This window comes from Glandiceps talaboti, chromosome 2 (genome assembly GCF_964340395.1).
Source record: "Glandiceps talaboti chromosome 2, keGlaTala1.1, whole genome shotgun sequence".
In the NCBI taxonomy this organism is placed as follows: domain Eukaryota; kingdom Metazoa; phylum Hemichordata; class Enteropneusta; family Spengelidae; genus Glandiceps; species Glandiceps talaboti.
In genome coordinates this window covers 16,577,755-16,695,421 of record NC_135550.1, presented here as the reverse complement: position 1 = coordinate 16,695,421, position 117,667 = coordinate 16,577,755, and the positions used below count along the sequence as shown (strand labels likewise).

Sequence of the window (117,667 nt, the reverse complement as noted above, 5' to 3'; positions counted from 1 at the left end):
GATACACCCAACTAGTGAAAGTGCTTTTCTTTGCCAGAAAGTCAACGTCACCACGTCGTGTTTCTTGTCTAGTCTATATAACTCTTGACTGTATGCAATATCATGACCAAAACATCATTGTCGCGATAGTTTATCTGGTTATAATATTTGTTCATGTTGATTGATACCACAGATACATATTTACCTGAGTACATCGACAGGGGGAGTGAGTCAACTATTTCCACTATCTATTGTTGTTGGGCGTGTGTCCTCATATGTAAAACGAAAGCGAGGCCGTTAAATACAGCCGACCAGGAAAGTTAACGATTCAAATACCATACCAGGAAGGTCCGTTGTCTGCAGGTGATTCTTGCCTTCCAGGATTTCGAAGAAGGGCATGAAGGTAACCGAGAAAGAAGATTCCTACACACAGAGACACCATCACTACAACTATTAGTGTTTTCGCGTGTGGATGAGATAAGTGTAAGCGCTGCTAGCTGACTGCAAAGCGTACATGAATGATCTAGGAATCTGAAATTGTGTAATACACAACTGGAATATTGCGTGTGTATCGTAATCGATAGACACTGCAAGTACAGTCCGAGAAAATAAGTTCACGGAAGGAAGATCTTATTTAATATAACCAAATAGAAGGCATTTGGTCCGATTGGATGACTTACAATCCATAAATACTCTGTGTGGAAATATAAAATATTGTACACAACAGGTAGCGTCTCCGTACGTACGCGTAGTGTACACAATCAATATGGCGTCCTCCATGTAACAGACCAACTAAACAAAAAAAGAGTGAAAGTGACCCGAGCAACCTTTGTACCACGAACTAAATGCACTATGTTAGTTCACGAAATCAAGATGTATCACCGACGATCACTTTTGTTACTTATATATGTGCTATCAGAATTTATAGTTACAAGCAACAGTCAAGGTTCCTTCCCCAAATTAATTAATGCGGGCCTGGAAAAGCCCATTTCAACGATCCCACAAGTGGGTACGTGTGGATACCTTGCGGACGGTAGGCAACTTCCTGCCAGTGCATTCTGTCGAAGTTCAATAAATCCTTATTCAGTAACCCAGTGCTCACAAGCAATATGTGCTCAGCAATGCCCCCACAGGACAGAAAGTCTAACACCCGTGCTAATGTTGAGTTCCCCAGGAACGTGCGTTACCATAGATGCCAGTACTGTTCGGCCTGGCGCCGTCCCAGGATCACCGGCATATTATTTTCGGGATGATCCACTTTGTTATGTCACTCCGTCAACAACGCCTTTGGTTGGTGCCAATGGTGCTTTTACACTCTCTGTATGGCTACGTTTAGATACAACCACATCGAGGTAAGTTTTGACATTCTTCACAACAACTATATTTTTGGAGTGTCACTCACTCATCATGGTCTCAGTTGATGGCCATACTCATTAAAATGGGACCATTTACATGTAATTAAGTTTGAGGTTGGTATTTGCTCTTTTTAGCATCACTCTGCTGCCTGTCACCTCTATGTTGGTATCAGTAAAATTATACTAAAAATAAATATGCTATGTGCTACATAACAAAACAAATTTTTGCTCTAGCTGTGAGTTTGATGGGATGGGGTTTTGGTCTCAACACAGACCACAATGGACCATGCAGGATTCAACTGATTTCAGAATGTTGTGGTCATGTTTCACATCTAAGAATTTCTCAAATGAGCTATCCTCTGGCGCTATCCTATGCGTTTTTGATATCAGGCAATCACTACATCAAAGACATCAACCTAAAATAATACCCCTTATACCTCCATGGTTCAACCATAATACATACATCATCCATGGTTGTTACACCATGGAAGTGGTATAACTCACCAGTTATGAGTTCTCATGTTAGACAACTGATGCCATTTCCAAGTCAGCATCATCTAATGATGAACAATTGTATGTTCTCAATGGCAAGGGATTATACAAATCAAATGCCATTTCTAGAAACCATGCATTTATCTAAATCTCCCTGATCAAATTTCCTTTTAGAATTTTTTTTACTGATATTATAAATTAAATAATCTTGTACATACATGTTAGCTTATTGCATATTTTTAAGTATCAAAGCAGGTGTAGGACAATGTAGTTCAAGTTATTCAGTGAGAAATTATCACATTGTTCAGTTTAGACTTGCAGTCATTCAAGACTTGAACCTACATAACTTTGATCCAGACTTTCTTAGACAGTAACAGTGCATATTGTCCATTCACATAGGGTAAAATGGAATTCAATGCCAGATTATAACAATTTATCATCCAATCATAGACATGTTGACCTTTAAATTCAAGGTCAAGGTCAAATTTCCAGATGAAGCAACTGTGTTTCTCATGACCCAACCTACCATATTTTATTTGTTGCTTCATAAAATAAGAAAAACACGCACCTTCTATTTTGGTTGGGTCAGATACAATCTGATGAAAATCTGATGTGGTGAAAGTGGCTAAATGTCTTTATTTACCTCAATTTCCATCATTTTGTGTCGTTTGTTTTGTTCCGGGTAATCACCCCCTTCCCAAAACAAATGGTGCAAAACGAATAGGAATACAGGTAAATAAAGACATCTAGCCACTTTCACCACGTCAGATTTTAATCAGATTGGGTCAGATAAAAATAACAACCTTTTGCTTTGACTTTCATGTCATTGTCAATGTCAAAAGCAACATATGTGGAATAACGATGCACAGTTAAATGTACAAATGAGTACATTAGTCCAGATTCCAAACTAATCTTTCCATACCTTTCCTGATTTTTATGTTCTAGAACAATCATTGAGAAGAAATCGTCCGACAATCAGATCATATTTGCTGTAATGGTGTCAGCAACACAGATAGACTTTGATTACAGAACCACTAGTGGTCTTAAAACATTGGCAGTACAAGGAGGATTGACTTTTAACACCTGGCAACATTTAGCAATACAGGTTTGTACTACTAGTACTTAAGTTGAAAGCTTGTCATTTCATTTATATTCCTGCATCTCTATGATTATTTCAATTAATTTGTGTATGCTGAAGATTAAGTTCAACTACCTGATTCTAGCAGTCAGGATGAACCATCAATTTGGGATGATTGTCCTATAAATCAGGATACATGCTTAGCTCAATAGGCCATTGCAGACTGCAAACAGAAAATTGAAAATACAGCGCCCTTGCTCAAATTGTGGGTATCGATAGTACTGTTTCTTAAGAGCTTTGTCCCGTAATATTCTGTAGAAGTGTAAATCTGGGATGTTTTTTTATTGTTCAAACATCCGGAAAGCAGCAGTCTTCTATGATTAACCAAGTAACCTATACCATTTATACCCCCAAGGTACACACAGACAGGAAGTAGAGTGCCACCATGGCAAATTTTGGAAAGGCCTATTGTTATCTCGAGCATGATAATTTGATAAATAACCTTTGAACACTTTTATGTATGTAACTATTACATCACATCACCTACAAAAAAGCCAGATGTTGAACATAGGTTGTCTAGGGCAATTTCGTTGTACACATGTCCTAAAAGTTCTGAAATCTTCTGACAGTAAGACGTAACAACTTAGCAGTATAATTATTAGACTCTCTCACAGCCCTCGGAGCTTCACTTTACGAAAATTAAAACTAAACGAATTATTTTGTATGTACCGGTGCCAGCTATATAACCGTACTCGAATATCCTTGTACTGTGTGCCCTCATTCACCATGATAGAGATAACCATTCATTGATGTGTGACTGCGACACGTACTCCATGTTTTCGTGAAGCCCCGAGAACACGGAGCGTCGCAGTTACACGTGAACGAATAGATATTTCTATGTGGTCGATGAGGGCCCACAATACTAGGTTATTCGAGTACAATCATGGAGTATGTTATGTAGATGGTATCGGTACATACAAAATAATTCATTTAGCAATTTTAGTAAAGCGAAGCTCCGAGGACTGTGAGAGAGTCTATATAATTATCCTGATTGGGATACAGAATGTCAAAAGCAATAATATATCTATCAACAATTTAATTCAAAAAACTGTTTATCCTGATGGGGGTAATGTGGAAAGTACAGTATATGTTATTATCCAGATATACTTTTACAGTCATAATAATTATTGCAGTTATTTGTGTGTAGTGCAGGATACTCTGTAATGTTGATTTATTTGACTTTGTCATCAGGTGTATGATACCAAGCTGAGTGTATTCATCAATGGCTTAGAACCAGACAATACTCCATATGATACCCAGACATTACAAGGACCAGTTATTGATTCGTCTTCAGCTACGGTAAAAATTGGACAGCGTATTAATGGTAAGTTATGAATAGTGTATATTGCAAAAAACATAATATTGACAAGTCAACACATCCCCTGAAATGAGTTAACTGCAAATTGTGAAAAACAAACTGAGAACACATCCCCAGAAGTGAGTTAAGTACACATCACTAAAAAACCCTCCAACAAGAACACATCTTTCACAAAAATCAAATTGATATGAATCAAGCCTAGTAATATTGAAACCAAGCATGATACCATGTTGATAAGAAAATGTGTAACTAAATGATCTACGATTTTGTCAAGGACAGAAAAAAACTATGCACAGATAACAACACAGCCATATGGTAAAAGAGAAAGTCTTGGTTTTAAAACTGAATTCAAACAGTTGACATCGAAATGATGGCATTTAATTTGCAAAAAAACAACAACCAAGAAAAAGTGTCTTTTTGCAAACTGAAACTGTTTACTGTTATTCTAGAAGGTATTGGCATGCATGCTTACACCACTGATTCTGCTGTGTGTTCAAAATATGAGTCAAAATGTTCAAAATTGTCGTTAGTAACTTTTCTGATTTCTCTTTGATATTACTGGTGATGGTACATGTAGTTGGAAAATATTTGTAATGTAAACCCCCTCAGGTCACTCATATTTTCCTTGTCTTAACGAAGAAAAATATTGGGGAATAATATCCAATTATTGACATGAATCTGGAGACTGAAGTATTTTATTCTGTTATTTGTTTCATCGGATTCACATCATAACCTCACCTTTTATTGAAAGACAGTCTGTTATTTGTAACACGTTTAGATTTCTGCTGTCAAAGAGATAAAAATAGATAATACAGTTTATGAAACAACAGAATACATGTTTGTGTCCGTCGGACTCAAATACTTAGGGTTTTATAGTCATAAAGTACAAACAAAATATTGTTTGATAAAGGACATTCTACCATAGAAAGCTAGACTTAAATAATAAAAATAATTAAAGTTAAAAGTGCATTATATAAGATAAAATTTTATATGTGAATAGATTTGCATGCTGTAGTAGCTAAATAGTGCTGGATACAATATTGTACAGCAGTGTTATTTTTAGAAGAAAGTATGTGTAGTGACTGGGAGCTGCACATTGTTCTGCCCTTACATACATTGTTTATGACCACCACATACATGTATGACACGCATGGCAGAACTATGTGTTACAAGTCAGTAAAATCATAATATAAATGAAAAAAATATGAAATTGATGAATAACAGGAGTGTATTAGGGTCATGTTAACATCTTTGAAATATTTTGGTTCATGTACTTTCATTTTCATTGCATTTATAACTGACATGTATGAGTACAAATGTATTACATGTATCAGTCACTTCCATTATCTAGAATTAGAAGAATTATGATAAATTACATCCGAATTTCATTCTTTTTTGTATTGTGTCTGCAAATGAAATAATGATTACATCAGTTTTCGTCATAGAACTCCTGGCTGTCTTTTGTATTAAGTTTTACATGGAAATTGATATTACAAAATTGAATTGATATTTGGCTAATTTCTTTGTAAATACATAGCGTTGGTGGGTGTGGTTCATTGAATCATAATATCTGTCCTATACAAACAATTGAAACAGTAGACTATAGATCCATTTTTATTGCCCTAAAATGTATAACAGCACCACAGCTGCAGTGATGTTGATTTATCCCGATCAGATAAAGGACTAAAGTTGGTTGCATTTATGTAATTTTGGTACAGAGCCACTACATTTTTTCTCTCGGAGTAATTGTACTTCATGTGTGTGTGTGTGTCATGGGCTGGGGCTTTCATATCTGAATGCATGCATTATAGAAAAGTTCCTAGACTGTGATAGAACATTCACCGGGTAACTGTCAAACATTTTTTTAGTGTAGTATATTTGTGACATCCTTTAGCCATGGTGACATGTATGTTGGAGAGAGAACTAGTTTAGATGGAAAAATACAGGTACAATGTAGGCTCTTTACAAATACATGTATTAAATACATGTAGTGCACTGCCATCAACATCATTTACACATAGTATTTTTCAGTGTGCCTTAAATGACAGAATTTTTTGTTGTCATCAGTCAAAATGGTAGAAAATGAGTTTTCTTGTGAGTTGGGTCATAGTAAAGGATTAGGAGATACTCAACTTGTGTGTCACAAATGTTGCTCATCAGTGGTGCTTCAAATTGCCTTAGAAAGCACACTGGTACTTTCCGTCATCTGTTTTAGGCATGCGGCAATGTAAGGGTACAGTTACATATTTAGTGTTGAAATAATTATAATAATTAATTTATTGTCACTGTAGAAAATTGCATACATTTCTAGAATTTTGATAGCAATAAATATTACAAATAAAATAGAAGGTAATTTGTTGAATGGTGATGAGTGCATTTAAAGCTGCACTAGCTGTAACTTAGGTATTATTTTTTTCCATCAGACAACCAACAATAAATTCACTGAAAATGGTTAAAATACCAATAATTAGACATCATACATGTCAATTAGTGGTTTGTTTTATCTATAAGTAGTATAGTGATAAGCTGAAATCATGATTCATTTGTGGTGGTGTTTTTGGGTATGGACCCAAAAATCAATTTGAATGGAGTTTTTAGCTCCATACTCAGTATTGCTACACAAATATGTTTACTTACAAGTAAATACTGCTCACAATGTACAATATTATGACTAAGTCATTATATCTAAAAATGACAGTTTTAAAAAAAGTTCCAGTTGCAGTCAGTACAGCTTTAATAGTAATGCAAAGAAATACTGGTATAGGAAAGGTTTGTGTAAAACGCTGTGTTGATAAATTGACCAATATATATTACAACATTTTATAAAATATTACAGAATGGTAGTCTTAGTCGATCTGATTACATTAAATACCTGTGTTATGAGACAAAAGAATGTGGTACTGTTCATGCTCAGAGCATTTTTGTAACATTATCCTTTTTGTGGCATGAATCTAGACAACAAATATATCAGATCCTTTGTGTTGGGAACAATGCATTGTTGTCCACACACTGGGCGTTCATTTCAATGTAAAGTCAAGCATGGACATGTATAGAGTCTAAAGCAGTCATTTTAGACCTATTGACCCATGCTATGTGTATGTTGTCCATTGTCGGTTGTTTAAAGCTGAAAGTTGTCCTTCATATCCATTACCACTCTGTTGTTATATTGATATAGCTTTTATTTGTCCTGACCTCTCACTAGTCTGTCAGTTTTTGACCTGTTAGACCTCAGAAAATTTGAATTATAAAGCTATTTCATAGTAAGAAGAAAATATAACAAGTTACTTTGTGCATAAAAAAATAGAACCTAATATTACTGGTTACTGATAATGGGCAGGATTCTATTAGTCTTGAAATGCTTCGTTAGTGCATGGATGTGTATCTCCATGGCTATAGTGCTTTTTCCAGGATGACATTGTTTTATGGATCCATATTTACATGACAAAAGACTGCATTGTGGATGGAACCATGATGTAGAAGGACAGGAGGTGCAGCTAGACAGAATACTAGTATTATAGCAAAATATATGGTATATTGTGACTGTAATTTACATATCAATGGAATCATGTTGTTTATTTTTTTAACAATAAGTTGACGCCGTGTTCCAGATGTTTCTGGATAATTGAAAGTGGATTTTTAGTATGAATAATGTCTTTTGGTAATGTTCCAGCACGTGGCTTATAACATCTCTATGTTATGTCTTTTGTGATTTTGGCCAAGTCACCCAGGCCACCATGATTGGCAGGTTTTCTGCTGTGTTCTAAAAGTGTTCTACCATCCATGAACTTTAGTAATCTTTGAATGAATACGAAAATATAGAATAATAATCTAATGATGAATATGAAAATATATTAATAATAATTTAAGATAAAGAGAAATGGCTGATCCCAATGTCCATGAATGTATGTGTATGTGTTAAATATAAAAAAAAAGTTATTTCAAGTATATTGCAATTTTAAATTTATGCATATTTTTTACTGATCATTGTCATTGATATGTAAATTAATATGCAAAGTAGCCACCATCCTGGCAGTGTATCCTGGGGAGATCACCACTGATGATCTTGATTATGACAAAAATACTTTGGTACTGTGTCCTCACTGAAGACTTGTTAATTTGTTATCAGGTGCATCACAGTTTGTTGGTCGGATGCAAGAATTCAAGTTCTACAGCTTTACACTGACCAACAGAGAAATCCATCTAGATGCTACCGGTCAGTGGCCAGACGTCCATGTCCAAACACAGTGCCGTTGTCCAGACAGTCATCCAAGGGTCAATCCATTAGATTCCAGGTTTTGTATAAGGAATGGAGAACCTGATATTACAGATGAGACGGAGTGGAGAGTTAACGAAAATGCTCATCCTCTAACTTTTGCCAATGATGGAGATCTGGGAAGTTATTGGATATCATCGTTTACTGATTTCATTACCATTGACATTAACTTACAGAATGGACAATACCAGGTAAGAGCATGGGGACTTGAAAAAGTCCTTTGTATTTGCTTACAAATGTGTTTTTTTTTTTCTTTATTGTTTACTTTTTTTTACTTTTTAAAAAATATTATTTCTCTACAAGGTGTCATATAAAAAAGTAACAATTTGAAAAGCTGGTGTCCCCCCCCCCCCAATAAATTGTAACTGTTCTTTAGCGTTACTATGGCTACCTTATAAATTAATGAGTTACTTCTATTGAGCGCCCTCAAGTGATGACCCTTAGAGGATGTTGGTGACATCTGTAACCAGTGGAAAGAGACACAAAGACCTTTTTTTGTGTCCCTTTGGTAAGAGAAATGGAAAAATATGTCTTTTTCACTTAGAATAGATACCAGATTGATGAATATATCTTTTCACTTCATGTAGGCATAAACATATTTATTGTATACCTATATGAAGTAAAGTAAATTTAAGAAATACAATTTCAAATGAAAATGGAATGAGCTGAACAGCCATGTAGTAAATGTCATGGATGTACTAATTTACATGATGTGTGATATTATGGTTTCTTTAAAAGGTGTTCTATGTAGTTCTACAATTCTACAGCCCTCAACCAAGTTCTCTACTCATTCAACGTAAGAAAACCGATGCCTTTGCCTGGGAAGATTGGCAGTACTTTGCAGCTGATTGTACAAGTGATTTTGGCTTAGTCAATGATGGTCCTTTAGCAACATCCACTGCAATAAACTGTCTACAGTTCAAAAGGTAATATAATCCAAAATACTAAACATGTCAGATATATTTTTAATTAGGAAATATTTATGATTCCTAAGAGCTTATTTCCTTCAGATGAATATTTAGTGTGCATCTAATGAATATTCATATATGCTAAGACCCATAATGCAATGGTGCATCAGTGAAAGAACAATAGAGGTGAAAAAGAGTTTTCAGTTTGGTGTTTCTTGGCAACCAAATGAAATTTATGTGATGTGAAATCATAAAATGACCCTCCAGAACTCAAAGTTTATCAAAATACCTTTATTTCCTTTATTTGTGTTCCCCTTTACACATACACTGTGACAGTTTTATACCAATGAAATATTCATTCTGAGTTGTACTAATTGAAATCATTTCTCTCCTCTTTCAGTGATACAGACAACCAGATTGCATATTCCAAGGGTAACATAACGTTTCAACTGCTAGCACCTGAACCTGTGGCAAGACCCGGATATAATGACTTTTACAACACAGCCGAATTACTAGAATTCGTGAAAGCCACCCAAGTGCGTCTACAGCTCAGAAATCATTACTATGTCCAATTTCCAAGGCACGGTTACTATGGTATCGAAGAAATCACCGTCAGTGCTCGGTAAGATATTGATATACTTCTCTATCACCTATCATGTTGTCCAAAACAATGTATGTGTATTGACCAACGTTTAGCAAGGAGTAATTTCAGAGTTATAGTTACTATACCTTGGCCTATTCAATTGTCATTTGTCTTGACTGCAATATCCTGTAATATTGTGTTGTATCTTCTTCACCAGATGTAACTGTCATGGCCATGCCACTAGCTGTGACATGAACATGAACCCATACCAATGTGATTGCTTACCAGAGAGTTTTACAGCCGGTAGTATGGTAAGTTACAGACGTGTCACATGATGTGAATTGTTAGCAAATCAGTGGACATGTATTGGATTGTATGAGCATTTAGGATTGTATGAGCATTTAATTTCAGAGATGGTGTATGAGCCAATCATACATTGAATTGTATTATCACAAACCAAAGAAAAAAGAGTTCCTTAAAAACATCTTACATACTGGTCTCTATGTAGTCTGTAAGATACGCCATGACGTGGCGATCTCACACATCGGTCAACCCCTCTATGTTGATATCACATCAGTTTACAGTCATTCCAGCCATGAATGCTGATTAGGATGGCATTATTTGATAGGTATCAGTGCAGGAACGTTACATGTGGTGAACGGTCGAAATGATAATAGTGCCGGGAATTCCATTTAGGGTAGAGTGTTTCTTGTGGCCAATTTCAATTGAAACTGAAAGTTCTTAAAAAATGTCTCAAAACTTGTTTTCAAGGAAATTAACAATCATAAATTTCCCCATTCAGTTAAACAACAGTACTTGATATTGGATTGTAAAGTGGCTTAATTTTATTCTGTATTTCAAAATTTGTTTGGTAATCCATGACTTTTTTTCTTGAGAACGGTAAGTTGGAGTTTCCTGAACAAAGTCATAGTGAAAGTTAAAACCTTTTATTTCTGATTTACATTCTGCCATACCGTATGTCGTGCTTACTTAGTCTAGCATTTATTTTGTGTTTCTTACATTTCACATATTCCATTCTTACTACCAGTGTGAACGATGTCAGCCATTGTACAATGACAAGTCATTCCGTTATGGAGACCAAGTCAATGCGTACAACTGCAAACCATGTGAATGTTACAGCCACTCTGCCAGTTGTACCTACATCCAATCAGAAGATCCCTTTCCCAATGATCACAACCGTGGTGGTGGTGGTGTCTGTGATAACTGTCAACATAACACCGCTGGAAGTCGATGTGATCAGTGCAGAACTGGCTACTATAGACAAGTAGGAAAGGCGCTAGATGCTGTAGATGTATGCTCTCCATGCAATTGTAATTTAGATGGTGTTGTTGATGGGTCAGACTGTGAAAAGGTGCGTTATGATAAAATTCTTTGTTGGTTTCTCGTGTTACCAGTGTTAGTTTTAACTTTCTTTGATGCATAGGGTGAATTTTTCAAGGAGTAAGCTGTGGTCTTGTATAACACAACAAAACATGACACAAAATCCCAGGACAACTAAATTAGCTCCCGAAAGGAGTGCTATTTACAATGGGTTCTGTGGTATGCAGACTCCATTCAACTATACTCTGTCTTCTGTGAATACTCAGAACTACATATTGTAAAATGTGTTTGTACATTGTTCATAGTTTGTGATGGTATGCTTATGTAATCTCAATCTATACGCACACTGGATAGTTTGTATTATAAGATATTTAAGTATAGGGTATTTCTTCTTTCCAGGTTGGAGGTCAGTGCAGCTGCAAACAGTATGTAACTGGTCGTCAATGTGATAGTTGTATGCCAGGCTTCTACAACTTACTAGCTTCTAATCCTAATGGTTGTGAAGCATGTAGCTGCAACCCTGCTGGTGCCATCACCTCAGGGTCATCCTGTGATCTTAGTACTGGTGACTGTGTCTGCAAACAGAATGTTATTGGTGAGTTCCTTTATGAACTTTATGCATGACCTTTAACCCTACACTGAAAGATTTGATGTTGTTTACATTCCTTTAGTTGCTTGGTATGTACAGCTGTCCACATAATAAGTGAAACTCCCAATCAGTATTGTATGCATGTGGAAACACCAATCTTGAACCCTAGTTGCTATGGTAATTTGCTGATTTCATAAAAGAAGCACATGAGTCACTTTTAGTGAAAATTGCAAGTTGTAATTCTATTACTTTTGAAGTAGAGACATGTATGTGAAAGTAGCCAATGCATATTAACGGTATTCATAAAAAAAGAGAATATTCCAATTCTCATGACATAACTTTCCATTTGCAGGTATTAGCTGTGATCGTTGTAACTATGGTTACAAAAATCTTGACAACAGTAATCCACTTGGATGCGAGTCTTGTAACTGTGATCCATTTGGGTCTGTCAGTGAATACTGTGATCCTGAAACTGGTCAATGTCAATGTCAACCCACCACAATGGGAATAGCATGTGACACCTGTCAAGATAACTATTATGGTCTAGATAGCAGTGGGTGTAAGCTCTGTCAGTGTGACATCAGTGGTACCTTAGCAGGGACAACATGCAATAAAGTTACAGGGCAGTGCATATGTAAAGCCAATGTACAGGTATGTAGTCAAAATTACAGGGCAGTCTGTACAGAAACCCAATGTACAGGTATGTAATCAAAATTACAGGGCAGTCTGTACAGAAACCCAATGTACAGGTATGTAATCAAAATTACGGGGCAGTCTGTACAGAAACCCGATGTACAGGTATGTAGTGAAAGAGACAAAGGCAGTCTGTACATAAACTCAATGTGCAGGTACATGGCTAAGTAACAGGACATAAACCCATTTGCTATTATGTTAGTATTGACATTATACAAAGATCGTTAGCTCAGCTCACTGTAAGGCCTTATTTTATGCACTAAATTAACAGAACAATGGTGTTGGGTGCTATGTCTTGAAATGCAGAAGACTTGTTTTGTATTTATGTTAACCTCTAACATATATTTAACAGGGTCGACAGTGCAATGAATGCAAAGATGGATTTTATAATCTACAAAGTAGTAATTCTGACGGCTGCACACCATGTGAATGTAACACAGATGGTACACTAGCTGGGTCATCCATCTGTGATAAGACCACTGGTCAGTGTCCATGCAAGTCAATGGCACAGGGTAGGACATGTAACCAATGCCAAGGTAATAGCTGGGGACTAAGTGCCAACAATCCAGGAGGCTGCCAGGCTTGCGACTGTGATGAATCTGGTGAGCATATAATTTACAACAATATGTGTAGTAACCCTTACAGTAATTAATAAATTGATCAATTAGTAATGATTATCGAAATGAAGGTATGTGTCAACAAACAATTGGTTGTAGATGGTCGATTTAAATTACTAAAATTGGTGTCATTTTAAACTGGCTACCGTATATATACAAAACTTATGATATCCACCTGATAATCCATGTTCTGATTCTTGACATATATGCCTAGCAACAAAGGCTATGTTGTTAGCAATAGTGAAGTGACAGTGGCTATTGCCAAGTTAAGAAACACAATTGTTTATGGCAACCATGGCCACACCAATAGCAACTGCCAAATACCAGCCTCTTTTACCAATATAAGGGTAGTGATGGGCAATATGATGGATTAGCATTCAAAAAACATAAACACAAATGTGCATAGCAACCACGTCTTCGCACATAGCAACACCAAACAACTATGTCTTTTGCAAAGATGAAAGTAGTGGCGGGTACCAATCAACCAACCTAAATTGATGTCTTGCCTATCAAATATCCCAAAATTACACCATTGGGAATGCTTGGTGTGCAGATATCCTTCAATGTGATTAGCACTATTTTCTGAACATGAACTTCATTCTTCGATACAGGTACACTTGATCTTGCGTGTGATCAGAATACTGGCCAGTGTACTTGTTTGACAGGGAGAATTGGAAGACGTTGTGACAGCTGTAATACAAGTAAGTGTGACATCTGTAATACAAGTAAGTTGTGACATCTGTAATACAAGTAAGTTGTGAAATCTGTACAGTATTACAAGTAAGTTGTGACAGTTGTGATACAAGTTGTGACAGCTGTAATACAAGTAAGTTGTGAAATCTGTACAGTATTACAAGTAAGTTGTGACAGTTGTGATACAAGTTGTGACAGCTGTAATACAAGTAAGTTGTGACATCTATAATACAAGTAACTTGTGAAATCTGTACAGTATTACAAGTAAGTTGTGACAGTTGTGATACAAGTTGTGACAGCTGTAATACAAGTAAGTTGTGACATCTATAATACAAGTAACTTGTGAAATCTGTACAGTATTACAAGTAAGTTGTGACAGTTGTGATACAAGTTGTGACAGCTGTAATACAAGTAACTTGTGAAATCTGTACAGTATTACAAGTAAGTTGTGACAGTTGTGATACAAGTTGTGACAGCTGTAATACAAGTAAGTTGTGAAATCTGTACAGTATTACAAGTAAGTTGTGACAGTTGTGATACAAGTTGTGACAGCTGTAATACAAGTAAGTTGTGACATCTATAATACAAGTAACTTGTGAAATCTGTACAGTATTACAAGTAAGTTGTGACATCTATAATACAAGTAAGTTGTGACAGCTGTAATACAAATAAGTTGTGACATCTATAATACAAGTAACTTGTGAAATCTGTACAGTATTACAAGTAAGTTGTGATACAAGTTGTGATACAAGTAAGTTGTGACATCTGTAATACAAGTAAGTTGTGATGTCTGTACAGTTTTACAAGTTGTGACAGTTGTGATACAAGTAAGTTGTGACAGTTGTGATACAAGTAACTTGTGACATTTTGTGATACAAGTTGCAACAGCCGTAATACAAGTAAGTTGTGACATCTGTAATACAAGTAAGTTGTAAAAGCTGTAATGCAAGTAACTTGTGACATTTGAGAACAATCTTTTTATTTAATTTTGTATATACTTTGTGTCTTTTAAGCCAGAGGGCTGGGTGTGGCTTTTTCTTTACTGTACTGAGCACTGTATTTAATATTTGATAAGTCCACATAGGACACTTTAATGAAGTAAATAAACAAAACAAAGAAACAAATAAGGTGCAATAACTTTATTAGCAAGTTGCAATAACTTTTCCAGTAAATTGTGTTAACTTTACTAGTAAGTTGTGATAACTTTACCAGTGAGTTCAATTGTAATATAGCTTTGAAATTGAAATTGTTCATCTCTGTTTGTCCATCGCTAGATTACTACCTACCTGCTAACAATGGTCGTGGTTGTGAGCAGTGTGACTGTGAACTTTCGGCTATTCTACCAGGTTCAACCTGTGACAGTGTAACTGGTGATTGTCAATGTAGAGGAGACGATGGAGGTGTTACTGGAAGACGGTGTACTACATGTCAAGATGGCTACTTTAATTTTAACCCTAATACTGGCACGTAAGTATGGAACACAACAGACAACTTTTCACTTGTACACTTTGTGAAACTTTGGAAGATCATATTGCATTGCCTGCCTGTCAGTATTGAATTAGTCTGAAAATGGTAGTTTTCTTTCTTTGATATGACACACCAAATGAAAAAGAATCACCACGACCACTCGTTTTTTTTATGCATCAGGAATCTTGAAAAACTTTTTCCTGACTCTTTGCCGATTCTGTTCTTACACCCGTAAGCTTGACACCATGCCATGCAGTTTGAGTTGCTAGCAGAACTGGCCATAAACTAAACTTCGCATGGGTCCTTACCATTACATCACTGTCATGTGGTATAGCAGACAGCAGAAGTAGTGTCATACATCACTTCCGCCTAAGTGCAGAGCCGTTTTGATCGACATCTTCTCCCATACTGATAAATGAAAATGAATGAAATCAACACATGTTTACCATTCATGTTTTTATAAAAAATCATTCAATCACAGGGTATCATTTCCCATTACTAAAGTAAGTCAGAAGTGTAATACTTTTAAAGATGTTAGTATTTGTGATCTCTGGGCTTACTTAGAGTATAGAGTGTTGCACTAGTGTATACACTACAATTGCAGTAAGGACACTGACAATGCACATTGTTTTGACCAAAATCAGCTATGACAAAAACTTGTCGACTCAGATGTGGGTTTGTGAAGGTCAGCACTATATCCCTCTCTTCCACCATATGACATCAGTCCACAGAAACTTCATATCCAAGCTGTAAAGATTACCACATTTTAAGTATTAAAATATACAGAACTCCACGGCACAACAAACATGTGGAGCAAATGCTGAAGAAACTTTCAAACACTCACTGTATTATGAATTGTTTAACTGGTGAATTTTAAAAGTATAGACGTGTACAGAAACAGGTATAGAAAATCAGCTTCTTTTTGTAATTTTGGTGTATTATATTTTCTAATTTGTAGGTGTACACCATGTAACTGTAATCCAGCTGGTAGTGAGACATTGACATGTGATACAAACACTGGTGTGTGTCAATGCAAGGCCTATGTGATTGGTATAAAATGTAACAACTGTATGGAAGGTAGTAGTAACTTAGATGCTGGTAACCCATATGGATGTACAAAATGTAAGTTGCAAACAATGACAGTTGTACAGAACTTAGTAATTTTGAGACAACCCAGTAAAAAACAATTTTACTGCATTTTACTAGATCTGTATATGCTAAAAATGAGGCAAAGTAACTTGTTAAAGCCAACCACAAGTAACTATAAATCGACTTTAAATGACTATAAACTGACGACAAAATGACTAATGTCTGTGTTGGTTAGTTTTGAAAATGATCAAATTTTGATATTAGTTTAATCTTTATTTCAATAATTTGTGTGGTACCATAATCCAAATTTTTTATTTTAACTGAAAACATGTTGGATTTATGTTGAATGTCAAAATAACATCAAAAGTTTAAATGAGTCTATTTCTGATGTGCATTCTATTCCAAACAGTTCTTGTCCAGACAGAATTGAATTTGGACAATAAACTTATAATATGGTTGGCTATGGACGGTAATGTTTGACTAGTGAAAGTTCATATAAACTAATTGAACCCATGATTGCGACACACAACAGAGTCATTGCATCATTTTTCAAAGTAGATATAATTCTGTTCGTTATATTTCTGACTTCACTGTTAAAAATTATATCAAAATCCTTGATGGCATGAAGTGTATGCATAAGAAAGGAAATTATTTGTATCAACTCATTTGTTTCTATCGTTTTTTTTTTTGAGCAGCTCCTTCTCAGCAACCACCCCCAACAGTAGAAGCCCTAGATTCCAACACCGTCAGAATAAGCTGGCAACCACCAGATGAACCAAATGGCGCCATCATTTACTATAGAGTGTATAGAGACAATCTTCTTGTGTATCAAGGTATCCCCAATGTTGATCCCATGGGTAAGTCATTATAACAGCCGTACATATATTGTGACTGCTGTGTAACCATGTTATCAAAGAGTGCTAGGGTTGATTTTGTCATTTGATCAAGTTCTACATTATATACACAATAGAGAAGAAAAAGGTTCTTGCTCTGATATTGAACATCGAAGTTAATATAGCCCACAGTCTAATTTCAATGTGTTGGTATGAGATAATGTGGCAGCCAATGATATCTGGGCCCTCAGCAATGTTTACAATACATCACAAATCTGTCTCTATGTATCTTTCGTATCTCATGAATTTGCAAACATGCAATAAAATAAATAAATAAATGAATGAATGAATAAAACATAAATGAATGAATGAATGTATATATGAAGGAGTAAATAAATAAATAATGTAATGAATGAATGAATGAATGTTATTTTCATATAAAAAAATTTGACTGTAATTATATTGATGTCATTTCAGTGAGTCAGGAGTACATTGATAATGGTTTGCAAGCCTACACACAATATATATATTACATATATGCAGCCAACTCGGCAGGTTCAACGTTAAGTCCTCCTGTAACTGTGAGAACACCAGATAACATACCGTCAGGCTTTGAAGTGTTGGCAATTGGTAATGTTGGCCCTACATCAGCTGATTTCACCTGGACAAGACCTCCTGGTATGTAGTCACTAAATGCTTTGTTTTAAACACTGGTATGTTTGATCAATGTGTGGAATGATCACACAAACACTACACTTAATACTCGGTTTAAGACTTTCTGCGGGACAAGTCATACGTTCAATATTTTTCATATGATTGTATAATTATGTTATTTCCAAGTTTTCAATTATTAGTGATTTTTTTTATACTTCTAGGTGTGAATGGTCCAATTTCACAGTATCAACTAAGTTCACTGTCTGTGAGTGAACCAGACCAACCCATCATACACTATACAGGCCTAGATACATTTGTACGCATCACCAATCTGGTACCGTTTACCAACTATACCTTTACACTGAGTGTCTGCATTCAAAGCGGATGTGGTACTAGTGCACCAGTTGTCATCACTACACCAGAGGCACCTCCACAGAGTCAGTTGCCGCCAGCATTAACACCACTCAGCGCATCACAAATCCATGTGACATGGCAACCACCTAATCAACCCAATGGTATGTTCAAACTTGTTCATTGTTATGCAATTGAAAGCTTGTATCATGTTATTGTCATGGCAATGTTGTGTACTGGTACTCAGATGTGTTGTAACCTGAAATTTAATGAATTAATGAATCAATCAGTATTCTTACCGGTAATATGTGTTGTAACTTCTAAGAGATCCATCAATCAATCAATCAATCAATCAATCAATCAATTAATTAATCAATCAATCAATCAATCAATCAATCAATCAATCAGACAATCAACAAATCAATCAATCAATAACTCAATGAGGTTATCAATCAATCAATCAATCAATCAAAAAAAAATTATATATACACAGCCTCTAAAAACACTGTTCAGTGGCTCAAATAGGGTTAATCATCATCACAAAGTAGAATATGTGTTCAAGATTGGCAAGAACAGAGAAGTTAATATCTTAATGTTTACCATTAAAAAATCTAATATTTTTATTTTGTAGGTATAATCACTCACTATGAACTGTTTATGAGAGGAGAACTAGATTCCAATGGAATACGGGATCCACCTGAAACTAGGTTGTTTTTCCCAGCTGGTTGGTATAACCCTAGACCAACCATGACTCCAATGGAAGTACCTATAGACCCACCGGCCACTGAATTTACTGCAACTAACCTTGACCCGTACTCCTTGTATGAATTTAAGGTCACTTCCAGGAATGGTGCAGGAACAACTGAAAGTGTTTGGAACTCAGCAAGGACTCTGGAAGCTGGTACAGTAGTGGACTTTTAGTCAAATAGCATTCAGTGTTTTTGTAAAGGTTTGGGAACTCCAATAACAGAGGGGAAATCTGGTAAAAATTAGGAGGAATAGATTTCAATAAAATGATAATTTGCAATGTAACAACACGGTTCTGTATGTTATACGGTCATCACAGTTGATAACAATGTGCACAGTAGGGAATTATTTTTATAACATACAGAGTGACAGTGATCAAGTTGTTATTCTTTTCAGTTTTTTTGTAAATTCTAACTTCAACTTTCAGCCTAATAATTATCTGAATGTTATATTTCTTTCCAGCCCCACTGTCGATGCCAACTCCCATTGTCAGTCCAGTATCCAGCAGTGTTTTGAATGTATCCTGGAGTCAACCAGCAAGTGACCAGAGTCGAGGTCAAATCACAGCTTACAACGTGTATACAATAGTACCAAACTTTGATCCATTTGCCCCTCCACAATATGTACAGGTTGGTTTGAAAACTTGTCATTGAATTAAAAGTCATTGTACCTGATGGTGATTTATGTACTGAGTGTATCATATATATGGACTTGCTGCTCTCAAGATGAAATCAGCTATGTTGTTATTGGGCAAACAATTTTATGGCATATGATAAATTATACATTATTGACAAAAGACTGGAAAACTTTTCCCTCTTTGAAATGAATCCCAACTAAACGGGGTTGCTATTACAATTATGGGTTCTGTTTGTGCCTCAGTCTCTAATACGTCATATATCTGACATGCTAAATCCAATTTCATTCAGACCTGGTACAAAGGTGACATATATAGGAGACATGACCAGGTTCACATTCAGATTCAGATACATTGTTGCCATATGTATAAAAAACATTGGAATGTGACTGTTCCAGCCCTCTTTAGTAGAGTACAGATGAAAAGACATGATAAAAAATGAGAACAAGAGAAGAAAAAGAATAACTAAGATCAAAGTGAAAAATCATATTTGTCATATTTGTTGTAAAAAAATCAACATTTACTGCATAACTGTAATACATAGAGACTTTATTCAATGATCTACCCCATATATTGGATGTAAGCTTTCTTTGACCTTGACGGTGGCCTTCAGGAGTCAGTTATCAAAATCAAGCCTTTTCCTGCTTTAAGAAAAATATTTTAAGTAAATATTTTACAAAGTGACGAATCCATCTTGTTTACAGAGCTAAGAATGCAATGCTGTATAACTATATAGCAAAATATCAGAAATCTTTTAATGCGCACTTTTTTCTTCTTGAAATTTCAGATGATATACAGTGCAACTGGTGATGAGTTTTATTATTTGGCCGGTAATTATGAAGCATACAGTGAACATCAATTCTTCATTGAAGCCTGCAATGTTGTAGGATGTGTCAATAGTTCTACAGCTTCAGGCCAGACACTTCCTGGTGGTGAGTCCAATCGTTTATATATATGTATAACAATTATACAACGCACAAGCCAAGTTGAACAAAAAATATGAAATTTATACTCTGGTCGTTCTGTTTCACGACAGTACGCATCTATGTCAGGACAACATGTATCTACGTCACTGGTTCTGGTGTGTTTGAAATATGAATCAAAATGTTCAAAAGTGCCACTACTTTCCTCAATTTTTCTTTGATATTACTGACACTGGTATAATTATATTATTCTCCCAAACATTTTTCTTCATTCCGAGCCAAGGAAAATATGAGTGACCTAAGGGGACTTTGTCACTCAGTAGACAAGTAGTGACAAAACCCTTACCGTAGGTCATGAGAATTTTCCAGCAGAATGAAAATATTGGAGAATAACATCTAAAATATACATTTCAATTGTGTTCATGTGCAAACAGTTAAAAATAACCTGAACAGTTATTCCTGTGCAATTATTTTTGAAAATGTTGTCCCAGGTCACAGAGTATCTTTATATTGGCATGTTCTACTTGGTAAAAAAAGACAATACATGTTATCAGTAAATTTATGCAATGCAGGAATATGTTAAGTCCCTGTTTGATGAAAAACAAATTGATGTCTCAAGATTTTGGGCTATGAAACTAGTTGTGTTGGTATAGTGTTAGAATTGTAATGAAATACCCAGTATGAATGTACAGGTGTGTTAGAGAAATAAAGTAGCTCTCCCAATGGTAATACAAAGTAAAGTTTCTTCCATTGCTTCAACTGTCGTTTCATTAATTAATCGATTAATGTATTCATTCATTGTTTATTTATTTTCTATTCATAATAATAAGCTCCTGGAGGTCAGAGTTCACCCACAGTAGAAGGCTTCAATTCAACTGTAATGTACATCAGGTGGACAGCGCCATCACAGTTGAATGGTCCATCTCCAGATTACCAACTACAACGAACCTTGTCATCATTCAGTATACCGCCACCTAGAGTTACTATTGGTACTAGATTTCCAGGTGCTGGGTATTTCTTGTTTCCAAGTGGCACCATACTGCCATCATCATACACAGGTGAGGTTTAGTTTCTTAAGTTCTATTTGTGTCTGATTTCTGAAATCGGGTTCTTTTGCTTTAGCAGTGATGGCTAGTTAAAATGGACTGACAGGTATTGACATGTAACTTAATTATCCCTATTTCTAGGTATTGAAATGGAGTTCAAGACTCAGAGGTCCAGTATCACAGCAGCGCCAGTAAATGCCCTGCTATTATTTGCTGTATCAGATGGACAGCAGGAGGAGTATATCGTATTGCAACTTAGAAATGGACGTCCTTGGTTCCTATTTGACCCTCAAGGGGGCGCTGTAGCTATCACTCCCACAAATGATAATGGCAAATTGTATGACGATGGTGAATGGCATCACATCAAAGCACTGCGTAGTGGAAACTATGGAACACTGACAGTGGATGAAGTTTACACAGGTTTGTCTCTATTGTGTTTTGTGTGGTCATCAATATTAGATAGAGGTTTGATGGAATGAAGAGAACACATCTAGAATTGGTATTATAGGTGCAAAAAATAAAATGGCATATAACACACTACAGTCAGCTCACTCCATAGAATGACTTATCTGTCACACGTTGTATTGTTTTTAGGTTCTGCAGTGTCTCCAACTGACTCACAAGTCATAGGAGAGACAACGGGCGTGTACCTAGGAGGCTTACCCAGTGATTTCATGCTGATTAGATCTGACAGTGGCAACACTGCAGTCATCAGACAGAGCTTTGTAGGCTGTGTCAGAAATGTCAAGATTAAGAAGCAACACACACCTCAAGAAATCTGGGAAGATTTGGACTGGGATAGTTCAGTGTCAAGTTCACATGTATTCCCAACCATGGAAGGTTGTCCAACTCAATTACAGAATGGTGTACAATTCCTAGGAAGAGGTAATCTAGAATTTAGTGATTTATATTCTGTATATGTTAATGTCAATCATTTCATAACAAAACCTTAAAAGCTTCCCAGAATGCTATGTCATAGAGCACCATTTATATGACCTTTGACATGTCTTATCTCCATTTATATGACCTTTGACATGTCTTACCTCCATTTATGTGACCTTTGACATGTCTTACCTTCATTTATGTGACTTTTGACATGCTCTGCCATGATTGATGACCTTTGACATAATTTATCACCATTTATATGACCTTTGACATGTTCTCCCACCATTCACTTAACCTTTGACATGTTCTGTCACCCTTTGTATACCTTTTGACATGTTATAGCTACTGCCATTAATGTGACCTTTCACATGTTCTGCCATTCTTTTAACCTTTAACATGTTCTACCTCTGTATATGACCTTTGACCTGTAGGATCAATAATTTGTGTGACTTTTGATGTGTTCTACCACCATCCATATGACCTTTGACATGTTGTAGGACCAACTGTTTGTTTGACTTTTGATGTGTTCTGCTACCATTGTGTAATGTTGATGATGAATGAATTAATTCTCTACTTAGACATACAGAGAACTAAATACTCTTGGTATCTATCTATACTTGCAGGTCATGCTACCCTCCAAGCTGGTCTTTTCACTGGTGGAGTTAGTTTCTCAGTCAGTTTTGACTTTCGTACTGAGATCAATTCTGGAACTCTGCTAGCTGCTACAGGAACTGGGGGATCATTCATGTTAATTGAACTCCTAGGAGGAAATTTACAAGTAAGTGAAACTATTTGTAATTTGGACAGTATTATTGAAGTTTCATAATCCCCCGCCCGCCCGCTCATGGTTGTTTGTTTAACCCCATAACAATTTGAAATTCAAAGGATTAATCATATGGTTTTTACACTCAGGTGATTATTGGCTGGATTGACTTTAACGCTTTGAATCAATCACATGATTTTGATCAAGTGATTGAGTTTAACTCAGTGTGATCAATCACATGATTTTTGTCCTTTAATCATGTGATTGAGTTTAGCTCATATGATTATTCCCATGATTGGTCTGGTCGTTATGCAATTGATGGATCATGAGATTTTTTCATGCTGATTTTCTGATTAATCATGAGAATTTTTTTGTTTCAATTGTTTACTTCAGTAAACGTGTGTGTACGATTGACCTACCATCATATCATTATAGAGAATGGATTGAAAGTTTCATACAAGGGTTGTCGGTGGCCGAGCAGTTAGCTTGTATGCCTCGTACCTCTGCAGTCTGGGTTCGAACCAGGCATCGGCTGGGTTTGATAAAAAAATTTAACCATGTCTGTATGTAAGAAGGGGGATGCTCAGTTTGACCCTGCCGAACAACGCCGGTTTTCCCCAGGTACTCTGGTGTCCTCATGCTTCTTCAACACTAGGGCGATATTCTTGTGGTGATCATTCAACGAATTTCCGACTTTATTTGGAAGAGGAAAGATTATTATTATCATACTAAAACTAACATATAATTTATCTTTTAATCTTTAGTTTCAGATATACACAGCTGTTGGCGTGAGAGTCCAGGTTATAACACTGGATACAACTGGAATACTGTGTAATGGTCAGTGGAAGACGGCAACGTTTAGTAAGACACCTGGTCAGATTTCTGTCACCGTGTTGAATGGACCCAGTCAAATTTATAACATGAATTCAGATAACTTAGCCATAACTTCAGAGTTGTATCTTGGTGGTATACCTGATGGATCTGATACAGTTAGAATCATAGGGAATGCTGGGATCACTGTACAGCCAGGTTTGTTAATGTCATTATCATCAGTAAATCTGTCATATACATGTTTCAATGGCAGTTTGCAGTTCGTGATAGATAAACAGGTATTGCATCAGTGCATAGAGTGGAAGCCACGTTGTTGAGCAAGAAATTGAATGCTCGTTATTTTCATGATGCATCTAGATAGTACAATTCTATTTCAGGTAATTGGAAATGAACATGCATAAATTTAAAACATTGGTTACATTTTAATATTATACCTCCACCTGTCAATAATTCCCATTGAAGTAGCAGCTGTGGTGACTGATGTCAAAAATCACAACAATATTTACTCAATAACTTCTGAAGGCTTTTTCCGACAGGCACCATTTATGAGTATTGATCTGCATGTATGATGCTTGATGACCCAGAGTGGAGTACTCCCCAGATTTTCAGACTTTTCTTTAAACCATCTACCCATGTATAGTTGAAAAGCAGATCCTTTGTTAGGGATTTCCAGTCACAATCATCTGCTCAATTGCCTTTATTGTGATGCTAGGAAGGTGTTTCTAAAACATGGAGACTTTTCTGACTCCTTTATTTTCAGGGATTATTTTGTGAAATAGTTATCCATTTGGGTCGCACATACCCAAACACACCCCTCCAGGTGAAAGTTTAAACATAAACTTTCAAATCATTGATATACTACAGTCATCTATAACCTATTTTTTTAAATCAATATCTTCAACAGTTTTGATAATTACTAAAACCATGACATCTATATTTTCCATAGGTTTTGGTGGTTGTATTCGTAATCTACGTATTAACAGTGGCACTGATATAGATTTTTTCAACCAAGTGAGTGACATAGTGAATGTAAATTTAGATGGATGTCCACCAACAGTCACTTCACAATCAACCTGTATGACACCACAGATGACTACTGTCTATCAGGGTCCAGAGTCGTCTTATTATGATACCAGGTTACAGGTTTTCACAGGTGAGTTTACAACTGGTTTTATATTATCATTTTAAATAGAAGTGATGACAAGAAACCATAATTTACAAAAAGATTTCTAACTTTCATTCATTCAGTACACCAGTTACCATATTCACTTAATCTTTCAATTTACAATTGATTGAACATTACAGCTGAGTGGACTATACCAAGTTTGGTTTTTGACATAGATCATTGTGTTAGGGGTCTTGAGTTCTTGAACACCTTAAGTAAGGAGGGAGGATGAAGGAGGGTATGGCACCACTTTCCTGAGGTCCTTTGTAGTGAAATGACAGATTGCAGTTCAGTACATCACTCCTATTAAGCTCAATTTCAAAGGCCCAAAGAATGAATAGATACATTTCAATTTTATTTATTGACATAGATATTTTTAAACTTAAAGTCACCTGGTTGAATGATTTAAAGCCATAAATATGTTTGGTGGACTGTTCCTTAAAGTCAAAAGACCCAACATTAAATGCCTTTCTACTTGAAAAAAAAATCCAATGTAGACAACATGACTATGTTTAGGCAATGCAATAATTGCAAAAATGTAAAAGATGTGTAAGGTGTTTTGTTCTCCTTATTTGACTTCTCTTTTGTTATTGTTGTCTGATTTAATTCTCCTTCTTGACCACAGAGTATATTTACCGTGTGACATCAAGCAATGCTCAAGGTAGCTCTGTGAGTGAGTGGACTGCCGGTAGAACTAAGGAAGGTGGTAAGTAACAAACAATGAACATATAGTTTCATAACTTTTTTGAAGTGTGACAACTCCTTTGACAGAGAACAAATTTATTTTGATTTGCTGTATTAGAAGTCCTTATTTTGTTACTTTGTATCTACTGGTAATTTGTGGTTCAATCATCAAGAAATGTCCACTTTAAAACTGCACTAGGAACTTGAACATTTTTTGAAACAGTTTTGTCAGATAGTTACTCATAATAGTGTACACCCTTAACAGTATTGAATCTCTGTAGGTAAATGTGTATTTGTGTAGCTGTGCATGATATCAATAAATCAAATCAAATTGATTTGTGGGACCCCTCCCTAAAATCAGTACCCAGATTGATCATGATTTTAACCTCTTATTGTACTTCTTATTCTAATTAACATGTAAAATATATTTCAACAGTTTTGAGTGAATATTTTGTTGATGGTCTTATCGAAAAAATAATACAGTACTACAGCTAAGTGCAGTTTTAATAAAACTTTATGTTCAGAAATGGCCTTTATAGACCCATCTTCCATCATTGAAGATCTGTTATCGAGTCCTTTGTGACAAAACAACTGTTACTAAATCATTGAAAATTCAACTTGATTTGCAGCACCTGGTGGTTTACCAGCACCAAGTGATCCACAATCATTATCAGGCTATATTATTGAAGTCAAATGGCAACAACCTAGTAGTAATACTGGGATGATTTCTCAATATATCCTAACGGCGTACAACCTGGACAATACAGCTGTAGATCCAGTAACATCGGTTTTCACTGATACAACACAACTTGAATATACAGGTGAGTGAGTTAGTCAGTCAGTCAGTCAGTCGTTGAAGAATTTCATCTCTCGGAGTCAGTAATCTATCATGCTATCTTCCAAGTTTGTAATTTTTTGTCTGGATAAGGATTTCATATAAACATACAACGTTACATCAAAGTTTTCAACATTCCATTTCCAAGTAGAGCTTGATTTTTGTCATTTACATCTGGTAGAACAATGTGACAACAATTTGATTGAAATATGATCAAGGAGGAGACTCGACAGTTCAAGCTAATGTATCTAAGTTACTTACCACCACTGTAAGAAACAAAAGATAGAATCATTTGTTGCCCCCCCCCCCCTCTTATGGGCACAGATGATATAAGTAAAGGGTATAGACCAAGGTGTATGAACACTTGAGTTGTATATCCTACTAATACCATGCCTCACTTTGTGGCGTCATAACACCACAGTGGTGTTAATGGTGATGACTTGACTATGTCATTATACCATGGCGTCCAAATCTCTATTTCTCACATATATACTTGCACTGAACTTTGATCAGGTCACAGCAGGTGATGGTTTTATGACTGGCTGTCTGCAGTCAGTTGGAACCTAGTCTGGCGATCACAGTAATGTACAAACGTTTGGAAAGCTTGTGACCTAAACTAAAGAGATGTGTGTTCCTTCACTCGATCCACTGTCTATGTCTACTTCACTTCACTTCAACAAATATCAAGTGTCAATATCAACTTTTGTTGACAATTTTTCACACTTTCAGCGTTATTTTTACACAAATTCAAATTTTCAACTTTATCAAAACAGTTCAAACTTTTAAAGTTATCAGTCAGTCAGTCAGTCAGACAACTTCAGATCTACTGTTCGTACACAGAACCACACACCCCCAATCTGTGGACTTCTTTGTATTGTCAGGAATCCTACTTTCCATGGATTCCTCTATCCCTGTTGGGGACACAAACTGGAATCATCCTTCCATTGTCAGTGATATGCTGTAACCATGGAAATATCATCCATGTTTTATATGCATTATTGCATAATTTATATTTATATAAAACACGAGCTGAAGTTCAGTTTGTAGGTTGTAATATTGTTTCCATCCTTAATTTATTCTCTTCCTGGCATCCCCACTCTTAAAATTGTGATATCAGGTTCATTCATGATTGGTGAGTTTTCTTTTCAAGGCTGTTTTAATTAAAATGCTCAATGGATGAGAAATTGATATCTATTTTGGAATTCTAAAAGTAATAAATTAACACTGAGTCTGTTTTTGTACTTGAAAAAAAATTGCAAAATAAAATGAATCCAGCTTTATAACTCAGTCAGTTATCCAGTTCATTCACAAAGCACTTCCTGACATGCAGTGAATGAAAAACTGTTTCCACATTTTTTTGGGAGTTTTTTTGCAGTTATTGAGCTACAAACACAAAGACTTGATCTATGCTGTTTCACATGGTTTTTTTTTTTCAAATAGAAAAATGAACTACATTTTTTGAAATTAAAAAAAATCCAAAATAGATATTTATTTCTCATCCATATGGTCACTTTAAAAGCACTGCATGATTTTTTTTTAAATGTATGATATGAGTAGTGTAAATTAAGGGCTTTATAATGAGGTGTAGATTCATAAAGAAATAATGACACACTTACTTTTAAAACCAGCGTCACAATGTTACAGTGGTAAGTTTACTTTCAAATCTAATGTCCTGTATACGGTAGTACCGGTACTCAACTGCTGCTTCAGTGAAGACAACTGCAGAACTTATTGTGAACAAGCAAGTGACATCTACCCTACATACATACATAAACACATGGCATTGCTGTAAGGTACTAAATAAAAAGGATAGTAACTGCCATAAATACTAGATTGAAAACAGGTTTGAGAATTAAAAAAAGATTGTGTTGTCACATCACTTTTAATAGACAAAATGTCCGAACCAGAAATGATATTTTTTTTGGTCTTAGTAATATTTGACCCTTACCTGTACCTTCTAAGTACAAAATTTAACCAAAAAATATATTTCATTGGTTAGTCACACAGAAGTAAAGTATTTGAGGGGACTATGTATTCTGTCATAGACTTATCAAGTGTTATATTTGTAATGGTGTGTGGGTAAAGGTTGTTTAGACATTGTAGTAGTTTTGTTTTGTGTTTTAACCTATTGTGAATTGACATTTTTAATTTCCCCGCGTTTCTGATTCTGATACCTGATATCGATAGTATAAGAATGCAGACAACGTTTCAGAAAATGTTTGAAAACTATTTGTGTTTGGTTAATGAGAACAAAATAACTATTAACATACGAGTCTGTCAGTAATTTGACCTTAATGCATGAAATAAGATACCAGTTTGAAATTAACAATAACATACAGACTTGGTTTCAAGCACTGACTATTTATGTGTGTCTGTTTTTTACACTCACAGGTAATGTGACTGGTGTGATACCATTTACCAACTACCGTGTTACTGTTACTGCATGTACTGCTGGTGGTTGTACAGAGAGTACAGGTGTTAATATACAGACGTCACAAGAAGGTAAGCTAGATTATATTTTGCATAGTTACAGATGGCTACAGAGGATGGCAGAAAGCTATATTTGTAACCTGTAATCACGTCTTTTTCATTTATTTTATTGTATGTGAAAAACCTGTTAAATTTCAACGTAAAGATCACTGCTTTTCTTCACCTGGCATGACAAAAGTCGTGTCAATATTTTATTCACGTGAGCTACCATTATCTTAGATCGTTACCAAACAAGACAATCATACTATTTATCTGAAGGAAATAAGCACTTAGGAGTCATGAATATTCAGTGTTCATCTAATAAATGTGCATGTCTGCTTAGTGTCGTGGGACAGTGATGGAGCACTTTGAGAAAAAGAAATGCAAAATATAGTTTCAATTTTGTGTTTTTGAGCAATTGTGCAGACTTTATGTGATTAGTTACTTTCCAGAACCCAAAGTTTATGAAAATATGTCTATTTCCTGGAGTGGTATTCCCCTTTGATATGATCCAAAAACTTGTGATGCTTAAATGTTGAGAAAATGTAGCCTTCTGACATGATGTACATTGAATGGAAAAGAAACAGAAATAACAAGTCAGTATAATTTTATTGCATGATGGTGGAGCATGTGTCGGATCCATACTTGAGTAGCATTCCCCTTTAATGCAACTAAGATAAAACAGCTGTTCATGTTTTCCCCTTTATAACGTCATCATTGTAATGTCCGTATTGGATTCAGTTCCAGAAAATGTACAGCCTCCCATTGCATCAGCAAAGACAGCTTCTTCAGTGACACTTAGCTGGTCTAGGCCTACTCAACCCAATGGGATTATCACAGGGTATGTGTTATACATGGAAGGCAGTCAGATCTACAGTGGTAATCAAATGAGTTTTACTCAGACCGGACTGAGTGTCTATACTAACTACCAATTCAAACTCACAGGTAAGGCATTTTGCATGTTTTGTGTATTCTACTTTATCCAACTCAAGTTTAGGTTTATCCACAAGAACAGTTTCACTCAAAATGTACTAACTGTGTTTTGAATAATATATGCAGAAACTAGTGAATTTCAATTTTATGAACATCTGGTGGCTGACACAGTTTTATCTCAAATAGTTCGATAAAAAACATTCAATACATGATTTCAATTGTGTTTTTCACACTCCTTATTTCAGCCTGCACACAAGTTGGCTGCTCCGACAGCGAGACGGTTTCCATATCAACCAGCCAATTACCACCATCACCCATGGCTGCACCTACCTTGTTTGTCCAAGGAGCCCGTTCTATTGAAGTGGATTGGACGGCTCCTACTGAGATGAATGGTGTACTAGAAAGTTATGTCATCTATGTATCATCAGTCAGTGGTCAGTTTGGTGATGTCATGTATAACTCTACTGCCATTATCATTACAAGTTATACACTTGAAGATCTGATTCCAGGAACGACATATTACATTAGAGTTAGCGTAAGTATTGATGTTTGTTGTCAAAGATATTGTCTCTCCAAGATGACTCATTTGACTTTGGATAGTGTTCATATATTTCATTTGTACTTAGTAGAGGATTGAAAGGGACAACAACAAGTTTGTCTGTACTAAAATTTGACATCCAGTTTTATTGGTCACCTACCACTTTTAATACCCACGTAGACAGAGCATTACATGGTCACCCTTGTTTTACTCTCTGAGATAAAATAGTGATACTTTTACCCTTCTTACAACATCTCAGATAATTGTTCTGATATGTTTACCCTTCTTACACCCTCTGAAAAAAGTCTCTGCTATATTTCAGGCTTGTAATGCAGGTGGCTGTACAACAAGCAGTGCTAGTACTGCCACAACCGTTGAAGATCCTCCAGAGGGAGTTGGGGCACCAACAGTGACAGCACTCTCTCCATATACGCTGTATGTCAGCTGGTCACAACCTAGTAACCCTAATGGTAAGGATACCACACTGTCTTTAATTTCACTATTTGTTGAAATTCAACTGTAATGTTATACAAGACAATGTCACATGGATAGGTTAACATTGTGATATTCTTCTTGTCATGTGTTACTTTGCTTTGAAAACAGTCTCGTTTTATAGCACAGCTCAACCAAGGTTCGTCCATGGTAAAGCATGTGTGTGTGTGTGTGTGTGTGTGTGTGTGTGTGTGTGTGTGTGTGTGTGTGTGTGTGCGTGTGTGTGTGTGTGTGTGGGTGTGCGTGTGTGTGTGTGTGCATGTGTGTGTGTGTGTGTGTGTGCGCACATGTGCACACACGCATACGTGTGTATGTGTTTGTGCATGTGTGTGTTTGTGCATGTGTGCGTGTGCATGTGTGTGAATGACAGTAAAAAATGGCCCCCAAAAAAGTTCTTTGGCTTTTAGTGGGGATTTATTTAGGGTGTGTAGTGGGGAAATTGGTCATATCAAAATGATTGCACCGTATGTAGGAATTCATGAAATTTGAAATCCTATTCTCAGATTAATATATTCAAATAAATTATAAAATGCATTGTCTCCTTTTGCTTGTTGTGACAGGCATGATAACCAGTTACTCACTCTATCAAAATGGAGTTGTAGTTCAGTCATCAATGGCAACAAGTTACACAGCCATAGGTCTGACTCCATGGAGTTTACACACCTATCGTGTTGAGGCATGCACCAACCTTGGTTGTACTATGGGACCAGCTACAGAAGCTCGTACTGAGGAAGCACCCCCTGTTGGCAATATAGGCCTCTCCATCAATATCATCAATTCGGAGAGTGTTGCCGCCTTTTGGTCATCGCCAAGCCAACCTAATGGTTTCATCATCTATGAAGTCAGATTCACTGGTCTGTTTTTTGTTTCACCAGGTAACTTTAAACAATATCTTGTTTTAGTTCCAAACTTGTACATAATTTACCTAGTATATTTTGATTAAATCACTCAGCCTTAATATTCAGCTTTTATTGATTCAGTGACGCAGACTTGTCATATGACCTCGGGAGGGTGCTGTATACTACCGGTATTTTCATCTCCCTCATCTCTGTGAATTGCATTGTTTGATCTCTATAGCTTCTGAATAATGTGTTTTCAAAACTACTAGACAGATAGGTCTGAAATTCAGATGGAATGCTTCTGGAGATGGGAAGATGAGAATATGGTGATGAAATGATGACCCCATTGTTTCATATGCAAATTAAAACAAAACAAAATTGTCAAAAATGTTCAAGTCAATATTAGCATGCAAAGAGGTTAATAGTTTGTAGTGATGTCTTGATGGTACCTTATGCAAGGTAAGGTGAGCTGATGTTATCATCTACAATTTACACTTCTAATTGAGTTCATTATTTAGCAAAACATGAATTAAAGCATAATCTGTTATGCTGTTAGTGCCATTTTTGTGTTTCATATTAAATTCATGCACATATAATTGGTGATCAATCTGTCTTACAGAAACAGGTAACTATGTGACACTGTCGGACACCAAAGTTTTGTACAATGGGACCCAGGCCAACTCTCAAGTCATTATCACCGGGATGTTGCCATACACCAACTATGATGTACAAGTCAGAGCCTATAATACCAAAGGATCTCTGTTGAGTAATACACAACTCATCAATATGCCTGCAGCAGGTTTGTCTTTTATCTTTATACCACGTTTTATTCATTTGCTTGTTAGCAGTGTTGAGGAGTGTGTGGCTAGTTGACAATTATCCGTCTGTGTATCCCTGCATCTGTCTGCCCAACTGTTGACAGCCATCAGTGACACCAATTTTAATGAATTCTGAATTTCAATCAAACCTGGCACAAATATCAGATACCAAAAAGTGCATTTGTGCATCACTAATTTTGTGAGCTGTACTTTCATGGCAAAAATTCCCTTTTCATTGTTGGTGAGTCAGACTTTAGTTTTAATGAAGACTTCTCTTATTTTGTATTAACAGCACCCCAGGGTGTGACCCCTCCAAACCTAACACCGATAAGCTCAACATCTATACAAGTAACATGGCAAGCACCAGCCAGAAACAATGCACCTGGACTACCTGTCTATCAAGTGGTGTACAGACCAGCTGATCGCTCAGACCTAGAGCAAAGGTGAGGTACACAATCTGGGATCACCATACAAATATTTGAACCAGAAGTCAAAATGATATCAAAATTTCGTCATTTTAGAATCCCTAGCAATAATATGGCTACCGAATACTATGTTAACTTGACAGGAAGATAAAAGAGAGACAATTCCTTTGAAAACAAGATGGCGAACCCCAAAATTTTATTTATTATTTCAAAAGATCCAGAAACAAGCTTTCATGTGATAACGTTTTGAGAAAATTGAAGAACAAATTTATTTTCAGTGAAATTTGTCCCTGAGGCACATTCTACCAAAAATACTACTCAAGTGGTTATCTTTTCATTTCATTTCATTTGTATGAGACACATTTGATGACTATCATAATCATGTGTTCACTATAATTTTATTTGTCTAGTCTCTTCACCAATCCAGTCAGTTCAACAAGTTATAGCCTCTCCAATCTGACACCTTATGTTGAGTATCAGTTCAAACTGATTGCAAGTAACGGCTTTGGTTCATCGGAAAGTGAATGGGTGTCTGTCTATACCTTGGAAGATGGTGAGTACTCTGGTTTCTGTTAAAAATGACTTGGTTAATGGAATGCCATGAGAGCAGTCTCTTAGATCATGTAAAATAGACTTCATATCGGTAATGTGAAAGTAGATGCTTAGTTCATGTTGAGTTTCTCAGTCATTGAAAGAGGATGAAAGTGATGTCAAGACACAAATATTGTGATGAATATGAAGTCATTTCCTGCAAAGTGCTCCCCCAAACCCAGGCAGGAAATCCCTGAACACATGTTTAGTGCAGTAGGGCTTCGGTACAGCTCTAGTTGCTTGCTTTCTGTTGTAGTCACTATGCAGTTAGTGTAACTCCAACATCAACATGTAGTCAAGGTGGTAAACTATCATTATTTCAAAGTTGCAGAAAAAAATTCTATTCTTAAAGTTTGTATAAGTTACATAGACACCATTCATACATGAATACCATCAGACAATTGATATTTGATGAGATCAGTACTGGTATCATGCAAGTTAAATGTTTGTTTGTTTGTTTGTTTGTTTGTAGGACCTGGACCTATTGACCCACCTATGGCCCAGGTGCTTGGTCCATATAGTATGTTAATTACCTGGGAGGAGCCAGCTCAACCAAATGGTGCCATAGTTCAGATCAGACTCTTTCAGAATGATCAAATAAGAGAATCAGTAAGTGTTCAGTATTTACTTCTGTACGACAGTTACTGTAGTAGTAAGTCTCTTTACTACATGTTGAAATAGTCATCGAGAATCGGTGTATGTATGCATACACAACTCCCTAGTTTGGCAGTTTTTATAGTTAATACTTCACCCAGGAGGTCATTCCACAGTAAGAGACACAAACACTTTCCCAGTGTTCTAGCAGGTACACAGAACAAATGAACACAAATTATTGTAGTTACAGAGGTATACAGTGGAAAACATCATTTGAATTTTGGTGATTTTTGAAGATTTCTCATTTTAATATATTAAGTAAATCACATACTATACACTGATGTACTTATACCTTGTTCTATGATTTTCCACCTTTATTATAGCTACCTGGTAATAGTACCACTTATGTTGCTGATAATCTGCTACCAAATACTGCCTATTATTTCAAGATAGAAGTATGTAACTCAGCTGGCTGTACAGCTAGTGCCAACTCTATGACGTACACCACAGATACTACAGGTATTATATACAAAGACCTCCTGTCACATAAAACATAGTTTCTTTGCTTGTCAGTTTTTCATACTGGAATCAATACATCATTTAGGGTTATATCTACTATGTTGCATAATGATTGAAAGTAGTGAATCTCATTTGGATATTTCACTTCGTATTCTCATAGAAGATTGAAGTGAAAGGTTCTCTGGTGAATTCACTTCACTGTGTGTAATAAAATCTTGTTAAGTGAGATAAAATAGTTGGTTTCATTCACTTTCACCTATCACAGTACAGAACTGGTATAGATCAGAACTTAGGTGGAAATGATCATTGTATAGGTCTTGCTAGTGAATTTCTGTTTTCATATGTTGTTGACTATTTCTCTTGTTTATATATAATTGTAATTGTACAGTACAAGCAGTTGACAATTCCTTTAACAGAAGTTTCCTAACTAGGCCTGTACATAATTTCCACCGACATGTAACTTCTGATCAATGTCAGCTCTGTACTGATAGATGAAAGTGAATGAAACCAATGCATTCTGTGTTGTTAAAATCCAAGTTTTTATGAAACCATAGACCCTCCACCAATGGAAGGTCAATGATCAAACATAGTGAATTCACAAGGTAACCTTTCCCTTTTAAGAATAACTTATCATCTCAGACCTGCACTTTAATACGAGTAGAATCTTTTTATCCTTTTTTAGTTTTTTTTTTGTGTTTCCTAAAATTTTGAACTTTGGGATAACTTTCCCCAAAAGAGTTGACAAATTATCCTATCCTCAGATCATTGTTCCCCCTTCACCCCAACCTTCCCTTAGAAAATATTACCCCAGTTTGTGGAACTAACAGTTTGTTTTATTTTCCTGTTTATGTGTCATCTTTTAGCACCAAGTGGTATTTCACCACCCACACTCTTCTCAGAAACACCCACATCCATTCTAATAAGTTGGTCCATACCCCAGTATCCTAATGGTGTCTTACAAGGCTATGAAATTGAACGACGTTTGTACGGCTCTAACATCATAACTACAGTCACTATTGTTGGCACCTCGGCACAACTTGCATATGTTGATCAGTCTGCAGCCATTACACCGTACACCACATATGAGTACAGAGTTATTGTTAAGAATAGTGCTGGCAGTACTGCCAGTGAGTGGGCTCAGATAACTACAAAACAAGCATGTAAGTATACAGTTATTTGATGTATGTTTCACTTTGAAATGTACACAATTGATATAGTATGTGGTTTTCATTGCCATTTATTGCACAAACTGAGTTGTATCATATGTACCGGTATATGGGTGAGCAAAACAATTCAATTCAATGTCCAGTCCTGTGGTATGGTCGTCTGTCGCTTCACACATCGATTTGAAAGTGTGCTATCAACTTAACTTCATATTATGCACAGTACAGTAACGACAAGCTCTTTTCAAGTTTGTTATTCACATTTTTTTTATCTGATGATATAAATATACAAAATCTTCGCTTTTATGTGCCATATTGTCCCTTGTTGAAATAGGATTTGAATGTAGATGTACAAAACATAATTATCTTGTTGAACTTCAGAAAAGGTTACTCCTGAAAAAAATGTCCCCCAAAATAATCCCATTTAATTCTTATGAGAACCTGGGATTGAGACATGGGCCTTCTATTGTTTGACTCAGAGTACATTTTCTACTTTTCCTGACAGTACCTGGTGGTCTTAGCACTCCAGTTGTAGAAGTACGTGGTGGAACAGTAATCCATGTATCTTGGCAACCACCTGTTCAACCAAATGGTGACATTATCAGCTACACTATCAGGTTACCAAATCCACAAATACTGATTGCAAACACATCAATAACAGAGTATTTGGTTGAAGACTTGGTACCATACACACTTTACTCAGGTAAGATAATAGTCTTTAAACTGAGGGTACTCGAGCAACTGTCAATTTTTTTTTTCAAACCTGACACAGAGGTGACATATTATGGAGTCCATCACTTTGTTTCACAACATTAACATATTTGACCATCAGTAGATGGTGGCTATATTTGTAGTCAAAATCACTTTCAATCTACTCTTTAATACCAGGTTATAAATCATTGTACTAGCTATAATTAGAGTTAGATAGTAATCTGAAAAGTGATGAGTCAGTCTGCTGAGTTTTTTCCTAGCCATCTTGTCTGGTGACATAGTAACAGCCTGAGTGTGCATTGTATGAGCACATTATATGGACAACTTTTGTATTTTAATCATAATTGTATGTTTAAATCGAACAGTTCTACAGGTAACAGTTTAGATACATTCACATGTACTTTATTGTGCATTGACTGCATTTTTAAAGTTACATGATAAGATTGTTTTATTTCTATATTTTTCAATATCAGCCTACATGTATTTTATTGTAGGGTGTTCTTTAATCTGTATTACACTCATATATCCAAATAGAATTGTCAATTTTCTATACAGTTGTAATAAAGATATATCTTATCTCATCTCATCTCATCTCATCTCATCTCATCTCATCTTATCTCATCTTATTTTATCTTATCTTATGATATAGGCATAGACCAGTACTTGAAACATATTAGGTCTATGATAGAAGTGACGTTAAGTTGAGGCTCGATCTCCTATATTTTACATTGTTGCAATGAGTTAACCATGTTGTTTTTTTGATGTTTTGGCTATGATAGTAACTATTCAGGTCTGCACTGGTGGAGGCTGCAGTGAAAGTGATGCTGTTAGTGTAACAACAGATGCTGCCATGCCTGAAGGACTGGCTCCACCAAGGGCCAATGCTATAACACAGAATTATATCTCGGTGCTTTGGGATCATCCTACTAGACCCAATGGACCCAATGTTAGATATGAATTATCAAGAATGAAAATAAGACAGCCATTAACTACAGGTTAGTAGTTTGTTTCCATCAGTTAAAATTGACAAACTTTTCTTGCTTTCTGACGGTCGATTATACAGAGCTTAGTTTCTTCTGCTGTAAGAATTTTTCAAGGCACAACTCAATGGACTCAATGTTAATATTTTGGCTCTCAGATTGTAAAACATTCTTAGATTTTTTTTTTCCAAGACTTTGATTATTTTATGCAAAACTCAGAACTGTTTGACCTGACTTGTGTATTTTCTCTAATCTAAGGTCCTATATTTGGTCTTGGATTTTGGGAGTTAGTATCATCAACCACAGATCTGTCTTATCAAGACTACGGTCTAACTGTTTACACCACCTACCAGTACAGAGTAACTGTGTATAACAGTATTGGTCAACTAACATCTCAGCCATCACCTGAAGTGACGACATTGGCCGGAATGCCAACTATGCCAGCTAATCTAACAGCTACTCCACTTGATCATACGTCCGTGTTTCTACAGTGGACAATTCCAAGTAAGTCACTCAATAATGGCTACATTATGTATCTGTGTTATTTCTAGGCACCCAAGGCAATTCAGACTTCACATGGCAGCTCCACCAAACACTAAAAACAGACTGCATTTTTGTTCAATTTACAAACAACCATGACTATGTAGCTGAATGTATGTATACACCATGTTTTTCTTGTTATCGGAAATAACATTTTACCACCTAGACAAATGAAAGTAATGATGGCCGATTTTTTGTTCAACACCATAACTTCCGTTCTATGTGCTCCTAATGTGCTACTATAGGCACACATGGGAATAAGTTGACCATATTGTTCTATTTGAACCCTCTAGCTTGAGGTAAAGGGATATTTTGGGTACCAAGAATTGTGAAGTTTTCACTCTGTCTTTCACAAACCACACATTGTCAAGTTCCTATGTTGTTGTGTTGTTGTGTCTGCCAAAACTTTGACCAGCATCTGTGATAATTTGTGTTTTAGGTGAAGAAGAGCTACAAGGTGGAGTTGTACTCTACCATTTGACATACAGTAACACACCAGGTGTGTTCCAGTACAAAGTATACCAGCCTGGTGTGGACAGTGACACCATCTCTACACTCACTCCAAACTCCTACTACGAATTCCGTCTCGCCATTGATAATGGTGCCTATAACATAACCAGTGCACCTGCCTATGCAGAAACTAGTGATGGAGGTGAGGAAATGTTATGTGTAGATAGTGGTAGCAGGATTAGATTTGTAGAGATCTGAGTGACCTCTGTTCTAATTGAATTTGTCAATTACTTACAATCTTTCAAGATCTGTTGAAATATAGTGAGAAAGCAGAAAAACATAAATCAACACAGGGAAAACTTTGTCTGATTGTAATACCATAGTTCTCCCCATGTTTGATGTAGTGTTGACCAGTTGATTCCATTATATGTACCAGTACTTGTACAAGCCCATATGTATATGTTGTCAAATGGTCAAAACCTTAGGGTATACCATCCCCAGGGGGTGGCCCTTGATAGCAAATAATAGGGATATATGTATATATTGATTTACCGACCAGCACTCCTTCAGAACTTGGGACAGCACTCCTTCAGAACTTGGGAAAACCCTGAATACATAACAATGAAGGCACATGTATCTTACACCCTAGTGATGTTTTATGACAAGATAGTTATCCAACTTTGTATTTTTTACCATCTATAGACTTTACTATCCATAGGATGAATACAGTGAAACAAAAATATCGATAATCTAGCTTTTTATTTTTTGTTTGACAGCGCCGACTGGTTTTGTTGCACCTACTGTGTATGCTATCAATAGTCAGTCATTCCGTGTGGTATGGCAAGCACCTTCTGAGCCAAATGGTGATATCCTCTATTACCGGATATATCTGAATAGTGACGACGTAGTCACATTAGGCAGTCATATAAATTCTTTTGCCATTGATGATCTGCAGCCATTTACTGTTTATGAAGTGCAGGTATGGTAATCACTAAACACAAGTAAATTGTTGGATTATACATATGAATTTATTGGATTGACTGCTTTGACCTACACTATACTAGACATATACCACTAACTAACAAATCCTCCGGATCTCAGCTGAGACTTAAAGGCTACCACCAACCAGACATACAGTATGCCTTATTTCTGTATACAACAGGGAACTGTATTTCAGAAGCTTGTTTCTAACTTTAACTTCAAAACAAAAGAAATGTATTCAAAGATGTGTGTGAAGGAAATGAAAGACTGGAAATTTTGTTTGCTGGTGAAGGTAATAATAGTGGTATGAAAATCATGACTGTAGTGTGAATGTGGTAGGTCACCATCATCACTGGCATTGCAAATGCTACTTTACATGTAAAACCGTCTTACCAACTACATATACTGTAAATTTTCACTAAAGATTTATTTTCGCTGCTTTCACTGGAAAACAAGAATGCAAAACTAAGAATGACTAAAATGTCTTCTTGCACATGAACACAATGTATCACTCTGGTAATTATAGAAAATTAGTCCTTGACAACTAGCTGAAGACTGCAAAATCACAAAATTTTGTAGGAATGAAAATATTTAGGTTTGCAATACCTTTGAAAATTCGTGTGTTGACGTCGTTTGAAAAAAAATGTATTCAGAGGAATTTCATTCAGCGTCAGTGTTTGATTTAAGAAATATTTGTAAATCTAAAAAAAAATATTATGTTGATGTAAGAGAAACTGTTAAATCTAAAAATAACTTTAATATCTGGCTCATTTATGACGCGACAATTTGAATTTCAGGTTGAAGTTTGCACTAGTTTTGGTTGTCTGATGAGTGACGTTACCATGGCATCTACCCAGGAAGCTCCACCAGCCGGTTTCAGTGCTCCTTATGTTGGAGTTTTAGGACCAAACTCTGTGGAAATAGAATGGACTGCACCATCCCAACCCAATGGAATAATACAAGGATATGATGTGTATCGTAGAACCCTTTTACCATGCAATGCTCCGTAAGTAGTTCATTGTATACTCAGTAAGACTGTAAGAAGGACACCAAGAGATATCTATTTACAGAAGCCTGTTATCTTTTACGTTGCTCCACTATTGTTCATATTGAGCACATTATGTCATATTGGATATTGGTGCTATACAGATTCATTAATTGATTTATTTATTGATAACTTGATTGATTAATTGATTGATTGATTGAATGAATTCTGTTGTCAAAGTAATAAATTTATACAGGGACATGATGTGTAAAATCATGTTACATGGTATGTGTTCTTAATACTAGCCCCAAAAGGGCACTGCCAGGGTGGGGGTGGGGTTGGGGGGAGGGGTGGAGTGTGTAAAACCCACACTAACACCTACTACTCTATTCTAACAGAGGATTGTGATGGTCTCAAATGTGTGACAATATTGTGTTTTATTATTTCATCATAGCACTGTTTAAAGTTTGAATAGCATATTAATAGAACTGTATTTTATATTTTTAACTTTCAGGCCAGAAAATCCCAACTTCTCAGATATCAATAGTTGTTCCTATGTTCAGTGCAGAGTAACTGAGAGTCAGTGTGGTACTCAGTGTTTTTCTGGTAACAAGGTAATATAATCTCTCGTCAGTTTTTACTAGAAGATGAAAAACTAGCCTACTTTTGTTTCATTTGACATATACAAAATTCACTGGTTAAGCCTTTAATTACTTGGTTTCTATAACTCTGTATGGGTGTCAGGCTTTACACAAGGTTAACATTCATAGAACACTACTTATTGTCTCTCAGTAACAAATATGTGGATGAATTCTAAATTAGAGTTAAACAAAGTCATTGTATTTATTGCATTTATTCCGTATTCTCTATTTTGCTTCTTGTCCTTAATGTTTACCACAATTATCACCATCCCGTTGTGACCCTCAGAACTACATGTGGTATGATGTCCAATCCATGCCAACATTACATCATGTAATTCAACACTGTGACTTTTCATTTGACAATACTTGCTATTTGACAGCGACACTTTCCATCGGACAATGAGACATTTTTCTTTTTCAGTGTCATTTCACATTGCATTTCAAAAGTTAGACATTCTATTTCATTCTTCAACATTCCGTTTTTCTAATTGTACAATTCAGTGTTTTATTTAAGGGCGGTAAGTAGGTAAAATCTACCGGGGTTCCCACATCATTTTACCGGGGTTCCCCACCAAAATTATGATACATTGCATGGGAAGCACTACCAGTTTTACCTCTTTCCCCCTTTCTGTTACCGGGGTTCCCAAACCTTAGCAAAAACACTGCAATTCATGTCTATGTTGCTTGTAGAAGTCAAATGTCTCATTGTCAGATGTAAAGTCACAGTGTTGAATTTCATGTAGGATTTTTTGGCATGGACACCACCATACATGTTGTACCATACTGGTCTTTGACAAATAATGTGAATTTGTCATCGTTCCAGGTTTGCTGCGATGGTTCTCTTCATGACTACCAGAGTGGTTATGAATGCTGTGGCAGTAACTACATACCCCAGTCAGCTATCGGCTCAGATGTGTGCTGTGGGGGAGAGTTCCATACATACCAGTCTAACTACCAGTGTTGTAATAATCAGTACATACAGGTCTTACCTGGACAGATCTGTTGTTCTGATTCTACAGGAAACGGCGCTGTAGTAGACTTTGGAGATGCCTGCTGTGCTGGAATTCCTTATGATACAACTGGACCACAGATATGCTGTGGAGGTTAGACAATGTTAATTATTAAGTGATAAAGTGAAAAGAGTGGTTCATTAATTGACATATTGATTGATTTATTGATTGATCAATATATTCAGTTATTGATCATTTTGAACAAGTCATTAGTTAAGATACTGATAGAAGCTTGTCAATCAATTTATCTATCTAAGCCATCGCATTCTCTCCAAACCGTTGAAGGCCCTCATTGAATGAATTACACATGGTCAAGTTATTGCATCTTCATTTTGAAAATGCAAAAATGTACAATTCTTCAACAGTTAACTACTATCAAATGTGTTACTTGTATGACCAAATAGATATGTGTAAATATGTGATAAATCATTCCTTTTCAGCCCTATTTGCAGTGTTCTCCCCACTATAGAGAAAGCCTGGTGTAAACACCATCCTTGCCATCTTGGCATGTTTCTACCGTGTTTCAAAAGTGTTCTGCCATTCTTGAACATCAATAATTTTGGAATGACAAAATCATAATAATACTTTCACATGAAGGGAAATGGCTGATCCTCAATGTACAAATGTGTATGTGTTAAAATAAACATGTCAGAGTTTGTTTCAGTGTTGAAGACATGCATATTATATGCTGATCATTATGCAAACTAATATGCAAATTAATATGCAAATTAGCCATCCTTGTAATCTACCCTGGGGAGAACACTGCATTTGGGCATTACCTTATTGAAATGTCACATTCATTTCTAATTTACCATTCCAAAATAACCATATTTTACCGAGTGTAATACTGTTTTACGATGTAAAAAATGAATGTAACAACTTTGTAAATCCAATATCTTCTGTAGGAATGTTTTATGATGGGTTCCATGCTCAGTGCTGTGGTGATTCTGTAATAAGCAATGCACTAGTCTGCTGTGAAGATGGCAACACTGGTTCAGGCTATACTCCCGATGAGAGAAAACAGTGTTGTGGTTCTCAGTATGTTGACCCTGCAGTGACCCTTTGTTGCCAAGACGACACTGGTAACAGTAAGGTTAGTGGAATTGGTTGCCAATACTTTTGATGCTCTTGTGGTATTTTTCAGAATTTGTTTTTTATCATTTACTTTCCAGTGATCCTGTAACTGTGTAGTCACAGTCACTCTGCATAATATCTAATTGATACTGTATGTCTGTCTGTCTGTGGGTCGGTCGGTCGGTCGGTCAAAAATATTTCAAGTTAATAGTATGAAAATAAACAAGCATGGGTTTTTCTTTATTATGATTTCACCGACTTTTTAATCTCACACAACAGACCTCCTTCAGCATCTAAGAATGAAAAAAATACAATGGAACAATGATAAAAAATGTGATAGTAGAACTTGTACGTAACAATGTAAAATTGAGGAAGAGGTGGATGAAAACTTAGCTAGAAGCACTAAAGAGAAACAAGTAAAATATAAATCCTAAGCAGACATGGAAACTAAGGAGAATAATTAATAAAGAGTATGATTACCATACTGATAATGTACAGTTACATTTATCTCTCTTTACTTTAAAAAGTACATTATAGCTGATTTGTACTTTCTAGTGTTGGTATTTTTTGTCAAGGGCTCTTTTATGACGTGATGTCACCATTCTTTTTCAGCCACATTTCTACAACAGTGCTACTGAAAAAGTGGTAGCTAACGATAAATGCTGTGGAGTTGAGAAGATATCAGTGTCCATGCAGTGTTGTAATAATGTTGGCTATGATCCAACAATAGAAGTGTGCGCTGACAGAGGTACTCTCGGTGCTCAGGACTGTGGTACAGGCACTGTTTGCTCCTTACAAGCTGCAGCTACTGCATACTGTAATGCATGTGATTTTGATCGTAACAACTACATCTGTGGTTCTGTTACTGGCTACTATGAGCAGATCACTCCTGTAGACCCGTCCAGTGGTAGTGAACTGTGTGCCACCACACCACAGATGATATATACTGCTGATAGCCAAACATTCAGATACACAGGTAAATTTCATTTAGTTTTGTGTCCTAGAATATGACATATATTGTGATCGTTTGGGCCACAACGTCTGTAAATTACAACTGTATTCTAACAAGCTATAAATTTACCTGTCGCAAGCCAAGCAAGTACATAATCATTGCACATCAGCTTGAGAGAGGCAAACTCAGTAGGTTGATAGAATTCAGTTCAGTGTGTAGAATAGACAAGGCATGATTACATGTAATTGTGAGTGATGTCATACCTCACTTTATTTTCAGACTTAGACTCTGAGATTTTCAGATTCACAGACAGATGTGATTGTTATGATATTACTGTATTTTCATTGGCTGTGAACATAGTGACTTTCCTGATGTGTGAAGCTCAATGTCCCATTCCTCAATATTTTTCAAGACATGCAACGTAGACTACATGTAGGTAGTCAGAATGATCTAAACGTGTTGTTCCTCCTCTCTATCCAGATGATGGCCTATCAGCTTACACTTCATATGAATATTCAGTAACTGTCAGTAATAGCGTTGGAAGGTCTGAGAGTGATTATACCAAGGCTACAACTGATGAGTCTGTACCAGAAGGAGTATATCCACCACAGTGGAGTATCACTGCTGGTGAATTAAATGCAATCTCATTAACTTGGAGACCACCTCAATATCCTAACGGTAAGTAGCAAACTCTTCAATTTGTTGTCGTAGTGATATTCAATTCATAGCTCTGGAACTCTTGATTTTAGTTTATTGGTTTTTTTACTTTCTTCCTTTCAGTCATTCTCATAGTTGTGGTGGTTTTGGGTCCTACATCAATATGCTGAATTTCCCATGTTGCATTGCAAGCAAATTATGCAACATTTGATTTGGTTGAACAGAATGCACCTATCAGTATTACTTTGGTCTCACAAATGTTTATTACCAGTATATTGGAATTCATATTTAGTTTCATCGTTCGTTCAACGATAGTTAAACATTTCTAGTTTCATAGTCAGTCAGTTGTTATGCATGTAGCCATATCTATAATATCAGTTATGAAATGGCCATACGGTGTACTAGTGTTCATAAGCAATGTGAGTTTCTTGAACAGAAAATAAAAAGCCAAATTCAACCCTACTTTAAAATTTGTAATTTTATCATATCCAAATAGTGGCCATATTTCTGTTTATGTTTACACTATGATGGTGGTTATGGTAATATGATTTATTTTGCCTGTCTTTTTGTGAAACTGAAAATCTGTGATCTTTTTCTACTTTTATAGGAGAAATCTCAAGGTATATTTTGATCCGTGATAATGTTGAGATTTATGAGAGTTTAAGTCTAAGTTATATAGACAGTGCTAGTATCCAGCCCTATGAAGACTATGAATACATTCTTAGAGTGTGTACTTATCAAGGCTGTACAGATAGCGAACCTGTAAGTATATTGCTATCTCTTGTTTTTTATATATATATGGCATTCTTAACTTTTAAAGTGCCACTGTAGATGATGTCCCATTTTTAGCTTCTTTAAGGGAAGGTTATGTTGCGCATGTGCGTGTGTGTGTGTGTGTGTGTGTGTGTGTGTGTGTGTGTGTGTGTGTGTATGTGTGTGTGTGTGTGTGTGTGTGTGTGTGTATGTGTGTGTGTGTGTGTGTGTGTGTGTGTGTGTGCGTGTGTGTGTGTGTGCGCGCGCGTGTGTGTGTGTGTGTGTGTGTGTGTGTGTCTGTGTGTGTGTGTGTGTGTGTGTGTGTGTGTGTGTGTGTGTGTGTGTGTGTGCGTGCGCATGCATGCATGCGTGTATGTGTGTGTGTGTGCATGCGTGCATGTGTGTGTGTGCAAGCATTTATCTGTGGACACAATATCGCCAAAATGACTGCAGCATCAATTTTATTGAAACTTGCCACACATCTTCTCTATGGTAATGGAAAGAACTGAATAGGTTTTGATAAATATTGCATGTGTATTAATGAGTCATTTACATAATTAACAATTTTCAGAAATTAGGCTATATCTTGGAATTAAAGCTTCAGATGTCCTAAACTGTCATATATCCTTTCCTGATGAAAGGTCACCAGTCATTAGACATAAATCTAACATGTTTTATTAGTTGTATTTGACTGGTCAAGCAAATTGTAAGAAACACAAGAAAACCTAATATCTGATGTACAATGGTTTATTGTAGGTGATAGCTGCCACACTACAGGCAGCACCAATAGATGTATACACGCCAGTGCTGAGTGCTCTAAGTTCCACCTCTGTCATTATCACATGGCAAATACCAGGCCAACCTAATGGTGTCATAACAGAATACAAAGTGTACATGGAAGGGGAAGCCACCCCTATATACAGAGCAGATGCTAACACCTTTAGCTATACTCACTCAGGTAAGACAAGTAACATGTCCAAGGACTTCACCCATACATACAGAGTAAATACATTCCACGATAAAATGTCCATGGCCTAAATTTTTTTTAAAATAGCTGACGTTTTTGGATTTACCTTTATAAAATTAAGTCCTAATACTTCTGATATTGTGTGGGATAGATATATATACAGAGCAGATGACACATGTTTTATAGCTACACTTCTCATGTAAGACACACACAAAAAAACGTGTCAGGGGAAGCCACCCCTATATACATAGTCACTGAACTTCTCTCATCCTGAAATGTCACATGTGCTGAACTGTCAGGCATCCTGATCTGTCACATGTCTACACTAACAGATATATTTGTTAATTGAGAGAAGATGGAAACTATAATGTTTATTCATTGATTAAGTTTGCAATAGTAAACAATGAGAACTAATGCATAAATTAAATGTATTATGTTTACTCAGAATTATGATGTTGTCACGTCTCTATTACAGGTCTGGAAGCATTCACAGAATATACATTCTATATATCAGCTTGTACCATTGTTGGTTGTACTTCAAGTCTTACAGAAACTGTTACAACACTACAGGAAGCTGCTGAAGGTATGTGTCACTTTCTGATAAAGTGATAGTCTAGTTTCTAATTAAAAAATAAATAAATATTTTTTCAATTATTAGCCTAAAGGAGGCAGAACCTAGTTGGGGGGGGGGGGGGGGGGTGCTATAGGAATGGCCCATGTCTGTCTGTCAATAGTCTGAACATCTGTCCATAGCCACCTATATCACAGATGCCCATAACTCAATTTCAATCAGACCTTGCACAAATGTCAAACACTATACGGTACATATGTATGTTGCTTAATTTTGTGATACATATGTACATACTTCTATAAATTAGACAATTCTCAAAGTGGTATAATATAGGAATGGGCTCTATCTGTGCCTGTATGTGCCTGCTCTCAAAATAGCAGCCATTTCTATGCCACGACTCTATAGAAAAAAATTGTTTCTTAACCGAACACTTTTTCATTCAACTTTTCAGGTGTGCAGGCCCCTCTTTATATAGTTGTGAGTGCCATTTCATTGGAAATTTATTGGCAGGAGCCAAGTAAACCAAATGGTGTGATCATTAACTATCGTCTCTTTAAGAACACTCTGCCATTATACACTGGACTAGAAATGTCTTTCACTGATAACAATGTATCACCTGGAATGCAGTATATATATGTTTTAGAAGTCACTACTCAAGCAGGTTCGACGCGAAGTTCAGAGACTCGGGTAACCATGCCAACTGCTACACCAATGGGCATCTCTGCACCACAGGTCACTGTTCAAAGTTCCACTCGGATAACAGCTCAGTGGAATTCTCCAACATTCCCCAATGGTCAAATCACACAGTATGGACTGTTGTTTTTTAGTGGCACTCCAGATCAGTTTGTTGAATTAGCCGGCATCAGTACTCAGTTAACAGTGGATCAGTTGACGCCATACACTCTGTATGATATCCGAGTACAAGCATGTAATTCAGGTGGATGCGGTGTGGGTCCAAAAACAACTGTACGTACAATGGCAAGCCAACCACAAACACAGTTACCACCGGAGTTAGAAGCATTGGGACCAGCACTGGTGCAGGTTTCATGGGCACCACCCATAAATCCAAATGGTGAAATCACAAGCTATTACATTCTCCGTAGATTGTATGGTACAACACAAGAATTGCTGATCAATATAGCTGATGGTGATGTTTTGACTTTCAGAGATGCTAGTCCAAGTCTTCAATCTTTCACTATCTATGAGTACAAAATACGGGCTGAGAATTCTGAAGGAACAGTTGAAAGTGACTGGTCTCAAGTGAGGACACTAGAAGCCAGGCCATCAGGATTGGCACCACCAACACTTTCCGCTCAAAGTTCATATTCGATTTTTGCCCAATGGGATGAACCACAAAATCCAAATGGAGTCATTCTTTCATATGCAATAGAATATCAGCGTCTTGACTTTGATCCAACTGTATACAATCCAATTATAAGAATAGCCACAGTTAGTGGAGACACACTTGAAACAACGTTCTATGGTCTAGCTGCATACACTCTGTATCAAGTACGCATTGTTGCAATCAACTCGGCGGGTGAAAATAGTGGTATCTGGGCAGAAGTCAGGACTCTTGAAGGTGTCCCTACAGGAGTACCCAACTTCCTTGTAGAGCAAATGACAGATGGGAAGTCTATACTGCTGCGTTGGAACCTACCAACATCACCGAGTGGTACAATAACCCAGTATGTAATATATGAGCTGAATCCACAGGGACAGTTTGAATCTATTTATCAAGGTTTAACTAGGGAGTATCTCTTCCGACGTCTTGAGCCATTTACAGAATACAAACTTGTTTTGGAAGCATGTACTAGTACAGGATGCACCAGAGGAGATGAACAGGTTGTCCAAACAGCGGAAGTAGCACCCACCAACCAACCAACACCAACAGTTGGATTCTCCAATGCAACTATGGTGCAACTCCAGTGGAAGCCACCTGTAGATCCCAATGGTATTATGACCCGTTATGACATTTTAAGACGACAGCAGATGTCACAAGCAAGACGAAAGCGACAAGCTGTGGTTGATGAGGAAGGCAACACAGTAACAGATGCAGTGGTGATCCATTCAGAGTACAATACAGATGCAACTGAGTTCAGTTACACAGACACTAATTTACTACCCTATACCACTTTCCAGTACAAAGTTAGAGCTAACAATGGAAAAGGCTCTGTTGATAGTGACTGGGTTGTAGTAAGTACTGGCCAGGCTGCACCTAGTGGTCTTGCACCACCTTTTGTGGAAGATGTACCTGACTACCCAACAAGACTCAAAATATCATGGTCAGAGCCTACACAAAAGAACGGTATACTGCAGTCATATCTACTCCAGCGTAATGCAAGTAAACCACTCAGTTTTGGTGTCACAGATCCCAAGGAATACATTGATACAAACTTGCAAGCATACTCTGTATATAGCTACACCATAACAGCATGTACTGCTGGAGGTTGCACTACGAGTGGGGCCACAACTAGAAGAACACTCGAGGGGGCGCCGGGAGAAGTCAGTCCTCCGAACCCAACAGCCGTGAGTTCCACTGCAATACAGCTGACCTGGGTTAAACCACCAGTCAGTTTTGGGGAAATCAATCGATATGAAATCAACGTCGATGGATCACTCCGATACAGTGGCTTGTCACTACAGACCACGATTACAGGCTTAGAGCCGTATCAGTTGTACTCATTTGTGTTAGTAGCATGCACAACTGGTGGCTGCACCAGTAGCATTCCTGTGACTGAAAGACCACTTGAAGCGCCCCCTCGAGGTATGAATGCACCTGTAGCACTGCCATCAGGTCCTCAGAGTATGGTCATCTCATGGAATGAGCCTCAAATACCCAATGGCCTCATCACCTCATATGTACTACGTAGAGATGGGGAACTGATTTACGATGGCTTAGCCACAAGTTCTCAAGATTTCGGAAAAAATAACACTGGACTAACACCTGGACAAGAATACACATATGTAGTGACAGCCAAAAACAGTGTTGGTGTTATTGACAGTCCTCCAACTACAGCCAGTACAAATGAAGCAAGTCCAAGGGGAGTGCAAATTCAAAGTATAGCAGCTCTGTCAGCCACATCAATTCAGGTCTCATGGCAGCTACCGTTGTATCCAAATGGTGACATTATACGCTATGACTTACTTGTGAATGGCGATACACGGTACACTGGTCTGAATTTGTTGTATGTAGTAGGTGATTTACAACCGTACACAGAGTACAAGTTTCAACTTGCAGCATGCACAAATGTGGACTGTTCATATAGTCTAATAGAGACATCTATGACTCTCCCAGACCAACCAACTGGACAGCAGCCACCATCACTGCGACGAATAGATGATGGTGAAGTTATAGGTATTGAGGTGCAATGGGCATTGCCACAGAGTCCCAATGGTGCGATACAAGGCTACAACATCTATAGGAGGCCTTTCTCTAACACACAACCTAAAGAAGAATCTGTTTTGGTCACATCTACAACTGCCTCAGCATTCTTGTATGAAGACAGAGATCCAGAACTGATCCCTGATGAAGAATATGAGTACCAGGTTGAATCTTTCAACAGTGTTGGATCTGCTTTCAGTTCATGGTCATGGGTGAAGATGCTGACAGCACCACCTAAGGTTAGTGAATGTTGTCACTCCACCCACTGGTAGATGATCAGTCTGTTGATTATCCTTCCAGGGTGACTGATTGAGTGAGTGAGTGAGTGAGTGGATGGGTGGGTGGGTTGGTATAGTGAGTAGAAGGCTGAGAGCATTAGTCCATGGATTGGTAAGTTGATTAGTTGACATTTGATGGTCTAGTTTTGGATGAGTTGATACGATAGACAGAATTAGAGTGCACTGTATGATATTTTTCCTACAATTCCTTTAATATATACATGTATACTAATTTTCATACTTGTTCCTCAGGTTAGCTCCCTACCATGGGCACTCCCTACATTGCATCATGGGAATTAGCAGGCATATTATGCAACAGATGAACATAAATATTCATGACTCCAGATTGTTAATTACTTTCAGTAAAACAGTCGTGAATATTGCAAATAGCTATCAATCCATGACTTAACGAAGAGATAATAAGAATTTTTAATAGATCTATCAGATTATCTGAGAGAGAAAAAGATGTTAATTTAATTACAAATTTCAAGGATAATCAAGATTGTATCCTTAGAAGAACTTGACTTACCAGGTATCTACAAAAGATGTTTTGTTGTGTCTTGACACGATATACAATTATGTATTGAGATAACCGTTGATCTGTGTTTTTATCACAGGGTGTACTACCACCACTGGCATCATCAGTAGGAGCTACTGAAGTGAGGCTGACTTTACGACAACCAACACAACCAAATGGTGACATTGTCAGATATGTTATAATCCAGGATGGTGTAAAGGTAAACAATTTGTCCATCATTAATGTGTGTCTGTGGGGTGGGGGGTGGAGGTGTGTGTGTGTGTGTGTTTGTGGGGTGGGGGTGTGTATGCATGTGTGCATGCATGAATTTCCATATGTAGGCTTTGCCCTTCAGAAAAGAGACAATTTCCCTCATAAAATAACCCTTGGGTAACTTGGCCAAAATCACAAATGATCAATTTATTTGAGATGTGTAGGTGGGAAGACATATTTTGCTTAGAAAGGATCACGCCTAATAAATATTGGAATTGACAGACCTAAATTGTTACAGAGACAAATACTTTGGGAGTTGGGAAAGATAACCAAGATTATAACCCTGCATGTGTTAATGTCCACTTTCATCATTTTCTGTAGCTTCAACAATACACCATTTCGGGGAACAACTTTGAGATAACAATAAGTGACTTGAAACCAAACACAGACTATGTGTATGGTGTAGAAGCATGCACAATACGTGGCTGTAATACCAGTGAAGAAACAACCAGTGTAAGAACACTGTCTACTACACCTAGTGGTCTAGCGCCACCAACCACCAGAACAATTGGTATCACATGGATGGAGATTGTATGGTTGCAGCCACAACAAAACAATGGTCCTATTACAAGGTATGGGATAAGTAAATGACTGGAGCAATAACTTTGAGTTAGTTAGTCATACACAATGTTAGTCATATGAGGTGAATGGGGATGTGCCACCAGAATAGATCACTTTTCCCCATGTAAAATCCCCAAACATGTATCCACTTTTCCAATGAAAATATCCCTAAATGTGGGGTTCATAAATATGCGTACCCCTTCCATGCTTCAGCATTTTTTCATTTTCTTGAGTAAAAGGTAAAATCACCATCAAAAAGTGAAAGAAATCATTTCACTGAGCATCTAGGGGGTCTTTCCCCAGGTCCTGGGCTGTAATAAACACCCCAATTGGCCAAAATATCCTTATCATAGATCTGCCATGTGTAGGTGCACCTTTTGTGATTGGTTCGTTTTTTTGAGGAAAAAACATCCTTACGAATGGGCACTAAACCTGGGCGACAGACCCCTGTCTGAAATATATCTGAGTAAACCCCTACCATCGATCAGCACACCAACCACTGCCATTCAGCTTGTTGCTTGCAATATATACAACATTCCCATGTACCATATTTATTCAGGATGTAGTGTGTGTGTGTGTGTGTGTGTGTGTGTGTGTGTGTGTGTGTGTGTGTGTGTGTGTGTGTGTGTGTGTGTGGTGATTGTTTGATGTATGTATAATGTTTCCAATTTCCAATTTGAATATAGGTATGAATTACATGGACGTGAGACTTGTCCACCTTTATCACAACAAATCGAATGGTCCTGTTCAGAGGGTGAGTTCCAGGAACAGTACAGTGGTATGGATCTAGCTTTCAATGCAACAGAGTTGACCCCCTACACTAGATATGACTGGAAAGTCATCGCCTACAATGATGCTGGGTCAACTGAATCCTCAATTATGACGGCAGAAACAGAGGCAACATGTAAGTATAGTATTATATATAGACTTGGAGTGTTTTAAACTTTACTGTAATATTTCCATCATACTATTTACATCTACAGTCTCAGATAAAATCTGTGACTTCACTGACTTACATATTTTTATTGCAATGAGATAACCAATTCTTGGCTTGTGTAATAGTATAATGCTTACATTTTTCTTTTCATATGCCAGTGATAATACCAGTCTGCTATTATTTTTCATGAGTCTAAAACTGTGTTTTGTACAAACTTGTTTTCAGTACCTAGATATGTGCGCTCTCCTGTGATATTGGCCAATAATAGTTTGATTGTTATTGACTGGAGACAATCGTTTAGACTCAACGGCAAGTTAGTTGAGTACACTCTTGAAGAGAATGGTGTCAAAGTATACAGTGGAATTGCTACCAGGGTGGAGAGACCATCATACTTGTACAAAGGTTTGTGTGCATTCTTACAGTTAGAGATATAATTGAAGGTTTAAACATTTAACACACACACACACACACACACACACACACACACACACACATGTACATAATGCATACATAATACATACATACATACACACATACATAATGCTTATAAGTAATACATACATACATACATACGTACGTACGTACGTACATACATACATACATACATACATACATACATACATACATACATACATACATACATACATACATACATACATACATACATAGACACACACATACATACATTATTACATACATACATACATTATTACATACATACATACATACATACATACATACATACATACATACACACATACACACATACATGCATGCATGCACGCACGCACGCACGCACACACACACACACACACATACAAACAAACATGCACACACATAAACACACACATGCACACATATACATACACATCATGACATGCACACACATACACCATGTATACACAGACTAATAGGGAAAATGTGGAAAAGGGAGAAATTGTTTATTCATTTAATATGTTTAAATTTATATATTTTGTATTTTCCAAATAAAGACATTCAAATGACCATCAAACCTTATTCTTTTTCAGCCTATGAGTTCTTAATAACAATGAGAACTACAGTTGGAACAGTGTCTTCACCACTCATCCTGTATGAACCATCAAGCAGTAAGTCATTCACAGTTTTTTAATCAATCAATCAATCAAACATGTAGTTTGCATGCAATCATCAACTTTCATACATCATTTTTATTTGTAATATGTTGACTTTACTGGAAAAAACATTGGATGATGATAGAACCAAACTGTTTGAAATTTATGGGCCATGAGATTCATGAAACCCATAATCAAGAGATAAAGATTTGATCACATATCACGTACTAATAGCAAATTGCAATCCAATGCATGCATCATTCACCATGTTGGTTTTGCTAGTTTGCTATTTGGTGATATTACAAAAACACTTTTAATAAGCGATTTATTAGAAATTAAGATCTTAACAGTAGAAGTCGTGTCTTGTTTACTTACAAACCCATTTTCATTCCTCAAGATGCACTTGTACTAGAAGTCATCATTTTGTACTTGGACTGAAATCTTGATTCGACATCAAAACTAATTTGTTTAAACCCATTAATTTAGACTAAACTCTTGCACAGATGAGCTTTCATCATTATACTATATACATACTAATTTGTTTGACATCATATTGGGTTTGCAAATCCAAAAAGGGAGGGTGTTTTACAAAATAAACTACCGTAACTACCGTATGTAACATACTTGACTGCTTTATACCGTATCTACCATTGTCCTACCGAGGGACACCCAAAAAACAAAATCTTTCTCAAAACTTGCCACAAATTTGTGTTGTTCACTTGACTATTAGACGATAAGGCCTTACAAGGAGTACACAATAATATTATGTCAAAATATATGCATGTGACCTCATTTGACCCCATGTGCATACTTCTTTGTTTTCTGAAAATCTCCAAAACCTATGAGAGCACATAGATGTTTAAGTTGACCTCGTATCTTTATTTCTGTTTTCATAGGTGGAAAGGTGATTGCTGATTCGGACACTCCATGGTACCGGTCTGTGTGGTTCATTGCCATCATAATCCTTGTCATACTGTTCATCCTGTTTATTCTCTTTGCTTTACTTCTGAATAAAACTGGTCCAAAACATCCATATGAAAGACAACGACCACCATTACCACCACGTCAAAGGAGAGGCAACTATATATTCAGAGCATGTGGCTATGCTCCAAGTGAAAGTGTTATGGTATGTTAAATCATACAGAAAACCAGGAACAAATCTGAAATATTCATTGTAAAAACTGTTCATGTTCTGACGATAACATTTCTTTGACAAAGGGAGTGGGTTGCCAATGCATCTGTCTGTCAGTAATATACAATATCTGATTTCATTCAAACTTGGCACAAATGTGATATGATGGGGGAAATAAGCACTCCATTTTGTTAACACAACTGAACTGAGATTCAATAGTGCTATTAAAGGTACATTTTTGTGTATAGTGAAATGAGCATATATATGCCTAGCAACAAGACAGTGCCCATAGCAACAGTCACATTATGGTGCATACTGTAAAGATAACAGCAGGGATGACTAGGCATGTGGATAAACATAAAAAATTATATTAAAGTTGCAACAGTGAAATTATGGTATACATTGCACTAGATGAAAACAGGGATGTATATTAGGCATGTGGACAAGTATTAAAAGAATTGTTATGCCCAGGAACGAAGACCACAGAAACAGCCAAATATTATTGCACTTTGCTAAGATAGCAATAAAGACTCAAGCACTCAAATGCAAAATATAAAAGTGCATAGCAACCATGGACATACCCATAGCAATGACCAACCAATAGCATATGTTGTACAAAGATGAATTGACTTGCCAAAACTGAATATTGTCTTACCAATTATAAACTGCCTGATAATGACATCATCAATCATTGCCCCAAACACTTCAGTTGTGCTACAACACTAATGGCGCAATTTTCTATCATTTACAGGATCCATTACCACAGGCACCAAGTCACACCATGAGTCACCATGGGTCAATAAGTCATATCAGCCATAAATCTAACAATGTATACGTCCAACCACCACCGATGATCATAGCCCCACCACCATTACACAGCAGCACAAATCATCTGATTGAAGAAAAAACATCACTCAAGTATAGAGAAGAAGATGATGGTGTTTGGGATAATCATATCCCATTGACTGAAAATGGACTGGTCCATGCTGCTGTAAGTATACACACTATCTAACAATTTGACCTTTAACCTTTTTGTCGACCATGTTATTTTGGTGTCTAGCTGTACAGGTATATACACCATCGAACAAGCCACTTTTTGCAATTGACAGCCATATGTCTTTCTCGTGGTATGCATTAATTAGGTGCAAGATTCAATTAGGATTAAAACGTGTGTGTGAAAATCTGTTGCTAATTTTAGAGCCACACCAATTAACAGAATGTCAGTATTAGGTGCTTTGTCTCTTAATGTAGAAAACTTGATTCTCTGCTTTTCTCTGACATATTTTATTGAATGTATATAGTGATCATCTTTGTGTGTGTGTTTCCTATCTTTTAGTATGAAGCAGATGAAGACGACGATTCTGAATCAGGACATCCATACAGTTTCACCAAAGAACAAACAATGTTTACAGACACTCACCTCTGAGGATTGATGACATGTATCAACTGTCCAAGAAAATCTCTTTCAGAGCAATGGAGGCTATATTGTTGATGGTCCCAAGAATCAATAGGACAGTATACTAGTAATATAGCTAGACCCTCCACCTTGGTGGACGGTCTATGAATATAGTTACTTTGGAACGACAATTTCGACGCTTCGATCCATCTAATATTATTGAATTCCTGAGTAGACAGATCGAACACATCACATTTGTTGCAATGTAACTAACCGGTATATTTTACTGTCCTCCATCAGAGCAGTTTATCATAGCTTTAATTAACTTGACATGATCTACTTCAGACCTACATGCCTCTTGGGGCATGTACCAATCAAAAAACATTTTGATTTTTATTCAACAAATGTTGTAGTATTCTTAGTTTAAGAATTTCAGATATATTGGTGATTGAATATGATTTTACTGAATCAGAAATTAAACAAGAAATTTATGTTGGTAACTCAATCAATTTTTTTAGGGAACAAATTACAATCATGATTGATTGATTGATTGATTGATTGATTGATTGATTGATTGATTGATTGATTGATTGAGATCAATTTTTTAGGGAGCAAATTACAATCATGATTGGTTGATTGATTGATTGATTGATTGGTTGAGATCAATTTTTAGGGAGCAAATTACAATCATGATTGATTATTGATTGGTTGATTGATTGATCGATCAATTGATTGATTGACTGAAACTGATTAACTTTATTCAAATAAGGCACTGGTTTTATATCAGTTCTCTTAAGTTTTTTACTAATTTTTTTAATGGTTTTAACAGGGTGATATATGCACACTGTATTTGTTTATTTTACCCTTAAAAGATAAAAATGTTTATTTGTACATTATGTAAGACTACTTGTTTGTTTTAAGTTAATCTAAAGTAAATTGTTTTAAAAGATGAAAGTACAGCAATGTATTATTTATTTGACTTGGTGTTCTCTCTTCTATTGTTCTTTCTAAAGAGAGTACTTTTAAAAGAAGAAAAAAAACCCTGAACTTATCTTGTATATTTTTGAACTTGAAAATAAGAGATATTTCTATATGCAGAAAGTATTTATACTGAAAAAAATTGAAACTTTTTATATGACTATTACCTGACATTCTAAATGTCTTAACTTCCATCCATATTCCATACTAGCCTTCTAGTAATTATTTTAAAAGCCTCTTTTGGCAAAACTATATGGAGAGAGTGTTGCTAAGGTAAAGAGGTGTTTGTTTTACATAGTAATATGCTGCGACAAGATGTATTTTCCATTAAGGTGTACATGTAGACGTACAGAACAGATATTCCCTATGCTAGCCTAGTCACATTACATTGCATGTTAGATTGTCATCTTAGCCTTGGAAAATGTGTGGTGTAGGACTGTAGTATAGTACTTCCGAACTCAGAATATGAAAAGTTTGCCTTATTTCGGTAGAATCAATTAGCCCATCTCAAGCTGTTATCGCTCTTGATATTGTATATTATTCAGTGACATAGACTTGTCATATGACCTGCAGCAGAGCATTGAATATTACCGGTGTTTCCATCTCATTGTCCCTGTCATGGGATGGATGGGTATTGCTGTTTGATCTCAAGTGAATGCAAACACCCATAGTATACAGCGCCCTCCTGTGGTCTTATGGCAAGTTTACATGATTGAATTGTATGCAATATCAGCTGAGGAAGACAGAATGATTCAGCCGAACTATACGAGGTAAATTATTTTGACTCGGAGTTTGGAACTATTACAAGATATGATTCCACAGCAAGGAAACAACATTTTTGTGTGTGTGTTTTGCCAACATTTTTTGTTGTAGGAAAGTCCATGTTTTTGCTATATTTGCACCTATTTATATAGTATTGTCAATTCTTTGATAAAACTAACTACAGCTGTTTTTCATACAAAGAAATGAATTGCATTACAATAAAATGTATTTAAGAATTTTTGCGTTTTATCAAAAATTACAAATCAAACTTTGTTATTTTTTTTCTGTAAAAAGTTTGATTTTTTGTGGTTCCATGCACAACTAAACTGTCAAATCAGTTGGTATATTAATATGCTAGATCTGTGTTATGTGCAATTGATACACTTTTCATATAGATGACATGGATGTTGAAACGAGTGGATTGACTGTATATTTGACAGAAAACCCAGTATCATTGTATACAGGCAGACTAGAGATATACCTTGATCTGTTTCAAACATATCACCTGTGATTATTTGCAACTGTTACTGTTAGATCATAGACCCTCCACCAACAGAAGGAGGCTCTATGGTTAGATATATAGTAGTGAGAAGAGTTTATGGAAGAATAGCACTTCTAGTACTTTCAGACACATTTCTTGATGAAGTCAAACTTTTTTATTTTGGAAGATTACAGTTTGTGAGGAATTTACTTGAGATTTCTAGGTTAGAAATTGTCCAATGCAATACAAATGATATGCAAAAAGGGCCTAAAATATTGAAACTGGTCTCATTGTTACAGCAGTTACACCAAATAATGTGTAGCTTACATTGTATATATATTTGATGGTTGTATACACTGGTGCATTTAATCAGGAGTTCTTGGTAAACATAACTCATCTAAGATAGCATAGATTGTACCTCAGTATTTTAATTTGTCCCATTCTAACAAAATGAAATGTGACAATTTTACAGATAGTGTAATACACTTGCTGGAATTATCAACTACCCTCCCCCCCTTTCTTTTGATATTATTTCTTTACTGATCTGCTGTGTAAATCAAATCAGAAAGCAGTGAATTATTATGTAGAGTAATCTAAGTCACAATTGCGACTAAAATGTGTGCTAAGAAAATAGAGCTGCTTCCCCCACCCACCAAACAAACGAACAAACGAACTACAGCATTATGTTATTCTTCCTTACTAAGTTAAATTAAATCTATGATCTTATTGTGAGTATCCAATTTGTGGTGACTTGACATGACATGACATGACATGACATGGGCATGACACACTGTGTGACTGGTTATTTTTTAATGAGTGTGTTTCTTCTCAAAAATGCAATAATATTTTCTACAGTGGGTTAGGGATATTGATGAAAGAGAGGAAGTGTGTGTGTATATAATTATATTATAATTTGTGATGATGTAAAAATTTCTATCAAATTGACAATAAATTACTTTTCCTAAATCTTAAAACTGTTATTTCTCTTTATTATGAAACTATTAGGAAGTTATTACGTGCATGACAAGAAAAGTAGTTTCATATGACAGATTTATTTGTGTGCAAAATGGGAACATATTATTCTGTTACGAAAAGCTATTAACGGTGGTTAAGTGACTCTGAATGCTGCCAAATGTTCATACATTTAAAACACTTTGTATTTTATTGCAATATACATTTACTAAATCAAAGTCGGAATTGAAATATGATCACCACTTGTGCAGTGCAAAGGAATGAGTAAAATTTATGGAGGGAAAGGGCGGGGGGGGGGGAGGGGGCTTGAAAATGTTAATGGTCTATAAGGGGGACCCTTGAAACATTTTGCTCTTGACTTGTGACTCTTTGATCCAAGATAAACCTTTGGAGCATTCGTTTAACTTGTTGATGTATTGCTCAATAACAGAAAATTAAGTTTGAGTTTGATGATAGCAAAGAGAAGTTGTGCTTTGTGTTAGCCTCAATATCCCTCTGTGGTTGTAAATATATATATATATATACGATTTAACAAAATTGAATCCGTTACACATTGCGTCCAACCCGTCTATAACTGTAATACTTCATACTTCATAAGTCAGAACGAGTCATTTATCCCTTATGATATTTTCATTTATGTTCAATAATATTTCTCTGAAAATTTCAGATGAGAAGAGGACGTGCATGCGTGTTTGTTGTAACAGTTGTTGTTAAAATTTCAAATGCAGTGTGTACAAATTGGGTACTAAGTGTACAGTGTGTAGTAGATACTTCGTTCCATTTCATAACATTGGAACTGCTATAGATGGCAGTGTATTCATCTCACAACATTCAACGGGTGTCATCCATCACAAAGAAAGCATATCAAAGGAATGTATTTTATGCGTTTGCTTTTGTTGTTTTTTCTTTTCTTTTTTTTAGTCATCAATATAAATGAGTGTTACTTTCTGAGATTATGTTTACCCCATGACAAGGGCAAGTAATCAGATTAAAATTGACTCTTTCAAGTAATTAGTGGCCTGTTGACAGTTACACTCATAAACTTATTATACACATTCAATATTGGTTCACTAGTAATTTGTATTTGTGATGAAAATTATGACATAAAATTGAAAAAGTTCATTTCCGAAACTCTAATTAAGTTAAACCGGGTCTAAAAACAACCCATGCAAATACTTCGGCGAAATATATTACTTTGTCAAAATTTATAGAGATTGTCAAAATTTAATAATACCACTGTGATATACTGTATGCTTCAACGTAACATTGATACATACTAAAAACAATAATTGCTACAGAGTATTTAGCAAGTATGGAGAGCATAGTAACGATGTCGGGTTGATGAAATGGTGGTCCGAGACGGATTACTCGAAGCGAACGCAAGAAACTACGACTTTTGATAATTTTACAATATTTAACTTGTTAAATAATAAGCTTTCCATTAAACATTCGTTTTCTAACTTATCTGGATGTGTGTGTCAAAACGGTGTTTAAGTTTAAAATCCAACGGGAAGGAAAATATGTTTAGGACTTTTAAAAACACAAAGTATGACTTTGTGTTTTGAAGGTGTATGTTACATGATAGAACGTTGAATACACGGTAGCTTATTACTGCATGAATATTTATATAATATGTATCTGTACTACCAACTCGTTACATGTGTTCATTGCATTGGTGATGAGGTTGTCAAGATGAACACGAACAAAGTCACCGCAGATCAGACCAGATCAATACATACATGTATGTCGGATAAATGTTCATTTATTTCAGTTTTGTTTCCAATATTGCAGGAGAACCCCCAAATAATTAGAAGGCCTGGGTCACGTGACGCTGTCTGCAACACTGACACTGTCATAAAGTGATTTCATGTAAAACGTGAACTATTCTTAATTGCGAAAATGACGTCATTTCCCTTAGTGGTGTTCCCCTTATTTTGAAGGTCAATTACAGGCCTGTAATTATATACTTGGTGTAAATTCCATACACGGTATTAATTTTCAAGGAAACGTGCTTTGTCCTGTGTTTGTAGCCCACTTGTTTTTTTTACATGAAATCTCGTACATCATCACAAGGTCGACATGACTACTACCTCCTTTCGGAAATTGATTTTATTGTTGTTGCTGATTAGAACTTTTAATTACAATGACTTATTGAAATCGCAGATCATTGTTCCCATTGTTCATGTACAAACTAAGAGTGACATTTCTCAATGTTTATATATTGCTGCCATCCATTTGAAATTCTCAAAAATTTTCTATGTAATCAATGTACTATACATTCTGATGTGCTACTACTAGTATATTGAAACGTTGAAATATTGCTGAAAAAAATTCTCTTGAGATCGGACTAGGAACTATCTATCTATCTATCTATCTACTAGTATCTATCTATCTATCTATCTATCTATCTATCTATCTATCTATCTATCTATCTATCTATCTATCTATCTATCTATCTATCTATCTATCTATCTATCTATCTATCTATCTATCTATCTATCTACCTACCTACCTACCTACCTACCTACCTACCTACCTACCTACCTACCTACCTACCTACCTACCTACCTATCTATCTATCTATCTATCTATCTATATATCTATCTATCTATCTATCCTCCCTCCCCCTCTCTCTAGGGTACAAACGATATATCTAGAACAAAAGAAAGACAGATACGGCCTGTTAATTAGTTTAACACTTTGTGCAGACTCCTATATTACACCTGGACAGTATCCCTGGTGTGTTTGCTCTGATCACTTGCCGACTCTATTACCTTAACCAATGACTAATCTTGTCTTAGCATGCTATGGTTCTCATTCCTGATTTCCGTAAATAGACAACATCAATGCCATTCATTCCATCGTATCAAACGGTAAGGCGATCATCAAGAGTCTTTTCAATCATAGACCCTATTATGGTAATATATACAACACCAACATCTACCAAGCGCAATACGTAAAAGTATTCTAATAACACACATACCAATAGAGTCCAGTTCAAGAATATGGTCACCGTCTTTGGGCTACCAATTTGGGAAAGCGGTAGCTAAATGAGACTACCAGGCTGAGAGAAAGATGTTGATTTGGAGACATTCCATTATTGTCTTAGTGGCAGACTGAATTACGCTTTCATTGATTTTTGAAAGAGATTTTAATCGTGCAATCCTATTATTCTAAAAGCTTGAATGGTAAAGTATTTTCTCTTTTACCTTCCATATGTATGCTAATGTCCACTGCGTGTATACTCACGTGGTGATCTGAGGTGTATGCGGAGTTTGTCTGGTATTACAGACTTCTTCAGTGAGTGTGAGTCAGAAAACATCAAGGCATCATTTGTCCCATCATGCCTCTACTTTTTACAAAAAAACCATGAAGTTAAAAGTCCAAATAAGTACTTAAGTATTGTATTTAGGAACTATGGTAGGCTTTTAAAGTCTAGTGAGATATTGTATCTGCATACAACCTGCAGCAAAGGCGAGGATGAGTGGTCTAAGGCCGAATAGATAGAATTCATCAAACACACAGCTACAGGTAAATGCACTGAACGATGACGGTTTATTCGGATCGACGTCGAGTGTCATAGGAGTCGAGTTCGTGTTACATCTGATATAAACACCCAAATACACGCTGGTGATTGTACCCCCGAAATGATGAAAGTTTGCTCTCTTTGTGACACACTTCTCAGTCTTGTGGAACGATACACAAATAGAGTCAGCATTGCAACCAACCAAACTAACTTACCAACCAACCAACCAACCAACCAACCAACCAAAGCATTATTCCATGTGCTGAAGAGAGTATTGTGTAAGTTCCAATAGTAGTGATGTATACCTAGCTTTTAAAATATTTGATGGTAAAATCTATACAAGTGGTGATGTCTGGAAGTGAAATATTGATATTACATGCAGAAAATACATTGAAATAGTACACAATAAATGTTACCGGTTTTTAGTGTGTTTTGTTTGATTTGCCGCAATGTTCTCAATTCAGCAATTAAGGTTGAGCTTGGTCTCAAGTGCCTTTAAAGATGTAATCATTTATTTTGATTTTGTGTACATTAGGTCCCGTGTCCTATTTGTATGTAAATAAAGTATCGCTGTCATATTAATTTTGCACTGTGTTTTCTGAGATAAATTTTCAAATTCTATCATGTCAAAACCATGTAATTGAAGATCTATTAATCTGTACGAATGTTTCCTGACATGTTATCGGTTCTATACACCTACTGTCAAATGTCATAATAAAGTCATGCATCATGCACGTATAACTTGTCAGTGCCAATTACATGTGTGTATTGATGTCGCTGCTTTTAAAGGGGCATATTAAAGGAGCATATTAAAGCCGAGTTTAAACGTTTTTGGGGGCGTAATTTTCACTGCAGATTAAACGATATCCTATCGGGGAACAAGACACACATTATTCGATGACGTCATACATACAATAAAATGTCGAGGAAATCATGATCATGCTATCAAGCGTCCTAACGATGACTAATACCAAAATTTGTATAAAGCACACATTACAGTCTGTGACATTTGCTAGTTTTAAGCAATAGCCTACCGCGCCAATATGGTCTCATACTTTGTAACTTCGAATTCTAAGCCACACTGCTTACTTCAACGCACACAATCGTACTATTTCAAACGTGAAGAGTGTGTATGGTCATCAAATTCAGTGTCGTTTAGCAGGTCGGAAGTCTAACCTTTTACACCAAACTTTATACTATACAATATGACTCTTTCCGTCAATTCTATGCCGTGTTTCCTATTAATTGGTACCAAACAGAAGTGTCAGAAAAGCGGTAAATGATGTCGCCTACTGTTTGGATAATTTGGTAAGATGAAAACAATTTTCACATAGCAAATACTGCTACAGCTAATCAAATGCAAAGCAAAATCAAGCAAATGATAACGAACAAGATTATGAAATACATGTTACATGACCTACAAATACTGTAACACTGGTTGTCTGTGAAATGATGAATGTCTAATCACAGGGGCTTGGGGTTGGCCATATTTGTTTTTGTTTACTTTTACAATTTTTTTGCTTTTTAAGAATATCCTGAAAATCTGGGGTTTTTTTTCTAAATCAATTTTAACTGTTCTTTTGTTTGTGTAATAAACCACCTTTATTGTGACTACATACCTTTAATATCACCCTCAACTCTTCCTCGTCCCCACTCACCATGTACAAAGGACAGCCCTTTTAGAAGAAGGTCAAATTATTCAGTATAGGCCGTGATAAATGAGATTTCGAAGCAGATGGGATACAATGGTCTATGGTCCATGATCATGGTCTATGGTCAGTGAAAAGTGTTCGGATTCTGAAGCCATTCAGTGTTTTGTTGACGAAAACAACAATTTCTGAAAGAGCACAATCTTTGGGGTCGCAAAATCATTCAGTTTTATTCACGAGCTTGTTCCGGAAATCGAGGAAGGCCATAAAAGATTATTATCTCTATATAAACATTGTTCAACCCCATTTGTGTAAAAGGACATGTACAACATGAAAGAACTATTTCGACCGGCACCAAGCATATTATGTGCTGCCATCACTGACAAACACCAGTGATGTTTAAAACATTCTAATGGTACAAATTTGCATGCAACAAAAACACATTCTCTAGTATACATGCCACCAAAACACATCTTTTCTACTTTACTGCGAAAATAAGAAGCTGCTCAAAAAAGTCTCAACAAATGGGGCGGTGTGGTAGTGATGGTTTAATCTGTTTTAATGTTATATTCAGTCCAGGCTCCTCGTAGATCTAGAACTATAAACCTGTGAGTTCTTAATTTTGATAGATCGATTACAGTATTCATCAGTTTCGCTGATTACAATTGGATCTATTGTACTTAATTTACTTACTTACTTACTTATTTATTTATCATTATTAAATAATTAATTATTTAATTTAGTTATAGTAACAATATCGATTATCGCTTCCTAACATCAAAACTTCGGTCGGTTTCGGTTCATTGGATTGTTATCGCTTTCGATGTAACTTGTACGTACTGAGTTTCTCTCAACAAAGATGGAGAAATTCGAACTAATCTCGCTATAAACGTAACGCTGTACACCTTTTGTCTCTCTGACGTTGTTTGTATTTTTGCAGTGTCATTTGCCATGCCAAGGTTACCATGTTGATACTAGTATTTACTACTGTTTACGTCTCAGTGCATGTTTCGATGATTTAGAGAATGAACTTGACTAACATCGGAGGCTTCGACTGTCATAACGGCTCGATTTTGGACAACTGCACTTAAGAATTAACAATACTCGTTTTCTTACTCAAAACGACATATTTCCATTACTGGTTAATAGTTACTTTAACAACGGTAACAGCAATTTATAGGGGGCGTGTCCCTGACAACGTATTTGGTATCTTTTCATTGAGTTGGGCAATCCGATGAAAGGAACTCCAGGTGTCAATGCTATCAAATGACGTATAGGAATACGTAATGCGAGAACTTTTCTCCAACAGTGAATTGAATTGTAAAGAGTTTGTAATGAATACTGTATGTCGGGGCGGTACCAGTGGCCAGTTGTAATAGGGGTGTGCGGCCAATACTGCCAAACCCCAGACCCCATTTGAGACCCATTTTGACCAAAAAAAACAACACCCTATTTTAGACCATTTTAGGTTTTTGAGAAGATAACATTTTAGACCAAAATACATTTTTAGTAGTTCCATACTAAGGAAATGGCGAGTTGAAAAATGTAGTTTTCACTCTTGTATTTTTTTCACTCAGGAGATAACATTTTAGGGGACAATTAATGGCAGAGTTATGATTTGGTAGACAATGCACCACATTTTAGAACAAGCAGAATCCAAAATAATGTAGAGTAGACCCCGTGTTAGACTCTTCAGTTCGATAAAACAGACCCCATTTTAGACCAAATGGTTAGAATTTAGTAGAAAACGCATACCAAAGGGCGGCACGTATAAGTATAGTCAAATTGGAGGAGTAGCACCCCCGGGGAATATGCTTGATGGAACAACGTACCCCAATAAGATGAAAGTTTCGGTTCGTCACTGCTGTATTACGTAAAGGTATAGCATTGTGCCTCACATATTGCAGCTCATTGTCCACAGTCATACTGACAAAAGAATAATGATGACGTGACGCGGGAGGAGATCTAGACATTTCCAGCTACGTGCTCTAAATCATTTAAATAGTTTAAGAAGAAAGATGACAGGATAGTTACCAAAACACCGCCTGTAAACAAGCGACTCCGATCCGCTAGTTTGAATCACTGCCCAAGTTGAAGAGTAGACACACCCACGTGTACACACGATCTACGAAATCTGAAGGACATCTAGGCGAGTTCTGCCATCGGATTGTACGCTATAATTTCTCTAAAGATGCCTGCACTCAGTATCATCGTAAAGGGACTCTTTGCCAGGCTGCTGTACTCTGTTCACGGTCTTTTCTGTGGGTGGAGACTTGCCGATGTCAAAGGCTCGTTATTGTACTGGATAGTAGTGGTGCCGATTGTGCTTCTCCCGGTAGAAATGATCATCACGGTACTGGCCAATAAAACTAAAGGGGAATGGAAGTGGTAGGTACTTGGATGTGAATCATTTTATGCAGTGAATTGCTTTGTCTGGATCGTAGTTATTAAAAGAAATCTAACTAAACGTTCTTCCCACATCAACAGGTGTTTCAGAGTTTATTAATAGATTAAACAAATCTAAGGCCAAGATTGAAGTCTAAGTTAAAGACCCAGGTTCATGGTCTTTTAGACATGAACATCACATTGTCACCATGCCTCTACTGGTTGTATCAGTAACATAGAGTCACTTTTTGCTTCCATCCCATTATTCATTGAATTGTCAGTTGAGTCAACGATGTCTTTTTACTTCTGAAGTGTGTTTAGAGACAGACTTGCCTTTGTATCTCAGTCTGAACAATGAATGTTTACAGTTCGGAAGACAAAAGGTCTAAAAAAAACCCTGTTAATTCTTTTCATTTGATTATCATTTGTGTAGTACAACCATGCAAGTTCTGTACATGCCAACAATGTGTACAGGTTCGGTCATAGAAGGCAGAAAAAAACAATTAGTGAATCTCATGGTTAATTACGTATTATAGATGGATTTACAGGGGGGTGGGTATTGTGGACAAGAAGCGAGTCGAGGCTACTTTTGCCATCTCTACCAGAGTCAACAGGCCGAGCACACACCATTCCAATGTCTCTTGCTATTTGTACATGTATTTGCTAATTTGGCTGGTGTTTATAACCTTGATATAAAGGCATATGTTGATTTCTAGTTTAATCATCATTCCAAATGTTTGATCGTTAAGTATTTCTTCAGTCAACAGCACACAACAGTACACTATTCTACACTACACTACAGTACAATACACTACACTACGCTACACCATACTATACTACACTACATATTCCCCTTAAGTTATATTTGTCAGTTACTTCAACAACAGTAACGACACCATGATCGAGTAGATCGCACAAATACCGACCTTAATATTTGGGTTGAAACTCTATATAAGTAGACTAAATTACCTGCACATGTAATTGCATCTTCCTCGAAAACAACTATCAACAATGGGTCCATTCACACATGTATGAAAAAGTGTTCTAAGTTTAAACGTAAACGAGTTCTCAGGTTGAACCAATATGTGTTTATGAAACATACCTCCTAACTGATATGTGCTTTAACATATTGAAGACGTTCATTAAGTAAGTGAGTGTACATGCACGAGCTCACAATAGTATGAGTCGTATACATAAACGCAAAGTCGTCCCATCATGCTTCTAGACATCCGGGGTAGGACGTCTACAAAACTGGGCTATGATCATGAAATTAAACTGAAGGGCGATCGGTGTGAACAATACTTTTGTAGTTTTGGCTTTGTCAACACATGTACGAATTTGCACCCCCTCTCGCCCCGGCATTTGGGATATGGTACCAGGCAGGAAGAAAATTGTTACCGAGTCATTTGTTCGTCATTGAGTGATTGAGAATAGAATAATAGAATAGTTTTATGGGTACTTAATTTTTTAATCTGATTCTGTTTTCTTGTGATGAAGTTACTGAGCTTGTCTGCTAAACTTACAAATCAAGAACAAGATTCTGAATCTTCTAAAAAAAATTAAAACTTTTACTCTGGGCGGTGTCACTTTTGAGACAAGCTAAGACAGACAAAACTAAACTACAAGCTATTGTGACATAATCAAAGTAAGATTTTCCTTGTAATTGTGTAGATTAGCTTCAATTGGACATTTTCAGGGACATCCAGTGTTTACATCGACTTGATTACATACATGTAACATGGTATCGACATCATAAAGGCACTGCCATCGTCCATAAATGTAACCCACTACTATATACCACAATAAATATTGCTAGTTTGTGTAATAGCTCGTTGGAACCATGGGTGAAACAATCATAACATTAATTTTCTCCTTTCAGGTTCTGTTCAAGTATATTCCTATTCCTCTGCTGTACTGTACCTTCCATCTTCATGTTAGAAACGGAATTGATGGAGGAACGAATACAATACAAGGAAGATATGAATCTTACTGATTGTGAAGTTCTGAGTGGAGACCTTCACTCTAACGCATCGGGACTTTCTGAAATCCAAGGCGTAAGTGTACATGTATTCATGTTGTTGTTGTTGTTGTTGTTGTTGTTGTTGTTGTTGTTGTTGTTGTTTGTGATTATTTCTCTAAATGACATGTTCAATTCAACTGAAACTTGATACACGTCTTTCTCATTAGAATGACAAGATCTGGTTAGGTTTTGGTAAACATCTAATGAATAAAAATGAGGAATTTACATAATCTTTTCGTACTATTACAGACATTGTAATAGTAAGAAAATAAATACCAAATTCTCATCCATACTTTAAAAATTAAAAAACACGATTCGGTTTCATAATTTATCAAGGAAATTTCATGATTCATATGCAAAAATGATGTCAGAAGAAGATATACAATTGAATTAAAGGCATGACATTAGGCAAGACATTATACTGGAAAGTTTAATTTTAAGGTTTTTTTTCACCCATTATACAAAAAGTTATGTAATCATCCTGTACGATCTTAAGAAAATATACTTTGTAATAGTTTGATTTTTATTCGTGTTTTCCTTCCATACCCATTATATAGATTTCCGTACCTCTGGCATTGACAAACGATTACTGGGTATTGGCCCTGGAACAGTTACTACTGTGTGTTCTTATCGTCGGCCGTTGGCTTTTACCCAAAGGAGACATGACGCGAGAACAGCTATCTACTCTTCTCATGGTCTACATTGGTATGGCGTCTGACATCCTTGAATTCGTGTTGGAAGGATTGAAAGAGCCGGGGGTCAAATGTGACAGGATTTTAGTGTATGTCATTTTGGCTGTCTGGTCTGTAAGTATGTTGCAGTTTGCAATGGTTTTGACAGCCACCAACAAAAACAACAATTCCAAGAACAGAAAGTGCTGCAGCTGTTTATCGAGCACAGAGATAAGAGGCATCCTTATCACATCATTGATGCAGGACTTGCCTTTCTTGGTAATCCGACTGTTGCTGCTCATCAAATACGAGGTGGTTAGTTATATGATGATATTTTTTACATGTAAGAATGTGTTGATGTTGTCACTACAGAGTTATCGGTTGTTCATATTTCTCTGCGACGACATGAACTCGTCAACCACCGTCATTCCATTGGATGAGCTCGAAAATGGCGGCAACAAGCAGAAATTAGAGGACAATGAAAGAGAAAGTATGCGAGTCAAACTCAAAGCACCACGTATATGATAAACGAATAGGACGTATTGAGCAATATAGAAAAAAGTAGACAGGCCAATCAGGTTGCTGCCTAACCGTACCAATACAACCGTCGCCATGGTATTCATACAAACAAATATATACTCACGCAAGCCAAAATACAGTCATGTATGACACTATTGAAATAGCGATAGTTAGAAACGACACACATATACATGCCAGTGTCAAATTACCAAATGACAAGTTGGTCCTCAGTCAATGTGCATGTCTATTTTCTATATATCCGTTTCACAATTATGTAAAGAACATATAGTTACAACAAATTATCGACACTTACCTCAAAGACTTGATACCTTTTCCAGGCAAAAAACGACAGTACTTGCAGAGATGGACGTTGAAGTGTATAAAAGATATGTCTCATTTCTTGTCTAAAAGAAATGGTTGTGCATATTTTTGAATCAGAAAAAGCCAGACACATATAGGAGTTAACTAGTGACTAGATGTTGACTTCTACACTTGTACAATCATTGATATCGCCATTCGAACGTGACTGCCGAGAACGACATTCGACAACTATATTCTACCCGGGATAAATAAATATAAAGAATAATAAAAATTTATATAAAATAGATTTCTAGTACATGGATAACAATCAAACTGAGATTTGATGAGATATCACATTTTTTTTGCTTATTTAGTATTCCGCTTTCCCTTTAGTCTATTCAATGTTTCTTTTATCAAAGCTTGTGTGATCGAATAGCGAAATGCTAGCAGTACCGTTTGAATCATTCTCACAAGTCGGAGTATATATTTACCTGCTGAAGCAACGGGGGGGCGTCTGTTGATCGCCGCGCCGTAAAGGAGGCTAGTGGCTTTACGACGATGTTTTGACTGTCACGTGACATTTTATTGAGTACTCGTTATGCCTATATCTGATTTATTGTCTCAGACCTTCTCACGTACTTAATTGACCAGAGTTGACATTTCTTCAGCGATACTACGAAATACGTCTCGACAGTGCCGTAAAAGAGGCTGTGGTTTATGACGACGACCTACACTGCACTGATACAACGATTTTACTGTAACTTGGGTTTCTACCTCATTTGTTGTTATGCAACGACTTCACATTTGTAAGTTTACAACCGAATGAGATATGTACAGCTGACGTTTAATATTTGTATTTTTTTTAAACATTTGTTTATAACTTTATGTGATTGGAGGTTTTAAAGTCTGTTTTCTCAAATGTCTTTTGTTGACAAACTTCCCCTTTTATTTCAATAAAAAAAAATTCGTCTAAAATAACCAATGAAATGTCATATCATTTTTTTTCATATTATTTTGCCCATTCACCCTAAACTCAATTTCATTTTATTGCAACTTTGAATTGCATATTTCTGAATACGCGAACCCTTTATAGTTGACTGCACTGAAAATGTACTTCTTTTTCCCCGCCCCGATAGAGAATCAACATGAGCAATTAACTTACGTCATCAAAAAGTAAATGACGACGTAGTCTGTTGACTGAGCATTTCTAAAAGAAAACAAGATTATGTGAGCACCCATCTATCAATTCTTTCACACCGTTCCTAAGTTACTGCGAACATCTCCATGGTGAGTTGCTATAGTGACATGTTATAAAAGATTGAACTAGTAAACTGTCTCATTAAACCACGGTGACCCCTTTGTGTTTTGTATTGTTGTCATGACGTTAAACTTAGAGTAATGTAATCGGCTTTCTACTAACTGTAACGTCATGGTGCAAGGAATGTATAATTATCAGGTTTTATTCATTGACGTAAACTTTCTGTGGCGAATATATCGATCTACGTAATGAGGACACAATGGCCAACGTAACTGGTTGTGTACTAAGACACACACACACACACACACACACACACACACACACACACACATGTATATACAATGTATATACGCACACACAGTCACGTCTCATTGAACGAATCTTGCGAATTCGATCGGCACACATCCAATCTCGAAAATACCTTCAGGAACGGTTTAGATCTTTTCCTTTGTTGGATTTTAGTTGACCAATGCTGCTTAGCATATTAAACCAATTCCCTGGTGATTTGGAACTTGATGGTCGTTCATGTGAATAACGTTTACTGTAAATTTAATTGTTGAATCGACTGATTCTTATTCACAGTGGAATGTCGAAAGAGGATTGGAATTCTGCTTTTTAAATCTTTATTCCTAGGGAGTGTACACTTTTAATTTCCACAGGGGAGGGGTGGAAAGGGTATTCAGGGGTCATAATTTACCCCCCCCCCCTAGATGTGTATGTGTGTGGGGGGTGTTTCAAAAAGTTTCATGTTTATTATTTTCCACGTCTGTGCTTGTACTATCCATCTTAATATGACAGAATGACTAGCAATCCTTCAAATTCTCGGCAAAACTTGGTGTGTAGTGCATAGATGTGAAGCAAATTGATTTAAAAATGTGTTTGATAATTAAACAAGTGTACGTACGTGATCGGACCTTTTATTTGTGAAACGAAAAAATTTAAACAAATTCCCACCTGCTCTACAGAGTCATGAATGTTTATTGTCCATCTAATACATATTCATGTCTGCCAACTCCCATGGGGCAATGCTGGACCAGAGTGCTAGGACAATGAATGTGAATAACTGTCAATTTGGCATTTCTTGACAATCGCCTGAAATGTGAAATCGTGAATAGACTCATGAACCCAAAATTTATCAAAATGCCTTCACTACCTAAATTGGTGTTTCTCTCCATGTCATTTACGCACACACACACACACACACACACTTACTCAAAGTTCTAAAAGATGATGAAATAATGAAATGTTATGCTCTTCTTGTTCTCTCCAAAACTTTTCACTTTTTTTTGATCAGAGATATTCATATTGGAAGGGTAAAAAATAATGTGCTCAGTTGGATCCAAGAATATTGGCCTAACATGATTGCTATTTGTTCGCATTGATTGCACTGTTTGCATATGTACACTAATCACGGGGAGTCAGTAACTTTGTCACCTGACTATGTTGTCATGTTGCCAACTCAACTCACAAACAACACACCACTGTAACCGTACCAATAAATACTGCATCAACAAAGGAATGGGTAAATGAAAAATATACTGTATTTTATCGTTACAATTACGACGTACATAAACATACACAAAATGCCCTGACTTGCATTGTGATCAAATCATGATTAACTACAAGAATCAATAATTAGTGGCTGGGTAGTATGGCCAAGTGGTAGAACTAGTAGTTGGGTAGTATGGCCAAGTGCTACATTAGACAGCATGAACTGGAAATGTCACAAAATGTACTCATCCAAACATTGTCAATACAAACAAGGGATGCTATCAGGGATAGCAAGCAGTGACTTCTTATTAACCTCATTTGTACTTATGCTATACTGGCCTGCTTCATACTGTATCGAGCACTGTCCTCAGTAAGACATTATATATACACACTATATATCGACTGAGTGAGTCTGATGCAATGTATACACATGGTAAACTTGAGAACAACAAACTAAGTGCAAGTTAGAGCTAGAGTTGTTACACATTTAGGAGCAAAGTAAAGTTAAGATGTCCTTTGCTCTGTTTAATAGCCTAAATGTCTACAGAAAGAACCACTATGCCATATTTTTGCTAAACAACCATGTGCCCTTTCCTTCATTATTTATCATTTAACACAATCATTTCTGTGCTACCTAAGACGTTGGAGAGAAACGTCTTATGGTTCTACTTGTAATTCACATCATATTTTTTTTGCTTCATGCAAGTTCTTTCATTATTAGCATTTCTTACCATTATCTATCATTGAGATGTATCTATTTCTAGTAAATAAAAAACAAACAAACATATCTCTTAAAAAGTTAAATATTATCAAAATATGAAAACTGTTGTGAAAATGGAATGACTACATGTCATAGATTTACTCCGTTCAAAAAATCTAAGTGTGCTTTTCCAAGCTCATAAAGTGTCTGGTCTCTACAAAGTATTCTATGATTTCATATACTTAGATTAGTCTTCCGTGTTTAAAATTAACACTTCCAATTTTACATTACCATATTACCTGATTGTACATATCTTTTTTGTTGGAGATGAATGATAAATTTGTGGCATGATATCAATAAAAGATAACCAACATCTGAAAATATGTTGACAACTACATCTAAGACACCCTGTACTTTGAGGACTACTACATCTAAGACACCCTGTACTTTGAGGACTACTACATCTAAGACATCCTGTATGTTACGGACTACTGCATCTAAGACATCCTGTATGTTACAGACTACAACATCTAGGACATCCTGTGTGTTACGGACTACTGCATCTAAGACAACCTGTATGTTACGGACTACTACATATAAGACATCCTGCGTGTTACGGACTACTGCATCTAAGACATCCTGTATGTTACGGACTACAACATCTAAGACATCCTGTATGTTACAGACTACTGCATCTAAGACATCCTGTGTGTTACGGACTACTGCATCTAAGACATCCTGTGTGTTACAGACTACTACATCTAAGACATCCTGTATGTTGTGGACTACAACATCTAAGATATCGGTTATCCTGTATGTTACAGACTCCAGTTTGTACACTGAGTACAACTACACACCAAAGCATCCTACATTTTGGATAACCAAATCTACGTGTTTCAAATTGCAGACTACTACTAGTATTACAAACATCCAACACAATGTTTTAGTCCTATGATCAAAACAGCTACAATCACTGAATACTTCAGTGTATACCAGGTTTAAGCAGCGGGGGTTGTAAACTTGATGGATGGGGTGGATGATGAGGCACTGGGTGTCGTCGAGTCTGTTGTTGTTGTTGTTGTTGTTGTTGTTGTTGTTCTTGCTGGAGTTTCTCATCTTCTGCTTCAGCTTCACATAAATTACAGATCCAGCTACCTACAAATAAAACACAGGATAAACACAAGGTAGTGAGCCACAGACTAGTAAAACACAGGATAAACACAAGGTAGTGAGCCACAGACTAGTAAAACACAGGATAAACACAAGGTAGTGAGCCACAGACTAGTAAAACACAGGATAAACACAAGGTAGTGAGCCACAGACTAGTAAAACACAGGATAAACACAAGGTAGTGAGCCACAGACTAGTAAAACACAATTCAAGTCCAAAGGTAGCAAAAGCATTCGAGAATTTACCATCAAACACAAATAGCAGACTGGAGAGTAGGGTAATTTCAACTGTTTTAAGAGATTTTGACAATAATGTTAATCCAAACAGACAGACACACATGCACACACACTTTTCAAAGACACAGACAGACAAAGAACATTACACAAGTTCCCTTCGAATGCAGCTAATGCGATGGGGTTTGAAAAGTCACAATGGCTTACCTTCTGGTGGATGTGACATTGGTGGATTCAAACAATACATATGGTAACCACGGTCACAGTCATCACAAAAGAGCAGCTGATCCTGACAAATAAATAAATAACCTTTAGTTTTTATCTTTATCATTAAATTGTGATAAATATGCCAAAAGTGCCTTGGTCCAGATGCATGATTCATGCTGTATACAATACTTGTAAAAAGATGAAACTGTGCATCCACATTGTGAATTACCACATAAATGAAGTCATTCACATTGATTTACATTCTATGTTCTGCCATTCAGAGACATATAAACACAGTAAACATACATCATTATCTGATGTGCCACATAAATGGCATGATTTACATTCTATGTTCTGCCATTCAGAGACATATAAACACAGTATACATACGTCATTATCTGATGTGCCACATAAATGGCATGATTTACATTCTATGTTCTGCCATTCAGAGACATATAAACATAGTATACATACGTCATTATCTGATGTGCCACATAAATGGCATGATTTACATTCTATGTTCTGCCATTCAGAGACATATAAACATAGTATACATACGTCATTATCTGATGTGCCACATAAATGGCATGATTTACATTCTATGCACTGCCAACGATACTTCTTGACATTAGAGGTCATTTTGGTTGTGAACTGTAGACATGATGGGTGACCTTGAGTAGTGAAAAAGAGAAAAGAAGGTTATTATCAGCTACACATGTGTGTCTTATTTCATTGATTGTTTGAGTTGCAATTTATACCGTCAAGTGTGTTCTTTCAGAACTACCAGACCGCATCAGAACATGACCACAGAAAGTGATTTGTAAACAAACTGGAGTTTCTGTCACAGTCTTTGTATTCACCTTCTTGCATCAACAGTCCACATTTTGTTAATTGAACATGAAAGTTGAGGCCTCATTAGCAAAAGTCAAGGTCTCATTAGCAACCTCATTGCTGATAATGCAGGTGGGGGGGGGGGGGGGTAGGGTAGGTAGGAGATACATGAATAATGCCTGTACGATTAACACCTTTGAAGGTGTGACATAAACTATGCATTTTTGTGACAAATATGCTCACTATTAATTGTGCCAAAAAGATCAAAGTTGACTGGTACAGGTATTCTTTTGTGGCTGACACTTGAGCCAAGTTTGGGTGAATTTTAGTTGTGGGTGTCTGAGATATAGCAGCTCACATATGGCTGACTTGTCTAATTTCTATAGCCCCCCCCCCCCTCCATTGGGGTTAAAAACTTGTGGTGACCTTGAACTATACATGTATATTGATATTGATGCTTTGTATGAATGCTGCTAGGAATGTTACTCAAATTACTGAAGCCAAGGTTAATCTTTGGTATGCAAATTTGGTGATATTTGGCCAAGAACCAGAATCTCATACACTGTCATTGGTCTACACATAATAACAACTGAAATTAATTTCTCTAAGATCAGTTGTGCTTCAATGTCGTTACCTCATTTTTTGGAAGAATCAATGGATAAGTATAGATATACACTTTGAATCAATGAATATATTATAGGATGAACAAATGTAAGTGGAGAACATAATTTTTACCTGATCGGCCACAGTCTGAGCAGGAGATCAATTCTTCAGAGTTCCCAGTTTTCTTATTCTCAGTAGCATCACCAAGACAGAAATCACAGTAGTTATTTGGTGCAGCAATACCACTAGGAGTTGTTCTAGTGGTTGCTGTAACAGACAAAAAAAAAGATTTGATAAAGAGAGGCATTTATTGGCCATGGTACAATCACAGACTGTATGGTATAAAAGAGCTGGGTGTTGCCAACTGGCTCACTATTCATGAACAAATGCAGCAGTCTCTTTCTAATTTCCTAACCTACGAATTGAAGACAATTCATTTTAGTTGCAAAATAGCTGTACACAAAGATATTCCATACTACAGATAGCTGGATGTTTATTATCTGTTAAGTAAGGCAGATTGCATCACGGGGATGAATTTCAGTGAAAATCAAAGCTCTTATAGTCTTAATATAAAATCTCTCCAAACTTTGCCATATGGAAGCTTGCTCCATGTCTTTTTTAAATATAATGAAGAAATTTGGGAGTCCTCTGTCTTGTTTTCAAGGAAATCAACACATTTTCCCCACACAGTTAACAAAGTATTCAGCCACCATATTGGCTTCTACAATGTATATGGCTTTACATCTGTCATTTTGATGACACTGTTTTGACCTCTATTTAAAAAATTTGAAAGATGACCCCTTTTTTCATGATTTTATCGGGGTTGAATTTATCTTTTGAACACAGTAACAACAAACACTTATAAACAGTTAATTTCCAAGTTACATTTCATGTTAGGCCATAAGATATCGCTGCCCTCACCAGCCTGCTCCTGTGAAAGGGGTTGGCTGGTGTGTGAGGGCGCCCTGTCACAGCGTACCTTACAGACAACATTCATGTTAACAACCATGTAAATAACACATCTTGGAATAATCTTTTAATACCAAAGCTACAAGACACGGCAGATACACACAAACACACACAACGTAACACACTGCCAAAAAATTTGACTTGAATACTCAATATGGTGCCATATAAATCTTGAACACAAAGATAAACAGTATCAAAACGAGTCTTTTCAGAAGTCCCTCTCTCAAATACTTTCTTTCTGTCATTTTGCTAAATGTGTACCCAGAAGGTAAAGTCAAGGTCACATGCAAAGATATTAGCATTGGCAAAAGCATCGTCATATCTGATAGTATAGGCCTGGCACAGATACTTGAATTACAATGTAAGTGCATGTGTCTTTTTATTTGTTACTGTACAAATGGTACACTTTCACACCAATGGATGCCATTCCTGATTCAGTAAAAAGTAATACATACATATGTCCCTTGTTCTGTGTTACATGTATGCAAGATTTAAAAGAAATTGGCCACATTTAAGTATTAAAATGTCTGCAAGCAAGAGCCAGTGAAAGTGTACATTTTTTAGGTAAAATACACTTCAGTCATACAGATGCTATGGATGCGGTTACTGTTGCTGTGGAATTTAGCCATTCATGCAGTCACTATGGAAGAGGTTACTGTTGCTGTGGAATTTAGCCATTCATGCAGTCACTATGGAAGAGGTTACTGTTGCTGTGGAATTTAGCCATTCATGTGGTCACTATGGAAGAGGTTACTGTTGCTGTGGAAATTTGCGAATCATGCGGTCACTATGGAAGAGGTTACTGTTGCTGTGGAATTTAGCAAATCATGCAGTCACTATAGAAGCCATTGCTGCTGTGGAATTTAGCCGATATTTTTTTTAAAACAATCACCAAGACAGTCATATCTATGTTTGTTTTACTTCACAGTGTCTAAGTTAAATGGTTGCTGATACGTTTTCTACATGTCCGGCAATGGTTTCTTATAGCTGTACAACATTTGGACTATTTTGTATAAGATAGCTCAGGACTAATCAAGCCCTCTGCCATTGAAAATTTCTTCATTCTTTCACTGATCATACCACTTACAAGGACTTTAACTGCCAAAGGTTTTATATGGTTATAGCCAAGCTTAAAAGCCACAACTATTGATTGTTTGAACTGTACCAATGCAACACCATTACAAATAGTATATCCAACTAGAGTACAATGCCAGTGGCAGTTCTAACTTTGAGTTTATTTCACGCACCCACACCCACACCCACTACTCTGAAAGAGCCAGTCACTGGTCCATTTATATAACCACTGGCTACTCGTTGTCGAGGATATTACATGAGTGGAAACAACACCTGGATCTTTCAGGCTACCACACCCATATGAATGCACACACGTGAGAGGCAGAGAGACAGACAGACATTCTGATATGCCAGTAGCACTAAACACTTTGAGTAAACAAAGCAAATTGCACTGACACAATTAGTGTAATAAGAACCACGTATACATGTATATATACCACATCACATCTAACTAAAAACTAGAAGGCAGTGCCAACTTACACAACAAGCCACGAGGTATGAAATTAGCTGAGGTTTAAAAATGGAAAGAAAGAAACAAATGAAATGTAAAGTATGATATAATGCCAAACAACGTAGGTCAATAATCTGTTAAATAATAAAATCATATGTCAGTATGTAACCCATTAATCTACGATAAACTGAATTACAACACATCACTTTTTTACATAAAATGAAACCAAAGTTTGTCCAGTTATACTCTCTAGATTGTTAGTGAAAATAGCTTTTATCCCCCACTTTCAGCTTGTCACACTTCCTTTTTTTGGTATATACTATTATACATAATCATTAAATGGGAAGGGTTAAACATAACCTTTTGAAAAAGACAAAGCATGTCAAAACAAAAGCGCTGTGCCCTTGCTAGCATGAGGGCGCTAATGTGACAAAGTAAGATGACACTGATTTCTTGGTAGATAAATTAAAGTTTGTCCTGGATAGTAACTTACACAATTGTGACATGAAATGAAAAGAAAGTTTGTGACTGATAATATCAATACAGGACCTCGACAATTCAGTAGAGTTTATATATCAAACTGTTTTGAGTTATGTAGTAAAGTGATTTTTTGCTTCAAATAAGATAATAAGATTTTCTGTCACGGTCAAGATCTAATATAATAACACCAGCTTTCTAGAAAAGTCACTTCTTATTATACATGTGTAGATTGTTGCTTATGAAATGAATTTGATATCATCCGTATATAGAACTGAATTCTCTGTATTACTGAATGTTAGATGTCTTTCATTCCTAGGATGTACTTGATTAAAACTGGGGAATCAACGAATTATTGGCATGACCTATGGACAACAGCAGTGATTGGGTAACATCATTAGTTTAATGGTGTATATGTATCCAACTATATACAATGCTTTGCTATGGATAAATTGTGTATTTAATAAGTTACATGTATTTCTGCAGATTACCTGTCCCACCACCACCACCACCGCCACTACCTGTAGTTACTTTTATGAGTAACTAAGACAGGGCCATTACACAGTTATCAAGTATTAACTTCTCAAGCCTCTTAACAAAGATATCACTTTCATTGAACTTGACTTCTATGCATTTTGAATTTCAGACAAACACTGGTTAGAGAGCAAGCACAGTATCAGTAGAGTTTAGAAAACCTCTTGTCATACAGCAACATTCTCAGACTCAACTTATCAATGCGCCAGTGAACAGAGAGCAATTACAGAGATTAATCTGATAGAGCTAGTACTATAGGTATGTTTGCGATACCTTGTTGAATGGCTGGCTCCAGAGGAGATGGTTGCGACTTCTCATCAAATGACACTTCCACACCGCCATGGGCATGATTCATGTGGTAACTCAGACCTGGTCGGTTCTTGTATCGCCTGCCACACACTGGAACAATATTGTGGTGTTAATTGAAAACTTACTAAACTTTATACAATCATTACCAGATTTACTTTTCTACCCCCTCAAACAAGTTGTCATTGTCTTTATAAAATCATAAGAAAAATCAAAATATATATATAAAAAAATCAAATTCAAACTGAAAAAAAAGCTGGGTTGTAGCAGCTAAAGGAGGCATGCAGCCATGAGTAGTACAACAAAACAAGTAAGAACTGACTTACGATGACAGGCAAATGGTTTCTCCTTGTCTTCTGCCATGAGGGTTGGCATGTCACTGTCTGTTTTACGTTTGGTTGTCCTTGTTTGCTGGAAGAGACCATACAAAATGAAATACATTATACAATCAGAGATCAAAAGATCAGGGTATCATTGACGGACATTATACACAAATTGACTGATTACTAGGGCAACATCATGCATGCATATTCTTTGAGGGACTGTACCCTAACCAATAGGACAATGACCACTTTAACTTGGCACTATCACATGTTCGAAATGATGCTGAAAATGAACATGCTATATGATATTCAAAACTTTATCAGACATCGAATCATGATGGTCAAACAATGTAGTTGGCCCATAATCCCCTCATTGATGCCAGCCATTAGCATTGGTCTAGGAATGTCAATGAACAGAGACCTAGGGAGCAAGTGAGTTTTACGTGAAGGATTTGCCCATGTGTGCTAAAAGGTGGTAATTGTATACTCCAGACCAGCAGATATTAATATCAGTGAGTAGAACAGATTTCGAGGTGTTTGAAATACACATGTACATTGTAAAGTGCAGATTTGAGAGCATGTTGTGATGTACACATAGCAAGCTTTGCAATACTCTACTGGTACAACAGATCCCTAATGAAACACATGTCTCAATTTTGTACTTGTTAGCATGCTGCAAGAACCAAGTGTTGTCATACCTTTTTATTTTTCTTCTTCTTTAAACTCACTTCATAATCTTCATCATCACTTCTGAGATCATCCACTTCATCAATCTCACCAGCATCTGGAATATCACTCAGCGACTCCAGATCCTTCATCAAGGAATCTTCCCTGGAATCCTTCTCACTGGGATTCAGGATGGAGTCAATCAGACTGTTGGCCTCCTCCGAGTTTACACCAAGCGCATTTTCTACTGAGCCTACAAGGTTGAGATCTGTATTCCAAGATACAAAACTTGTCAAAACTTCAAGGGGAAACTGAACTAGAATTTACTATCAGCAAATCGAATACATTTTATACACATGCTAATATACATACAGTACATGCAGTCAGCATACATAGGACTGGGACAAGCAAGAAGAAACACAGTAGTGAAAGAAAGAAAAAAGACCAAAATTTCAACTTTACATTAGATAATTTAAGTTTCCCTTTTCTCAGTATCCATCCATGAACTATTACAGCATGCACAGCTTTAGTCTTAATTTTTTTGAAAATTTACCTTTCAACAGGCAAATACTTACTTTTTGATTTTTTTTTATAGAATTTCATCAAAAAAATTGAAAAAACAAGAGATGACATGTAAGTTTATTTATTTGTACTGGGTGCATGTCGTCAAGGCAATATACCATATTCCAGTTAGCAAAGTTCTGGTCATTTCGTGGGTAAAGTTTGAAAGTGGGTGCCCAAGATTTGTCAATGTGAGGGCTAAAATTTGACCATGGCCACTTATTGTATGGCAAAGCACAAAGCTGTCAACAAAATGTGTGTAAAACAACCCTGTGTTCTAAAAGAGTATTGCAGTTACAGTAGTGGTTAGTCATGTTTTGATTACTGGGAGTTGCTAATAAAACAGTGCAGTGACAACAACATGGAAAATAAGTGGTACATGTACATGTAACTTCATGTCTGCTGTCTTTACATCACAATACTCAACTATTCTGGCCCTCACAGCCAGCTTGCAAACAGCACCCCTAGTGGCCAAACCATGAAATCTTTTATCACCCTGTTAACAGCAATATGGCATATTCAAAATCCTCCTTTCTCCATGCATGTTTCAAATGACATCATTATTCAACACGTTAGTTGATGAGGGAGGTAGGAGGTAAGGGAATTGGATCGGAGGGAAGGACACAGATGCTTGGTCATTTCACCCAACATATATACATGTATCACAATATACTCTTTAGTGTCAGTACAACACATTTGTATACATGTATGTACTTTCTTCACCTACACTTAGCTGGAAAAGCCTGACAACAAATTATAAACTGATGTCTTGAGAAAAATATGTAGGGTGAAAGAAAAACAGAGAAGACAAAATATCAACGTGTTGGATATGTAGACGAGGACTGACAGTTTGTACTTTTTACATAGATTACAACTTTTAAACATAGATTTACAGTGTGTGATGTGTGGAAAAGGACTGACAGTTTGTACTTTTTACACAGATTACAATTCTTAATCACAGATTTACAGTGTGTGATGTTTGGAAAAGGACTGACAGTTTGTACATTTTACATAGATTACAACTTTTAAACACAGATTTGCAGTGTATGATGTTTGGAAAAGGACTGACAGTTTGTACATTTTACATAGGATACAACTTTTTAAACACAGATTTACAGTGTGTGATGTGTGGAAAAGAACTGACAGTTTGTACTTTTTACACAGATTACAACTTTTAAACACAGATTTACAGTGTGTGAAGTATACATGTACAAGTACAGTTACTGTAAGAACACAAAAATAAAGCAATACAATGATGGCCTAGTCTAATACCACCCTGGTGTCAGCAGCCGATCCTCACTGGATAGACTACTGCCACTGTGATGGCACTAGCCGTTCCTCACTGAAATGGTTTGGTTAGTGCCACCACCCACAATAGCCCGGGCCATGATATTTCTCATCGCTGAACATTTTCCAACAAAATGAATCACACAGAACTCTTCAAATGCTTCCATTTTACCTTAAAACACCAAATGGAAACCTATTATTTAATTTCTCATGCAGTGCACAACCACTCAAAAAAGTCTCTGTAGCGGTGGTGTCACAAGTATCAGCATTATTTATGTGCGTAGCGGTACATGACAGACCGAATGACTGTAGCTACAGACTTTTTGAGTGGTTGTGAGCTGCACAAGAAATGAAAAAATTGATTTGCATTTGGTGTTTTATGGTAGAATGGAAGCGTTTGAGGAGCTCTGTGTGATTTATTTGTTGGGAAATGCTCAGTGACGAGAAATATCATAGGTGGTGGCACTAGCTGTTCCAGTGAGCAATGACTAGCGCCACCACGGTGGTACTAGACACTTCGTTTAATTATACTGTACAACACATGAGTGTTAAACATGCATGGTCTATGGGGCCTTGATGCAATGCATGTGATATTCACAGTCAAACAGTAACATACGTTGTACAAAACTATAACAACATATCATCTTGCATTGATTAATTTTATTATCTACTAAAACAAGACACAACTAGGGACATTACTACCAACTATAAAAGTATTTGCAGAGAATTTTCTGAGTAAGATTTTGACCATAAACAGCATTTTTTGTAACTAATTTGCATTTCAAATACTAGTATATCATTTTGTATTGAAAAATGTATTATCTGTTCATACTTAAAATCAACACCAAATTTAAACTTGTTCATCGAGAAATTCTGGAATTCAACATTTTTTTTTACCTCAAATCACATTCTTTGAATGCATTTGCATATCAACAATGAAGTAATTATGTCATGAACAATGTTGCATCTACACATCCCTAGAAACAGCATCCTATTTCAAGTGATTTTGAAGTTCAAGTTTATTGACTGAAAATCACATTTTTAGACTTTTAATTTTCACATCCCTGAATGTCATCATGAACGAAGTAAGAATTTGCCAGCCCATCCCCCTAGCTGTATGAACTGATCACTTCCTTACATGCACTAAAGTTTCAATACAAACTCTTGTCTTACCGCCATCATTAAGGCCAGCATCTGTTTCCTCTATTGCTCTTTCTGGTTCAATCTCTGTTTCAAGTGGCGGCGGTCTTCTTCTTTTCCTCCATCGTCTAGCTGGGTATGTGTACAGCTGACCAGTCGCCAATCCTGGTCCACGGTGCCGTTTCTGCATCCATATGTAGCAGTTATTTTGTGCAATACCAGTGTGAGTGTCAAGGAAGGGAAGGCGCAATTTTCTCTCTATGGTCAACCGGGTGTTGTAATGTGAAGCATTCTCCAATGCTTCTTTGTAATACTGTTCATGGTCACTGCAAAGCATAAAGTCATTTTAAATTTACAATGTAAGCCACTGATTTACTATAAATTTATTTGTGTAAGGTCTTAAAGCCCTGGAAGTTTGAAAATGACATAAGCTAGATGTTTGGGCAAGCCCTCACTGCAAACTTTGTTCGCTTATTGTATCAGTAGAAAGCCCAAACGTCTAGCAGAAAGACTAACAGATACACAGATTGGGCAGCTTTAACTGCTATATTACACCTTACCTGCCAAAAATCATAAATTTTCTTACTTTGACATTAAATACAGACCCCCCATGACCTACTCAATATTCCAAAGTAACATAATCCTATGTAAAGTGTCAAAACATATCCAATGTATTATATACAAAATCTCACCCTCAGCGAGATCTCAGGGTCAAATTTGTTTGTGATGCTTTTTCGCTAGTATAGTAGTAGTAATAGTACTACCGTTAGTACATTTTCGATGGGATTAGGGCACTTTGGATTTATGTACATTTGCACCAGATCACACCAATCTATTTGATTTTGTTTTTAGTTGGATTTGTGTAGCATTATTTTTGAGTGAAAACCCCGGAACGATAAAATGATTTTTTTTAAAAATACCCCCAAAACTAATGCTACACATATTGCAGCCATAACTCATCTCCATGTCACGTCAGGCAGAACTGCCTCAAGTGAAACAATAACACAAAGCACATGCATTGTTCCTTCCTACACCTTCATACGCTGGAGTCAGTCACGATTAGAAAATGGGGAATATTTTTATACAAATTCATATCAATACACATATTGTGACCTATAAATGACAGTATCTAATACAAACCGGGGTGCCAAAAAATACCAAACCGTTAAAATCTTACGTGAAAAGACCGTGGCTGTAGTATCTTGACTTCGAAGCGGCCATGATAGTTCTCCTGCTTTCCGTTGGTGGCGCCCAACTTCCGCATCCGACTAAGGGGCAGTGTGCTACAGTTCGACACATGGCGATTGATTGCAATGTGCATAGACACAGGCGTAGATACAAGCACAGATCACTCTGGACAACCAGGTATTTGATTCAACACAGTGAGCGAACGGAAACATAGTTAGAACCAAACATGACCCGTCTGAGACTACCACCATTGCCAACCATCCGTGACATCATCCGAATGTACGGATTGAGAGCACAAAAACAACTGGCACAAAATTTCCTATTGGATGTGAACTTAACAAACAAGATAGTACGCAGCGCTGGGAACTTACAGGATTCAGTAGTGTGCGAGGTAGGGCCTGGACCTGGTGGTATTACTAGATCTATCTTAAATGCTGGTGCGAAACACGTGACTGTAATCGAGAAAGATCGGAGGTTTATACCAAGTTTACAGTTGTTAGCCGATGCCTCTGAAGGAAGGATGGACATTATTTGTGCTGATATTCTAAAGTATAACGTGGATAGAATATTTCGGATGGACAGTAAGGGAGGGGACACCGATTTTACAAATACGCACATCATCGGCAATTTACCATTTAATGTATCGACACCTTTGATAATTAAGTGGCTTGAGGACATCTCCACCCAGCAGGGTGCTTTCAGCGATGGACGACGTACACGAATGACTCTTACCTTCCAAAAGGAGGTAGCTGAACGGCTTTCAGCAGACGTTGGAGACCCCCAGCGGAGCAGACTGTCAATCATGGCCCAAAGTCTTTGCGAGGTCCAACACTGTTTTACCATACCTGGTTCTGCGTTTGTACCCAAACCAGAAGTTGATGTCGGAGTGGTCCACTTTATACCGAGAATACATCCGTTAATTCCATGTTCCTTCAAACTTGTTGAAAAAGTTGTAAGATGTGTGTTTCACTTTCGCCAGAAATATTGCAAGAGAGGTGTTGAAATTCTCTTTCCATATGACTATGAGGACATGGTAGATTTAGTTTTTGAGACAACGGGTATTGATCCATCAACAACTCCAACGCGGTTGTCCATTGATGATTTTGATAAGATCTGTGATGTGTACAGCACTATTTGCCAAAAATATCCAGCTATTAGGAACTATGAATACCGATGAAGACTGGACACAATGTTTATGATTTCATCTGCAAACTTCTAGTTCTAGGTAGAGGAACACTACTCCAGGAAATAAATGCATTTCAATAAACTTTGGGTTCTTCAGAGTCATTTCATGATTTCACATCTCATAAATTTTGTGTGATTGTCAAGACACCAAATTGAAACTCGTTTTCCACTGCCATTCTAGTCCACTGTTGCCAAGTGGGACTTGGCAGACATGTATGTGTATTAGATGAAAAATGAATATTCATGACTATGAATGTAGTAAGCACTTAAGAGTCATGAATATTCAGTGTTCATCCAATGAATACAGAGCTTGAAATTAACAGTAGTCCCATGCCCATAGACTACCAATTGTGGTCATGGGCCCTGGGCTATCATAGTTTGTGGCTGGTAGCCCACTCAGGCTACCACTGATTATGTGATGAGGATGTGAGATTTATGGATATGAAAGTATTTTAATAATACACATTTCCAATAGAGGTTAATCTGTTTTCAGTTCAGGAATATCGGACTACAGGTCACAATCCTTGGGCTAACAATTTCTGAAACTGGTAGCCCACTAGGACTACCAAAGAAAAAAGTTAATTTCAAGCCCTGGAATAGACCTATGGGTCATCCTAAGTCTGTTTCACTTGCTTGGGCATTGCCCTCCAGGAAACAATGTGTTGGGGTGTCCCACATCCTTGTTACTGTTCCTCATCTAAACAGACACACCATGTTGCTCTGTGATCACTCAATATATCAATTTTATTTTCTCATTCTGATATGATCTGTGGATAATGTAGCAAGATGGTGGAATTTACTCCAAATTATCCATAATGAGGGATACTTTTGATAGTGTAGTATTTGAGTTCAGATTAATGTTTTCCCATCTATGCAGTTAGATTAATGCTATACAGAATAACAAGAATACAACAGAGTAACACAGAAATTACCCCCCTCTCATATATAATGTGTAGTGAAGGCACCCAGTTTGCTATACTCTGGTAGTGGTATGGTGTTTTATGCTAAGGCAGTTTGAGATACTCTGGTATAAGATTTTATGATAAGGTGAGATAGTTTCCGTCTCTATCCAATATCTTCTCTAATAGATATCAAACAGTTTCTTCCCAGTAAGTTTCCGTTGAAACAGGAATGACTTTTTATGTTGCCCATCGCGTAGTACGTGCACTAACAATAACGCTGGTGGTACTGCGCTGGTACCACCGTACCATGGCCCATCTGTATAGCGCCCTCTTTAGCCAAGTTGGGGTTCAGTTACGTGGCAATCCGAAACGAAAGATTCGTCGTTATCAGCGCATCTGAGGTCCGAACACGAAGGCTCGACGAATAACCAACACCACCCTAATGTAATGGCAGGTACAGTTGTGATCGTAGTGGTAGGCATTGCTGCCGTTGGAGTGCTATATTTACTCAGGTATGCTTTGGAATAAGAAGTTTACATTATATGTAGGTTGCATGCCCATGAATGATGCATATTTGCGACTCGTGGGAGGGTCGAGAGAGTGGGATGGGCTGTACGTGAAGAACCCAAAGATGGGGGTGGGTCGGGGGAGTGGGGATCCAAGCGCTGGCGCTGTTGCTAAGTTTACCACTAGAGGGCGACTCCAAGGGTCGCCTAGCCATTGCGAAGCACGTACAACGCTGCAGCGCCAGCTGCAGCTCCTGTGGGTGGGGGAGGGTGTTCAGTACGTGAACTGCTGCTAATACATTGCATATATTGTAACAAGTTACATGCACAACACCCTGACTGAGATTTTATTAATTACCGACGAGTTCTATTTTATAATTAGCTGTATATTAGAAGTTCAAATTGTGGTCATTATGTAGATTAGAAATGTAAATATTACTGAACTCATTTCTTCATTCTGGTCATCTGAACAATTGTTGTCATGGTGATAGCTGTCAATCATACAGTCAAAACACTCTGGGATAAGGCTTGTATGTACAGTCCTGCTAATAACAAAGTACATCAAGACACACAAGTGTGTAACTACAATTTTGTTTACACTGCCACCAGGATACCACCATGGTTGTGTTCATCATCGTTTTTATTGCATTCAAGATATGTCATGTATTCATTTGCCATTGTCTTCATCTATTTAATTGGTTGAAACTATCACAAAAGAAAATGAAGAACACATACACAAGTTGCAGTAATTTAATCACAGGCCGCTTTAGAGCTGACAAACCATCCAAAAAAAACGTACTCGCAAAGAATATGATGGCATCCTGAAAAATGATATATAGTTAATATAACATACAAATAAGAATAGAACTGTGAATTAATACATTCATTGGCCACTTCTCAGCCCTTGTGGTCTGTGAGATGATGTGTCTGTGACATGACCTAGTTTCTCTTCGTATACTAATTGAAATGTCTTTGGGACCTGACTAGACTGAAATATTTGTTTGGTTTGGCACTCCTGTGTTGACTACATCACATTAGCTCATAATTAAAGTGGTGCACACGAATCATTTGAGTGTAGGACCTCACACACACAACACCCAGCATCATGGCAGATATTCTAAGTGTGGTTGCACTGGTCGGCATTGCTACCATTGGAGTGCTGTATTTGATCAGGTATGCCTTCGATTTTAAAAGCCAGGGGTTTTGATCTAATGTTCTCTCATTAGTATTATATTATCAGTGGAACCATATATAAGGGCTGATATATAAAGATGAAATAAGGTATTTCTGTCATATAGGACCAACTTTTTCTTATTAACTAACTGCTCCACCAACTGTTTCTCACACCTAAAATTTAATTCATTCCTTATCTGAACTTTTAAGGCACTGAAGTCTGCAACTTGCAAGTCATCATGTAGTTCATCTTTGTATGCATCACCTACTAGCTATCATTTTGCGACTCTTGGTCAGGGGAGTCCAGAGTCTGGTCTTTTCAGTGCTAGCAAGTAGATTGTAATTTAGGATACATGACAATATATTGCTTACTAATTGGGGCATGAAAAGTTTTATGGTCCATACACAATTGTTAATTAAATGGCTAATGTGACAATTTGTGATTATGAGCATATAACACTACATGCAAGTACAACTGATCTTGACTTCCCAAGTGCAATTATACACTTAGCATACACACCTAACAGCAAGACATGTAAATTAGGGAGCCTTCAGTATTTACAAGGGGGGGGGGAGGGCTGGAGGAATCTGGGGTGGGTCACATTTTACAAACCTGTTCTTGGGGGAGGGTCATATTTTGCATTACAAAGTTTGGGGGAGGGTCACATTTTACAATCCGTAGTTTTGTGACCAAATTGAAGATTCAATTATTGTCAATTTGTTTTGTGTGTTTTGAGATGTAAAAGTGAGATGAGCACTCAACATTTATTTTTACGAGTACTTTACATGCAAAAATGAAAAAATTAAAATACATATATTGTAAGAAAATTGTTTAATAAAATGATGCATTTTGTTGAGTGTACCCATCTCACCTTATCACTCACACTGTACGTGAATGTTGTTGTTAAAATATGATGGTGATGGTAGCAGTGATGATGATGATGATGATGATGATGATTTAGTTTTGAATTTCATAGAGAACACGGACAGTGATACATGTACTGACTCAAGTAGTACCAGTGAGTCAGATTAGGGTGACACTGATAATGGCAATACTGAAGGTGAAGGTGATGATGATGATGATGATTATGATGATGATTTAGTTTTGAATGTCATAGAGAACACGGACAGTGATACACATACTGACTCAAGTAATACCAGTGAGTCAGATTAGGGTGACACTGATAAAAATGGCAATACTGAAGGTGAAGGTGATGATGATGACAATGATATTAGGGAACTTTTACACGTGCCCAGATCAGGCAGAGTATGCACAACATGGAAAGCACGTTTTAGATACTAACTAGATTGTGTATGATTATACGAGAAGGGTAACTAGCCAGTCTTTTACTGTTTGTCACTTTATATGTAGAAATATTGCTTTCTAATACAAAGTCAAAATCATTCAATTTGTATTTATACATATAATGGGAATATTGATTAACATTCAGTTTATGCAATTGTCATGGGGAGGGTCATGTTTTACAAGGGACAAAGGGGAGGGTGACTTTTGACAAATGGAGATGGGGGGGGGTCATGTTTTACTTAACAGACCATGTGTGATTTCCTCCGGCCCTCCCCCCTTGTAAATACTGAAGGCGCCCTTAATCTTAACTGCTATGACTTGCAGTTCTGTTGTCTGCATTGAGATACGTGTTGTACGTGCCCTGCATTTAAACTATCATTAATATCTATACTAATAATTCACATCACAGTGTAAGTTGTAAGTTCAAACTGAGGTCATTGTGTAAACACATTTTAAATATTTCTGTGTCTTGTGATTAGAACAAATTTAGTTGTCATGGTGATACTTGCCAATCACCAGGTTGAGATGCTGTTTACGACAAGGATTTCACAATTAAGATAAATGAAATGAATCGTAAACACATACACACCTTGTAACTTCTATAGTATTTACACTATTACCATCATGCTCATAAAATTAAATCCTTTGTACATCAACATTTTCACTGCATGTACTTTTTGAAAGTCAAGTTGTTTTCTGAAATATAACTTAGTGTGGTTACACTTGGCTAGATTTTTTCAAACATTTTAGTTGTGTGTTTTCTAGTAGCAGACTACAGACTGTCAGAACAGGTAAATGTCAACACATGGCACAATAAGTACTATTTTTACAATGATACAAAAGTGTTTGTATAAGCTGGTACTTGATAAAATACCAGACAGACTTGAGGACTGAAACCATACATCAATATTAGTGACAGGATGTTAGGATAGCTGGCAAGCAAAATTAACATGAATTAGCATAATGATATATTTGATTGGCTGTAACATTTGAACCCGTGACATAACTATATTTGATTGTCTGCAGTGAGGACTCAGGTTAGAGTGTGTTAGGAAATGCCTCATTCAGTACAGATGTTGGTGGCAGCTGTATGATACATACATGTACAGGGTGAATTTACACATGATATCTTAGAGTCACTGAGTGAGCCTGGTGTCTGCTAGAGTGGTGGCATAACACAATTACAGATTAGCATTTTACAATATGAGCATAATTTATGTTGCAATTGGATAATTACATGAATTTGGAGTTACTTTTTCTTTATTTTGTTGTATCACAGACAACCAACACTTTATATGATAATTGTTACAGTCCCGGGTTACAGTAGTCCATTCAACCTGATTAAGTTATAGTCACACCCCAAAAAGCCATATTAGAATACCTGTATACGTTTAGATTTACATAATATTTGCATCTTACAGCATGTCTATTGTAACACTTCATACATTAGGTACATTTTAGGGGTTGTAGTTACACATGCTCATTTACATAATGACTTCATTTGAATAATCAAATAGTCTGATGTAGATAATTGTTCCCCACTTTGACCAACCAGGTTATGGGAATATTTTGAAATAGCAATACCCACTTGATACATGTATATGATCTATAACAAGCTGAGTGTAGGCAAGAGCTATCGTAGACACAGATCAGCAATGTAGACAGACTAGGTGAGAACAATCATAAATTCATAGATGCACAGAGCAGCAATGTAGACAGGCTTGGTTTTCATAGACATGGATCAGTGATGTAGACAGACTGGGTGAGAATTATCATGTACACAGATCAGTGATGTAGACAGGCTGGGTGAGAGCTATCATAGACACAGATCAGCAATGTAGACAGGCTGGGTGAGAGCTATCATAGACACAGATCAGCGATGTAGACAGGCTGGGTGAGTTATCATGTACACAGATCAGTGATGTAGACAGGCTGGGTGAGTTATCATAGACACAGATCAGTGATGTAGACACGCTGGATGAGAGTTATCATAGACACAGATCAGTGATGTAGACATGCTGGGTGAGAGTTATCATAGACACAGATCAGTGATGTACATTGTAGACACGCTGGATGAGAGTTATCATAGACACAGATCAGTGATGTAGACAGGCTGGCTGAAAGCTATCATAGGCACAGATCAGTGATGTAGACAGGCTGGATGAGAGTTATCATGTACACAGATCAGTGATGTAGACAGGCTGGGGGAGTTATCATAGGCACAGATCAGTGATGTAGACAGGCTGGGTGAGAATTATCATGTACACAGATCAGTGATGTAGACAGGCTAATGTTGATATGCTTTTGGTGTGTCATGTGTATGCATTTTGTACAAGTTGACATAGCCAAAATAGGGTTTTGTCCATATCTCACTTTTGAACTTCCTGTTTATGTAAATGAAACTAATGTTAGTTTTTGTTTTTTCTCCCTTTGTTGATTATAAATTCATTTTATATATTTATAAATACAGAAAGTTCTTCAAAGGGGGTGTGTGTACGAGTACAACCAGACTTGATGGTAAAACAGTTATTGTTACTGGTGCCAACACAGGCATTGGTAAAGAGACAGCTTTGGATATGGCAAAAAGAGGTATACATTCACATTACTTGAAAGAATATACAGATGAATTGAATTATTTGTACTGTTGCATATTATGTTAGAAAATCCTCCTTATCCAATGACCCTTTTGAAATTAATGTTTCTCATCGTACGAGTGATTGGTCTGTTAAAAAAGTGAAAAAAGTGAGTATATGTGCACATATTGGTGATGCTTTCAATATTCATAATCGTTATTTTAAGCAATATTATGATTTCCACTCTGATACAGGCATAATGATGTTGCCATCTTACCATTCTGTTGAAGTTGTGTTTTTAGGTCTGGCCAAAGAGGGCGTACTTTTTTCATGTCAGATTCGGGAAACATAGGGTATTAACATTCCAACACTTCAACTCATTTTTAATACAATTGAACTGACATCCTAATATTTATTGATTCACTGTCTGTGCTCTTGCTGAGATTTTCAGAAGGACCAGGTACGAATGGGATGCAACAACAACAACAACAACAACAACAACAATAACAACAACGTTTTTTACACATAACAAATTACCTTTTTTTTTTTTTTACAAATAACAAAATTACAACATTTTTGTGCAAATAAACATGAAATTGGCAAAGCAAGTCAGATAACAAAGTGAAACACCATCAAGTCATGATTGTAGAAATTATGGTACAAAGTATAAAGATGCTAACACCTCAATATATTAAAAGTAAGCATTTCTTTAACAGGTGCCCGTGTGATAATGGCTTGCAGAGACTTACAGAAAGCTAATAAAACTGCCAATAACATCAAGCAACTTGCAGACAATGAAAATGTCATTGTTAAGAAGTTAGATTTGGCTTCATTGGAATCTGTCCAAACATTTGCCAAGGAGATTAACAAAGGTAGGGCTAAAGTAATATCATGTCTTATTTGCATTATTGGACATTATCAGTGACTTTTTTCCTACAAAATATCTACTTTGTGAAATCATGATAGTTGAACAGTTACGAGTAGCTGACTCAGAATCTTCATATAGTCAGTTTGAGCTTCATGTTTACTGTTTGATATAGTGACTGGCTTAAAGTCCTTGACAGAGATTTGAACTACCAGTAGGTCCAGTCAACCAGCTGTATAGATGGGCACCTGGTAGGATGAAATTGTCACATGAATGATTTAATCCTATGCATTTACATAGCCGGTAATGTATTGTATGCACACATGGGAGTTGATGATATTAAAGTTATATAGGGCTGTTGTACAGATATAAAGGTCTGTGCCAGGTGTAACAATTAATGCAATGCTGCGATGACATGGAAATGATTACCATTGTTATGTTGTTATTACTATCACAGAGGAATCCAGGCTAGATATTCTCATCAATAATGCTGGTGTGATGTGGTGTCCATATATGAAGACTGTTGATGGTTTTGAGATGCACTTTGGAGTCAATCATTTAGGTATTTCATTTATAATGAAACTATTTTGTACATGTTTATCAGTAGTATGGTCAAGTGACTATACCCATTTTATCAAATATCAGATTTCATTTAAGACCTTGACCTTTGACTTTGAATGTCTCCTTCAAGGTCAAATAGCCAGATTGGTTTAATTTCATAGCTTTGAAATTGTTTTGTCTCAATATCCATACAAAAGCTAGAGTTCAATTTCAAATTGGTTCAGTTCATGATAAACACTGTGCATTTGTCCAGCACAGCTCAATCCAAATAATTTGATATTTATCCGTACATTGTTCAGCCAAGGAAATACAAGTTACCTACATGTTAGGGCCGGACAACAAGTAGTGACAAAACCTTTGTGTTACAGGTATTTTCTGGCTGAATGAATCAATGAGTAACATAATTATACCTTGATCCACAAGCATGAGTTATGAAAAATCAGGAAAAATCAGGAAAAATAGTGGCAATTTTGAACATATCAGAACCAGTGATGTCGACACGATTTGTAGTGACATAGAATAACCAGTGGTTACTGTTCAAACACGTTCCACCTGGCTTGTATGTGTATAAAATGAAACAGACAGAAGCAGATGTGAAATACGATGAATGAATTGAAGCCTATATAGACCTCCTTTTTCATCAGATATTAATGAGATATGTTTGACGCTTTCAGCATGCCAGGTTTCTCTTTGTTGGGATTTAACTGATAGGGCCTTGGCTATTACATCTTTATTTGCATTTAAATATTTTTATCATTCAATTTTATCCTTTTCATTTGTTTTTAATTACTTTGCTGATCTGCAGGGAATCAATCGATTAGCCAGCTGGGCTTTCTTGTTAGTCTGCCTGGCACAGCTTTTGTTCACATATGCACTGTACATACAAGAAAATGTTCACACACTATTAAACATTACATTTGAAACATATTTACCTTTCGGTCTGTAAATTTCATTTCAGTATTTTCAATTAATGAATGGCTGCCATTACAACAAATAGTTCTCACACTCACCAAGAAATAAAAATAATTGCTGAGGGAACTATGGTAACATTTCCATAGTACCTTGCATGTTAATGGCATTTCCTGTACACATAAAGAGGCAATAAAACTGTTTATATCAAACTAAGAAATCTAACGGACAGTCTCTTTTAGTTACAACATACTGTGCCAAGTGTGATTAATTTAATTAATGTCTTCATATAAATACTTGCCTTTCACTGGTTGTATTTGCATTCATACTGGTGTTTTATTATGCACTTTCATTCACTTTGCAAATACCCGGAGTTTGCAACTGTCCAGTATACATATTATTGCCTTTTAATATTTGTGTACAAAAGTGGTTGGGTTATCATTGAGGAACACTATTCCATGTGCATTGTAAAATAGTCTGTTTTTACATCTTTTACATTTACATATGTATGTGTACTTTTTCCTTCTTACTAGGTCACTTCCTTCTGACCAACCTCTTGATTGACTTATTGAAGAAGTCTGCTCCAAGTCGGATTGTCACAGTCTCATCGATGGGACATAAGGGAGTGTCAATACAGTTTGATGATCTAGGTTGTGAGAAGAGCTACAACAGAGTGCTCGCATATTCACGCAGCAAACTCGCAAATGTTCTCTTTACTAAAGAACTGTCCAAGAAGTTTGGAGGTACTTATTTTTTTTCTTTGGCTCATCACGACCATCCTACATGCATCTTTTCTAATAGTTGTGCTAACTTGCTGATTTGTTTAACGTTTATGCAAGAAATTTGACTTGAAATCTCATCATCAGAATTTTGGTTGCCCAATGTTTGTATTAAGTTAGTTGATAATGCACTGTTATGAATATTATAATTTCAATGTTAATACATTGTACATCTAAGTGTTATGTTATTCCGTCACATAAACCAACTACATTCCTATGAACACTTGCTGTCTCAAGATGGTGATTGGTAGTGATTATTTATGGCATCTCAATTTAATTTATGTAAATGTAGTCATTTTTAGCTAAATTTTCTTCCTTTATTAACTCATTAAAAGCCTAATACCAATAACATTAAAAATTACTTGTGAAAAATAGGTGTCTAGCAGAACTTTAGGAAAAGTTAGTCCTAAACAACAGAATATTCTTTATAATCTTTTTGTCAGTCTTTGCAGATGTCCATGTCTCCATCATACTACCACAAGTGTTCCATAACAAGATCTAAATGTTATTTCTCCTCAGATTGTGGAATAACGTCATATGCCGTGCACCCAGGAGCAGTAAACACTGAACTGGCCAGATATATTCCTGGTTTTCTATACTATCCACTTGCCATCATATTATTTCCCATTCTGATGTTGACTGTCAAAACAGAAAAAGATGGTGCTCAGACCAGTATTCATTGTGCAGTCACCAAGGACTTGGAAAGTATGTCTGGACAGTACTTTAGGTAAGAAATATATTTTTTTAGGTTGAAAACATAGGTGAAATGTACAGAATTTTGATAGACTGACCCAAGTTAAAGTGTTTCTGAAAAGAAAGATATTTGCATACATTATAAGGAGTGTGCCAAGAAATTTCAATACATTTAATCAATATCATTTTCATGCTTTGTTTCACTAAAATAATAGAAGTGATAGAAGTAATAGCTAATAGTACATTTGTAATAGATAAAAGTAAAGGGAATGGATTATGTAAATTCAAGAGAAATAAGATAGAAAACTTCCAATCAACTGTGATAGAAATACTTATATGATCTCTTCTTATTGTTGTCTCAGTTGTAATCGCTAGCCAGTTGTTTGTATCAATTGTAATCACTAGTCAGTAGTTGAGTTCCAGAGATAGACCTCTGAAGACAAAGTCAAAACCCAAATTTTGTGTTCATTTATTCCAGACTACCAGTTTCAAAGTTACTTTTCTTCTGCCCAACTATGGTAGTAATTACTTTTGTACAAAGAAATACACCTTTGGGTAAATGAGGATTAACAAGTTTGCACTACAGTCTTTTAGTTCAGGCCAAAAAAAAAATGAATGTAATGAATATTTCTGACCAGGTGTCATTTCCCATGTGTTTTATTATCCTCAGTGACTGTGCACTAAAGGAACCGTCTTCACAGGCAAAGGATGCTGGCGTTGCTAAAAAGCTGTGGGAAGTCAGTGCTACCATGGTGGGATTTGAGGAATGAATTGGATTTCTAGTGTATCTACTTATACTGGTATGGGCAAGCTAAACATGTGCCAATAGATATGCTTTCTTTCCTTTTAAAATAGCCACTGTCTTGTCCAAGATTTTGCTGCTGTGTAGTTTAAAGACACTTGTATTCCAAGAAGTGTAGCAATGAAAATATCAAATTGCGTGTTTATTCTTGCCAAGATATGCATGAATTCTTGGCTGTTTTTCCTGTACATCCTGCAACAGGGTCCATTGGAGAACTGAGATATTGCACTGAAATATTACTCTGTTTATGAAAGATGATTCAAAATAGTAATGAAATAATATAAAATCAGATGATATTATCACAATCCTTGGACTCGTGAGATGACATCTTAGTTCTCTAATGCATGCATTAAGACAAATTACAAGTTTACAAACTTTAAAGTTTTCAATTTTTGATACAATATTGCACCTACTATAGACTATCCAAATCAGTAAGTGCATAAGATGAATAACAGATACAATAGCTGAAATAACATTGATGTAATCTTTAAATTTGCATGTAATGCTTGTTAATAGTTGCTTTGTAAATTTTGTAATTTCTAAATTTTTATGGATTGAGAATTTTGACATATATATCAATGTGGGTATACATATGGTCATTAAAATTTTACATTACAATATGTTATGTAAAAGTATAATGGTATATAGTAGATAAGACAAAGATACTATTTAAAGTGTTGGATGTATACCCCACTTTTTTTAGTGAAATGTGTTATCTAAACAACTTTCTCTATAAAGTCTAGGGGTTAGTATAGATCTGTTGCCAGTTCCAAGATGGATCGTACATCTCCCGATACATTGCCATGTATTCTGTATGTGCAGAGGTGTGGTGTTTGCACGCCTTACTCAGGGGGATGGTTTCACCTGAGTGACGATACCTCTGGGTTTACCAGTCAAAATCCTTATGTCATTGAAGGTGATTAGTCTCCATTCTATAAAATCACTCGCATTTAAAGAGGTCAACATGTTTTTTCATCATTTTATGATGAAAATGTATGAAGAAAACACAAGCCTAACCATAAAGACATAAGTGACGTTGTCTCATGCAATGCATCTTGGAACCGGAAAACAGACAAACAAAAATTTTTCTGCAACATCAATTGAAACTTTGAACTGTATATATTTGTAAAATATGCAGGCAAAATTATCTAGTGATATTCAAATGAAAAATTCTGCTTGAATCTAGAAATACAATGGATATTTACTATAATATCAGGGGTTGTAGAGATTGATTTTTTGTAAGTTTTGACTAAAAAATGTAGAGATGTATCTGGACTAATGTTATAGAATATTGATGTAAAGCTAACAACAGAGAATGAAGGAGCCAAAAAGATGTTTGACTTGAATGTTAGACAACACCTGTGTATTGTTTGTCATAATGTACATGACGACATTTATTGTATTGATGTCGACTTTGAGCTATGAATATTTTTAAAACATGTATACAAATAATGGCCTTACACTTTGATATTTTATTCTGTTTGAATCTGATATTATATATCGGATATTTTATTCAACCATATCAAAGTCCAGCATTCTGTATCTTTGTCAAATTACAATGTTAACTTAATATAAGTTTGGATAAATAAGACCAACAACTTAGTCATCATGTGTATGCCAAGGTATAGCTTGTAGTCACTTGAACATATATTTTGTCAATGCAGTGTTACAGTTACTGTAATATATATCTGCTGATTTTCTATGGCAGTCTACGCAAAACAAATAGCATTTCTCTGCTCAAATATTGCTTCTTCTGTAGCATAGTAAACTGAATAAACAAGCAACATTGATGATAAATTGTGTGTGTGTCTATGTGTTTACTTGATCGGTGACTGTTTTAGGCAAGTTAGACAGATTATACCTGTCCAACAGTCATTTTGGAAAAAATGGTAGAAGTACATACATGATAAATTGTCTAAAGTTCCCTGCATTGAATTAAATTTTGTCAAATGGCATCAAATAATATTTAAAAACCTCATGTCAGATGTATTTTTTTCTAGCTTTTGTCATGATAAACTTTATTGTAGGTGCTAAAACAGAATCAAACTTCAGCCTGTAGTTTGTACTTGTGACATAATATTACAAATGGAATCATGGGTGAATGATTAAAATAGAATTGGAGCATTGTCATCATTGATGTACAGGATGCAATATTTCAGAACAAGTTTTTGTAATTAGCTGCTCTCAAAAAACAGGAAGAGTAATCTCTTGGCTTCTACTCCAAAGTGGCCATTAACCACTGTTATCTTGGCCTCACTTTAAGTTTAATACCAGCCTCAGGCATCAGCATTCCTGCTTTACCCAGCTTTGGAGGGATCTATGACAAAAATGCAAATATGAATTATGATTAAAAAGATAATACACATTAATATATTTCAAAACGATATCATGTACTATTTAATAGCAAACTAGAATACTGGAAACTCCAAAATGTCAATTCTAACTCAGCTGTATCATTAGTGACTGATATGAGTATAACGTATACAATATTAACTGCAAATCTTGATACAAAATTTGGAGGTACATTTTTGGGGGGCAAATTTATGATTGAAACCTCACCAATCATCAGTTAACAATGAAATATTCACCAATTACATCTCATCTCATCCTATAGTTTTATGAATGAACGCCGAATAAGAATCAATATTTTTTTCAAAGATATACCTCCGTCTCGGCACAGGGTTCAAAGGTGAAGTTCTTGAATGCGTGGACCAATCCAATCTTGGCTTCTAGTAAACCAAACCTCATGCCAATACAGTTACGTGGTCCTGCTCCAAATGGTAGCCATGCGTATGGATGTCGTTTCTCTTTCTCTTCTTTTGTGAATCTACAAAAAATATAAAGTAAAAGCTTAAACCAAGTTACGCATGTAAGCATCCTACCTTGAGGACAACTGGTTTCATTTCATTTCATCATTATATCTGATGGAAAAGTTTGATGTCTTGAAAAGCTTAATATGCTATTGTACCCAAACAGTTAACACACAACGTACACTACAAATTTTGTTTTGGCTAGATTACAGAGAATCTAACAATGATCGACCTCTTCCTAGAAAGTAGTATATCCTGTACCTTTCAGGATCAAACCTCTCTGGTTCAGGGTATATTTCAGGATTGTGGTGAATTGCATAGACTGCTACATTTATAACCATTCCATCCGGGATGTTAAAACCACCAATGTTGACGTCCTCATTACATACACGATCAAACCTAGGAAAGAGTTGAACACATAGAGCTAGCTGGAACAGTTGCACATTTCAAAGATCGTCAACTGGTGTTGCACAACATACAATGCAGTTAACTTTTCCATTTCTGCAAACTAAGTATATAATGGTATGATGTTGCCAAAAGGAGCTGGACATGATGGTTAATTGACAGCCTGCATATTATATTCAGTATAGTAATTGGTACATCTATTCCAGTAAATGACATGTGAATTCACTGAAATGCTAAGCATATATATTGTTTGTTAAAACTGTATGTGTGCTTCGATAAACCAGTACATTAAACGATTTGATTTTTAAATAGACATAACAAATACAGGATACATTTAAATGAACCACATATAAAGAAATCCCAGCATTAGAATATCCTAATCTAGTCTGAAAACACCATATATACTAACCTGCCAGCAGGAGGGTACATTCTAAGGGTTTCAGAGATCACCATGTCCAGATAGGGCATCTTAGAAACAGCCTCATAATTGGGTGTATCATAGTTTGCCATGACCTCATCTATTTCAGCTTGAAGTTTAACCTGGATATCATGATTTGTAGCTAAACAGTAAGCCGCAAACGACATAAGGGTACTAGTTGTTTCATAACCAGCCAAGAAGAATAGTAATGACTGCAAAATATGACAAACAATAGGTGATAATCTCAATCCATGGGGTTTACTCAACATGGTATATCTCCCCTTCCAAGTAACAAAAAGTCAACAACAATGTAGTATTGCAAATTTACAGTGTTTGGTAGATTGTCTGTACAGTTTTCTACATCTATGATGTATGATTTGAGACAAGTGTGAACATCTAAACTGATCTGTAAATGATTGCAAATCAAATGTAACATCTCTGCACATTTCTAATTACACCTACTCTACTATACTCTCACTATCAATACATAGTGAGAACAAGAACAATTACTATTAAATGTCAACAGCCCACCAATTTGCTTGGTCTTGTTTGAAAGACTATATTGCCTGGCATAACATTTACTTTCCATAATATTGACATAAACTTTTTCAATAGACTAGATAAAAAGTAAGGGTACCTGTGCAAGCATTTCCTCGTTGGTAAAACCTTTGTGAATGTCACACGTGTCTGACCTGCCATCTTTGACAAGTTTGACACCATTTTCATCTTCTTCTTGTTCATTGTTTTTAATGAACTCTTCATATACATCATGGGCATTCATCATCAGCTGTAGAAGATCAGTTCTCTGCAAACAAACACACCAAGAAGATTGGTGGTGATAATCCAATACCACTAACAACCTGGTTGTATGAATTACGTCACCAAGTACCCCAAAAGTTAAAACGCCAGGTCAAGAGACAGTGTAACTGATACCGTAATACGATTAGAGACGTTTTCAGGTAGATAAGGAGATTTGGTTGTAGTAGATTGGAGAAAGGTATCTTTTCAGTCAATAAAAAGTGAGTGTTCAGCCATCGGAAGAGAAGACTAGCCAAAGAAGGCAAGACAAATCAGTTTCATTCCGCCATGAAAAATAAAAGAAAACATCAAATCAAATCACTGATCGAATGCTCACTGCCCACTGTGGTCCATATAATATCAAACAAACACAGCACACCTTTGGGCTAAATGGGTGTACAAATGGTGTTTTTCTATACTATCGGTCCCCCAAAATATTTCACAACTCTACATGTATACCCAGTGATGATGATTGGGTTCTATCAGTTGCTAGACAGGACTCAATATTAGCATAATATATCTAACGTAACAAAAGTAACCACAAAATTTAGAAAGATGCAGACTGTGCCCCCCTTTAACCATATACACACAGAGTGACTATTAAACATTCCAATTTGAAAGAGGACACTCAGAGACATACCTTCGTGGCATTTTTATCAACCATTCTAACATTAATAGTTTCTTCCATCAGGTTGACAAAATAGTTGAGGATACTCCGAGGGACAATGCCAATTTTCAGCCAGTTCAAAACTGGTACTAGAGGGGGGCAAAAAACTGTAATGAACGGTACAAAGAAATGTCAATAGCTATAAGTAAAGATTAATTAAAGTATATGTTGCGCAAACAAAAGTTAAAGTGGTCATATGGATTAAAAAAGGGTACTTCAACTTCATAGATCATAAATACGAATAAATCAAATATTTTTCTCCTTTTTTCTTTTACGAGTAGTCACACTATAAATACGATTTGATTTAATACCTTGACCTCTTTCTGTTGATTTGATGTGGTGGAGGTTATATACTCACACATAATCAGTATGGCAGGGTTTAAGAGTCCACCACTGAATGCTTTCTTAGCATTTTCAACAAATGGATGTTTTGGGTGTTCTTGAGAATTGACACTGACACCAAAACCAGCACTGCCAACACTGTCTACCACAAAACAACCAAATACACTGCAAAGAAAAATATATACAGGAAGTTCCAAATGATGTTAATATAACCATCAGCCTACAGCAGGATACGGGTCTATTTGTAAGGGAAAGCTAAACATGAATTGTTTGTAAGTGAAAACAAACTAGGATATATAAGTTTTGTCAGTGAAGATTAGAATATTTAAGTCTCCGCTTACGTACAAGTTTTATCCTGCTAAGCATTCTGGTTTCCATATTGGTATAGGCACTTGTGCTTGTCCCTCTGAGTCTGTGCTAGAAATGCCTGCAGATAAATGTATTTACACTTTCTTCCTTGCTGGTCATTTAAACTTGATGAAATATATGAACTCATCGATAGTAAAAAGAAACTTTGATTCAATAACATGTTTGTATACTTACTCCTTGCATTGTATTATTGTTCCTTCTTTGCAGAGTTTGTCTAAATTTTTCTGCATGATATCTGCGCAAACACTTATAAGTGGAGACATCTGTACAATACATGGAGAATTTTACATTTTGGTCAGAACTTTCAATAAAAATGCACAGTAAGTCAAAAAAAGTGTTTATGGTACACACAAAAACAAAACAAAAAAATATATAAGAAACTCCCAAAAACAAAAATAATGTATTGTTTACAAATGTTCTTAGTGAGCCAGTCTTAAATATATATTATCTGTTATGTGTGTTTTCTGCGGTCGGTATATTGCATGTCATAAAATGAAATATCTGACTATAATAACTAAATGACGTTGCTAATATTTGTAACAGTTACAACCACATTACCAATTTCATCTTTGATGCACTAAATGCAGGCGTTAACGTGTTTCTTGTTTTCTTCCAGTGACCATCAATGAGATTGTTAAGTGCAGAGTCCAATGGTTTACTTTCCAAGGGTAGTCGCTGTATAAAGATAGTGTTAAAATAAATGCTGAGTTTGGTTATCAAAACTCCCATCTTTCATGTTAGAAAGAGTAACTAAACTAATGTGCAATTTCATAAGCTGAATAAGGGTGAGCGGCTTAGTCACCAAGGCATTATTGCACGCACTTTCTTTCTAATTTCCCTAATTCCTTTGCCCTAACTGCTGTCAAATGGGTGGCGTATCTAGACTCTATTTGAGGCACGTCTCGTTTTTTTTTAAATTTTCATTGATTGATATATTGCTTGACTGACTGACTGACTGACTGACTGACTGACAGTATGATTGATAGATATAGCGACAGCTAAGAAAGTATAAGAATATAACATTATATTTGCATTCCATACCCTTTTGTTGTAAAATGATGACGATTTCTTGACACATATCTGTTTAACCATCTCTGGGTCAGATACCACAATCAAAGGAGAGCGACCTTCAAAAATTCTGATAAAATGCAAGATAGATGTAATATAAATTTCAACAACAAACGATTATATATGAACGATTTGAAGGGGCACAAGCTGAGTTTATTGGCTTTGTGGAGTAATGTTTGCTGCATATTTAAAGTATACCCTATATATTTGAGGACACTGAACCATCACTTGCAATTGACTGAACCCAAACTTGGTAGTAAGAATTGACGTAATTCATTGTAAGTGTAAAATAATGTCAAGGAAATCCCTACCGTGCAATCCACTGTTCTAACAAATTTAACGACAGAGGACAATGTGGCGTGCATCGACATTACATAGTTTAATCATAGACCCTCCACCCAGGGTCTATGGTTTAATGGAGGTTTTACACAAGTATTTTCTCTGGGGTACAAAAATCTTATAAACTCAACTCGTGCTACTTTAACATTCACATCATGTTTTAAATCTGTAATTGAATGTTTGATTCTTTTTGAGTTGTTTTTGGAATTCGTTTTTAAATGCCCGATCGATTTGTTTCACTTAGCTCTGGAAAAGTTTATTTGTGATTTGCATTACATTTATGAAAAACTCGTCATCAAATGTACAAAACAAATACATTTTAAGCATGTAAAGCTTACCCAAACAATTTGCCATACTTTTTAGTCCATTCGACGTCTTTTTTTGCCATACCCTGCCAACGGAAATAAATATAGAAGACACCACATTACATATATATACACTTTGAATACAAGTATTAACAAAACATAATATTGCATAATTGAGTCTTTTATTGATCGCTGCACTAGCTGAAACTGAATATAATGTTGCATAAATGAGTCTTTCACCGATAACTGCACTAGTTGAAACTGAACATAATGTTGCATAAATGAGTCTTTCACTGATAGATGCACTAGCTGAAACTGAACATATGTTTTGAAAATGTTTCCGAATCGCTACATACAATATACAATAACTTATTCGTAATATCTAACACCATGGAAAGAATTGAATCACTTACGGGCGAACATATTTCTTAGCTTCATACATAAATCATATCAAATTCATTTTGGGCTCACACCCAAAACATCAGCGTCTAGATTGACTGATTAACATGTAGAATGTTTTATTATTGGTATTTTACCAATTTCTATACTGTAACAGTAGTTTGTGGTTGTCTGATCGGAAACTGATTATACAGATACAAATTAGTGCAGTTTTAACCTACATGTTTGGAGTGTAACACATACACTATTACTCATTATATTATTTTATATTTATATGATGAAACCAGTTAATACTTTCAGGTGAAAATCAGTAGAAGTTTTCTCACATTGCTGATCAGCTCAAACATGTTTCCAACAAGCGGCAGTGGTTTAGGTCCGGGTATACCTAACTTCTTGAAGGTAGAGAACGTCCATGTAGCATACCTAAAACAACGTTGAGAAACATGAACAAATGAATCAGCGGTATAGTTTACAATTATAGGTTTCATTAGTTTTGTAATAGCTATTCATAATTTGAGCTCGCCTGCTACAGTTCGTGGCATGAGTTCCAGATGACAATTCTGATCAGCTTTTCTGTTTTTCATGCTTTTCCGATTTTTTTGATCACATAAATTTGCCGGACTTTATTTGACGGTGCAGTAACATGCATTAACGTAGTAGAAGCTCTTATATGTGAATTAATCAGCGTAACTAACTTTCGTAATTTACGTCAACTTGAACTCTGCACTAGTTTGCTCCCTCATTCCCATGAACCAGGGTAAATGTATACGGCTCTCGCGCTTGTTGGGGGAACTTTTTCCAACGTTGGCCCAAGAGACCAGTGTTTTGTACGACGTCAGTTGGCGATTGCAATAATTATTTAATAACAGAGATCACACCAGTCACATACAAGCTCAGTTATGCAAAGTAGCTTATTTATCTTATATTTATTTGAAAAACCTATCGACAATTCTAGTGTATATGCCTCGGCATTTGCCGTTTCCAAATTTAAAAAGAAACATTTCCATAATTTAGGCTTCGGTCTTTATTGAAAGGTTACTGAAAATATGGCCACAGATATATCACGCGTCTTATCACTTGTTATGGATATCTTTTACGGTATTTATTAACTTTATGACAATATACACCTCTTATTTGTATTGGAATTTGCGTCCACGTGTACATGATCATAGTTCAGTAATATGTCTACAGTCAGCAACAATTAGTTCACATTTTTTTTACAACATTGCAACATCCAATCTGCTCAACATGTACACTTCCATTGATGTTCGCCTATTACTGTCTACCTTATTTGAGCGACAATTTGATAGTCCATGTGAAACTACGTCTAGGAATACATGATTTTGATGAATTTGATGAATGTACTCATTCAATTGCTACTAACTGACCTCTCGTATGGCATGAAGTTCCATATTGCTTTGGGCAAAACCACTCATGTCATGATCAAATACCAGGTCTCCCGACACTACGTCCATTATTGGACTAAGGATATTCCGTCGGGAAGAAGGGAGTCTGTATTTTAAAGTTTTATCCGTTCTTCTCTGCTTGTTATTCAAAACATACCTCGTAGCAAGCACAAATTCTTTTGGATGTATTTGTTAAATTTGTTTAATAAGGGCACAGATGAAATCATTTAAAAGCCTATCAAATCGCTATATCCAAGCCAGACTTCCCAGTATACCACTTTTACTTCTGGTTTTATTATTTACATAGGAAGCGATACATCTTATGGTAAATATCTGAAAATCGAATTTCGGGTTATCCTTGTTTTGCATGTGTACATATAAAACGACTCTGCCAATTATTGATATTGTTTGGTGGTCCGAGATATGATTAAAGGGTCATGAACACTAGTTTTTGTGTTCACGCTTGTTAAACTCATCAACGACGATGACCATTGCATTTTAGACAACCCATTAATAACGTTAATGGGCATTAATTATTTTAAAGAAATTATTCGGAGTCACAACCCAAACTGGGCAAAAACCGATGATGAAATACATGCATGTTTGCTGACTGGCCTTCATATCTGCTCCCTGTCTGACAACATATAATTCATGGTTACAAGTACGAGATAGTTTGGACGCCACACAGTTTGTATTTTACAATTCTAAATCTCACTCAAATCGACTGTACTCACAAATAAAGCAAGAAAATAACTGCCACTACAAGAGGAATGGTCGTTGAAAACCCAAACAGTTCCATTGTTCAAAATCTTGCAGTCTTCTTCTTGAAGTATCGTTAGGACCCGAGTTCAGCAGTCCGGCATGTTTCTCCGTACATCTAAATACTGTATGCACACGATGGTATCCACTTATATAGGTCTACAGTATTTCATAGTATGGTGAAATATCTTGGTTTACCATTAATGATTACCCAAATATAGGGTCATGTGTCTACCCAAATAACAATGACGGGTCAAATTGATAATCCTGACACGAGTCGCGTGGATTGCCGATATTCTGCGGTTTATTTTTTTTATCTATTTTTGTAGCAGCCATGTTTTTCATGTATCGTAAACACAGATCAGACTGTGTAGAATCTTTATTTTGGGCACAAGATGATTTATGGCAGTGATAAAAACAATGTGTAGATCTTCAGGAAAATTTGGAGAATGAGCGAGATATGAGACTGTTATATTATATGTACTACATAAGGCAGGGCCTGGGTTGTAATTACAGGCAACATCAGTACAGCGAGAATTAAAATGGCCATATAGATGACAAATGGGTGTTTATTTTGGATTTTTAATTCAAAAAATTACTACTACCGCTATTCTTTTATCGGAGTGTCTAGTACCACCCCGGTGTCACTAGCCCGCCCTCACTGGAGTGGCACGGTGGCAGTAGCCGTTCCTCGTGCCACCGCCCGAGATGTTTCTCGTGGCTGAACATTTCCCAACAAAGGAATCACACAGAACTCACTGAACACTTTCATTGTACCTTAAAACACCAAATGGACACCTGTTATTTTATTTCTCGTGCAGCGCACAGTCAAAAAGTCTCCCTAGCGGCAGCCATTTTGGGGCTTGTACGTGTACAGGAGCTAGGACAACATCAGAGGACAAACATGTCACCCTTCGCCATTATCACCAGGTATACATATTGCAATCTCTTCTGTTCTATTTAGGAATTACAACCAGTATGTGAAAATTCTCGTGCAGCGCACAGTCAAAAAGTCTCCCTAGCGGCAGCCATTTTGGGGCTTGTACGTGTACTGGAGCTAGGACAACATCAGAGGACAAACATGTCACCCTTCGCCATTATCACCAGGTATACATATTGCAATCTATTCTGTTCTATTTAGGAATTACAACCAGTATGTGAAAATTCCAGCTATAGCTATCCACAATATCAATTGTTCATTTCTTATTCCACTAAATATAGAGTTGCGGAAGTTTCGATAAAGATTGATAGTATTGGCTACCTTGACCCACTTCATTATTTTCTCAGTGCACGGGAGTTTGAAGATGATAGATGTCTTCTGGCAAAAGATGGTTTTATACCTCAGTTACAGAGGTGTTGGGTTGATGTCCTCCACATTTTGCAATGCGTTTGTAAAGGTATTCAAAGGTATCCATCCGTTTGTAAAGGTATTCAAAGGTATCCATTGGTAAGAGAGAGCTAACACTGCATCCACACACACCCACCCACAAACCAACATACATTAACCATTCATAAGCACACAACCAAAAAGCTGAACACACACATCAGCTGAATTTGCAATGCATACTGTTACTAACAACTCATAGTTCTTCTACACAGTTTTCTTTCCAGATTTCTTGCCAACAGGTTGGGGGTGGGAAAACATCAGTTATGGGGCTACTTTTATTAATTATCACGATCTTTACAGATTTATGAACAGTGGGGTACTCTGAAGAGAAACATCCAGTGAAAATCTCACCAAGTGACAAACAAAGGGACTTATGATCCAGAAAAAATCCCATGTAATAGCATTGTATTTGAGTGTAAGCACTTGTCAAGCGTAAGGGGTAAGAATGGACGACCACCTCAGTAATATTTAACATCTAATTGCGTTTGTTATTTCAAGAATCATCAAAACAGTATAAAATTACTATCCTATCAGAAAATCATACCCATCCTGTTCCTTCAGAGCATTTTCAGTGGTATGTACAAACTAGAAAAGTCAACCAGGAGGAAAGTAAAGATGTTGGAGACTTGCTGAAACTGTGCGTGAGCATGTCGAATATCAAGGATTATGTGGAAAGTAAACCAGGCAAGGTTGTCCTGTAAAGAGATATTCATAACCTGAAACATAAGATGGATGAGCATGACCCCAAGGTACGTCTGAAGGTCAAATGGTCCCTGATAAGTTTATTGAACTACAAGAAAATGATCCAAGAGCAACTACAGTTATAGAATAGTCTCATGAAGACGAACTTGATCTTGTCCTATTCCAAACAAGTGAAATGCAAAGGTTGTATCCGGAAGTACTCTTCATGGATGGTACGTACAAAGTTAACATTGAAGGTTATCCACTGTATACACTATTAGTTGAAGATGGGGAAACTACTGGTCGTGCAGCTCTTTATTCTTTTGTTAAGAATGAAAAAAGGAAACTATGGAGACATTGCTTGACCAATTTGCCAATCATAATGCAGTCAGTGGCGTCAAATTTGTATTTATTGATAAATACTTCACAGAAATAGCCCTTAAGAAAGCTATTCCAAATGCCACTATTCTGTTGTGTACTTTCCACGTGCTGAAATACCTGAGAAAAAAGTTAGTGATCTGGATATATCAAGGAACATTAAGATCGATATAATGGAAATAGTGAAGTCAATGGTATATTCGTATTCAGTTGAAGATTATCAACAAAATGACAAAGAATTGAAGGCAAGATGTCCCAAAAAATTCTTTCTACCTTTGCTAGTAATCTGGATGGATGTAAGGAAATGTGGGTACATGCTTACCGGAAAAAAATACCCACTCTTGGTAATAATACAAACAATATGATCGAGTCACTTAGCCAGAAACTAAAGTAACATTAAGAAAGTCAAGTCATTCATTCATTCATTCATTTCAGAAGCTGTAAGTAATCGTTTAAATTTCACAATACAGTCGGGACAAAGAAGACGGTATGCCTCATTTGCACAGGTTAGATTAGATGCTAAGCAAGTTGATGTGGAACTGTAGCCAGCATCTAGTTAATAAACTTTATGCCACACCAGCCGTTGAAAAAATCTTGAAACAAATTCAAAAGATGGAAGACAATACGTACATTTGTCCGCTGTCAAAGTGGTGAGTGCCATTGATAGTGTCTCTGAACATGAGTTAAGGTAGATGAAAAGACATACAGAGTGAGAAACGATATGACAAAGTGTTCATGTTCTTTCCATCACAATTACATATTACCATGCCATCAGATCGTTGCCTGTCGACAACACAGTGCAGACACCCTTGCTCATCGATGATCTAATTCCATCAAGGTGGTGAAAAGAGATTCCAGTAAACAGCAGAGGGAAAAACGAAGATTATGAAAAGGGACAAACCAAAAGTAGGGAAATTAACAGAAAGGCACAGTATTAAATAGCTAGTGATGTGACAAAGGATATTGCTTCTTTCCTGGCAACATGTGGAGAAAGAGTTTCATGAAAAACTTAACACCTCGAACACTTTGTTTAGTTGTTGGCGAAATAACACATCCGTCAACGTAGTCGAAAAAACAGTCCCAATGAGAAAGGACCCAACCTCACCATCCAGTAGCCCTAATCGCGATCCAATTAAGAATGCTGAGGACCAGGTAAGACCATCAAGTTCGGTACCCTCTACCAATGACAGCCATTCACTTGCTAACATTGGAGAAGGTATATAAGAACTTCTCTAAACCATTCTGGAAATAACAATGACTCTCCGGTAGTGAAACTGGTGTAAATAACATAAGTAGTATCAGGAACCAGCCACATATTGCTTAAGTAAAACACAGACGTGGTAGGCCAAAGGGAACAACAATTCCTTTTTGGAGTTTTTCAAGCTCCACTAAACGTAAAAACAGAAAATTGTCTCTGAAGAACAAACAAATGAACCCCATGAAACCATGGCTGCCACAGCTTGGGCTGGAGAAAAGATATTTAGAGACATTTGATTTATTCGTCTTTATGATTTATCTCAATTTGTAAATTTATGGACAATTTTCTACGTGAAGATGGACCAGAATGCAGTGGAAAAGACTCCCTAGGTCACTAGAATTTGATCTAAAACGTACTCAAAACGATTATGTAAATTATATATCAAACCGGACTCTAAATTTCAGTTTCATTTGTATATATTCAAGTATGAAATGTAAGTTATTTATGATTGTTTTGATTGATGTCAATTAAAGTCATGGTAAAAAAGCAATATTCGGTTAGCATCCTTCATTCCATGGGCTACACATTGATTCAAATCAGGTAGTTGCTAACAATGACTGTCAACTTGATGATGTTATCATGAATACTGCACAAAAACTGATGTCTTTCCAGTTTCCACAGGTAAAGGGATGTCAATCAACTATTTGCACATAAAACATAACTTTTCAAGCAGGTCACCAGAGATTTGGTTCAAATTTTGTATTTGGGAAGACACTGGCTGACAGTCGTCTCTGATATTGGCTTTACAGATGTATCAGTTAGTTATTATGACAGTTTGAATTGTGATGTTCCTGGAGGTATTCTAAAGCAATTATGTGGACTATCAGTTTAAATGCAACAAGGTGGAACTGATTGTGGTCTATTTGCTACTGCATTTGCAGTTTCCCTTTGTTCAGATGTTCCCATCAATATGTTTAACCAAAATGAAATGAGGCAGCATCTTATTTTATGTCTTGAAAAAGGAGACTTCATTCGGGTTTCCAGAATGTCATCCCTCAAGCAGGGAAAGGAAAGTAATTACTAAGAATACTAGAGTTTGAGATATTCTGTCACTGCAGACAACACAATGCGATGGTTGTGGTGAATGGCTTTATGGTGATTGTGATGACAATATTGCAGGTGATTTTTTCACCAATAAGTCTGCCAGCTGTGTTTGTAGCCGGTGCTGTTGGGAAAACACGTGTCATATGAAATGTGAATAGACAAATGCATTCTATGTAAAGATGCAAGTTATTTATTTAATTCATGTAACGTTCATATATATATAACACGGTATCAAGCAATATACACAGATACACTAACATTTTACATATACTGAGTATAAGAGGAATTTAAGAGGAATAGCCAATACCTTGCAGGTTTACACTGTGACAATATGGTGAGAGACGATACTGCGATCAAGCACATACATGTATATAGGTTATAATTATTAAATTTCATTTGAATTCCATACAGACTATCATCAAATCTATACCAGTAGTATGCCATAATGTCATGACAGTTAACATCTAATTAAATGCATTGAAATGGTATATTCATAAATAAATCTATGTTTTTGTAACATTTACTTTTTCTTACATAATCATTCTCCAACAAATGACGGATTCTCCAAAAGAGGAACCATGGCTACGAGCTTTACATTTGACAGAGACGGAAAAATCAACAATAACAAAAAGGTGGAACTATGTTAAATGGCATTACTATCAGTGCATCCATGCAGATATTGAAACACCAATTTCCAGATATATCAGAATTTCACAACACACTCCTGGGGTAGCTCACAGAGTTCAAGTAACTTCAGAGCAATTCGGTGCAAATTCTGCTCACTGGGTTACCCTAACCACACAAGGAGGTTGTGTGTCTTTGACAGCATGCCTGGTAAACCCTATAGCCAGTGTCAGATTGCGAATTTATTCCAGCAATAACAGATTAAAGACATCATCATTGTTCAACGACCACTAACACAGCGACAAAAAATTGGAGTAAACAACTTTGGATTGTATGCCATTGCAAATACTGTGGAGGTGTGTTTAGGACAGTTTGAACTCTTCCAACAACAAGGTTCAGAGAGGATAGGATGAAACAACATTTAGTATCTTGTCTTGAAGAGGGACATTTCAGGTCGTTTCCGAAGCGAAGACTGCAGCGCGGTTTCGCTAGAGACAGACAAGCCTACCATCAATCCACATTAAACACCTATGCACCTGTACAATGCCTGCACAATATGACAATATGATTCTGTGTAACAGCTGTAACCACGAGTACCACTCGGTATTTTCGTCTTTATCTTAATAACAATGATATGTTATCAGTTATTGCGATGCTCCCTTCCAGGATTGTCTTGTGACAGTGTCAGTGAGTTCAAAGCTAACTTTTCCCCCAACCAGTCTAGGTGAGCATGACGCACTGTGCGTCAACAAGTTTTGGCATTTCCCCTAATACATCCGTGGTTGTGGTAACTGGATAATGCCAAACCTCATGGTATTGTATATCCTAATGAGATCGCTTTCTTTCTTATTGGCTCTTGTATCGAAAGATGAGAGAACAAGAGAGATACTATGGAGAAAATGCAAAAGGTGGTTTATGAAGGGCAGATGAAGATATTGGACACTGGTAATCGAGCTTCGGTTTTCTATAAACTAAAACTATTGTTTGTCGCTACATGTTGATACAACAGTGACAAGATATTGAATAAACGTTCTCCCTAGGGAGGCGTCTCTGAAAGCTATTTTATTTCATTTCAATCGTCAAGAGTGGTCTAAAGTCCCTTGTTTCCGAAAATATATATGAACAAAAGTGGACGGGAATACCATAAAGGAAAACCCACGAGTGCGTTCATTGATTGTAGACAGTGTGGAGAGGTGACTGTAGGAGTAACTCCATGTGGAACGTTTACATGTGTACTGATCTGATAGCTAACTGACCTGAGACAGCTGTAACAGTGCAATAGAATATAGTCCTGAGACAGCTTGTTATAGTACAATATAAAGGTTGTGATCTCCAGTATTATGATTATCTCTATACATATATCAGTGATGAACGAATAAAGTTCAAGAGATGACGCAGGACTTAAGACAAAAGAAGGGTTTATGAAGAACCTTGATAAAGAATAAATTAACATCAATAAGTTCCACCTCAGAGATGCTAGGTTTAATCCAATCAGCAATCTTAAAATGATTGTGAGCGTAGAATGAATAAGTTTGCATATATTTAGTAGATATGTTAATTTTCAGTATTATATATACAAATGCATATTTCTCCAGCATGGCTTAATGAAAGTATTTTATTCATGGTTGACACGAAGTGTCAGTTTTATTAAACCGTTTTTATAGGGTTTTTGTTATTCTCCAATCATTTAATAATGCGTATTTTTATCATGTGAAGCGCATTGAGATTTTTATGCAATTATGTAATGCGCTATATAAGAAATAAATATTATTATTATCATTACTTGAATTGTGTAACGTTATCTACATTATACTCGCTGCTGAGGTCCAAGCTGATCTCTCTGTTAAGCTGCAAAAAAAAATTATTTACAAACATCCTGTTTGTCAATGAGCATCGATTCCTGAGTGAGAGTACCTATAAGCTTAACCAAGTGAGTGTGATTCCCTGAAAGAAGTGGTTGGCAACAACTCATAAACAGCGTTGTGTTACACTATGAATAATTTCAAACAAGAAATAAAGCCAATATTTAAAGACAAAACACACATAAATTGGATATTTGCTTTTAGAGAATTAAAAAAAGAGAGTAATTTCTGCAACTAGAAAAGTATAATTCATAAAAGAAACAAACTAGGCAGTTAAGAAAGATGGGAGGGTAACTACCGACCCTGAGAACGGAGGCTGTGATTGTTTACCTGACAGGGTTAACTATTTTCGATCAAGAGCTGTGAAAGTGAACTCACTGGCGGAATGGGTCTCCTGGTTGACTGTCTAAGTCGAAAATCATTTACATCACCTGTCGTGTAATTTATTTCAACACTGTGAACGTTCTCAAATTTACTCCAATTTAGCTCAGGCCGGTCTATTGGTCTGAGGTTTAAGAAACAGCTGGTCATGACAACATTAACACTGTGATTTTTATCCCCTTGTGTCATGTCACTGGCGAACGATAGGCACGGAGATGTTGGTAGAGCAATGTCTACGAAGAGATACCCGTTGAAGTATATTGAAGATGAAATGAGTCATTTCTTTACTCTGTGTTTATGGTATTGACGTACCATGACAATACGTACTTTGACAATGTTGAACAGTTGCAGTACAGAAGGATTTTTCAACGCATCTGTTTATAATTACATGTACTCGAGGCATCTTCATCCCGATGGACAATGACTATTGTGGTTCCATGGTTGAATTGGGCCGAAGTTAATCTTCTATCGAAATGGGACAGTCTGCCGCACCTGCAGTAATCTCCCCATGATGATCCGCGAAGCGAATATTACATTTCGACTTTAGCATCGATGATAACCAGGTTAGACAACCAGGTATCGTTTCTCAAACATACGATTTTAGACATTTTGACAACACCGGAACATCGTCTCACTAACCCAGTGACACGACAGAGGCGTACGGCTGTATTTCCGTTGATTGGTAAAATCTCGAGAATACTATTCGGCACAGCGACGACTAAAGATGTGAGAACCTTAGCGACGCATATTATGAAAATCGAACAGGAGTTTCATGCAAGACTTTAGTGAGCTTCAAATTCTTGATATATTTAAATTACATAAACTTCAACTTTGCACATGCATGTATGACATGTAAAACAACAGGTTACCTCATC

At 36.4% G+C, this 117,667-nt stretch overlaps 6 protein-coding genes across 8 annotated transcripts; 4 read left to right on the top strand and 2 right to left on the bottom strand.

Annotated features, from left to right (window-relative positions):
* The first annotated feature begins 2,799 nt into the window (after positions 1-2,799).
* LOC144444811 (usherin-like) lies at positions 2,800-60,268 on the top strand. Its single transcript, XM_078134355.1, has 61 exons — positions 2,800-2,931; positions 4,156-4,288; positions 8,409-8,746; positions 9,294-9,481; positions 9,864-10,085; positions 10,264-10,357; positions 11,095-11,418; positions 11,787-11,982; positions 12,329-12,627; positions 13,022-13,271; positions 13,898-13,987; positions 15,254-15,446; positions 16,405-16,568; positions 17,231-17,392; positions 17,846-18,046; positions 18,244-18,537; positions 19,005-19,274; positions 19,583-19,749; positions 20,542-20,686; positions 21,508-21,735; positions 21,865-22,143; positions 22,318-22,608; positions 23,232-23,386; positions 24,136-24,400; positions 25,149-25,355; positions 25,993-26,073; positions 26,681-26,872; positions 29,278-29,388; positions 30,097-30,300; positions 30,534-30,823; positions 31,149-31,296; positions 31,879-32,193; positions 32,777-32,956; positions 33,268-33,418; positions 33,811-33,953; positions 34,464-34,600; positions 34,969-35,104; positions 35,968-36,264; positions 36,773-36,970; positions 37,758-37,973; positions 38,217-38,462; positions 38,938-39,150; positions 39,725-39,927; positions 40,727-40,935; positions 41,429-41,528; positions 42,379-42,658; positions 43,471-43,658; positions 44,252-44,615; positions 45,072-45,269; positions 45,856-46,010; positions 46,758-46,959; positions 47,444-47,551; positions 47,991-51,160; positions 51,817-51,936; positions 52,311-52,561; positions 53,237-53,454; positions 53,713-53,889; positions 54,516-54,593; positions 55,475-55,704; positions 56,462-56,701; positions 57,047-60,268. The coding sequence occupies exons 1-61, from the start codon at positions 2,821-2,823 to the stop codon at positions 57,134-57,136; spliced, it is 15,105 nt and encodes a 5,034-aa protein (XP_077990481.1). The 5' UTR covers positions 2,800-2,820; the 3' UTR covers positions 57,137-60,268.
* Positions 60,269-67,665: 7,397 nt separating this feature from the next.
* LOC144444802 (transmembrane protein 26-like) lies at positions 67,666-71,075 on the top strand. Its single transcript, XM_078134343.1, has 4 exons — positions 67,666-67,862; positions 69,739-69,913; positions 70,437-70,685; positions 70,923-71,075. The coding sequence occupies exons 1-4, from the start codon at positions 67,666-67,668 to the stop codon at positions 71,073-71,075; spliced, it is 774 nt and encodes a 257-aa protein (XP_077990469.1).
* A 3,115-nt stretch (positions 71,076-74,190) lies between these two features.
* LOC144449039 (zinc finger protein ubi-d4-like) lies at positions 74,191-86,875 on the bottom strand. 2 transcript variants are annotated; one of them, XM_078139447.1, is made up of 10 exons: positions 86,828-86,875; positions 85,684-85,976; positions 82,695-82,930; positions 82,000-82,084; positions 81,641-81,766; positions 80,386-80,412; positions 77,995-78,129; positions 76,987-77,099; positions 76,429-76,510; positions 74,191-75,973 (listed from the first exon to the last, which is right to left on the bottom strand). In XM_078139447.1, exons 1-10 carry the CDS (start codon positions 86,869-86,871, stop codon positions 75,801-75,803), a joined length of 1,314 nt encoding a protein of 437 aa, XP_077995573.1. In that variant the 5' UTR covers positions 86,872-86,875; the 3' UTR covers positions 74,191-75,800. The 2 variants fall into 2 exon arrangements, with proteins under 2 accessions (XP_077995573.1, XP_077995581.1); XM_078139455.1 differs by lacking the exon at positions 80,386-80,412.
* An 82-nt stretch (positions 86,876-86,957) lies between these two features.
* LOC144453419 (dimethyladenosine transferase 1, mitochondrial-like) lies at positions 86,958-88,079 on the top strand. The gene has a single exon (XM_078144710.1). It carries the CDS (start codon positions 87,065-87,067, stop codon positions 88,013-88,015), a length of 951 nt encoding a protein of 316 aa, XP_078000836.1. The 5' UTR covers positions 86,958-87,064; the 3' UTR covers positions 88,016-88,079.
* Positions 88,080-89,332: 1,253 nt separating this feature from the next.
* On the top strand, positions 89,333-100,890 carry LOC144453565 (retinol dehydrogenase 11-like). Of its 2 annotated transcripts, none has more exons than XM_078144886.1 (7): positions 89,333-89,437; positions 94,381-94,499; positions 95,200-95,355; positions 95,806-95,910; positions 97,352-97,561; positions 98,117-98,324; positions 98,961-100,890. In XM_078144886.1, exons 1-7 carry the CDS (start codon positions 89,373-89,375, stop codon positions 99,058-99,060), a joined length of 963 nt encoding a protein of 320 aa, XP_078001012.1. In that variant the 5' UTR covers positions 89,333-89,372; the 3' UTR covers positions 99,061-100,890. The 2 variants fall into 2 exon arrangements, with proteins under 2 accessions (XP_078001012.1, XP_078001011.1); XM_078144885.1 differs by lacking the exon at positions 89,333-89,437 and adding an exon at positions 90,490-90,604.
* Positions 100,891-101,334: 444 nt separating this feature from the next.
* On the bottom strand, positions 101,335-109,217 carry LOC144453564 (cytochrome P450 3A29-like). The gene is made up of 13 exons (XM_078144884.1): positions 109,153-109,217; positions 107,339-107,435; positions 106,647-106,699; positions 105,943-106,039; positions 105,460-105,576; positions 105,076-105,164; positions 104,549-104,697; positions 104,164-104,297; positions 103,363-103,530; positions 102,717-102,937; positions 102,164-102,301; positions 101,757-101,919; positions 101,335-101,409 (listed from the first exon to the last, which is right to left on the bottom strand). Exons 1-13 carry the CDS (start codon positions 109,215-109,217, stop codon positions 101,335-101,337), a joined length of 1,566 nt encoding a protein of 521 aa, XP_078001010.1.
* Between the last annotated feature and the right edge of the window lie 8,450 nt (positions 109,218-117,667).

Bases quoted from the DNA above. Each gene is read 5' to 3' on its own strand.
- LOC144444811 (XM_078134355.1), top strand. From the start codon at position 2,821: ATGGTGTCAGCAACACAGATAGACTTTGATTACAGAACCACTAGTGGT. The intron at 10,086-10,263 runs GTAAGATATTGA...CTTCTTCACCAG, and splicing joins GAAATCACCGTCAGTGCTCG to ATGTAACTGTCATGGCCATG. The intron at 36,971-37,757 runs GTAAGATAATAG...TGGCTATGATAG, and splicing joins ACCATACACACTTTACTCAG to TAACTATTCAGGTCTGCACT.
- LOC144444802 (XM_078134343.1), top strand. From the start codon at position 67,666: ATGCCTGCACTCAGTATCATCGTAAAGGGACTCTTTGCCAGGCTGCTG. The intron at 67,863-69,738 runs GTAGGTACTTGG...TTCTCCTTTCAG, and splicing joins ACTAAAGGGGAATGGAAGTG to GTTCTGTTCAAGTATATTCC. The intron at 70,686-70,922 runs GTAAGTATGTTG...TTGTCACTACAG, and splicing joins TCATTTTGGCTGTCTGGTCT to AGTTATCGGTTGTTCATATT.
- LOC144449039 (XM_078139447.1), bottom strand. From the start codon at position 86,871: ATGGCCGCTTCGAAGTCAAGATACTACAGCCACGGTCTTTTCAC. The intron at 82,931-85,683 runs GTAAGACAAGAG...CTTGGAATACAG, and splicing joins TGCTGGCCTTAATGATGGCG to ATCTCAACCTTGTAGGCTCA. The intron at 78,130-80,385 runs GTAAGTTGGCAC...TGTCTGTTACAG, and splicing joins CATACCTCGTGGCTTGTTGT to CAACCACTAGAACAACTCCT.
- LOC144453419 (XM_078144710.1), top strand. From the start codon at position 87,065: ATGACCCGTCTGAGACTACCACCATTGCCAACCATCCGTGACATCATC.
- LOC144453565 (XM_078144885.1), top strand. From the start codon at position 90,537: ATGGCAGATATTCTAAGTGTGGTTGCACTGGTCGGCATTGCTACCATT. The intron at 95,356-95,805 runs GTAGGGCTAAAG...TTACTATCACAG, and splicing joins TGCCAAGGAGATTAACAAAG to AGGAATCCAGGCTAGATATT. The intron at 97,562-98,116 runs GTACTTATTTTT...ATTTCTCCTCAG, and splicing joins ACTGTCCAAGAAGTTTGGAG to ATTGTGGAATAACGTCATAT.
- LOC144453564 (XM_078144884.1), bottom strand. From the start codon at position 109,217: ATGGAACTGTTTGGGTTTTCAACGACCATTCCTCTTGTAGTGGCAGTT. The intron at 106,700-107,338 runs GTGAGAAAACTT...TTCCGTTGGCAG, and splicing joins TGTTTGAGCTGATCAGCAAT to GGTATGGCAAAAAAAGACGT. The intron at 105,577-105,942 runs GTATGGAATGCA...ATCTTTATACAG, and splicing joins CATCATTTTACAACAAAAGG to CGACTACCCTTGGAAAGTAA.